The 144,179-nt window shown below is 45.8% G+C and overlaps 2 protein-coding genes and 4 non-coding genes across 6 annotated transcripts; 1 reads left to right on the top strand and 5 right to left on the bottom strand.

Moving 5' to 3' along the window:
- The first annotated feature begins 34,730 nt into the window (after positions 1 to 34,730).
- Positions 34,731 to 106,426, top strand: RFC4 (replication factor C subunit 4). Its single transcript, XM_075338540.1, has 10 exons — positions 34,731 to 34,973; positions 74,070 to 74,148; positions 80,044 to 80,123; positions 88,575 to 88,694; positions 89,807 to 89,950; positions 95,239 to 95,359; positions 98,110 to 98,235; positions 98,484 to 98,564; positions 99,342 to 99,458; positions 106,243 to 106,426. The coding sequence occupies exons 1-10, from the start codon at positions 34,846 to 34,848 to the stop codon at positions 106,336 to 106,338; spliced, it is 1,092 nt and encodes a 363-aa protein (XP_075194655.1). The 5' UTR covers positions 34,731 to 34,845; the 3' UTR covers positions 106,339 to 106,426.
- A 17,677-nt stretch (positions 106,427 to 124,103) lies between these two features.
- On the bottom strand, positions 124,104 to 138,800 carry EIF4A2 (eukaryotic translation initiation factor 4A2). Its single transcript, XM_075340555.1, has 11 exons — positions 138,697 to 138,800; positions 133,414 to 133,459; positions 133,207 to 133,339; positions 132,858 to 132,997; positions 130,844 to 131,012; positions 130,646 to 130,755; positions 130,396 to 130,539; positions 130,178 to 130,315; positions 129,885 to 129,974; positions 129,658 to 129,737; positions 124,104 to 125,288 (listed from the first exon to the last, which is right to left on the bottom strand). The coding sequence occupies exons 1-11, from the start codon at positions 138,723 to 138,725 to the stop codon at positions 125,144 to 125,146; spliced, it is 1,224 nt and encodes a 407-aa protein (XP_075196670.1). The 5' UTR covers positions 138,726 to 138,800; the 3' UTR covers positions 124,104 to 125,143.
- LOC142297963 (small nucleolar RNA SNORA63) lies at positions 129,398 to 129,526 on the bottom strand. The gene has a single exon (XR_012752182.1). It is a non-coding gene; the product is annotated as a small nucleolar RNA SNORA63 (small nucleolar RNA).
- Positions 130,033 to 130,156, bottom strand: LOC142297964 (small nucleolar RNA SNORA63). Its single transcript, XR_012752183.1, has one exon. It is a non-coding gene; the product is annotated as a small nucleolar RNA SNORA63 (small nucleolar RNA).
- LOC142297986 (small nucleolar RNA SNORD2) lies at positions 133,066 to 133,132 on the bottom strand. The gene has a single exon (XR_012752205.1). It is a non-coding gene; the product is annotated as a small nucleolar RNA SNORD2 (small nucleolar RNA).
- Positions 138,322 to 138,390, bottom strand: LOC142297985 (small nucleolar RNA SNORD2). The gene has a single exon (XR_012752204.1). It is a non-coding gene; the product is annotated as a small nucleolar RNA SNORD2 (small nucleolar RNA).
- Positions 138,801 to 144,179: the final 5,379 nt, after the last annotated feature.

The raw sequence follows: 144,179 nt of genomic DNA, 5'->3' as shown, positions 1-144,179 counted from the left end.
CGCCTGCCATAATTAACCCCTTATTACCCCGATTGCCACCGCACCAGGGCAATTCGAGCCGGGTAGAGTCCCGAGACTGTCGCATCTAATGGATGTGGCAATTCCGGGCGGCTGTTGGCTGATATTTTTAGGCTGGGGGGCTCCCCATAATGTGGAGCTCCCCATCCTGAGAATACCAGCCTTCAGCCATGTGGCTTTATCTTGGTTGGTATCAAAATTGGGGGGGAACCGCACGCCGTTTTTAATTATTTATTTATTTTACTGCAAGATATAGACTCGCCCACCGGCGGCTGTGATTGGTTGCAGTGAGACAGCTGTCACTCAGCGTGGGGGCGTGTCTGACTGCAACCAATCATAGGCACCAGTGGGCGGGGGAAGCAGTGAATAAGAGATTGAATAATGGGCGGCCGGCATTTTCAAATCAGGAGAAGCTGCCAGAGCTTTGACAGCTGTGCAGCGCCGTGCCCGTGATTGGTGAGTGGGTGAGAGGTGAGTGAATGAGTCAGTGAGTAAGTCAGTCAGTGAGTCAGTGAGTAAGTCAGTGAGTGAGAGACTTTGAGAGAGAGAGAGAGAGAGAGAGACTTTGAGAGAGAGAGAGAGAGAGAGACTTTGAGAGAGAGAGAGAGAGAGAGAGAGAGAGACTTTGAGAGAGAGAGAGAGACTTTGAGAGAGAGAGAGAGAGAGAGAGAGACTTTGAGAGAGAGAGAGAGACTTTGAGAGAGAGAGAGAGAGAGAGACTTTGAGAGAGAGAGAGAGAGAGAGACTTTGAGAGAGAGAGAGAGAGAGAGAGACTTTGAGAGAGAGAGAGAGAGAGAGAGAGAGAGAGAGAGAGAGAGAGAGAGAGAGAGAGAGAGAGAGAGAGAGAGAGAGAGAGAGAGAGAGAGAGAGAGAGAGAGAGAGATTGATTTTCTGACAAGCAATGAATTTATATCACTTCTGGGCATGCTCAGAAGTAAAAACCAGATACGGTACATGCTTCCGGCGTTTGAAGCATGCCACCGTATCCGGCTCGCATAGACTTTCATTATGCACCATGCTGCACAGCGCCGCACCCGGCGCTATGCAGTTTTTTGCCGCTGGCAAAAAACTAACCTCTCTGCGTCCTGTGCGGCCGCCGGAGTGACGATTTTTGCCGCATCCAGCAAAAAATGGATCAAACGCAAGTACATGCGGCACAATCCGGCGCTAATAAAAGTCTATGAGGAAAAACCAATAACCATGAACCTTCCCAGCCTGTTAATATCATCCCGCAGCTGTCTGCTTTACCTCTACTGTTTTTTTCTTTTAATTATTTATTTGGTCAATAGCTGTAAAATTTATATAGCTATCTATTATCTAGCTATCATCTTTTCATATCTTTAAAAAAACATTAATTTTTTTAAAGCATTTAATTCTGGCACGTGTCACATGGACGGCACACGGATGTCATCTGTGTGCCATACGTGTTTTCCACAGACCCATAGACTTCTTTTGATCGTGTTCATCTGTGCTGAAGGTAAAAAACGGACATGTTGATCCCACGGACACATGTTTGATTCAAGAGTAAAGATCAAAGATTTTAATGAGAATGCATGTGAACGAGTTTTCAGTATGTGTGAAAGCAGACACCACCTGTACTGGAAACACAAATTGACATTGCAGGTAATGTATGCTACACAATAAACTACATGGTATGTATCACAGTTAATAAAGCTGTTTATACCATGTACCACAACATGCGGCACCTGCACCTCTAGTGTTTTAAACACGTCTGCAGAAATTACATCTGCTGCCCCCGCACTTGTTGAAACCATGCGGACTGAACCACTTTTTTTTTCTGTATTTTAGTTACAAAAAAGGCTGGGAGATAAAATGACTCCCAATTATTTGCCTCTTCTTGGAACCCCTTGCCAAACATTAGTATTTGTTTCAAGGTTTAATTCTGGTACAGGACATGCAGATACCGGAGGACAATGTTTTTTATTTCATTAAATTGTGTGCTATAACGTATGTGCTGATCACTGGTTTAAGCAGTTTACTTTTTTGGTGCTATTGGTTACTACACGGTTTAAGGCCTTTTTCACACACCGTGTTTTTACCCGCTTCTTTTTGCGGTTTTGCTGCAGAAATTTCTTGAGAAAATGGTTGTAACCTTTCTATAGACATTCCCCAGCAAAACCTATAGAAAAAAAAAAAAAATAGCTGTGCGCAAACTGTGGTTTTTTTCTCAAGAACATTCTTTCTGCAGAATTTCTTGAGAAAAAGAATGAGCATGTCACTTCTTTTCTGCAGGTACCTGCGTGTTTTTGCCATAGATATGGTAAAAAAAATTACAGGGACCAGCCTGCGGAGAAAACGCACCAAATCGCACAAAAACGCGGTAAAACTGCATGCGTTTTTCGGTGAGCTATTGGTGCGGTTTTTGACTGTAAGTGTGCTAATCTTTCAGACTAAGAAATTTCTTGAGAAAAATCCTTTTTGATTTGCCATTGACTTATACTATGGCTGGATCAATCAGAGGTTATTATAGACTCTTTTTAATAATCTATCTTTGCCAATTTGTTGTTCATGTTTGCAATTATTATTAAAGGAATATATTTTTGCTCTTAACATTTCTCCATAAGGTACTAATTTTATAGTATGTGTAATTTAGCATACAAAACTTTGTCAAAGACATGAGCCACTTGCCAATGATTGGTCAGCGCACTGCCTTTGAGAAGCGGCTGACAGCGGAAGCTTCTGCATCATCGCAATGGTTACCGGATACACATACTGTACCTGCGGACTACAAGAACCAGGAGGGAACAGAGGGTAAGGTGAGCATAATATGTGTGTTTGTGTGTGTTTGTGCATGTTTGTGTGGACTGCAAGTGCCGGTCAGAGCGCAGTGAAAGTACAGAATCGGAAGTGTGTGCGGTGAGTATTTGCTTGTACAGCAAAGCATTGCTCGTAAACAGAGTTACAAATTTATAGCAAGCTTTGCTCATTCAGCGAAATACTCGCACACCAAATTACTGGTAAACTGAGGTTCCACTGTATTTTGACTTATTTGTTGTTTGTTTCACAATAAAAAGAAAACCAAATGTTCACAGTTGTAGGCATGTTCTTTACATGAACTGATGCAAAGCCTCAAAAAACTGTGACATTCCAGATTGTGAGGTGGGCAAATATGAAAAATGCCAAGAGTGGTGAATACTTTGGCAAGGCGCTGTAACTACATGGTAGTACAACTTTTAGATGAAGACAATAATGTAATTACAAGGTTTTTTGATGGTGTGGAAAGTTTTAGAATAGTAGAAGAGGTTATCATGTTACATTGTAAGAGCCTTAGCGACTGACATCATAATGCTGCTTAATTAAAGTGCTGGCAGTTGAGGATATGCATACCGCCATGAAGCTATGAGGAGCTTTTATTTCCTCTATAGACTTGGCCAGATTTCTTCCAGTTTATTTTAATTCCTTTAGGCTTTCAGTGAGTCTCTAGTGAGACATTTTACTAAAACAGCAAGCAATCACCACCAGGCAGAAAATTACAGAGGTCTAAGGACTGGTTTCCATGGTAATGAGTGCGACAAACTTGCAAAAATGTCTGTGTCATTAACATTATGGATGAATTCCCAGTAATTTTATTTAAAGCTTTACATGTATTTCTATGCAGAAAACAGCAAGATATAAAGCATTCAGTCAGCTTTGCCTCACCCTTATTTTTATCATCAAGCTTTCAATTGTTTTTTTATTCTGATTCTTCTTTTACTGAACTTAAAGCAGTTGTCCAGTGTTCCGATAAAAGTCTGGAGTTACGCTATATGAGTGCACCGCACACTGTCAGGATTTTCTGGAGTTGCCAGTGGGAGTGGGCAGTCCTGAGACTCCAAGAATGCAATTACATGTGCCGAGTAGACGTTCTTGTCCTCTCTCATTAAAAATACATTGAGAGAGGACGAGAACGTCTAGTCTGAATGTAGCTGGAAGTATGCAAATTGCATATTCACAGTCACATGTTTGCAAGCTCTCACTGTCAATAATCCTGACAGTGGTACATGTGCTGTAAGGATTCAGAAGGCTGCAGTCACATAGAGTGACTAAAGACTTTCATTGGAAGACCGGACAACCGCTTTAAGCTCAGTAAGAGGAAAATCATAGGAAAAACAATAACAGGCTTGATGATAAAAATAAAGGTGAGGCAAAACTGACCGAATGCTACATATATTGCTTTTTTCTGCATAAACATGCTATACGTGCTCCTTCTCTCTCAATAAAAGTGCATGAAGAGAGGATGAGAATTAGTGATGTGATGGTTGCTACCAATCAGACACAAAGATCCTGCTCCCTCCTGTGAATGATGGGAGCTGGCACCTTAGTGAGAGCCACTAAATTCTCTTACAGACTCTCACTAGGTATAAAAGTCCAGTGTTTGGTTGCCGAAACCCCACCCACCTGAATAAAACCCCAACCACACAACCATTTAATTGGTCTGTTGTGAGTTAGCGGAGTTTAGCAGCGGGTGGGTGATGTTTTGGCGGCATTAATATAATCTCAAATATGTTTTCACCTTGGGTGAACACACATTTGATAAAGATCCAGCTCTTTTTGGTGAACGGAGCCATGTGAGCTGGATAACCAAAAAAAGCTGGACTGCCCATAACTAATGAGAATATCTAAGTATGAAGACACTAGATATAGCATGCAGGTGTCTGAACTCGTCTGCCATTACACAGTTACACATATAACCTGGTTATTAGCAAAAGTCAACGTATATCACAACTTCCTCATTTTGCTCTAAGGCAAAGTTGAAAACGAAACTCTGAACTTCTGCTTTCCACAAAACAGACAAAGAAAGACATTACATGTAATATTATGCAGACAGTTTAAGAGATAATTATGACCGGGATTCACCTAGGACTTTATCTCACAGAGATCGGTCATCAGGTGTCTGGACTGGGACAGCACATCCCCCTTTCCAAATGGCAGCATGAGAGGCCAGTTAAGAAAAATGTTCTTACCTTTTTTTTGTGGAGTTCCGCAATCTCCCCTCTCTCATGCCTGCAATTTGGAAATGGAGTAACCCGGCCATCTGTCGCTCAGACTTTTCATTCTAGGGCACGTTAGGCGCCATCTGTTAAGGGAGGACATAATTTTACTGTAATGCAATCCAAGTTATGCATTTACACCTTAAATCCGTCTGCATTCAAATCATCTGAGTCATTTGTCATTAGCATGCTATCACATTCATCCAGAGACCAGTGATGTACACAGATCTAGGTTGAACATATGACTGGTTTAATTACGTAAGTTCACATACATTTAAAGAAATCAGTTGGCTAGGAGCCAAGAATATGTAACACGTCTCCTATTGGGTAAACTGTTCAAGAACTTATTTTGCGATTATATATGTGTTTCAGCATTTTATATTAAGTCAGCATGATTCACTTATCACGTGACAGTCCCAGAATGTCTGGTGAGTCTTATGATGTCTGCTGAATATAGGTGTGGTACATATTTCAAGCGCCATCTTAAGTCTTGTTTTTGGATATTGTCATATAATTCTTCATACGCATAACAGTTCATAATCATGTCTACAACAACACAAGGAATGCGACACTTGTAGCCCATGTCCTGGATATGTCTGTGTGTTTCCAGCAGAAGTCCACTACATGTGAATCACCCCCAAATTTTTGAATGGCCTTTTCTTAACAATCCTTTCAAGGCAGTGGTTATTTTGATTGCTTGTGCACTTTTTTCTACCACACTCTTTCCTTCCATTCAACTTGCCATTAATATGCTTGAACACAGCACTCTATGAAACAGTCAGCTTCTTTAGCAATGATCTTTTGTGGCTTACCTTTTTTGTGGAGTGTGTCAATGACTGCCTTCTGGACATCTGTCAAGTCAGCAGTCTTCCCCATGATTGTGTAGCCTACTGAACCAGCCTGAGGGACCATTTTAATCACTTAGGAAGCCTTTGCAGGTGTTTTTTGTTAATTATTCTAATTCTTTGAGATAATTACTTCTTGGTTTTCATTGGCTGTGAGCCATAATCATCAACATTAACAGAAATAAACACTTGAAATAGATCACTCTGTTTGTAATGACTATATAATATGTGTTTCACTTTTTGTATTGAATAACTGAAATAAATTGACTTTTTGATATTCTAATTTATTGAAAAGCACTTGTAGCTAGACATACAGACAGATAAATAATATACAGTGGAACCTCTGTTTACGAGTAACTCGGTTTGCGAGCATTTCGCTATACGAGCAAAGCTTGCTGAAAATTTGTAACTCAGTTTCCGAGCAAGCTTTGCTGTATGAGCAAATACTCACCGCACACACTTCCGGTTCCGTACTTTAACCGCGCTCTGACCCGCTCTTGCAGTCCACACAAACACACACATATAATGCTCACCTTACCTTCCGTTCCATCGCCGGCCTCATGGTTCTTGTAGTTCGCCAGTACAGGATGTATATCGGGTAACCATCGCGATGATTGAGGAACTTCCACTGTTCAAAGGCAGCGCGCTGGCCAATCAGAGGCAAGCGGCCTTTGACGTCAGCACTCTGGCAGCGGAAGCTCCGGCATCGGTCGCAATGGTTACCCGATACACATCCTGTACCAGCAAACTAGAAGAACCATGAGGCCGGCGATGGAACGGAATGTAAGATGAGCATATGTGTGTGAGCGTGCGTGTTTGTGCATGTGTTTAATGGCACAATAGGGGACCAGGTGGAACATTTAACAAGTTGGGGAACAAATTGTCTGAGCTTGCATTATTTCCTATGGGAAATTTTGCTTTGCCAGACGAGTAACTTGGTTTACAAGCACACTCCCAGAACAGATTATGCTCGTAAACCAGGGTTCCACTGTGTGTATATATATTTTTTAGTTTTTTTGCGGGGTGGGGTGGGGTAATTAATTCTGTGGTCTGACCTATCCTACCTGAAGTATGATTCTGTAATTCTGTTTTGCTATTTTGTTGGGGTTTTTTTATCTTTCCATCTAGATTTCTGGCAACTGGCAACTAATTTTCTTCCCTTCATTTTGAATTTTTCCTTGGCATTTCAACCATATCAAGGATTTCCACACTACCTGAGACCCGCAACACACATCCGTTTAATTTGTACGTGTGCGGTACGTATTTGCATGTACCGGAGACACGTACACACGGAGACCCATGTTGTTCTATGGTAGATGGCACACACACGTAAAATCGCACGGAACGTGTGTCTGTGAGGTAAGTACGTGTGTGCGCTTTTCTACACGGACAACATGTCCGTTTTTGGCCGGCAGCACGCAGGCACAGACCCGCTTTAGTCTATGGGTCCGTGCCTGCACGTACCGCACACGGAGTATGTCCGTGTTCAGCACGTTTCGTGCGTGTTTACACTAGCGATCTTATTTTTATTTTTTTAATTAAATTCAGTATACTTACCTTTTTTTCTGCTGTTCTCAGTCATACTTACATTGGCGCTCGTTTTTTTCTCCCCCCGGCTCATACCGCTCCCCGATCACCAGCGCGGCGAGGAACAGCTGTGCAGAGAATAAGCGGCAACAATTACTTTGAATATGCCGGCCGCTCATTAATCAATCTAGTATTCCCTGCTTTCCCCACCCACAGACGCCTGTGATTGGTTGCAGTCAGACACGCCCCCCACGCTGAGTGACAGCTGTCTCACTGCACCCAATCACAGCAGCCGGTGGGCGTGTCTATACTGTGCAGTAAAATAAATAAATAAATAATTAAAAAAAAAAAACGGCGTGCGGTCCCCCCCAATTTTAATACCAGCCAGATAAAGCCATATGGCTGAAGGCTGGTATTCTCAGGATGGGGAGCCCCACGTTATGGGGAGCCCCCCAGCCTAACAATATCAGTCAGCAGCCGCCCAGAATTGCCGCATACATTATATGCGACAGTTCTGGGACTGTACCCGGCTCTTCCCGATTTGCCCTGGTGCGTTGACAAATCGGGGTAATAAGGAGTTATTGGAAGCCCATAGCTGACAATAAGTCCTAGATTAATCATGTCAGGCGTCTCCCTGAGATGCCTTCCATGATTAATCTCTAAATTACAGTAAATAAACACACACACCCGAATAATCCTTTATTAGAAATAAAAAACACAAACATATACCCTGGTTCACCACTTTAATAAGCCCGAAAAAGCCCTCCATGTCCGGCGTAATCCAGGATGCTCCAGCGTCGCATCCAACTCTGCTGCATGGAGGTGACCGGAGCTGCAGAAGACACCGCCGCTCCTGTCACCTCCACGCAGCTAATGAAGGCAATAGCGCGATCAGCTGAGCTGTCACTGAGGTTACTCGCGGCCAACGCTGAATACAGCTGATCGCGCTATTGCCTTCATTAGCTGCGTGGAGGTGACAGGAGCGGCGGTGTCTTCTGCAGCTCCGGTCACCTCCATGCAGCAGAGTTGGATGCGACGCTGGAGCATCCTGGATTACGCCGGACATGGAGGGCTTTTTCGGGCTTATTAAAGTGGTGAACCAGGGTATATGTTTGTGGTTTTTATTTCTAATAAAGGATTATTCGGGTGTGTGTGTTTATTTACTGTAATTTAGAGATTAATCATGGAAGGCATCTCGGGGAGACGCCTGACATGATTAATCTAGGATTTATTGTCAGCTATGGGCTGCCAATAACTCCTTATTACCCCGATTTGCCAACGCACCAGGGCAAATCGGGAAGAGCCGGGTACAGTCCCAGAACTGTCGCATATCATGTATGCAGCAATTCTTGGCGGCTGCTGACTGATATTGTTAGGCTGGGGGGCTCCCCATAACGTTGGGCTCCCCATCCTGAGAATACCAGCCTTCAGCCGTATGGCTTTATCTGGCTGGTATTAAAATGGGGGGGGGACCGCACGCCGTTTTTTTTAATTATTTATTTATTTTACTGCACAGTATAGACACGCCCAACGGCTGCTGTGATTGGGTGCAGTGAGACAGCTGTCACTCAGCGTGGGGGGCGTGTCTGACTGCAACCAATCACAGGCGTCTGTGGGTGGGGAAAGCAGGGAATACGAGATTGATTAATGGGCGGCCGGCATTTTCAAAGTAATTGTTGCCGCGTATTCTCTGCACAGCTGTTTCTCGCCGCGCTGGTGATCGGGGAGCGGTAAGTATGAGAGAGGGCTGCTAACTTCAGTCACTCGGGGGATTAGCGGTCACTGGTGAATCCTTCACAGGTGACTGCTAATCAGTACGCGGCACACAGACAGAGCCGCGGCATGACAATGAAGTCGGGTGAAGTTCACCCGAGTTAATTCTCATCGCGCAACTCTGTCTGCTGTCAGCCGACATGTATCAACAACATTGTGCAACACACAAACGGACATTCCACATGGACATTCCACGTACACATACACGGGCATTTTACACACAAACACGGACATTTTACACGTACACACGGCTCGCATACGCCATCACACGGATGCCATATGTACCGGAGAAACGCCCAAAAAAAACGGAACACGGACCCGAAAAACGTACCGTGTCACACGCACATTTTTTTTGCGGAAGTGTGTTTTAGGCCTGAACCAGGTGATGCCTCAGCCAACCACACAGGACTAGGTGAGGATCGCCAAAGCTTCATGGAAGTGGCAGAGTTTCCTGTTTCGGTGCCCTGGTGTCACGGTTATCTTTCACTATGAAGTGATTTGTGATGGTTCTACAATTTCAGCTTTCTCCCTTTGCTGGAGGATAATATTAAATCTACTTTGACATTAACCCTTGCTGCGCCAACAGAAAGCAGTTTTCCCTTCTGCAAATTGCTTAATTGGAGCTCAGCAGCCACTTTTTTTGGCCACTCCTTTCCTTAAAGAGGCCTATCAGCCACCTCTTCCTTGCTGTTAAAAGAATCTCATTCTACCAAGTCATGTCGTGGAGAGAGGGAGTCGTTCGTAGCTGCTAGTGCAAGTGTTGCTGTATGCTTGCTGTTGTTGTGGATCTAGTTTCTTCCCTGCTTGGTTTTCCACCTTTACCATTTGTTGTCTTATACCTCAGTGTTTTGGTGCAGTGCTATTGAGTTTTCCCCCATTTGTATATTTCTGTTGGGCTACCACTCTGATCCCGGTCCTCCCCTTTGGTGGTGGGGAGAGGGAGTACTAGATCAGGGCTGGTTAGGACCAGGGCCAGGGTGGCGGCCTAGAAGTCCTCCACTTTAGAGTTAATTCTGGGATTAGAGATAGCTAGGTTCCCCCTAGTCTGAAGATCAGTTCAGGTGCATTTATCCCAGTTACCTCCATTCTGTTCCGTGACACCTGGATGGCAAGCACATTCGTGTCAAGAAGCCGCCGAACTCTGGCACCCGATTTTTCAATTTATAAAAATATTTTTCCGCGATGCTGTTGGCCTTGCCTTACAGTAACTACTGTTTTCTATTTGTCAAGATTGGGGAGTGCATTGGATGAGCGCATCTTTCGCTCTTCCCGATTTGCTTGGCAGCTTGGTGACCTGAATCGTGCCATTCTAGATCCAGTTGGGCTTTCAGAAGGCTCTGGGCCAGCTGCACCCTTTGTTATGATGACAGATGAGGGTTTTGGCTTCTCCAGACATGTGCTGCGGTCTTTTCCTCATAGAAAGCTAGACACCCGAAGGCGAATATTTTACAGTCGACTTACAAAAACATGTCAATATGTTGAGTGTGCCTTTGGGATTTTGTTCGCCAAATTACGCATTTGTCAAACACCTCTCGAGATGCATCCAGCTAATGGTCAGAATACTATTAAAGCAGCTGTCATCCTACACAATTTTTGTAGGATGCATGATGCATCCTTTGATGTTATTGTAGATTTGGCGGCACGGCGGCTCAGTGGTTAGCACTGCAGTCTTGCAGCGCTGAGGTCCTGGGTTCAATTCCCACCAAGGACACCATCTGCAAGGAGTTTGTATGTTCTCCCTGTGTTTGCGTGGGTTTCCTCCGGGTACTCTGGTTTCCTCCCACACTCCAAAGACATACAGATAGGGAATTTATATTGTGAGCCCCAATGGGGACAGTGTTCCCAATGTATGTAAAGCGCTATGAAATTAATAGCGCTATATAAATTATTATTATTATTTGAGAGAGTCACATATTCCCCTAACACAGGACATTCAGAGAGGTCCCCAAGCAGGTCCATTTGGCCTTCGAGTGCATGACATTTTTGCGGCCCACTTTATTTCCCCAGAGGTGTCTTTGGCTCATCCAAATTACTCAATTTTTTATTTTGTTTTGCATGGTCCAAGAATAACAACTAATCCCCCCTACCCTTTTTGAGGGGAGGGTTGTATATTTGTGTTCCAAAAAATAAATTTTGTGCAAAAATATGTGTATTCTGTTTGTTTTTTTGACAGAAAACAAACCTGGTTAGTTTCTTGTTACGTCACCACTGGAGCCCGCTCCAGCGACTTCTACTCCGATCGCCAGGCGACGCCGTGTTCCAGCCATGGATGGTGCTGGTGATGGGAGAGGAGTCGATGCCAGTGGCACCGGTGGGCGCAGGCTCCGATCATCCACTGGGCTGGGTTATCTTGGGATCTGCAGTACCACTGGCTGACTATAGGTGGCGGGTGTCTTCCAGCTGAAGTTGCCATCATTCGGCTACAGCCAATGGGAAGACACCACACCCTTCTTAGTTGCCCTCCTGTCTGCTGACCTCTGCCAGAGATAGTTCTGATATTCTGGCTCCTTTTCTGTTTTGTGATTCTGATGTTCTGACTTGTGCTTGTGTTATGACTACCTCTCCTGCCTGCTGTTTTTGTACCTCGCTGCCCGATCCGGTTTTGACCTCAGCTTTGTTTCTGATTACATCCTTCCCTACCAATTCTGTCCCTGTTCTTCAATTCCTGGTTTGACCCGGCCTGTCGACTACTCTCTTGGACTGCTGCCTTCCACAGGTAGTGAACTCCAGGGCACTGTGTAATTCCAAATCCCTGTATAGGGGTTAAAGGGTTTCAGGGTTCTGGGGGTCCTGCTTGGTGAGTGGCTTCCCTCGATCCTGTCCATTACAGCCCGTCTGAGTCTGTGGATCCAGGCAGGTGTTACATTTCTGACCTACTAAATAAATAGATCCAGCTGATAGAACTGATGAATGCATTTCCATTTGGATCATGGATGCCTTACTGGTGGAACATTGGATAATGTCAATTTCAAAAATCCTGCTTCACAAAATTCCACTTTTGTTTAATGTCCAAAATTTCACGTGACCAGCAAATTCAAAAACTTATTTTTGGAAGTCTACCGATTTCAGATGTCAATTAGGCATGATGACATCATGACTGAGCATGATAAAAATCTGAAACGTGGACACTCAAATCAATTGGAGATTTTGCACTTGCTGGTCTCATGAAATTATGAAGATTTATAGAAAATGTTCCTTTTGAAAGGTGGATTTAAGATTTTGACATTAAAATTTAGGTCCTGAAGAGTTTGACGTTTTTACATGCCCCTAGAGTATACACTACTTGTTCTAGAAATTTTGTATGTGGCCAATGCAAAACATGCATGTATTCAACAAATTATATATATATATATATATATATATATATATAATTTTTTTTTTGCCTTGGTCACACAGAAATGTTTGCATTTTTGGCTTGCTTAACGACATACCAAAACATCTAAAATGAACAGAAAACAGCATTGTAAACAAAAAACAAACATTTATTCAGCTATCAACCCAAACCTTCTTTAATGGTAAACATATGGTGACACTAGTGGCGAGGGATACTGTGAGGTCTATAAATTAAAAAAAAAAAGAAAAAAAAAAAAAAAAAAATCACCCTGGTCAGTACCTCCTTGGGGAGTTTGATTGTCCAAGGAATCTTCCTCTTGTGACAATTGCTGGGCGGCCAAACTGACCTGTAGCCTTAAAAAAAAAACATATTGCTCTCTTGGGCTCAAGCAGGGCCAATTGGGAAGGACTATAGATAAGCGAACCTGAGGTTAGGTTTTCTAACCAAATACCAACTTAAAAAAACAGGGCTCAGGTTTGGAGTTTGAATGCTTTATGTGCAAACTTAACTCGCATGAGCAACGCTGTGCTCTGGTACGCTTGGGTGCTCAGCACTGTGTGAGCCGCTTGCAATGTTTGAATGGCGGCTCGCACTGGATATAACAACAGAGTGATCACATGTGGTGTGTCACCCAAAAAAACAAAATTGAAAATCCTCACCCACCATCCCTCAGAAGAGATCCGCTTATGGCTGGCTGTATGTGGGCGGAAACTCAAACTGCCAGTGTTTCCAAACTTCCTCGGGCAAGGTTCGAACTACGTGTAGGCTTGGTTCGTTTGCTGCCAGCGAACTGAACCTCCAAACGGTCTCATCTTTAGAACAGACCACCAGGGAAAACTTGGGAAGGGTAAACATAGGGGTCAGGATAATACTGGGGCACATAGATCCATTGGCCTTGTGATGTGGGATGAGGGTGGGGAAAACGAAAGGACTGGTGTTGTGGCCCGGCAGCAGGGGGAGCCGCAGGGGGAGCAACTGCAGCTGGCCCAGCCGCAGGGGGAGCAACTGCAGCTGGCCCAGCCGCAGGGGGAGCAACTGCAGCTGGCCCAGCCGCAGGGGGAGCAACTGCAGCTGGCCCAGCCGCAGGGGGAGCAACTGCAGCTGGCCCAGCCACAGGGGGAGCAACTGCAGCTGGCCCAGCCGCAGGGGGAGCAACTGCAGCTGGCCCAGCCGCAGGGGGAGCAACTGCAGCTGGCCCAGCCGCAGGGGGAGCAACTGCAGCTGGCCCAGCCGCAGGGGGAGCAACTGCAGCTGGCCCAGCCGCAGGGGGAGCAACTGCAGCTGGCCCAGCCGCAGGGGGAGCAACTGCAGCTGGCCCAGCCGCAGGAGGAGCAACTGCAGCTGGCCCAGCCGCAGGAGGAGCAACTGCAGCTGGCCCAGCCGCAGGAGGAGCAACTTCAGCTGGCCCAGCAGCAAGAGGAGGAACCACAGCTGGCTCAGCAGCAGGAGCAACAACTACAGGTGGCCCAGCAGCAAGAGGAGCAACAACTACAGGTGGCCCAGCAGCAGGAATATTAGTAGCAGCTGCCTCAGTTGCCGCAGCTGCAACAGCAGCCGGAGCAGTAGCAGCAGATGACTGGCTAATGGACGGACTTTGTCTGCGGGAGTGGTTATAGCGCCAGTCCTCAATTTGCTCCAAAAGGTGCGAGGGATCTTCACCTTCCTGGCCTGCGTCCAACAGCGTGAGCAGCGCACTACGCATTCGCCCCTGATCCCTAGTTGGTACCCTTCTCAACGGCTCAGATAATGATGCTGCAAATTTATCATAATCATCCTCCGCATGAACAGCATGCAGCAACGCTAACAGTCTACTGTCTATTTGATAGGGCATTGACGTGGCCCCTTGTCTATGGCGCCAATGTCTCCCACGTGAAGATTGTGGAAGTCCTGTGGGTATGGCTGCTACTTGTGAGGATGATATATTGTCAGCCGTGGTGGCAGGTGTGTTGCTCGATGTGTTGGCAGCCGTGTTGCCTGCTGTGTTGGCCTTTTGTGAAGCTACCTCTGCATCCCCTGAATCAGTATCTGCCGTTGGGTCTGTTTCTGGGTTTGTACGTGGGGGACTACTTTGTGAGGATCCGGGTGTCGCTTGGTCCTCCTCGGTGTCCTCCAAATTATCGTCCGTTCTGTAACCACAAAAATAAAATGCACAGGCAATGTTTGTTTGGGGGGGGCAAAAAAATATGAAAGCTTTTTAAACAGTGCTCACCAGCATGTTCTAACAATCCCCCCACCCCCCAAACAAAAAGTATGTGCACAGATTGTTGGTCAAGCTAAGGCTTTTTCTAATGAAATTAAGTCACTCATCCATGCATATTTCTGTCGGCAACTTCTGAAGCTGGGTCATTTATTAATCATATTAGGTGTGTCTATTGTTGTTTGGTGGACAAAGGTTTTTTGTGTGTGTGTGTGTTTTTCTAAAAAAATGGCCTATTTGCCCTCCCTGTAATAAAGATATGCCTGTGCTACCTTTCTGGTAAGTAAGTAAGAAAAGAACAAACCTTGAAGATAAACTTACTGACTGACGTCCACAACTGGCCTGAGAAATTCCATTTGAGACATGCATATGTATGGTCTTTTGTTGGAGCCAGCAGATCCACAGCGCCGGGAATTCATTTTGCGTCTAAACTGATTGCGTGCCCATCTTCTGTGCCCAAGATTGACTGTGTGAGACTGACAAATTCAAATCAATATTATAGTTAACTTGATGTTATCACGGGGGTGTACGAATGGAAAAAGGGCTCCTAGGCTGATCCTAAGATTGTGCTGTCCCTTATCTCGAAGGTAGATTTAATGGAACCCAGGTTCAAGCCGCCAAGATGGCTCTATCTCCTATCCAAGCCCTGATACTACTTCCCCCCCATCCAGGGAGTGGGCCAGAAACCCAGATACTAAAACCCCACAAATCACAGAAAAGGGTAAACGAAAACTCGTGCACACTACATTGAACCGCAAGCTGAAGATCACCATACAACTGGATAACAACAGGAACCAGTTAGCTAAGAGCTATATCTGGCACTCAGCCCCAGAATCCAGAACTTTATAAAGGCTGGAAATGGTGATCAGCAGCCTGAGCTCCCAGCAGCTGATAACAGGCCAGAATAAATTAATTCTCACTGTACTGGAAAGCAGTGAAGCCAGAACCAGCTGATGCCCATGCCACACTGTGCAATTAAAGAATCCCAGGCAGTTTGTAGGACTCTGCAGTGTGAACAGAGTCCGATGCCGCCATGACACCCAGCAAGGGCAATGCAGAACACCGCACGACAGATGTGCAAATGTTGAGTTAACAACGCAATAATCTCTAACAATCATATTTTGATATCCAGCGTGGTTTAAACAGGCTAACTACAGTCTGTAGCCCACACCTGTCAGCTTTAATATGGCTGGAAAGCTTTAATACCTTTCTATCTAAATTACTTACATATGCTTGTGCTCTATCCAGCGTCCACTTCAGGTAATCCCAAGCAAGTAACCTGTTTTGTAGATTGCTACTTTCTGCCAAAAAAGTTATATTATTACTGCAGTTCCTTTGAATTCTTATTAATTCCCGCATGGGTATGTTTCTAACAATAAGTGTAGGATCACATGATTGAGCTTGCTAAGGGGAGTTATCAGTGGGGTTTCCAAAATGTCTAATTTCAACTCCCCCCTATACTTTCATCTCCTATAATATCTAAACAATTAATAATATATTTCTGAAGGTTTGATGTAAATTTCAGCTAGAACTGGTTACAATTCACATATTGTAAAAAAGAATTATACAACTCCTCCCTTCCACACAAAGATCTGATCCTTCACCAGAAGGATTACCGTATTTTTCGGACTATAAGACGCACTTTTTTCCCCCAAAAATTTTGGGGGCAAGTGGGGGGGTGCGTCTTATAGTCTGATGGCTGTGGGGAAGGCGGGTGCGGTGGTAGTGGAGCGGGTCATCAGAGGCAGGAGCAGGCTGTAGCAGCGCCTACCATGACCACGTGGGCCCGCTCATTAGCCTCATTTCATATGCACTGCATCACGATGTCCATCATCTCTAAGCCCTGAATCCAGAGCTGAGAGGAGGGCGGGATGACGGGCGGGGGGTGCGCGGATACTATACAGCCATCCCGCGTAATCATCCTTGGCTACTACAGCTTGGAGTGAACATGTGTGGCTATATTCATTGCCCCCTGCATATCATCATCATTAGCGGGGGGCAGTGAATAAGTATACTCATCGGTCACCGTTCCCTGCAGCATCGCGATGACCTCCTGCCCGCTGATGTGTGTGGAGAGCGATGTGCACAGCAATGACGTTATCGCTGTGTGCACGGCTCCACACAGGAGAGGCAGTGGCTCAATGATTAGAGCTACTGCCTATGGAGCATTAGTTCACGAGTTCAAGTCCCGGCAAAGAATTTAATTTTAAATTATAATTATTATTTATAATTATTTAATTATGCACTGAGGGGAGGAGCCGGACATCAGCTGTGAGCCGCGGGACACCTATAAAATCGGAGCAGTTCACGGAATGAGGCTGCATTGCTCTCTCCTCTCTTTCTGCCCCTCTCTCTCTCTTTTTCTCTCTCCTCTTTGTAGCTGAATAATTCACTTCTGGATTCTCAAGTGAAAAACAGAGGTCAAGATTAAGAAATCTTCCTATGCTTTTCATTAGAGGCAGTGGCTCAATGGTTAGAGCTACTGCCTAAGGAGAATTAGTTCACGAGTTTGAGTCCCAGCCGTCCCGGTAAAGAATTTAATTTATTTTAAATTAGAATTATTATTTATTTATAATTAATTATGCACTGAAAGGAGGAGCCGGACATCAGCTATGAGCCGCGGGACACACCTCTAAAATCAAAGCAGTTCACGAAATGAGGCTGCATTGCTCTCTCCTCTCGCTTCTCTCTCTCTCAGACCTGGCAATGATCAACTGATGCGGTCACCTGACGGAATCAGCTGACACTGAGTCGAGCGGTGAGGCCGGCTTTTTACCGCCTGGCTGGCCAATCTATCAACTGCTGCTGTCGGACAGGAGTCTGCACAGAAGTGTGTATTTATTTTTTCTACTGATGCATCAGCTGATTGTATAAAAGCCGTTTATACAATCAGCTGCTGTGTCGTGTGATTCAGGCCCTTCAACCTGACACATCATCTGATCGGTTTGCTGGAAGGCAAAGCTATCAGATAATATTGGATCCGGATTGGATGGCGCGGGACCCTTGACCCAGGATAACTGCAGAGGAAGTTCTTTATTCAATAAAGATGGAGTCACTAATTGTGTTGTGTTTTAATTTCTAATAAAAATATTTTTCTGTGTGTTGTGATTTTTTTTTAATTTGTACTAGAAATTAGTGGTGGCCATGTCTAATATTGGCGTGACACCATGAATTTCGAACTTAGGGCCAGTTGATAATATACAGCTAGCCCTAACCCCATTATTACCTAGCGAGCCACCCGTCACCAGGGCAGCTGGAAGTTGGATACAGCGCTAGAAGATGGCGCTTCTATGAAAGCGCCATTTTCTGGGGCGGCTTCAGACTAGAGTTGAGCGCGGTTCGCGGTTCGAGGTTCTCCAGTTCGCGGCTCGAGTGATTTTGGGGGCTGTTCTAGATCGAACTAGAACTCGAGCTTTTTGTTAAAGCTCGATAGTTCTAGATACGTTCGAGAACGGTTCTAGCAGCAAAAAGACAAGCTAATTACTAGCTGGCTTTCCGCTGTAATAGTGTAAGTCACTCTGTGACTCACACTATTATGAAATTTCAGTGTATAGTGTGCGGGAACAGCGCATTCAGATAACTGCTGTTTGGATAATGGCGACCGCCATTTTTTTTTTTCCTGGCCTTCCTTCCCTAAGCGCGCGCGCGCGCGTGTAGTGGGGCGGGCCAGCATGTCAGCCAATCCCAGACACACACACACAGCTAAGTGTACTTTTAGCCAGAGAAGCAACGGCTTGTGTGATAGGATGTCCATGTCACATGTCCCTGCATTATAAAAACGAGTATCTGCCCGTCCGGACGCCATTATCTCTTCTGCGTCCTTGGTGTCAGTCACTGCTGGCGCAGCGCCTATCTCCGATACTGCTGTGTACGCTCTATACACAGCGCTGTACAGAATAGGGATAGCACTTTCTATCAGTCCTTTTAAGGGCTAATACCGGCAGGGTCAGAGCCATAGGTGACAGGTCCGTGAAAACAGAGTTTAACAGCTACACAAGATGACAGCGTCTGTGTAGCTAAGGTCAGGGATTTCCTCGCTGCATTTCCCCATTAGGAGGGATAGAAAGGGAGGCTTCCTTTCCTGTACCCAGACCCACAACCCTGCCACTGTACCCTCCTGCCCTTTGCACACTCAAACTCATTTGTTACTAAGCCATTATACTAGCAAACACTGAGGAAACTTAGTGGCATCCTAAACGTGGCTGTTGGACTTCTGTATTGTCCCACTAGTGCAAAGATATTTGCAGCACGTCTGCCTGCATTGCACACTCAAACTCATTGTTACTAAGCAATTATACTAGCAAACTATGCTGCCAGTTTAAGAGCCGTAGTTGCATTGTCAGGGATAATTATTGTTGTTTATTCTGCTGTTAATAAAGCTAGACCACCGCTGAAATCTACACAACCTCTCAATTTTTACTACCACATTTTAAGTGCACAATCTTGTCGCAATCAAAATGAGTGGCAAAATGACAGATGCTGGTGGAAAGGGGAAGAGGCGTGGTGGAAAAGGAAAAAAAGGGTTTGTCCGTGGGGAAGGTGGCAAAGCTCCATTAACATCTGCTGAAGATAGACCATCTTCCAGCAAAAGTAAGATGTCTACTACTTACCGTGGACAATCTGATGTGCTCCCTTTTTTACGGACACAAACAACAAAAGGTAGATGATGGCCAAAAAAGGAAAATGCTTGAATGGATCTCAAGTGGTCCAACAAGTGCCCTCTCCGCCACCTCAACTACCGCATCCAAAAAACACCAGTCCTCTGAGTTGTCATCCCAATCAAACTTGCTTTCTCCCAGCTCTGAAGTCTCCATCAGCCCTGCACAGTATGGTGGAACTGAGATGGCTGAGTCTGCAGAGCTGTTCAGTCACACTATAGCCTGGGAATCAGAAGTCTGCTCCCAAGCTACAGTGAGTACAGAACAGGAAATGGTCTGCAGTGATGCCCAGAACCTTTGTGACTCTGATTCAGGCCGTGAGGACCAAGTTTCTGAGCATAATGTTGACCCTTTTTCACAAACTGTAACACCTGTTGTTATAGACAATGAGGAACATACTGATGACGATGAGACGCAGATACCAGATTGGGATGATAACTTAAATATTCGGTCAGGGCAAGAAGAGGCTCGGTCTGAGGGTGAGGGGAGTACAAACACAACAATTGATGAGGAAGTTCTAGATCCCACCTACTGTCAACCCACAGTCAGGCACTCGAGGAGGTCAACAGAGGCGGTGGAGGACGATGCAACCGACGACGAAGTTACCTTGCGCCTTCCTGGACAGAGTCGGAGCACTGGTAGCACGTCTACAACTGCATCCTCAGCCACCACTCTGCCTTTGAGCACTAGTCGGGGGGGCTCAGCAGGTCGCATGCCCTCTAAGCCTTGCCTAGCCTGGTCCTTTTGACATAGCAAAAGATCGGCCAAATTATGTCATCTGTAAAATTTGTCGTGATTCTGTTAGTAGAGGGCAAAACCTCAGCAGTTTGACAACTTTTTCCATGAATCGTCACATGAATAAATATCATATGTCCCAGTGGGAAGCTCACCGTGCTGCAATGCGGCCTAGCGGAGCGAACCATCCACCGCCTGCCCCTTCCAGTGCATCCGCGCGCTCGTCATCTTCTAGGACTGTGGGGACAGCTGTCGCACCTGGTTTTCCACGCACAACTTCCACCACTGTAACCGCAACAGGCAGTTTGCTTGGTAGGTCGTCAGTTGGTTTGGAAGGGGAAACAAGTACGTGTGTACAGCTCTCTCAGACATCGATAGCACCAACGTTGGATGAAGGCAACATCATATCTACGCCTGCACTTTCCTCACAAAGCTGCATTTTTCCAGGGACACCCTACTCAACACCGTCTACACACAGCAGCCAGATCTCTGTCCCTCAGATGTGGACAAATAAAAGGCCATTTCCTGCGACCCATGACAAAGCTAAGAGGTTGACTCTATCCCTCTGTAAGCTCTTGGCTACCGAAATGCTGCCTTTCCGCCTGGTGGACACACAGGATTTTAGAGACCTTATGTCTGTCGCTGTGCCCCAGTACCAGATGCCCAGTCGCCACTACTTCTCTAAGAAAGGTGTGCCCGCGCTACACCAGCATGTCGCACACAACATCACCGCTTCCTTGAGAAACTCTGTGTGTGAACGGGTGCATTTCACCACCGATACTTGGACCAGTAAGCATGGACAGGGACGTTACATGTCGCTGACTGGGCACTGGGTAACTATGGTGATAGATGGTGAAGGGTCTGCTGCACAAGTCTTGCCGTCCCCACGACTTGTGTGTCAATCCTCTGTCTGTCCAAGTTCCGCCACCTCCGCCCCAAGCCTGGTCAGGCCACCAGCGTTCGCACTGCGCAGAAGGAATCACGCACCCCTCATTACTATGCTGGCAGCAGAGCGCAACGGCATCAGGCGGTCTTTAGCTTGACATGTCTTGGAAATAGGAGTCACACAGCGGCTGAGTTGTGGGCTGCTCTGGAGACTGAGTTTAATAAATGGTTGTCTCCACTCAACCTGCAGCCTGGCAAGGCCGTGTGTGACAATGCTGCAAACCTGGGTGCGGCCCTTCGCTGGGCAAGGTGACACACGTGCCTTGTATGGCTCACGTGTTGAACCTTGTTGTCCAGCAATTTTTAACACACTATCCCGGCCTAGATGGCCTTCTGAACAGGGCACGAAAACTGTCTGCTCACTTCCGCCGTTCAACCGCCGCAGCTGAGCGACTTGCATCGCTCCAGAAGTCTTTCGGCCTGCCGGTTCATCGCCTGAAATGCGATGTGCCGACATGCTGGAATTCGACTCTCCACATGTTACAGCGACTGTGGCAGCACCGCCGAGCTCTGGTGCAATACGTCATGACGTATAGCCTGGGCCAACGAGATGCAGAGGTGGGGCAGATCACCCTGATGGAGTGGTCTCAGATCAAGGACCTATGCACCCTTCTGCACAGTTTCGACATGGCGACGAATATGTTTAGCGCTGACAATGCCATTATCAGCATGACAATTCCAGTCATTTACATGCTGGAGCACACGCTAAATACTATTCTGAGTCAGGGGGTGGGACAACAGGAAGGGGAGGAACTACAGGAGGATTCATATGCGCAAGACACAACATCACCAAGGTCCAGACGTTCATCATCACCAACGCGGCAGGCATGGGACCATGGGGGACAGGGATCAACAAGGGCACATGGTAGCAGGCGAAATGTTGAGGAAGGTGCAGGAGAACATGAAGAAATGGAGGACGAACTGTCCATGGACATGGAAGACTTAGCGGATGAGGGAGACCTTGGTCAAATTTCAGTTGAAAGAGGTTGGGGGGAGATGTCAGAGGAAGAAAGAACGGTTAGCACCTCTATGCCACAAACACAGCGTGGACTTGGTCCGCATGGCTGCGCAAGACACATGAGTGCCTTCTTGTTGCACTACCTCCAACATGACCCTCGTATTGTCAAAATTAGAAGTGATGATGACTACTGGCTTGCCACACTATTAGATCCCCGGTACAAGTCCAAATTTTGTGACATAATTCCAGCCATAGAAGCTGTTACTCGATCTTAGCTCGGCTTTTCCACCAAACAACCGTGCAGGTGCAGGGAGTGAATCTCCCAGTTGTAACTTGACAAACATGGGACGGTCTCGTCATCTTCAACAGTCTACACGTACCAGTAGGACCGTATCTGGTGCTGGTAACAGCAATTTTATTGAATCTTTTCATAATTTTTTTAGACCGTCCTTTACAAGGCCACCAGAGACAACAAGTCTGACACATAGTGAACGGCTGGAGAGGATGATACAGGAGTATCTCCAAATGAACATCGATGCCATGACTTTGCAAATGGAGCCTTGCTCATTTTGGGCTTCAAATCTTGAAAAATGGCCAGAGCTCTCAACTTACGCCTTGGAAATTTTGTCGTGTCCAGCTGCCAGCGTTGTCTCTGAACGTGTCTTCAGTTCTGCTGGGTGTGTGCTGACAGATAAGCGCACGCGTCTGTCCAGTGACAATGTGGACAGACTAACGTTCATCAAAATGAACAAGTCATGGATCCACAAGGAATTTACTACCCCTGTGTCATCCTGGGGAGAGTAAATGCTTGTGGTTTTGGAATGTGCTTGATGCAAATCAAAACATCCTGTTTGCAACTAGGGCACAAGTGCTGCAACTGATGGGGTGTCTGTGTGGCCCAATTTTTGGAAAAAAAGGGAGACTCCGCTTGGAGTAACCCTTGCTTGCTGTGTTTTTTTAAAAGGAGCCAAGATGAACAAGTCATGGTTCAGCAAAGACTTTGCTACCTACCCCGGTGTCATCCTGGGGACGGTTAAGTATGGCCTATTTTTTGAATGTGCTTGATGCAAATCTAGCTGTGAAGTGTACAACTGGGGCACAAGTGCTGCCACTGAAGGGGTGAGTGTCTGTGTGGCCCAATTTTTGGAAAAAAGGGAGACTCCGCTTGGAGTAACCCTTGCTTACATTGTTTTTAAAAATGGTCCAAGATGAACAGAGCTGGTATCAGGAAAGACTTTGCTACCTACCCCGGTGCAATCCTGAGGACGGAAAAGGATGGCATATTTTTGAATGTGCTTGATGCAGATCTACCTGTGAAGTGTACAACTGGGGCACAAGTGCTGCCACTGAAGGGGTGGGTGTGTGTGTGTGTGTGTGTGTGTGTGTGTGTGTGTGGCCCAATTTTTGGAAAAAAGGGAGAACTCCGCTTGGAGTCACCTTGTGGTGTTTTACATGATTTTAGAAGGGCGTGCCATGCCTATATCTGTGTCTCCTCCTCTTTTTCCTTGTCCAGCTCTTGTTTTCGCATGAGTATGTGTCCTTGTCACTTTCCCATGTGTTTGTGTTGTGTTGTTTGTCACCTTTTGGACACCTTTGAGGGTGTTTTCTAGGTGTTTTTATGTGTTTGTGATTGCCTGCCATTGTTTCCTATGCGGTTCGAGTTCGGTTCGTCGAACGTTTGCCGAACTGAACTCGAACGAGACCTCCGTTTGACGAACCAAACTCGAGCCGAACCACGGCCGGTTCGCTCATCTCTACTGCAGACTGCAATTTGCAGCAGGAGTGCCCAGAAAGCTTGGGCACTCTGCGCTGCGGATTCCAATTCCTAGCTGCCTAGTTGTACCTGGCAGGACACAAAAATTGTGCGAAGCCCACGTCATTTTTTTTTTTTTTAAATTATTTCATGAAATAATAATAAAAAAAAAAAAAATATAAGGGCTTCCCTATATTTTTGGTTCCCAGCCAGGTACAAATAGGCAGCTGGGGGTTGGGGCAGCCCGTAGCTGCCTGCTGTACCTGGCTAGCATACAAAAACATGGCGAAGTCCACGAAATATTTTGGGGGGGGCAAAAAACTCCTGCATACAGTCCTGGATGGAGTATGCTGAGCCTTGTAGTTCTGCAGCTGCATGGAGGAGAGCAGACAGCAGCTGCAGAACTAAAAGGCTCATCATCTTCCATCCAGGACTGTATGCTGGAGGGAGAGACAGGGGGAGCAGAACTACAAGGCTCAGCATGCTCCATTCACTAGTGTATGCAGGAGAGCAGACAGCAGCTGCAGAACTACAAGGCTCAGCATACTCCATCCAGGACTTGATTAAGAGATTTCACCAGCACAAAACTCCAGGCATCTTGTTCTTTAAAATAAAAACTTCTTTATTTTCTTGTCATTAAAAAGTCCATGCTATAATGGTTAAGCCCATGTCAGAGAGGACGCGTTTCGAACATCCAGTTCTTATTCAGTCTCTAAACCATCTAGTCACAGAGCTGTTTAAAAAGGGCTGAACCCAAACATGTGATCAAATGCAAGGAGAGAGCAAAACAATTACAAAAACATTAACCCATTAAGTTGGATCACTCCATATAGTGCCATAACACTTATATACATACATAGTATTTAAGCAAGATTAATATGCAAACATCAATTCATTTCTTTTATTTAGACCCTTAGGAAATCTTGTGCCCATTAAAAACATCCATTTTATTTCTCTCTGAAAAAGGATATCTTTCAAATTTCCACCTCTTCTAGGTAGTTTGATTTTTTCAATGGCATTAACTTTCATGCCTTTCAAATCACCTGCATGTGCGTCGCGAAAATGTTGAGACACTCCTGATAATTTTCTCGTGGTGGCATTATTCACATCATAGATGTGTTCAGATATCCTCTTTCTGAGGGAACGACAAGTGCTGCCTATATATTGTAACTGACAAATAGTACAAGATATTAAATAAACCACATGGTCTGAACTGCAGTTTATGAGTGACATTATTTTATAAGTTTTTTTATCAGTGAATGAAGAAAAATCCTTTACATTTAACATATAACCGCATAGTCCACACGATCTGTGGCCACATTTAAACGAACCTGTACTAGGTAACCAATTGCCGGTATTTTTTTCCCATTTAGTGGAACCGCACCTGTTCATGTGATCACTAGGTGATAACATGGATCCCAATGTAATGTTCCTTTTTGAAACAAATTTAACTCCATTTTTTAAAATTTGATATAATGTGTCATTTGTAGATAAAATGGGTAAATATTTTTTGATAATTTTAATTACATCATAATAGTTCTTACTGTATGTTGTTGAAAAAACAACTGACAATTCTTTCTGGGGACTGTCTTTGATTTTATTCATGTCCAAATATTGTGACCTACTCACTTTAGTCGCCTTGGTTTTGGCTTTTTGGAGATTTTTCATTTTATAACCTCTTGCCAAAAACCTTTTTTCAATAGTGTTGCATTCCACCTCAAAACCATTTTGGGTGTTGCAACACCTCCTAGCACGGATATATTCACCTGTAGGGATGTTATCTATAACATGCTTTGGATGGCAACTTGTGATGTGCAATCACTGTATACATCCATCCCACATTCTCTTGCCATTTTAGCTTTGAGAGATTTGCTCAACAAATATTCTGACTACTCACTTGAACTACAAAATTATTTGGTGGATGTGACTGAATTTTTACTTAAGAACAACTATTTTACCTTTCTAAATAAAGGATATGTTCAGTTGCAGGGATGTTCAATGGGCGCACGATTTTCCCCCTCATTAGCGGGCATATTCATGTTTTGGTGGGAAGAACAATATATTTTTAATCAATGTAATCCTTTTTTCTCGGATATAGCATTATATCTGAGATTTATAGATGATGTACTCATTGTATGGCAAAATCCAAACAAAAAAATTGAGGATTTTATATTTTACATCAATAATAATGCCCATAATCTTTTTTTCACTTTTTTTCATGATGTATCAAAAATTAATTTTTTGGATATACAATTTCATGGGAAAGGGTGATAATGGAGAAATTAATTGCAGCCTCTATAGAAAACCCATATCAGGCAACTCGCTACTACATGCGGGAAGCTGCCATCCAAAAGCATGTTATAGATAACATCCCTACAGGTGAATATGTCCGTGCTAGGAGGTGTTGCAACACCCAAAATGGTTTTGAGGTGGAATGCAACACTAATGAAAAAAGGTTTTTGGCAAGAGGTTATAAAATGAAAAATCTCCAAAAAGCCAAAACCAAGGCGACTAAAGTGAGTAGGTCACAATATTTGGACATGAATAAAATCAAAGACAGTCCCCAGAAAGAATTGTCAGTTGTTTTTTCAACAACATACAGTAAGAACTATTATGATGTAATTAAAATTATCAAAAAATATTTACCCATTTTATCTCTCCTTGCATTTGATCACATGTTTGGGTTCAGCCCTTTTTAAACAGTTCTGTGACTAGATGGTTTAGAGACTGAATAAGAACTGGATGTTCGAAACGCGTCCTCTCTGACATGGGCTTAACCATTATAGCATGGACTTTTTAATGACAAGAAAATAAAGAAGTTTTTATTTTAAAGAACAAGATGCCTGGAGTTTTGTGCTGGTGAAATCTCTTAATCACTTCCTATGCATATGGACTGGCTCTCCAAATCTCTTCTCCGTGCACAGCCCAGGATTACTGGCTTCCATTGCACAGGTGAGCTGGGCAAAAAACCTTTTTTCACTATCCATCCAGGACTGTATGCAGGAGTTTTTTGCCCACCAAAAAAAATGACGTGGGCTTCGCCATTTTTTTGTATGCTAGCCAGATACAGCAGGCAGGTACGGCTGCCCCCAACTCCCTGGTGCCTATTTGTACCCGGCTGGGAACTAAAAATATAGGGAAGCCCTTTTTTTTTAATTATTTCATGAAAAGAAAAAAAAAAAATCTTCGACATTGGTTTCACCCCATTTTTGTGTCCAGCCAGGTACAACTAGGCAGCTGGGGATTGGAATCCGCAGCACAGGTTGGCCCAAGCTTTCTGGGCCCCTCTGCTGAGAATTGCAGTCCGCAGCCACCCCAGAAAATGGCGCTTTCATAGAAGCACCATCATCTGGTGCTGTATCCAACTCTTCCAGCAGCCCTGAAGCCGGGTGGTTCACTGGGTATTAATGGGTTAATACTAGCTTTGTTTTACTAGCTAGTATTAAGCCAGAGATTCTTAATGTCAGGCAAGTTTGACCCGGCCATTAAGAATCTCCAATAAAGGGTTAAAAAAAAAAAAAAAAAGACACCACACAGAGAAAAAATACTTTAATAGAAATAAATACACAGACACACTTAGAGACTCCATGTTTATTACTCCCTCTCAACCCTCCACGATCCATGGTCTTTTGTCTTCTTTCTCCTTCAACCCATGCAGCTCTGCTACATCAGACAGCACTGCATGGGAAGAAGACACTGCTGCTTCCGTGCAGTCTAATCACTCAGTGAGTGAGCAGAGGCTGCGGGCTGTAAGCGGTGACGTCACCGCTGACAGACGGGTTACTATAGCAACGGTGATCTCCGTTATTCACTGGCTGTGGCATCCAGTCCTTGCACGTGGGCTGACTCTGTAAAGAACGCAGATATGCATGGACGGCGAGTCAACCATGTGCCAGAGCATCTCGCCGGTACACGGAGATGCTCAAATGAGCACCGCGTACCGGAGAGATGCACCGACAGGACCTAGCATGACGTCTAGCCATGTGACCAGTATGTAGCCAATGAGATAATAGACACGTGACTGGTCACATGCTATTTTGACGTCACGGAAGGTCCTATCATCAGTGCTGGTTACCGGGAGGGCGCAGCGATGATTGGAAGGGAAAGCAGCGGAAGACAGAGTGCAGGACGCGTCGCGGGGACCTGTAAGTGTAATGGCAATGTTTATTAACTGTATGTGTATATGTAGAATGTGTTTTTATGTGTTTGTGTTTGCCTCCCATTGTATTCAATGGGGTTCGAAGGGGTTCATCGAATGTAAGGCGAACGGAGGTGCCGTTCGACGAACCGAACCAAACTCGAACACTAGGGGGGTGGCTCAACACTACTAGCTAGATATCTAGCTATCTTGAGCTTTATTTAAGGCCTCAATCACACTTCATTATTTTTGTATTTAATTTAATCATTATTTATATAACAAATCGAGGAGGCAATTCAAATCCCAGACCAAGTGAAAATATTTCAAATCTAGTTTTGCTCTGTGAATTCCACCGCTGGCTTTAGCATACAAATCATGAGGATACTGCATAAATAATGGCATGTGAAGGACAGAGAAGATTGCTTGATTTAAATATGTGAAGTAACTTTAATTTGACATGGAGCTCAGAGAGATCAAAAAAATGTCTGGAAAAACCCATTGCAGACACATGTAAAAGATACATATCTGTGTCACATCAGATTGTTCCCCTCCCCATTGTCTTACATTGTGACTCTACGGCGATATACGAATCCATACGCAGCATGCTGCAATTTTTCCCTTAGCCTATTCCCATCTGAGGGTAAAAATGCACATGCACAATGCCCTATTGTTTTAACATTGTTGCGAGTACAATCTGATATTTGATCTGATTGTATTCGCCAATTTTTAACGCAAATGTGAGCAAACCGTAAAACCACATTTGTAAAATATACATTAAACAAAAAGTCACTTCCATGGGGCCACTGACCAATCTTTCCCTGCTTTGCTGTAGGGAATGTGGCCCAAACCATGTCACCATGGTGTTGCATTTGACGCCAGGTCAATAAAATTAACAATCGGTCATGGTACGACTCTACCCGAGTGTCCCATAACTCCAGATGTTGCCGGACCAGGGCAATTAGCTGCTCGGTGTCAATTCTATCTGCCATTCTTAATCCAAAAATGTTCCTTCCCTACCAAACACTACTCTTCTGTTCAAAACTCGCCTTCACTCCACAAACAGTAAGTGTCGGTTTTTTAAAAGTTAGTCAAATTCAAGAAAAAAAATAAAAAACGAAACAAGAAAAAAAAACAAAAACACACAGACGGCACACGGAGGCCATCCATGTGCTGTCCATGTCACTGACCAATGGACTTATAAGAGTCTGTGTGAATCAGTGTGAGAGCGGCGGACGCTGGTAACGAAGGTAAATATCGGGTAACCAAGGTAAGGGCTTCTTGGTTACCCGCTGTTTACCGTGGTTACCAGCGTCCGCAGAAGCCGGCTCCCTGCTGCCTGCACATTCAGTTGTTGCTCTGTCGCTGTCACACACAGCGATGTGCGCTTCACAGCGGGAGAGCAACAACTAAAAAATGGCCCAGGACATTCAGCAACAACCAGCGACCTCACAGCAGGGGCCAGGTTGTTGCTGGATGTCACACACAACAACATCGCTAGCAACATCACTGTTACGTCACAAAAGGCGTGCCTCAGCAGCGATGTTGCTAGCGATGTTGCTTAGTGTGACGTGGCCTTAACAGGTGAACCACCAGGGGGCAATAGAGTAGTCAAACAATCAGGGTCTAGCCGGGAAGTCAAGTCAGTGCAGAGGGAGAATCGAAATCAAGTCAGAAAACTGAACCGAGTCAGAAGCCGGGTATGCAGAGGGAAACACATACAACAGACAGGAACGGAAAGTCAGGGACTAGGACAGATGGACGAACGGGGGAGGGTACAGGTCAGGGAATGAAAACAAGGAGGCAGATAAACCAGGAAATCTCACCAGAGCCAGTCACAGGCTGCAGAGCAAAACTATAACCAGCACAGGAATGCAGGTTGAAGAGACCATATATAGTGTCTCTTGAAACCAGAATGAGGCTGATGGGAGTTAACCCCTGACATGACCAGGCCTGGTCTGGGAAACACTGGAGCGCAGAATCCCGGTCCTGGATCATGACACTCAGGGGGTTGAATACAAATGTCACAATATTCAGAGTTATATTATTAAAAAGAACCTGTCAGGTACCATATGCGTTCTGACCTACAAGCAGTGTGATTTATGGCCTAGTAACCCCTTCCTACCCATCCCTGTGTTGTAATATTGTGTAATATGAATGTATAAAAAACGTTTTATTACTTACATGTTCCCTATGTAAATGATCAGAGGGTCTAGTCCCCTGGACGTCGCATCGCTCCGCGGGCGTTTGCATGCTTTCCATGGTATCACGCACATGCTCAGGAAACTCCTACCATACGCAGTGCGCTTCTGAAGCCGACAAGCAAGCACCCAGACAACAAGGCTGCAGAAATGGCAAGCGCGCGGGATCTCAAGGAGCTGACTGTGTGATACCACAGAAAGCATGCAAACGGCCATGGGGCGATGAGACGCCCAGGGGACTAGAGCCTCTGATCATTTACATAGGGAACATGTAAGTAATAAGACTTTTTTTCATACATTCATATTACACAATATTACAACACAGGGATGGTAGGAAGGGATTACTAGGCCACACATCACCCTGCTTATAGGTCAGAACGCATATGGGACCTGACAGGTTCCCTTTAAAATATTTAGAAAACCATGTATAATTTCCTTTATACTTCACAAATATTTGCTACTTAATGTTATGTCACGTGAAATCCCAATAAAATACATTTAAGTTTGTGGGTGTAAAGTGAAAAAATGTGTTAAAGTTCAAGGGGTGTGAATACTTTTGAAGGCACTGGCATTGGGTATGTACTGGCCACGTCTTAGGTACGGTATGTAGTAGGTATTTTTTGGTTAAGAATTGAGTTTACATGAGCTTTGTATTGGCTATATATGGGTTATGTACTGGGTATATATACTAGCCATGTATTAGTTATGTATTGGGAATATATTGGTATGTATTGGCTATATATGGGTTATTTGCTGTGGTGGGTATATATTGGGTATGTACTGGTTATGTATTAGGCATATACTGGATATATATGAACTATGTATTGGGTATGTACCGGCCATGAATTATCTATGCATTGGCTATACATGGGTTATTTGCTAGGTATGTACTGGCCATGTATTAGCTATATATGCTTTATGTACTGTGTGTGTATTGGGCATGTACTGGCCATATATTCGCTATGTATTAGCTATATATGCGTTCTGTACTGGATGTCTAGTGGGCATGTACTGGCCATGTATTAGCTATGTACTGGCCATGTATTAGCTATATATGGGTTATGTACTGGGTATGTACTGGCCTTGTATTAGCTATGTATTGGGTATATATGGGTTATGTACTGGGTATAAACTGGCTACTATGTATTGGTTATGTGCTGGGTATATACTGGCCATGTATTAGATATATATGTTATGTAGTGGTTGTATATTGTGCATGTACTGGCCATGTATTGTGTATACAGTTATGGGTTATATACTGTGTATACATGTACTGGCCATGTATTAGCTATGTATTGGTTATATATGGGTTATGTACTGTGCATGTACTGGCCATGCATTAGCTATGTATTGGGTATATATGGGTTATGTACTGGGTATGTATTGGGTATATATGGGTTATGTACTGTGTATATATTGTGCATGTACTGGCCATGTATTAGCTATGTATTGGTTATATATGGGTTATGTACTGTGTATATATTGTGCATGTACTGGCCATGTATTAGCTATGTATTGGTTATATATGGGTTATGTACTGTGTAAATATTGTGCATGTACTAGCTATGTATTGGGTATATATGGGTTATGTACTGGGTATGTATTGGGTATATATGGGTTATGTACTTTGGGTATACTGGGTATGCCTGGGTATGCCTGGGTATGCCTTTTCAGCCCTGTCCTCCTCACCTGCCCCCCCTGTCCAGCACATATCACACCCCCGCAGAAACCTTGCACACATCAACATACACACCCTTTCTGACTCTATCCTACCGCTGTCCTCCATATCTTCACTCCACGACACAAACAGTGCCACCATTTTCTACAACGCCACTCTCACATCAGCTATTGATTCAGTCGCTCCTCTTGTGAACGGCAGAGCAAGACGAATCAATAGACAACCCTGGCACAACAGCCTCACTAAAAAACTACGGCAAGTGTCTAGAGCCGCAGAGCGGCGCTGGAAGAAAACGCACTCCCAGGAAGACTTCACCACATTCAAAAATGCAATTCACACATTTCGCTTGGCCCTTACCTCGGCTAAACAGAATTACTTCAAAAACCTCATATCCTCTTTAACACACAACCCCAAACAGCTATTTAACACTTTTACCTCCCTCCTTCGCCCACCGCTGCCCCCTCCAACCTCCCTCATCTCCGCAGAAGAATTTGCCACATATTTCAAAGAAAAGATCGACCAAACCAGACAAGTCTTTTTTGCTGAACCACCACAACCCCTTTATATAACAGACCACTGCCCCTCCCCCATAAACTTCCTCCCCACTATCACCGAAGGAGAGCTTGCACATCTTCTCTCAAAAGCGCACCTCACTACATGCGCACTTGACCCCATCCCATCCCACCTCCTCCCCAACCTCACCACTATCCTTATTCCCGCCTTATCCCATCTCTTCAACCTATCTCTAACAACTGGTACCTTCCCTTCTGCCTTTAAGCATGCAACAGTCACACCTATCCTAAAGAAACCTTCCCTCGACCCAACCTCTACTACCAGCTATCGACCCATATCGCTACTCCCACTTGCCTCAAAACTCCTGGAACAGCATGTCCATGCTGAACTTTCCTCCCACCTCTCCTCTAACTCTCTCTTTGACAACCTACAGTCCGGCTTCCGTCCACATCATTCCACTGAAACTGCCCTGACTAAAATCACAAATGACTTACTTACCGCCAAAGCTAACAACCACTTCTCTGTACTCCTACTTCTAGACCTATCCTCAGCCTTTGACACTGTTGACCACTCCCTGCTACTACAGATCCTCTCTTCCCTTGGTGTCAGAGACCTCGCTCTCTCTTGGATCTCTTCATACCTCTCCAACCGCACTTTTAGTGTCTCCCATTCCCACACAACCTCTTCATCCCGTTCTCTCTCTGTTGGTGTCCCTCAAGGCTCTGTCCTGGGACCCTTACTTTTTTCTATCTATACATTTGGCCTGGGACAACTCATAAAGTCCCATGGCTTCCAGTACCACCTATATGCTGATGACACTCAGATCTACCTCTCTGGTCCAGATGTCACATCTCTGCTGTCCAGAATCCCAGAGTGCCTATCTGCTATATCTTCCTTCTTTTCCTCTCGCTTCCTAAAGCTCAATATGGCCAAAACTGAACTGATCATCTTTCCTCCATCTCCCCTGCACTCTCCACCTGATCTATCCATTACAATTAATAACATCACGCTCTCCCCAGCACCCAAAGTTCGGTGCCTCGGAGTGACCTTTGACTCTGCCCTGTCCTTCATACCGCACATCCAATCCCTCACCACCTCCTGCCGTTTTCAACTCAAAAATATCTCCAGAATCCGCCCTTTTCTCAATCCCCAATCTACAAAAATTCTAGTGCACGCCCTCATAATCTCCCGCATCGACTACTGCAACATCCTCCTCTGTGGTCTCCCTGCTAACACACTCGCCCCTCTCCAGTCCATCCTTAACTCTGCTGCCCGACTGATCCACCTCTCTCCTCAATACCACCCCGCTTCTCCTCTCTGCAAGTCCCTCCACTGGCTCCCAATCTTCCACCGTATCCAATTCAAATTACTAACACTGACCTACAAAGCTATCCATAATCTGTCTCCTCCATATATCTCTGAACTAATCTCTCGCTACACTCCAAAACGTAACCTCCGGTCCTCCCAAGATCTCCTTCTATCCTCCTCTCTCATTCGCTCCTCATGCAACCGACTCCAAGACTTCTCCCGAGCATCCCCAGTCTCCTGGAACTCACTGCCTCAACACGTCAGACTATCTACTACACTCGCAAGCTTCAAACGGAACCTAAAGACTCATCTGTTCAGAAATGCCTATAACCTTCAATGACCTCACTGCTTCACCCCCGTGCGGAGCTGCCGCCCCACCACCGTGCGGAGCTTCCGCCCCACCCCCGTGCGGAGCTGCCGCCCCACCCCCGTGCGGAGCTGCCGCCCCACCACCGTGCGGAGCTGCCGCCCCACCACCGTGCGGAGCTGCCGCCATACCACCGTGCGGAGCTGCCGCCCCACCACCGTGCGGAGCTGCCGCCCCACCACCGTGCGGAGCTGCCGCCCCACCACCGTGCGGAGCTGCCGCCCCACCTACACCCCACCTACTGTCTCCTCCCCAAAATCCTTTAGGATGTAAGCCCGCAAGGGCAGGGCCCTCTTCCCCCTGTGCTAGTCTGTCTATTGTAACGTGTACATGTATTCTGTATGTAACCCCCTCATGTACAGCACCATGGAATCAATGGTGCTCTATAAATAAACAATAATAATAATAATATATATTGTGCATGTACTGGCCATGTATTAGCTATGTATTGGTTATCTATGGGTTATGTAGTGGTCGTATATTGTGCATACGGGTTATATACTGTGTATATATTAGCTATGTATTGGGTATCCTGTGTAGTCTCTTCTGTATTTCTTAGCCGGGGTGAGTTCCCCCTTCCTTGGCACACACCCTCCCTGGTGATTCCATTTTCCAATCTGTATTCGGCTGCCTGTTAGTCCGGCTCCACATCACACACTGAGGAGGACATGCTGCTCAGCCTCACACACCACAGCCCGACACTCCGTGCATGAATTTGTCACGTGACTCACCGACGTCACTGTAGGTCCGGTCACATGGCTGCTAGTTTACCAGCGTACTTACGCTGACAGTCACGTGACCTGAAGCGCTTGGCGCGGTTTTGGCGCGCTGGATACCGGGGTTGAAGCCTGAGAGCGGCAGTAAGTGCAGTGTACGGGGTCAGCGCGGAGCTCGGTGCTGCCATACAGAATGCAGGCGTTTCTGAAGGGCGGAACGTCCATCAGCACGAAGCCACTGAAGGAGAAGACTTCAGCCTCCACTTCTGGCAGCGGTGCTGACGGCAAGAAGCAGAAGCTTATTCCTTGGGTGGAGAAATAGTAAGTTTTCCATGTCAGTCATTAATTGCAGATTATAACAATCACATACACTATTAGAGGGGGTGTTCAGTGCTGGAACAGGGGTCCTGAATGATCCCAGTGCCATCCTGACTACTCCACCCCAGACCCCGCTCTGAGTGGCCACCGCTGCTAGTGTCTGTTCTTGTCGCCAGCGCTGCAGACAATCATTGACCGTCATGCCTCTGCCAGAGAGAGTACACGGTATGAGCCTCCCAGAGCTGAGTTCATTGATTGGCTGCAGCGCTTTTGCCAATAGCAGACACTGGAAACAGCAGGGACAGACCGGTTTCTCAATTACAATATTCCCACAGCTGGAATAAAATTGCCTCATAGCCTCTCCAGTGGCATCAAGTGACTGAGCATCATGTGACCCCTGCAGACAATCACGGGCCACTTTGCTGCCGAAACTGACGCCCAGGAGAAGTGAGAGCTGCTCTGACCCTCTGAATATCAGTGACCGCTAAAAGAACTGGAACAACAGTCCAGTATGAGGTGTTTTATTCCAAGTGAGTAATATTGTAATTGAGAAGAGTGGTCTATGGACAGCTCCTTTAAGCCTGCTTCTAGATATTGTGCTTGGAACGTGCGACCAGACCCCAATGACATGCGCTGTCAGCTTAGGCTGCTTTCACACTGTTTTTTTTACATGTCATGAACGTTTAAGGGTATGTGCGCACTAGGCGTTTTTTTCACGCTGCGTTTTTATGTGCGTTTTTGTCTTAAAAAACGCGGCAAAAACGCATGCGTTTTTGCCGCTATTTGGTGCGTTTTTTGCTGCGTTTTTGCTCACTGCGTTTTTAATCAGTGCACAATGCCATTAAAGATTGTTGATGAAAAAAAAAAAAGTCTGATGTCATTTCCTTCTTCAAAATGTTCATTGTATGCAGGAGAGCAGACAGCAGCTGCAGAACTACAAGGCTCAGCATCCTCCATCCAGGACTGTATGCAGTTTTTTGCCCAAAAAGAAAAAAAAAATGACATGGGCTTTGCCATATTTTTGTATGCTAGCCGGGTACAGCAGGCAGGTACGGGCTGCCCCCAACCCCCAGCTGCCTATTTGTACCCGGCTGGGAACCAAAAATATAGAGAAGCCCTTTTTTTTTAATTATTTCATGAATTTCATGAAATAGTTAAAAAAAAAAAATGACGTGGGCTTCGCCTAATTTTTGAGTCCAGCCGGGTACAACTAGGCAGCTGGGGATTGGAATCCACAGTGCAGGGTGCCCAAGATTTCTGGGCACCCCCACTGCGAATTGCAGTCCGCAGCCACCCCAAAAAATGGCGCTTTCATAGAAGCGCCAACTTCTGGCGCTGTATCCAACTCTTCCAGCTGCCCTGAAGCCGGGTGGCTAGCTAGGTAATAATGGAGTTAGGGCTAGCTGTATATTATCAGCTGGCCCTAAGCCCGAAATTCATGGTGTCACGCCAATATTAGACATGGCCACCATGAATTTCTAGTAATGATAAAAAAAAAAAACAACACCACACAGAAAAATATTTTTATTAGAAATAAAACACAACACAATTAGTGACTCCATCTTTATTGAAATAAAGAACCCCCCCCTCCGCAGTAATCCTGGGTCAGGGTCCCGCGCCATCCAATCCGGATCCAATATCATCTGATCGGTTTGCTGGAAGGCAAATCGATCAGATGATGTGTCAGGTTCTAGGGGCTGAATCACATCACACATCAGCTGATTGTATAAAAGCCGATTATACAATCAGTTGATGCATCAGTAGAAAAAAAAAAAATAATACTCACTTATGTGCTGTGCTGATTACCGGCAGCTCCTGCAGCGATCAATTGGACAGGAGTCTGATCCCGTCCGATCGCTGCAGGAGCTGCCGGTAATCAGCTGATTAAGTCTCCTGACGGCAGGATCAGCTGATAGCCGGCCGGGCGCGAAAAAGCCGGCGAGACTACGATCAGCTGATGCGTCAGGTGACTGCATCAGGTGATCCACCGCCAGGTCCTGCAAGCAAGGTCCTGCCCCAGGGAGACTGTACACAGCCAGAGCGGCGCTACTGGGAGGAGATGGGAGCGGGCATGGCACCGGGACCCTGCAGACAGGTGAGTATATATGACATTTTTTTTTTTTCTACTGTTCACTTTGGTTTTCGCCGCTGCCTCCACCTCCCGCCCAGACATGGCGCCGCACGGAGCTGACATGCACAGGACGGGAGGTGGACGCAGCGGTGACGGTACCGTGAGGATTCATGCTTCTGTGTTTACCAACAGAAGGAATCCTCTTCCTGTACACGTCACTGTAGTACCCACCCCTTGCGTTTATAGCTGCGTTTTTAGTCATAGAAACGCGGCTATATGCGTTTTTCATTGCGTTTTTAACATCTCATTGAATTCAATGAGTAAAAAACGCAGTGGAAAATGCAGAAATAATTGACATGCTGCGTTTTTGTGGTCACCACAAAAACGCAGCTAAAATAAAACGCTGTGTGCGGACAGCTCTTATGAAAACCCATTGACATTGCTGGGGAAGCAATGTCACTGCGTTTTCAGCACAAAAACGCGGTTAAAAACGTGGCAAAAACGCCTAGTGCGCACATACCCTAAAAGTGGATCCTGTTTTTACAAAGAAAAACGCATGCAAACGCATGTGTTATTTTGCAGGATCCTGTCACTTGAAGTTTATGGGCGGGCATTGGAGTCAAGTGATCGGGAGTGAGGGGAACTGAACGTGATAGATGCCGGCTCCCAGTCTGACAGCTGCAGATGCTGGTAACCAAGGTAAACATCGGGTAACTAAGCGAAGCGCTTTGCTTGGTTACCCGATATTTACCTTGGTTACGAGCGTCTGACACTCTCAGGCGGGGGAGAGAGGGACTGATCACGACAGGCTGGTTTCTGGGCATGCTCAGTAGAGCAAGCAGGATCCTGTCTATCAGCATGCCAGCGTTAACATACATTTGCGTGCAGTATAGTCAGGATCCAGTGAAAAACAGTATTTGGACGCAGCTCAAAAGCGCTACAAGTAGCGTTTTTGAAAAAAGTTAAAACACTGCAAGTCGCTGGATCCTCACTATAACGCATGTGAACGCATGTTGACGCGAGTCCATTGAAATGAAAACGCATTTGCACTGGATCCGTTTTTGCGTTAAAAAAAGTTCATGATGCATGTTAAAAAAACGCAGAGTGAAAGCAGCCTTACTGTGTAGTAAATCATTAGTATGAAATGGCATAGCCCCCCCCCCATTCCCCCCACCTTACCAGCAGATTGATGACTTAATAAATGGCTGTTTGAGATATCTCTCGGTGTAGCTTTGTCTATCTGGTGGATTTGTGCTGATGTGTTTGGATCTCAGATATTCACCTCTAATACCTGTAGTGTTTAGCCCAATGTGTGGATCAGACTTACATCCGTGTTTGCTTAGTGTGTCCATATTTCCTCAGTGATTTTCTTGCAAATTAAACATTTTAAAGCTCCTTCTATCTATTGTATTGTTAAAAACAGACAGTACATGGGTGACTACATACATATACTCTTTGTTTGGCAGGAAACCAAAGATTTGCAATGGAAAGTTTTATCCACAACTCAAATGAAAAACACAGGCCATCATTTTGTTTTGTTTTTTTTCTTTGCAGGGGAGGGGGGTGCATATGGTAGAACATGTGAAAAGCCCATAGATTATAAGGGTATATGCCCACGATCAGGACTTCCTGCATTTAGAACGCAGTGAGTCCTGACTGGGGGAGCCGCGCGTCTCGTCTGCAGGGGAACGCAGCTGCTTGTACCCACGATCAGGGTTCAGTGCACTGCGGTATCTCGCTTGTGTTCTCCCTATGGAGGACGTATGCGAATCCGCAGCAAACCATTTACATGCTGTGGTCTGGAAAGACACACCGCAGGTCAGTGTTTTGGTAAAAAAAAAAAAAAAAAAGCAAAGTGGGCATGGGATTTCTAGAAATCCATCCACTGTGCTTGTACTGTTCACCGCAGCAGTTTGGACGCAGCTAATGTGTGCTGCGTCCAAACCGCTGCAAATACTGATCATGGGCACGCACCCTAAGGCTATGTGCGCACGTTGCGTATTTACATGCAGTTACGCTGCGATCTGCACCGCAGCGTAACTGCATGCGTCCTGCGTCCCCAGCATAATCTATGAAGATTATGCAGGAGCCGTGCGCACGTGGCATATTAGAGCGCAGCGCTTCAGCTGCTACCCGAAGCGCTCGTTCTAAGAAGTGACATGTCACTTCTTTTGTGCGTATTGGTTGTAATATTGGTGTTTCTCTGTCTCCCTGTCGGTCGGTCACTCTCTCTCTGTCAGTCTATCCCTCTCCCCCCCTCTCTCATACTCACCGATCAGCTGCACAGCTGTCACACTGCTCCGGCGGCTTCTCCTGCTTTTGAAAATGCCGGCCGCCCATTATTCAATCTCCTATTCCCGGCTTCCCCCGCCCACCGACGCCTATGATTGGTTGCAGTCAGATACGCCCCCATGACAGTTGTCTCACTGCAACCAATCACAGCTGCCGGTGGGCGGGTCTATGTAGTGCAGTAAAATAAATAATTAAAAAAATAAAACGGCGTGCGGTCCCCCCAATTTTGATACCAGCTAGGGTAAAGCCACACGGCTGAAGGCTGGTATTCTCAGGATGGGAAGCCCCACGTTATGGGGCGCCCCAACCTAAAAATATCAGCTAGCAGCCGCCCCGGAATTGCCGCATGGATTAGATGCGACAGTCCCGGGACTGTACCTGGCTCGTCCAGAACTGCCCTGGTGCGGTGGTAATCTGGGTAATAAGGAGTTAATGGTAGCAGCCCATAGCTGCCACTAAGTCCTAGTTAATCGTTGCAGGTGTCTGAGACACCCCCAATCATTAACCTGGTGAAAGTAAATAAACACATACACCCGAAAAATCCTTTATTTGAAGTAAAAGACAAAAAACACCCTCTTTCACCACTTTATTAAAATCCCCAAACACACCTCCAGGTCCAGCGTAATCCACGAGGTCCCGCGACACATCCAGCTCTGCTACATGAAGCTGACAGGAGCGGCAGTACAATACTGCCGCTCCTGTCTGCTCCATGCAGCAACTGAAGTGAGTCGCGCTGTCAGCGGGGACGTCATTGAGGTAATGCCGGTGTGTGTGCGGTGATGATGAGGGTTGTAGTGTCGGGATGTGTGCGGGAATGTCGGGATGTGTGCGGGAACGTCTCTCAGGTTACCCGCGGCCACAGGTCTCGGGTGGAGGACTCGAGCTGGCCGCGGGTAACATGAGTGACGGTACCGGTGTTCGCGCGGCTCACTGCAGTCACTCAGATTTGCGGTCACAGGTGAGTCCTTCACCTGTGACCGCAAATCAAGCTGCGGCACACGGACAGAGCCGCGCGATCACAATGAAGTCGGGTGAAGTTCACCCGAGTTCATTCTGATCCCGCAGCCGTCTCCCGCAGCCGTCTCCCGCAGCCGTCTCCCGCAGCCGTCTCCCGCAGCCGTCTCCCGCAGCCGTCTCCCGCAGCCGTCTCCCGCAGCCGTCTCCCGCAGCCGTCTCCCGCAGCCGTCTCCCGCAGCCGTCTCCCGCAGCCGTCTCCCGCAGCCGTCTCCCGCAGCCGTCTCCCGCAGCCGTCTCCCGCAGCCGTCTCCCGCAGCCGTCTCCCGCAGCCGTCTCCCGCAGCCGTCTCCCGCAGCCGTCTCCCGCAGCCGTCTCCCGCAGCCGTCTCCCGCAGCCGTCTCCCGCAGCCGTCTCCCGCAGCCGTCTCCCGCAGCCGTCTCCCGCAGCCGTCTCCCGCAGCCGTCTCCCGCAGCCGTCTCCCGCAGCCGTCTCCCGCAGCCGTCTCCCGCAGCCGTCTCCCGCAGCCGTCTCCCGCAGCCGTCTCCCGCAGCCGTCTCCCGCAGCCGTCTCCCGCAGCCGTCTCCCGCAGCCGTCTCCCGCAGCCGTCTCCCGCAGCCGTCTCCCGCAGCCGTCTCCCGCAGCCGTCTCCCGCAGCCGTCTCCCGCAGCCGTCTCCCGCAGCCGTCTCCCGCAGCCGTCTCCCGCAGCCGTCTCCCGCAGCCGTCTCCCGCAGCCGTCTCCCGCAGCCGTCTCCCGCAGCCGTCTCCCGCAGCCGTCTCCCGCAGCCGTCTCCCGCAGCCGTCTCCCGCAGCCGTCTCCCGCAGCCGTCTCCCGCAGCCGTCTCCCGCAGCCGTCTCCCGCAGCCGTCTCCCGCAGCCGTCTCCCGCAGCCGTCTCCCGCAGCCGTCTCCCGCAGCCGTCTCCCGCAGCCGTCTCCCGCAGCCGTCTCCCGCAGCCGTCTCCCGCAGCCGTCTCCCGCAGCCGTCTCCCGCAGCCGTCTCCCGCAGCCGTCTCCCGCAGCCGTCTCCCGCAGCCGTCTCCCGCAGCCGTCTCCCGCAGCCGTCTCCCGCAGCCGTCTCCCGCAGCCGTCTCCCGCAGCCGTCTCCCGCAGCCGTCTCCCGCAGCCGTCTCCCGCAGCCGTCTCCCGCAGCCGTCTCCCGCAGCCGTCTCCCGCAGCCGTCTCCCGCAGCCGTCTCCCGCAGCCGTCTCCCGCAGCCGTCTCCCGCAGCCGTCTCCCGCAGCCGTCTCCCGCAGCCGTCTCCCGCAGCCGTCTCCCGCAGCCGTCTCCCGCAGCCGTCTCCCGCAGCCGTCTCCCGCAGCCGTCTCCCGCAGCCGTCTCCCGCAGCCGTCTCCCGCAGCCGTCTCCCGCAGCCGTCTCCCGCAGCCGTCTCCCGCAGCCGTCTCCCGCAGCCGTCTCCCGCAGCCGTCTCCCGCAGCCGTCTCCCGCAGCCGTCTCCCGCAGCCGTCTCCCGCAGCCGTCTCCCGCAGCCGTCTCCCGCAGCCGTCTCCCGCAGCCGTCTCCCGCAGCCGTCTCCCGCAGCCGTCTCCCGCAGCCGTCTCCCGCAGCCGTCTCCCGCAGCCGTCTCCCGCAGCCGTCTCCCGCAGCCGTCTCCCGCAGCCGTCTCCCGCAGCCGTCTCCCGCAGCCGTCTCCCGCAGCCGTCTCCCGCAGCCGTCTCCCGCAGCCGTCTCCCGCAGCCGTCTCCCGCAGCCGTCTCCCGCAGCCGTCTCCCGCAGCCGTCTCCCGCAGCCGTCTCCCGCAGCCGTCTCCCGCAGCCGTCTCCCGCAGCCGTCTCCCGCAGCCGTCTCCCGCAGCCGTCTCCCGCAGCCGTCTCCCGCAGCCGTCTCCCGCAGCCGTCTCCCGCAGCCGTCTCCCGCAGCCGTCTCCCGCAGCCGTCTCCCGCAGCCGTCTCCCGCAGCCGTCTCCCGCAGCCGTCTCCCGCAGCCGTCTCCCGCAGCCGTCTCCCGCAGCCGTCTCCCGCAGCCGTCTCCCGCAGCCGTCTCCCGCAGCCGTCTCCCGCAGCCGTCTCCCGCAGCCGTCTCCCGCAGCCGTCTCCCGCAGCCGTCTCCCGCAGCCGTCTCCCGCAGCCGTCTCCCGCAGCCGTCTCCCGCAGCCGTCTCCCGCAGCCGTCTCCCGCAGCCGTCTCCCGCAGCCGTCTCCCGCAGCCGTCTCCCGCAGCCGTCTCCCGCAGCCGTCTCCCGCAGCCGTCTCCCGCAGCCGTCTCCCGCAGCCGTCTCCCGCAGCCGTCTCCCGCAGCCGTCTCCCGCAGCCGTCTCCCGCAGCCGTCTCCCGCAGCCGTCTCCCGCAGCCGTCTCCCGCAGCCGTCTCCCGCAGCCGTCTCTGTGTTCTTTTTGACATTCCGGTCCCAGTCGGCTCTGCTGCAAGTCTATGGGGATGCAGCAGAGCCGAGTGGGACCGCACTGTCAAAAATGTGCGCTCTGGATGCTTTTCCCATGGCAGAGCAAGCATCCAGAACGCATGAATTCTGCAGGAATGTGCGCACGTTGCGTTCTGCCGAATATGTCTCAGAACGCAGCTTTTCGGCTGCTTTCTGAGACGCACATGCAGTGACTATTTTACGCTGCGTAATAGAACGCAACGTGCGCACATAGCCTAATAGGTACATGTTCTAGCTGTGATAAACAGATGTCTGACTGAGGCTTTGAAGCATAATGTGATATCCTATTCTCCGACAGCACCGCTGCTCTAATAAACCCTGAAGGTCATTCAGCAATGTCATCACATCAATCAGTTGTGAATGCTGCAGTCAATCACTTGCTACTGATGATGGCATGTGCAGAAAATATCTGCTTAAGGCATTGATTGGCTGCAGTGGTCACGTGAATAATGGACTAATGTCATTGTTGCATTACCTTTATGGACTACCGGAACATTGTTGCTTTCTAGTGGCATGTGATTCAGTAGGTAAATATTGACTACGTTACTCTGCAGTCTTGGATGATTTTGCTGCTCTTAGAATATTGTCTAAGTCAGGGTTGGGGAATTAATTTTCCTGGTGGGCCACATGAGTCTGTGAATATTGTGCAGGCAGAAATTAATTTTTCTCAATATTAATATAATCTTGTATTAATATTGTCACTTAATATTGAGTAGAATAAAGTATGCTCACAACTTTCCTATATACTGTACCAGCCCACACACAACTCTTCAATTCACAGTATGAGCCCCCACATAACCCTCCTATATACAGTATGAGCCCCCACATAACCCTCCTATATACAGTATGAGCCCCCACATAACCCTCCTATATACAGTATGAGCCCCCACATAGCCTCCTATATACAGTATGAGCCCATAAATAGCCTACTATATTCAGTATGAGTTACCACTTAGCCCCTATATGGAGTATGAGCCTCCACATAGTGCTTGTATATACAATAAGAGCCCTCACATAGCCTCTTTGTACACTGTATGAGCCCCCATATAACTTCCTTATACACAGTATGAGCCCCAACAGTCTCTCTATATACAGTATCAACACCAAATAATCTCCTTAGAGTATAAGCCTCCTTATATACAGTATGTTCTCTCATATAGCCCTGCTATATACATTATGAGCCCACACATAGCATCCCATATACATTGAGCCCCCCCCCCCATATATCCCATATATATAGAGAGAGAGAGAATGAGCCCCCACATAGCCCTTATATGTACAGCCACACATCGCTCATATTTGGTAGAACGAAACAAAAAACACATCTCCCTCCCGTTTCCCCGCTGCTGCGCTCTGCTCCGGTCTCCAGTGCACTCACAGAACAGACTCTGACATGACATCATTATGTCTGCTGTCTCAGATACTCAAGGCGAATTGTGGAAGGAGGAGCTGATGGCTCCGTCCTCCACCAATGTGTTCACCGCTATCTGCATCCTCAGGATGCGGAGAGCATAGTGCGTCCTTTGGGCCAGACTGGAGCAGCCAGAGGGCTGGATGTGGCCCGCAAGCCGCTCTAAGTGGATACAATTTGTATGTTAACTTATAGTTTATATGATCAATGGCTTACTTTCTTGTTAAGTGACTCTCTTGAATTTTTGTCAGCCTGCTTTACATAAAGAAAACATGTAGGCAAGGATTCATGCGCACTATGGTACAGATTTACTAGCATGCAGACTGCTGAAAGTACACTAACTTTACCACAATTTTCGATGTTGTGTAATAATTTTGGCACATTTTTACATATATTGTTTTTCATACGATTATGCCACCTTTTTGGTTACTTGGTTTTAAATTATTTGTGCCAATAATGTTGGAACATTTTAAACCACACAACACTTTTTGAATGGTCAAGAAAAAGTGTAGATTCACACATCAGATGCACAGAACGGCCACCGGTCTCCTGATCGAGCTAGACCGCCTCATAGGTGTATATATAAGGCTATAACGTTCGGGTCAGGAGACCCATGGGTGGTCCACACCCAGACCACCTGATACAGATATTTGTATCCGGCCTTAAACACACAGTAAATGGATGCAAAACTAGATGTAACAATTTGCTTCAAAATTTGCCACGTTCTACTTACAATTTGAGGCGTGCTTTCAATAACTAATTTGTCATTATGATATTCTTCAGAATTCATTTGTACTAGTTTTACAGAACGAATAAGCTAGAATAATTTTTTAAGCATAGTTCTAACTTCCCCACTGTTAGGTGTATGAGACCAATGTGACAAATGTCACAAGTCAGTGCTTACATTTTGCACAAATTGCGATTTTCTTTGGATGGTGATTGGCAGACTTCTCGATTTTAGAAAAGAACAAGAGACCAAATGGCGCACACTAATACGGAATTTTGTACAAACTGCTACTTCTAACGTTGCCTCTTTTTTTATATAGAAATGCAATCACAAATCTTGTACTTTATGCCAAAATTCTACCCATACCTTTTCTAATCGTTTTTAATTTTTCTCATAGTAAAAAAGTGTGAAATCAATTGTTTTAAAAAAAAAATAAAAATAAATAAAAAATGGCTAAGGCATTGACAACAATGAAATTTTGGAATTAGTGGTAATTGGTGGTATAAATGCAATGATACATTTGTGCAGGTAAACAGATAACCTGCAGGACATTTACAGGTGCATCTCAATAAATTAAAATACAGTGGAACCTTGGTTAACGAGAACAATCCGTTCTGGGACTGTGCTTGTTAACCAAGTTACTCGTTCAGGAAAGCAAGATTTCCCATAGGAAATCATTGCAATGCAGACAATTTGTTCCACAACTTGTTAAATGTCCCATCCTGGTCCCCTATTGTGCCATTCCAAACACATACAAACACGCACAGATTATGCTCACCTTACCTTCCGTTCCCTCGCCGGCCTCTCGAAACTTGTAGTTTGCCGGTACATGATGTGTATCGATAACCATCGTGACCGATGCCGGACCTTCCGCTCCCAGCGCGCTGACGTCAAAGGCAGGAGCCGCTTGCCTCTGATTGGCCAGCTCGCTGCCTTTGGGTTACCGATACACATCATATACCAACGAACTGCAAGTCCCAGGAGGCCGGCGAGGGAATGGAAGGTAAGGTGAGCATAATCTGTGTGCGTGTTTGTGCGTGCGTGGATGTATGGACCCGGAAGTGTGTGCGGTGAGTATTTTGCTTGTACAGCAAAGCTTGCTTGTAAACAGAGTTACAAATTTACAGTAAGCTTTGCTTGTTAAGCAAAATACTCGCTAACTGGTTTACTCGTTAAGCGAGGTTCCACTGTATCATCAAAAAGTTCATTCAATACAAAATGGGAAAGACTTATATAGTCATTACACAGAGTGATCTATTTCTAGTGTTTATTTCTTTAAGTTTGATAATTATGGCTTACAGCCAATGAAAACCCAAAAGTCATTATCTCAGAAAATTAGAATATTATATAAGACCAACTGAAAAAAAAATGATTTTAAACTCAGAAATGTTGGCCTACTCAAAAGTCAGCACTCAGTACTTGGTCGAGGCTCCTTTTGCAGGAATTACTGCATCAATGCGGTGTGGCATGGAGGCGATCAGCCAGTGGCACTGCTGAGGTGTTATGGAAGCCCAGGTTACTTTGATAGCAGCCTTCAGCTCCTCTGCATTATTGGGTCTGGTGTCTCTCATCTTCTTCTTGTCAATACCCCATGGATTCTCTATGGGGTTTAGGTCAGGCGAGTTTGCAGGCCAATCAAGCACAGTGATACTGAGGTTATTAAACCAGCTATTGGTACTTTTGGCAGTGTGGACAGGTGCCAAGTCCTGATGCAAAATAAAATTTCCATCTCCAGAAAGCTTGTTGGCAGAGGGAAGCATGAAGTGCTCTAAAATTTCCAGGTAGACGGCTGCGCTGACTTTGGTCTTGATAAAACACAGTGGACCTACACCAGCAGATATTACTCCCCAAACCATCACTGATTGTGGAAACTTCACCCTAGACCTCAAACAGCTAGGATTGTGGCTACTCCACTCTCCCTTCAGACTCTGGGACCTTGATTTCCCAATGAAATACAAGATTTACTTTCATCTGAAAACACCTTGGGCCACTGAGCAACAGTCCAGTTCTTTTTCTCCTTGGCCCAGGTAAGGCGCTTCTGGCGTTATTTATTGGTCATGAGTGGCTTGATTCAAGGAATGCGACAATTGTGGCCCATGTCCTGGATACATCTGTGTGTGGTGGCTCTTGAAGCACTGACTCCAGCAGCAGTTCACTCCTTGTGAATCGCCCCCAAATTTTTGAATGGCCTTTTCTTAACAATCCTATCAAGGCTGTGGTTATTCCGGTTGCTTGTGCACCTCTTTATACCACACTTTTTGCTTCCACTCAACTTTCCATTAATATGATTGGATACAGCACTCTGTGAACAGCTAGCTTCTCTATCAATGACCTTTTGTGGCTTACCCTCCTTGTGGAGTGTGTCAATGACTGTCTTCTGGACATCTGTCAAGTCAGCAGTCTTCCCCATGATTGTGTAACCTACTGAACCAGACTAAGGGATCATTTTAAATGCTTAGGAAGCCTTTGCGGGTGTTTAGTGGTAATTCTAATTTTCCCTTCACCACGACAGCGCCACCAGAGAGATAGGTCAACCCATCTTAGGACAGGAAACCACTGAAATAAAAGGGTGGCTCCTCTCTCTCGCCTCAGTTTGGTTTCCTGTCCGAAGATGGGACACCCTGAATAGCTGTGGCGCTGCCACAGTGAAGGACGGCGTTTTTTCCTTTTTTTCCAGGGTGCATGGATTTTTTTTTTTTTCTGGGCATCCTGGAGGTCTGGGGTATGATCCCCTCCCTGTCCTGCACTCACCTGCTCAGCGTCCGGTGACTGGCCCTGCAGTGGTCTGGCAGCGGGTCCTGTATCGGCGCCCGGTGGCTGTCCTTGCTGTGTCCCGCTCCATGTCCCGGTATCGCTGCTCTGCGCCCGGTGGCTGGCCCTGGAGGTTTCACCGCTCCTGCTCCGCTTGCGCCCCTGTCTCGGCGCCCGGTGGCTGGCCCTGCACTGGGAGCGCGGCGCAGTGCTTTCCCTGCAGTCTGGTTCCGGGTCCGGCGGTGACGTCATCGGATGTGGAAGTCGGCTCTGCGCATGCGCGGTGGACTCCAAGATGGCGCTGCCCATCGCTTCTCTGCCTCCACCGCATAAAGTGTGGCTGGAGGCGTTCTGCGGCGCTCTCGTCCACACCACAGTATGGAAGAGCTTAGGGAAGGATCCCAGGAGGGTGATCTCCCTGACAAACGCCCGCAGAAGCAGGCACATCGCCATGGCAGTGGTGGAAGTCTCTCCAGTGGAGGGCGTCCCACCAAGAGATCCTCACCTCCACGCCGGAGTCCCAAGAGACCGTCTCGTTCACCTGACCCAGTACCGTATGGCCTGCTGTGGGTGAGTATTATTTGGGGTTGCCTATTCCCATTATTAGGTATTTTTTTTCTCTTCTTCTTCTTTTTTTTTTTTTTTTTTTTTTTTCTTTTTTCCTTTTTATGCTCTTCTTAGGACAAGCCTAGGAAGAGATCTGAGAAAATCAAACATAAGGAGTGTGCCCTCTGTGCTTCCCCTCTGATTACCGGAAGAAGTTGTGTAAACTCTGCATCCAGAAGACGGTTGCTGAGGAAGCGCCTGACATTGCCTCTAGTCTCAAGGAGGTCATTAGGGCAGAGGTCAGGGAGTCCCTGAAGGAGTTTTCTCTCCTCAAAACATCCTGGCCACCTCCGGCAAAACCAGGATGCAGGATCGGGAGTCGGGAGAGGCCTCAGACTCTGCTTCCGGTTCCTCGTCTTCCTCTCCAGGTTCATCCTCTGGGGACGATATGGGTGGAAAACCGTGTTTCCCGACTGCGGAAGTGAATCACCTGATTAAGGCGGTCAGGGCTACCATGGGCCTAGTGGAGGGTGGAAAACCGTGTTTCCCGACTGCGGAAGTGAATCACCTGATTAAGGCGGTCAGGGCTACCATGGGCCTAGTGGAGACTAAGGATCCTGAATCGTTTGAGGATCTCATGTTTCGGGGACTGGAACACAAGCGGCGGCGCTCCTTCCCTCTCCACGAGAAGGTGCGGCGCCTGATTGCGGACCAGTGGGAGAAGCCGGAGAGGAGGGCTTACCCTCTGTCCCTGTTTACAAAGAAGTATCCCTTCCAGGAGTCTGATTGTTCTGGTTGGGACCATTGCCCTAAATTGGATGTGGCAGTGGCTAAGACGGCAAAACAGTCTTCCCTGCCATTTGAGGACCTGGGTTCCTTGAAGGACCCTTTGGACAGGAAGGCTGATACTTATCTCCGTTCTGCCTGTAAGACATCTGCGGGGGCGCTTCGTCTTGCTGTAGCCGGTACCTGTGTTGCTCGCTCTCTGATGGTCTGGTTGCAGCAGCTTGAATACCAGATTTCGTAGGAGGCCCCGCGGGAACAGATCCTTGCCAACCTCCCTCGTGCCAAGGGTGCTACTGCTTTTTTGGCCGCCGCTTCCGCCGCTACCCTCTGGTTGTCTGCCAAATTGGCGGCAATATCGAACTCTGCTAGACGGTCACTCTGGTTGAAGGGGTGGCCGGGGGACACGCAGTTAAAGTCAAGACTGTGCGCTCTGCTGTGTGAGGGAACCTATCTTTTTGGTAAGCCACTTGACGACATCCTGGAAAAGGCGGGAGACATAAAGAAGGGGTTTCCCTTTTTCTCCTCTGCCCCCTTTAGGCACCGCACTGCACATTCCGGAGGAAGGGATTCAGTAAGGGTAAGCAACCAGCATCCAGGGAGGGGTGGAGAGACAACAAGAGGAAAAGATATGGCTTCATGTTCAGGCCCCCTACGGATGGTAAGAAGCCAGCCCGGTGATTCCTCTCTTCCAGTGGGGGGTAGACTCTCCCTCTTCTTCCCTGCATGGCACAAGATCTCATCCAGTTCTTGGATTCTGGGAATTGTTACTGAGGGTTTACATCTGCAATTCCAGTCGACCTCTCGGGGGTCCTTAATCATTACATCGCTCGGCAGCTCTCTTGAAAGGCAGCTCGCGTTACAGCAGGAGGTGGAAACCCTCCTCCAAAAATCTGTCCTGGTCAAAATTCTGGCTGGAGAAGAAGGTTCCGGGTTTTATTCTCCACTGTTCCTGGTAGGAAAGCCGGATGGGTCCTTTCAGACGATTATCAACCTCCGTCGTCTCAACAGACATTTGGTGTATCATCACTTCAAGATGGAGTCGGTGAAGTCGGCCATAAACCTGCTGTTTCCCGGGTGTTTCATGGCGGTACTGGATCTCCGTGACTCTTATTACCATATTCCGATTCATGCTTCCCATCAGCGGTTTCTCAGGGTGGCCCTTCAGCTCCATGGTGTGCTGCGTCACTTCCAGTTTCGGGCACTTCCTTTCGGGTTGGCGATGGCCCCGTGGGTCTTTACAAAAGTGGTGGCAGAGGTGATGGCCCACATGCACGAAGAGGGGATTCTCATCATTCCGTATCTGGACGATTTTTTTAATAGTCGGGACCTCTGAGTCCGATTGCAGGTCCAAGATTCAGGCTGCATTCTCCATCCTGCGGACCTTGGGGTGGATTATGAATCTAGAAAAGTCCAGACTGGACCCTTCCACGAGTCAGCAATTCCTGGGCCTCACCTTGGACTCTCGTTGTCAACTCTGCCTCCTTCCTCGGGAGTAGGTGTTGTCTCTCCGCACTTGGGTCTCCTCGGTACTCTCACACCGTTCTCACCCTCAGGGCAGCCATGTCATTGCTGGGCTCCCTGATTGCCTGTATCCCGGCGGTTCCCTGGGCACAGTGGCACACTCGGGTTCTGCAGCAGGAAGTGTTGAGGGCGCAGCGGTTATTAGGAGGGTGTTTGTACGCGCGTATCACCCTTTCTTCCCACACTCTTCGGTCCCTCCGATGGATTCAAATTCGGAATCTGTCTGCTGGGGTTCCTTGGTCTCTTCCACCTTCGGACGTCATCACTACCGACGCCAGCGCATGGGGGTGGGGGGGCCATCTCCGTGGCCAGGCGGTGCAGGGTGTCTGGAGTCCTCTAGAGAGTCGGGGCTCCTCGAACGCCAGGGAATTGCGCGCCATCGGGAAGGCTTTACAAACCCTTCTTCCTAACCTAGAGGGTACTCACGTCAGGATCTTCACTGACAACAGAGTCGCCGTCTCCTATATCAACCGCCAGGGGGGCACTCGCTCGTCTTCGCTGATGGGGATAGCAGACACCATATTTTCCCTTGCACAAGGCTACCTTTCCTCCCTTACGGCACTAGATATTCGGGGGACGGACAATGTCCCGGCCGACTTCCTGAGCAGGCATCAGGTACGCCAGGGGGAGTGGTGCCTGCACAAGGAGGTCTTTCGCATGATTGTGCATCTGTGGGGTTGCCCGATGGCCGACCTCTTTGCTACCAGGTCCAACCGCCAGGTCCCTCGGTTCTGTTCCCTCAACCCTCTAGACAGACCCTGGGGGGTGGACGCATTTCAGGTTCCGTGGGGAGGGGGTCTGCTGTATGCCTTCCCACCCCTGATATTGCTCCCCGCAGTCCTAAAGAAGGCCAGGGAGGACAAGGCCAGATTGCTCCTCATAGCCCCCTTTTGGCCCCGGAGGGCGTGGTTTTACTGGCTCCAGAGGCTGTTGGTCGCGGACCCTTGGGTCCTCCCGGAGAGGCCAGATCTCCTCTCCCAGGGCCCTCTGCTTCACTCTCAGGTTTCAGGCCTTCACTTGACGGCCTGGAATTTGAGAGGCGATTGTTAACAGGTCACGGGTTCTCTTCTGGCGTGATTTCCACCCTCTTGCGTAGTCGCAAGCCAGCTACTACCAGGATCTACGCAAGGGTCTGGAACAAGTTTCTCTCCTTCTCCGGTGTCCGTCCCGTGGGGGAGCCCCCGGTGGGGGAGGTTCTGGAATTTCTCCAGAAGGGGTTTGACTTGGGGTTATCTGTTAGTACCTTGAAGGTTCAAGTCTTGGCGTTGGCCGCATTTTATGGTTCTGCCCTCGCAGGCAATACATGGGTTCGACGGTTCATCTCCTGTCAGAGGGACAGGCCGGTCCCCCGCCTTAGTTTCCCTCCCTGGGACCTCAATTTGGTTTTAGATTCCTTGACTGGACCCCCCTTTGAACCCCTGTTCCAATGTACTGTATGGACCCTGACTCTAAAGGTTGCGTTGCTAGTGGCCCTGACGTCAGCTAGACGGGTTAGTGATCTTCAGGCCCTTTCGGTGTCTCCCCCCACCCCCACTTACACGCAGTTTTTTGAGGATAGGGTCCTCCTTCGTACAGATCCCGCATATTTGCCCAAGGTAGCTCGGTATTTTCATCGTTCTTAGAAAATTGTCCTTCCTGCCTTCTGCCCAACGCCTATGGACCCCAAGGAAGAAAGGTTACACACTTTGGATGTTCTCAGGGTACTAAGCCACTACATTAAGGTCACCAAGCCTTGGAGGCAGTCCCAAGCCTTGTTTGCTTCCAAGGGCCTAGGAAGGGATTCGCAGCGTCCAAGGGCACGATTGCCAGGTGGGTTAAGGAGGCTATTAAGGCAGCCTATGTAGCTCAGGATAGACCTGTCCCGCAGGGTATTACGGCTCATTCCACACGGGCTGTGACAAAATCCTGGGCTGAGCGAGCAGACGTGCCTCTGGATCTGATATGTAAGGCTGCAACCTGGTCCTCTCCTACGACCTTTTTTCGTCACTATCGTTTGGATTTGTCGGCCACGATGGATTTGTCCTTTGGTAGACGGGTGCTTGAGGCAGTGGTCCCTCCCTAATGTTGTTGTCTTCCGAATCTCTCTGGTGGCGCTGTCGTGGTGAAGGGAAAAATCTTAAATTACTTACCAGTAATGATTTTTTCCAGCAGCCACGACAGCGCCACTGCTTCCCTCCACTTTCATTTTCTGCACCCATCGGTCTCTTGGGGTTCCGTGGCTCGACGTTCTCTTTTTTGCTGATATGTTGTTGTTGTTGTTCTGTTTACCTGTTTTTCTGGTTTTCCTCTCTGTGCTCTGTAACTAAACTGAGGCGAGAGAGAGGAGGCGCCCTTTTATTTCAGTGGTTTCCTGTCCTAAGATGGGCGGACCTCTCTCTCTGGTGGCGCTGTCGTGGCTTCTGGAAAAAATCATTACTGGTAAGTAATTTTAAGATTTTTCTGAGATCATGAATTTTGGGTTTTCATTGGCTGTAAGCCATAATCATTAATATTAGCAGAAATAAACACTTGAAATAGATCACTGTTTGCAATGACTCTATATAATTCCCTCTTTCTATTGAATTACTGAAATAAATTAACTATTTGATATTCTAATTTATTGAGATGCACCTGTAAATGTCCTGCATATGTGTTTCACATTTTGTATTGAATAACTGAAATAAAGCTAACTTTTTGATATTCTAATTTATTGAGAAGCACTTGTATATACACCAGGAGGGGCACAGGATGGGACATATATATACAAGAAGGTGGACATATATACCAGGAATGGAACAAAAAACAGGATGGGGACATAAACACTATAATGTGCCAAGAAGGGGGATCTATATACACCAGAATGGTGAAGTAATATATGTCTACAGTGCTATTGCCAATGTAGACAGCATGAGTTGCCGAGCTCAGTGATTGGCTGCAGCGCCTTTATAATCACATGCACCATATTATCATATGGGGATTTTATCTTGAGAACATAAGTGCTCCCCCAGGGCACTGCCCAGGGTTTTCAGGTAGTTCATTACAATTGGGCACACAAATGCAGTCTGGGGTACAGAGTGAAGTGTGATAAAGTGACAGCTACAGATAATTATATATACATATACAGTGGGTGAAATAAGTATTGAACATGTCACCAACCTTCTAAGTAAATATATTTGTAAAGGTGCTATTGACATGAATTTCTCATCAGATGTCTGTATTAACCCATCCAAACCACACAGGGAAAGAAATCAAACCATAGATGTCCATACATTGGGTAATAATGAGAATTGACAAAGAGAAAAAGTATTAAACGCATGAGGAATGAGAGGTGCAAAAAGCAACGGTCATGGTCATGACACCAGCTGAAATCTCAGTTCCACTGATGGCCTATAGAAAGGTGTCTCATTAGCAAGGTGCCCCTTTACCTAGGTATCGTACAATAAACATCTCCTGAGGGGTAAGGCTGGGTTCACACATAGCGACAGCGACGTTGCTGTTACGTCACCATTTTCTGTGACGTAACAGCGACCTTGTAAGTCGCTGTTATGATCGCTGCTTAGCTGTCAAACACAGCAGAAGCAGCAGCGATCATAACGTCGCTACATGTGCAGAGAGCAGGGAGCCGCGCATACTGCTTAGCGCTGGCTCCCTGCTCTCCTAGCTACAGTACACATCGGGTTAATTAACCCGATGTGTACTGCAGCTACATGTGCACGGAGCAGGGGCTGGCACTGGCAGCGTGAGAGCGGCGGAGGCTGGTAACGAAGGTAAATATCGGGTAACCACCTTGGTTACCCGATGTTTACCCTGGTTACAGCTTACCGCAGATGCCGGCTCCGGCTCCCTGCTCGCTTCATTTCGTCGCTCTCTCGCTGTCACACACAGCGATCTGTGCGTCACAGCGGGAGAGCAACAATAAAAAAAACGAACCAGGGCTGTGTGTAACGAGCAGCGATCTCACAGCAGGGGCCAGATCGCTGCTCAGTGTCACACACAGCGAGATCGCTAATGAGGTCACTGCTGCGTCACAAAAAGCGTGACATAGCAGCGATTTCGGTAGCGATCTCGCTATGTGTGAAGCACCCCTAAAACCAGTGCCTTATCTCAAGACCTTCGCACCCTATTATTGAAAACATACAGATGGCATTGGTTACAGAAGTATTTCTAGGCTACTGAAGGTCCCAGAGAGCTCTGTTGGGGCCACAATCCTGAAGTGGAAAGTGAAATGTTGAGCAAACTTTACTTGAACATGCTTTTCTTCAGTTGTGGAGACTTGTGTGTTGAGCATGCATACAGGCCATGGAGGTTGAGTGTGTTACTTATTTTCTTTGAAACAATTGTACCTGCTGACTCCACATCCTGTAGCTCTTCACAGCTAGTCCCTTGGCTCTTGGGCAACTCTTCTGATAATTGTTTTACTCCTCTGTCTGAAATTTTGCAGGGAGCACCTGCTCATGGTCAGTTTATGGGGTAATGATGTTCTTTCCACTTCTGGAGTGCTCACTTTCAATAGTTTAGAAAATATAACAGTCAAGGCCAAAAGTGTTGGCACCCTCCCTGAAATTGATCCTAAAATAAAGTTTCTCCCAGAAAAATGTAGCAATTACACATTTTGTGTGTTTTGGGTTTTTTTTTTGTTTTTTTTTATTACGAATGTTTATTTCCTTTTCTGTGTATTGGAACAAAAAAAAAAAGACAATCTTAACATAATTTAGGAGAAAACTCCAAAAATAGGCTTGACAAAATTGTTGGCACTTTCAACTTAATATTTGGTTGCACGCCCTTTGGAATAATTAACTGCAATCAGTTGCTTCTTATACCGTATTTTTCGGACTATAAGACGAACTTTTTTGCCCCCAAAATTTTGGGGGAAAGTGGGGGGTGCGTCTTACAGTCCGATGGCTGCGGAGAAGGGGGGTGCGGTGGTGTTGGAGCAGGTCATCTGAGGCAGAAGCAGGCTGTAGCAACACCTACCGTAATCATGTGGGCTCGCTCAGCCTCATTTCATATGCAATGCATCCCGACGCCCATCATCTCTCAGCCCTGAAGCCGACGCTGAGAGGAGGGCGGGATGGTAAGCGGGGTGTGCGCGCATACTAAACAGCCGGCTTTTTTTTTGTTTTATTTCAAATAAAGGATTTTTTGGTTGATTGTGTTTCTTTACTGTCACTTACAGCTTAGTGATGGGGGGGGGGAGTCTCATAGACGCCTGCCATAACTAAGCTAGGACTTAGTGGCAGCTGCTGCCATTAACTCCCTATTGCCACCGCATCAGGGCAGTCGGGATGAGGCGGAAAAAGTCCCGCGACTGTGGCAATTCTGGGCAGCTGCTGGCTGATATTTTTAGCTTTGTGGGTCTCCCCAGCCTGAGAATACCAGCCCCCAGCTGTGAGACTTTTATCTTGGCTGGTTATTAAAATTGGGGGAGCACACGTCGTGTTTGGTTTTTTTTTTTTTTTTTTTTTAATTTATTTAATTTACTGTATGATGTAGACCTGGCGTCTGTGATTGGCTGTAGTCAGACAGCTGTCACTCAGCGTGGGAGCTGGTCTACCTGCAACCAATCACAGCCACTGGTGAGCAGGGAAGGAGTGAATATGTTATGAGCCTGATGAGTGTCCGGCTCCGGAAGATGAAAAAGCTGCCATGGCAGCAGTGTGACAGTCGACTGGTGATCGGTGAGTATGTAGCGCTTGCTCCTATCCCTTTGTGGCAGATTCTGCTCCCCATAGACTTTATATGGGGAGCAGTATCTGGCCAAATACCAGCCCTCCGAAACGCAGGGACAAAACGCAAAAAGAATTGACATGCTGCATCTTTGTTGTCATCACAATGACGCAGCCAAAAAAACTTACAATGTGCGGACAGCAAAAATGAAATCTCATAGACTTTCCTGGGGAAGGAAATTCATGCAGTTTTGAGACCAAAACTGCACCCAAAAAAACACGCAAAAATGCAGCAAAAAACGCAGCATGCACACACAGCCTAAACGTTATGTGATGGGGGGCATATATACAAGGAACGGGATAATATACAAGGCAGAGGAGGATCATTACCAGGATGGGGTACCTTAGTAGAGAATTTGGGGACATTACCCCCATAACAGTGTCAGCAGCAGATCCTCGCCCCATAAGTGTGTCATGACCATTTTTTGCTTAAAATTTCATTTTCCTCCTCTAAAACCAGGGTGTGTCTTATGGTCCGGTGCGTCTTTTTAGTTCAAAAAATATGATCACTATCAACCATCTTCTTGCACCTCTCAACTGGAATTTTGGAATCTTATTTTGCAAACTGCTCCAGGTCTCTCATATTTGAAGGTGCCTTCTCCCAACAGCAATTTTAGGGACTCTCCACATATGTTCAAAGGGATTTAGATGCAGACCCATTGCTGCCACTTCAGAACTCTTTAGCTCTTTGTTTCCATTAATTTCTGGATGCATCTTAAAACATATTTGGGGTCCTTGTCCTGCTGGAAGACCCATGACCTAGCACACAAACCTATCTCTGACACTGGGTACTACATTGCAAACCAAAATCCTTTGGTAATCTTCAGATTTCATATTGCCTTGGACACAGTCAAGGCATCCAGTGCCAGAGGCAGCAAAACTACCCCAAAACATCTTTGAACCTCCACCTTTGACTGTAGGTCCTGTGTTCTTTTCTTTGTTTCATTCCACTGTCCGTAAACAATAGATTCATGTGCTTTGCTAAATAGCTCTATCTTGAGCTCATCTGTCCAGAAGACCTTTTCCCTCAAGGAATTTGGCTTGCGTAGATTTAGAAAAAGTGGTGTCTAGCTGTCTTTATATCTGCGTCAGCAGTGGGATCCTCCTGGGTCTTCTGCCTTAGTGTTTGAATTCCTTCAAATATTGATGGATAGTTTGCACTGACACTGATTGCTCTCTGAATCTGCAGGACAGCTTGAATTTTTTTGGAACTTGATTGGGCCTGCTTATCCCACCATCCGGACTATCCTGCGTTGCAACCTTTCAACTTTTCTCTGTCGTCCCCGTCCAAGGAAATTAGCTACAGTGCAATGCGTTGTACACTCCTTGCTTATGCTACGCACTGTGGACAAAGGAACATCAAGATTTCTGGCGATGGACTTGTAACCTTAAGATTGTTGAGAACTAAAATTGTTGAAAAATATCAAGTCCTCAGACTGTTCTGTTCTCCATGCTTAGTGTGGCATACACAGACACATAATGTAAAGATTCTGTCAATGTCTCCCCTTTTTTATCTGGTTTCAGGTGTAATTTTCATATTACCCGCACTTGTTACTTGCCACAGGTGAGTTTGAACGACCATCACATGCTTGAAACAAAGTTGTTTATCCACAATTTTGGAAAGGTGCCAACAATTTTGAACAGTCAATTTTTTAGTGGTTGGGTGAAAATTGTCCAATTTGCCTTTTTTTTTTTTTTTTTTTTTTTGTTTCTTTTGGGTGTATTGTTCCAAATGACTGACACCTGCTGCTCTCACATATAGGCAGAGACTTATCAGCTGACAGGTTCCCTTTAAGAATACAGACACACACCTTATACTGAAAACTCACCTGGAATGATGGGCACACTTTTTAATAAAGAACCTTCAATATAAGTGGATAAATTCTCTGCAACATTAATAACTAGATTGGATTTGGTAGGAGCATTTAATTAAAGTGGACCAGAATAAGGACTGCTGAAATATCTGACAATGATTGCTTTTTAAACCTACTTTTCTTTCAGTTGCACTTTTGATGCATGGTTCGATTCTGGATCTGTGACATGAATAAGGCTAGTTTCACACTTGCGTTGGACGGCTTCCGTAGCATTGCGTTGTGTGACTGATGCAACGGATGCGTTGCATATAGTGGCACAACGCAATGCTACGGATCGTACAAAATAACGGAAAGCGTTATTTTTTTTCTTCTTTACAGTACCGGCAGCCGACTATTGTGAACGATCAGCTGATCGCTCTTAATAGCCGTCGGCCGAGCGCTCTCACATGCCGGCGGCCGGGCGCTCAGCTGAGTGCCCTGACATGCCGGCGGCCGGGGGCTCAGCTGAGTGCCCTGACATGCCGGCGGCCGGGCGCTCAGCTGAGTGCCCTGACATGCCGGCGGCCGGGCGCTCAGCTGAGTGCCCTGACATGCCGGCGGCCGGGCGCTCAGCTGAACGTTCGGCCACCGAGAAATAAAATAGTTTGTGATTTAAAAAAAAAAAAAAAAAGCATGCGCAGTGAAAAATAAAGGTTTCCGCTGCTCAAAAAAAGTTACATGCAGTGTTCCATCCGCCTGGCGCAGCGTCAAAATAACGACGCTGCGTTGTCCAGCGGATGCAACGCTGACACTTGCGTTACAGTGCGTCGTCCATACAAGTCTATGGAGAATAGCGCAGTGCGTTAACGGACTGCGCTATGCTCCATAGTGACGGCCTGCGCTGAACGCAAGTGTAAAAGTACCCTAAATAAGTATTAAATTCCTCACAATTGGAATGAATACTACATAATCTCTTCTACAGAGAGATGGAGCTGGATGCTGTCTGAGACACTGATGTTCAAAACTTCAGAGTTCTGACTTTCTCTTCAGTGTTGTGTAGTTTTTGTACACCCCTGGTGTAAATGGTTTACATCAGGCGTATCAAAGGGCTTTTCCAGTTCTGTGAATTGATTGCCGCCAATCCTGAGAATAAGCCGTTATCAGATTGGAGAAATCCTCTGACTATATCTGAGAAGGATCCACAGAAGCTTCAATATCACTTAGGCTGCATTCAGACATCCATAATTCTCGTTTTTGTACGGTCTCATCCAGGCAGAGAACAAACCTAATAGCATTTCATCATTCTATTTACAAAAACTGATATAAAACTGAGGTTTTCCATTTTTCATCCAATATCTGTTACCAAGTGTTTTTAGAAACGCCTGAAAAAAATAAATGACTCATAAAAAGTTTTTTTTTTTCAGAATGGAAACCGTGTGGATTATCCTTGTCTGTATTTTCATGTCAGAAAATAAACCTTATGGTTTTCAGATTATTTGCTTGTCATTTATGTTTAATCTTTCTTTATTAAAGTAAACAAGAGAATTTACAGGAAGAAAAAAAAAGATTCAAATACGTGATTACTTCATGTCAACTTACAGAGAAGAGTATAAGCCACATCCTAACTAACACCCCCTCTCTTACTATCATAAGGCACGCATATGACATGTAACCACCTTTTATAATAGACAATCTCCTTCCAAAGGAGAACTACACCTCAGGTCCCCTTCACATGTCCGTGAAACACGTGCGTGTTTGGTCCATTTCCGTATATACCGGAGACACGGACAAACATGCACCAATGTTAATCTATGATTGTGGTCACACGTGCGTTATTTCATTATGTCCGTGTGTGCGTGTCCGTGATCCGTATGTGTTTGCGTTTTGCACGGATGCATGTCCGTTATCTGCACGGAGCACGCACACGTGGACACCATGAAAGTCTATGGGTATGTGCACACACGTTAGTAAACACGTATGCATCTACCTATAGTCCGTGTCCGTTTGGTGTTTTTATTTCTAGTGATGTCGGCCATTCTTTCTATTTCTGTGTATGTCGGTCAATCTCCCGGAGTCCGTCGGTCTCTCTTTCTGTCTGTCCCTCTCTCACAGTCTGTCAGTCAGTTTCCCCCCCTCTCTCATACTTACCGTTCCCCGATCACCGGCGCGGCGCTGCACGGCATTCACACTGCTGCGGCGGCTTTTACTATTTTGAAAAAGCCGGCCGCTCATTAAACAATCTCGTATTCCCTGCTTTCCCCGCCCACCGGCGCCTATGATTGGTTGCAGTGAGACACGCCCCCACGCTGAGTGACAGGTGTCTCACTGCACCCAATCACAGCAGCCGGTGGGCGTGTCTATACTGTGCAGTAAAATAAATAAATAATTTTAAAAAAAACGGTGTGCGGTCCTGTGACGGGGTGTACATCAGAGCAAAGAGAGACAACAGGCCGAGGATGATCCAACAGGTTTACTAACAGGAATACAGGAACAGCACACGACAAGTCCAAATAAAACAGATTCGGGGGCACCTCCCGATAATCCAAAGTGCCAGATCACAACGTAATAGTCCTTTTCAGAGTCCCAGAAATCCCACACAATCCACTGGACGGCGAGGTCTGTCCGCAGATTCAGATCTCGCTCCCTTCCTCTTCAAAAACTCAACTCCCAACTGCATTTAGAAACAGGAGTGAATTGTTTGAGCTCGTGGGCCCGCCCCTCAAGGGTAGGGGTCTATGCAATGGTTGGGCCCACTAGAAGATTCTAGAAGGTTGGCTCCGAGATGTCTACAGGTTTGTGTAGTTGGCGTTATCCTCTGCTTACGAAACAATGAGAAGTTCCCCTGGCTGTGTGGACAAGAGATAATTGCATTATGGGCCCAGAGACACAGGAGATGGGGGGAAGGTATGGTTACTTACATCCCAAGACATTTCAAAGTGTTCAGTAAGTACAACCAAAGGAAAGTGACATCACATCCTGACATAGTATTACAGCAAATACAGTGAGAAGGTAAAATACATCATGACAATTCCTTCCCCTCCCAACTTGTGTACGTACTAGGGACCTCTACAGGTCGCTGGTTAAGTACACGCAGGCATGGCTGACAGGACTCAAGGCTCCTCTTGCCTGGACAGTCCATCTGCATTTTGGTGTTGGCTGCCCCTTCTATATTGTATGGTAAAGTTATAGGGCTGCAGAGCCAGGCTCCATCGCAGTAAGCGTCCATTGTCCCCAGAGACTCTGTTCAGCCAGGTGAGGGGATTGTGATCAGTAACCACAGTGAATTCCCGTCCATACAGATACGGCCGTAGTTTCTTAAGGGCCCACACTACAGCCAGACATTCCTTCTCAACAGTTGCATAGGCCACTTCTCGGTCCAGCAGTTTCCGGCTGAGATAGGCGATGGGGTGCTCGTCCCCAGCTGCATTCACCTGGCTGAGGACAGCTCCCAGTCCATAAGCAGAGGCATCCGTTTGCACAATGAATCTCCTCTTGTAGTCTGGAGCAGCCAGGACAGGATCGCAGATCAAAGCATCCTTCAGCCGGTTAAAAGCCTCATCACAGGCTGGAGTCCAGATCACCAGCCGGGGCATTGTTTTCTTGGTCAGGTCGGTAAGAGGCTTGGCCACAGTACTGAAATGAGAAACAAATTTTCGGTAATAACTGGCAGTGCCCAGAAAAGCCATAACTTGTTTCTTAGTTTGGGGTACAGGCCAGTCTCTAATAGCCTGGATTTTGGCAGGCTCAGGTCGGAGCTTCCCTCCTCCCACTCTATGTCCTAGGTACTGGACTTCCCCCATCCCCAATTGGCATTTATCGGGTCGAATAGTTAGGCCGGCTGCAAGAATCAGGTCCAAAATAATGGCTACTTGATTCAGATGTTCCTCCCATGTGTGGCTGAAGACGGCGATATCATCCAAGTAGGCACAAGCAAAGTCATCACATCCCCGGAGGATCTGATCCACCATTCTCTGGAAGGTGGCCGGGGCATTTTTCATTCCAAAAGGCATGCTTAGAAATTCATACAGACCAAAGGGGGTTATAAAAGCGGACCGTTCTCTCCCTTCATCCGTTAGAGGGATCTGCCAGTATCCCTTACTGAGATCCAAGGTAGTGACATATCGGGACCCAGCCAGTCGGTCTAGAAGTTCGTCAATACGAGGCATTGGGTAAGGATCGCTGACTGTATGGTCGTTTAGTCGCCGATAGTCCACACAAAATCGAGTACTCCCATCCTTCTTGGGTACTAACACCACAGGGGAGGCCCAAGGGCTATGGGAGGCCTGGATTACTCCAAGCTGTAACATCTCCTCCAGTTCGTGCTGCATGGTGTTTCGAACTGATTCAGGTACCCGGTAAGGAGCCAGTTATATGGGACGGATGCCCTGAGTGTCCACATGATGTTGGGTGACTGTGGTTCGACCTGGTTGGGATGAGAAAGCAGCCCGTCTCTGTTGAAGCACTTCCAGCATCTGGATTTTCTGTAAGGAGTCCAGGTAATCTCCCAGGGGAACCTGTTCCACAGTGGATGGGGCTCTCGCTGCTTCCACGAGATCAGGTAGAGAGTCCTCATCCTCTTGACCATCTTCTGAAGCCAACCGACAGCTTGCTATCATTGGAATGTTCCGGTCATGGTACTCCTTAATCATATTCACGTGGACAGTCTTTTGCCTTAGCCCCTGATCATCTAAAGCAAGAAGGTAATTGGTATCATTCAGTTTTCTGAGAACCCGGAAGGGACCCTCCCATGTGGTCTGCAGTTTATTCTGCCGATGGGGAACAATCATTAAGACTTGTCCTTCTACAAACTCCCGATAGCGTGCGTTACGGTCATACCATGTCTTCTGTCTGGTTTGAGCCATACGCAAATGACTCTGCGCAAAACTAGCAAGTTGGGCCAAGGTTTCTCGCAGCTTTAGGACATAAGGGACAACAGGGGTTCCTGTATCTTCAACTTGCCCCTCCCAGTATTCCTTGAGCAGGGTTAAGGGTCCTCGGACCTTTCTTCCATAGAGTAGTTCAAAGGGGGAGAACCCAGTGGACTCCTGGGGAACTTCCCGATAGGCAAACAAGAGATGGGGTAGGTACTTCTCCCAGTCTGAATCTCGGTCCGTGAAGGCCCTCAGCATATTCTTCAGAGTGCCGTTGAATCGTTCACAAAGTCCATTTGTTTGGGGATGATACGGGGTCGTTCGGATCGCTCGTACTCCACAGGTGCGCCACAGACACTGGACCAACTCTGACATAAACTGGGAGCCTTGGTCCGACAAGATCTCACTGGGGAATCCTACTCTGGTAAAAATAATAACCAAGGCCTCGGCCACCTTGGCTGCAGAGATACTTGACAAGGCCACGGCTTCTGGATATCGGGTGGCGTAGTCCACAACAGTGAGAATGTACTGCTTTCCAGATTTACTTGGTTTAGCCAGAGGTCCAATGATATCAACAGCTACTCTTTGAAAGGGTTCTTCTATTATAGGGAGCGGTTGCAGGGGTGCCTTTGGGTGATCTCCGGGTCGCCCTCTACGCTGACATATGTCACAAGTTCGGCAGAAATGCACCACTGCTTGGGAAATCCCCGGCCAATAAAAAGTTTGAGTCAATCGTCTCTCGGTGCGGGTTTTGCCTTGATGGCCAGCCGTAGGAATGTCATGAGCAAGGTGTAATAGGGGAATTCTGTACTTCTGAGGAACAATCAGCTGTTTGCTATAAGTCCAGGGCTTATCTAGGGAGTCGGCATTGGCAACCCGATACAGAAGTCCATTTTCTCTGATAATTCTTTCTCCGTTTTCCCCTAGCTGCCCTATTTCAGCCCGAGTTCTAAAACTAGCAAGGGTGGGGTCAGTCTCTACTTCTTGTCTAAACTGAACTTTATCCCAAGTAACATTCCTATTATCCCCACAAGAAGAATCACTCACCGGCTGTAATGGCAGTTCTGGTGGCCTCAGTTCCATGGATGGGTTGTACACGTCCACATGGGCTGCTCTCTTGGCTTGACTTCTGGTTACCGCACCGACAAAGTGGCAATGAAGATTCCCCACATCATTTCCTAGAAGAACGTCTGCAGGGAGGCCGCTCATCACACCGACCACACATTGTTTTGCCCCAAAGCCATAATCCAGGGTCACACTCGCTCTTGGAATATATCTCTGGGTACCTCCTGCCAGTTCAATGGCAATTCCTGGTCCCTTTTGAATTGCTTGTGGTTGAATTACTCGGGGATCGGCTATGGTGAGGAAAGCCCCAGTGTCACGGAAGCCAACAACTTTTTGGCCATCCAGCACGACCTCCTGTAGATGTTTGTCCTGAAGATCAGAAGAACAGGTGGCTGGAGCTCGCACCCCATAGACTCCGGGTAGGGGAGCCAGGATATCTGAGTCACTTGGCAAGTCATCAGGCACAGAATCCAGCTCTTCTCCTGGTGAAGGTGTCTGTAGGTAATGAACAGGCAAAGGCGGTCTGTAGCTGTTCTGTCTACGAACACCTGGACATTGGAATTGCATGTGCCCAGGCTGCCCACATCCATAACATCTGCGCTCTGGGATTCTTCCTCCGCGTCGTATTCCCAAAGGTGGAGCATGAGTAATGCGAGGCACAGTCACACGAAGGTCCCCATGAGTTGACGGTCTAGGGTGATGGTGAACATTGGGGCCAGAAGGACCAGGGGCCACCAGCGTTGGGGGGTTGGTGTTTTTTTTTCTCACTGGGTAGTAGTTTTTTCCACTGAGGCTTGATGGTGAGAGCCTCATCAGCTAGAGCTGCAGCTTCCTCCACAGTGGCTGGTCTCCTTTCACGCACCCATTCCCGGATCTCAGCGGGGCACTTGAAGTAAAACTGCTCTTTTAGGAGGACCTGGAGGACGGTCTCCAAGGTTAAGGCCTCCTCTGCCTCCAACCAACGATGCCACAGATGTTTGAGTTTGTGGGCATACATCTTGAAGGACACTTCCTCATCACATGCTAGAGTACGGAACTGAGTCCTGTAAGTGTCTGGCGTTACAGCATAATGTTCTAGAATAGTCTGTTTAATATCCGCATACTCACAGTTCCACCGAGGGTCCATAGCTCTATAGGCTGCAGCAGCTCCACCCTCTAAGAGCCCAACCAGATGCCGGACGTGCTCCCTTTCTGGGACTTCCATTAATCAACACTGATGCTCAAAGTCCTGGAAGAAGCCCTCAATGTCACCAGCAGCCTCATTAAACTGCTTGAAGTCTTTGCGGGACACTCTGGGAAGTTCCCTCATGATGGGTGCTGGGGTTACAGTCTGGAACCTCTCGCGGCTTCCACAGCGAGCTGCTTATCCAGCAATGCCATCTCCTCCATCCTGCACTCCTTCTCTTCAGCTCCACGCATGGCCTCCCTCTTATCTTCTATGGTGGCCTCATCTCCAAGCAGTGCCATCTTTTCCTTGTACCACACAACCCATTGACTTTTTTGGGTATTCACCTCCGGCTCCCGTCTTTGCTCCCCTTGCTGTGGAAATTGTTCCTCGGTGCCATCTTGCAGGCAAGCGTGTTCCAATGCCTCAATTAGTTGCTCCTTAGAGAGTCCTTTGTAGCCGACACCTAATTCACGGGCCTTTGTTTGTAGACTCGCCACAGTCCAGTTCCTGTATCCTGAGGTTCTGGTTTCAGACGTCGATTGGCTGTTGTCCTCCATTTCTTCTGCTCTGATCCCGCTGCTGCCACCAGTTTGTGACGGGGTGTACATCAGAGCAAAGAGAGACAACAGGCCGAGGATGATCCAACAGGTTTACTAACAGGAATACAGGAACAGCACACGACAAGTCCAAATAAAACAGATTCGGGGGCACCTCCCGATAATCCAAAGTGCCAGATCACAACGTAATAGTCCTTTTCAGAGTCCCAGAAATCCCACACAATCCACTGGACGGCGAGGTCTGTCCGCAGATTCAGATCTCGCTCCCTTCCTCTTCAAAAACTCAACTCCCAACTGCATTTAGAAACAGGAGTGAATTGTTTGAGCTCGTGGGCCCGCCCCTCAAGGGTAGGGGTCTATGCAATGGTTGGGCCCACTAGAAGATTCTAGAAGGTTGGCTCCGAGATGTCTACAGGTTTGTGTAGTTGGCGTTATCCTCTGCTTACGAAACAATGAGAAGTTCCCCTGGCTGTGTGGACAAGAGATAATTGCATTATGGGCCCAGAGACACAGGAGATGGGGGGAAGGTATGGTTACTTACATCCCAAGACATTTCAAAGTGTTTAGTAAGTACAACCAAAGGAAAGTGACATCACATCCTGACATAGTATTACAGCAAATACAGTGAGAAGGTAAAATACATCATGACAGGTCCCCCCCCATTTTAATACCAGCCAGATAAAGCCATACGGCTGAAGGCTGGTATTCTCAGGATCAGGAGCTCCACGTTATGGGGAGCTCCCCACCCTAACAATATCAGTCAGCAGCCGCCCAGAATTGCCGCATACATTAGATGCGACAGTTCTGGAACAGTACCCGGCTCTTCCCGATTTGCCCTGGTGCTTTGGCAAATCGGGGTAATAAAGAGTTAATGGCAGCCCATAGCTGCCACTAATTCCTAGATTAATCATGTCAGGCGTCTCCCCGAGATTCCTTTCATGATTAATCTGTAAATTACAGTAAATAAACACACACACCCGAACAATCCTTTATTAGAAATAAAAAAACAAACATATTTCCTGGTTCACCACTTTAATAAGCCCGAAAAAGCCCTCCATGTCTGGCGTAATCCAGGATGCTCCAGCGTCGCTTCCAGCTCTGCTGCATGGAGGTGACCGGAGCTGCAGCACACACCGCCGCTCCTGTCAGCTCCACGCAGCTAATGAAGACAGCCGCGCGATCAGCTGAGCTGTCACTGAGGTTACCCGCAGCCACCGCTGTATCCAGTGACAGCGGGTAACCTCAGTGACAGCTCAGCTGATCGCGCAGCTGTCTTAATTTGCTGCGTGGAGCTGACAGGAGCGGCGGTGTGTGCTGCAGCTCCGGTCACCTCCATGCAGCAGAGCTGGAAGTGACGCTGGAGCATCCTGGATTACGCCGGACATGGAGGGCTTTTTCGGGCTGATTAAATTGTTGAACCAGTGTATATGTTTGTGTTTTTTATTTCTAATAAAGGATTTTTTCTGGTGTGTGTTTATTTACTGTAACTTACAGATTAATCATGAAAGGAATCTCGGGGAGACGCCTGACATGATTGATCTAGGATTTAGTGGCAGCTATGGGCTGCCATTAACTCCTTATTACCTCGATTTGCCAAAGCACCAGGGCAAATCGGGAAGAGCCGGGTACAGTCCCAGAACTGTCGCATCTAATGTATGCGCAATTCTGGGCGACTGCTGACTGATATTGTTAGGGTGGGGGTCTCCCCATCCTGAGAATACCAGCCTTCAGCCGTATGGCTTTATCTGGCTGGCATTAAAATTGGGGGGGACCGCACGTCGTTTTTTTTTTATTTATTTATTTATTTTTACTGCACAGTATAGACACGCCCACCGGCTGCTGTGATTGGGTGCAGTGAGACACCTGTCACTCAGCGTGGGGGCGTGTCTCACTCCAACCAATCATAGGCGCCGGTGGGCGGGGAAAGCAGGGAATACGAGATTGTTTAATGAGCGGCGGCTTTTTCAAAATAGTAAAAGCCGCCACAGCAGTGTGAATGCCGTACAGCGCCGCGCCGGGGGATCGGTGAGTATGAGAGAGGGGGGGAAAATTCAGTCACTCGGGGGATTAGCGGTCACCGGTGAATCCTTCACAGGTGACCGCTAATCAGTACTCGACACAGACAGAGCCGCCGTATGAGGATGAAGTCGGGTGACGTTCACCCGAGTTTATTCTCATCGTGCAACTCTGTCGGCTGTCAGCCGACATTTATAAACGACATTGTGCATCACACACACGGACATTCCACACGGACATTCCAGTACACATACATGTTAATTCCACACACACACACGGACGTTCTACACACAAACACGGCTAGCATACGCAATTCACACAGGTGCCACACGGACCATAAAACTGACACAAAAACGGGATACGGACCTGAAAAACGGCCCATAACACACGTGCATGTTTTTCACGGACGTGTGAAGGGGGCCTCAAACAAAGTATTTTGCTTGTCATTTAACCCCTTCCCAAAATAGGAAGCTTAGATTTGGCTTTGTCTGTGAGACATGTAATAGCAAACAGCTCTGCTCTTCTCACTGATCTGACTGCTTTCATATATTGTGTAGAGCAGAGCAGTGTGTCATTACAAACACCTCTGCAGTTTCCATCTTGCTGTAGTCAGATCAAGGAGCGGGAGGACACTGTCAGCTCTACCCCTAAAGTGACTGCCTTGAGATGAAAGTTGCAAGTGATGTTTGTAGTTGGCCAAGATCATGCAGGAGAAAAATTATACGCATCAAAGATGAATCTCAGCTAAAAGTCCCTTGGTTGAATGGGAAATTAGAGTTTGAACTTTAAGGCTATGTGCGCACTAGGACGTTTTTGCATTTCTCAAACGCTGCGTTTTTGGCCGCAAAAAAATGCACAAAAAACACACCCATGCCAAAACAAAGCTGTAAAAACGCATGCGTTTTTACCACGTTTCGGTATGTTTTTGGCTGAGTTTTGTTGCATTTTTGATCTCTGCGTTTTGCTGCGTTTTTTCAATGCATTGCATGGGTGAAAAACTGTAAGGCTATGTGCCCACGGTGCTTTTTTTTCAGCACAAAAAAAGCTGCTTTTTTCTGTGCTTCTTTTCATGCTTTCATGCTTTTTTTCATGCTTCTTTTCATGCTTTCATGCTTATTTTCTTGCTTCTTTTCATGCTTTTTTTCTTGCTTTTTTTCATGCTTCTTTTCATGCTTTTTTTCCTGCTTTTTTTCATGCTTCTTTTCATGCTTTTTTTGTTACTATTGAATGCTTGTTTCAGCTCATTAAAGTTGGATATGAAAATAAAGGTGTTCTGATATCATTTCCTTCTTCAACCCATTTTCTTCAATCTCCATTTTGGAATAAAAGTGACAGGAAAATGATGATCCATTATATCGTTTACCAGCGCCGGTATTCACCAGCTCATGCAGGTGAATAGCGGCGCCGGGAATCAGGTACTCAGAGATTACTGTTGTTATAGTAACTCGCTCATTAGGTTACTGTGGCAACGGTGGCAGCGGTGATGTCACCGCTTACCAACCCGCAGTCTCTGCTCACTCATTGAGTGATTAGACAGCACGAGGAGCAGAAGCGTTCTTGCTCCCCCGTGCTTCCTGATGTAGCAGAGCTAGATCGGTGACAGAAGACCAGGATCGAGGAGGGGTGAGAGGGAGTAATAAAGATGGAGTCCCTAACTGTGTCTGTGTATTTATTTCTAATAAAGTATTTTTTTCTGTGTGGTGTAACCCTTCATTGGAGATTCTAAATGGCCGGGTCAAACTTGGCCTGACAATAAGAATCTCGGACTTAATACCAGCTGGTAAAACAAAGCTGGTATTAACCCCTTATTACCCAGCGTGCGACCCGACACCAGGTCCGCTGGGAGAGTTGGACACAGCGCCAAAAGATGGCACTTCTATGAAAGCACCATTTTCTGGGGCAGCTGCAGACTGCAATACGCAGCAGGGGGCCCAGAAAGCTTGGGCCACTCTGCGCTGAAGATTCCAGTCCCTAGCTGTCTGGTTGTACCTGGCTGGACACAAAAATTGGGCGAAGCCCACGTCATTCTTTTTTAGATTTTTGGCAAAAAAACTCAAGGAAAAAGGGCTTCCCTGGATTTTTCATTGCCAGTGAAGGTAACACCAAGCAGGAGGGGTTAGCAGCCAGTAGCTGTTTAAGTTACCCTAGCAATAGAAAATGCAGCGAGAGCCTAAGCATTTTTTTTTACCCCTAACCCTTTTGGGTTATGTGTTTGTTTGTTTTTTAATGAATTAAAAAAAAATCGACATGGGCTTCGCCATATTTTTGTATGCCAGCCAGGTACAGCAGGCAGGTACGGGTGGCCTCCAACCCCCAGCTGCCTATTTGTACCCAGCTGGGAACCAAAAATATAGGGAAGGCCTTTTTTTAATTATTTCATGAATTTCATAAAATAATTAAAAAAAAACAAAACACCAAATGGGCTTCGCCCAATTTATGTGTCCAGCCAGGTACAACTAGGCAGCTGGGGACTGGAATCCTCAGTACAGGGTGGCCCAAGCTTTCTGGGCCCCCCCACTGCGAATTGCAGTCCGCAGCTGCATTCATAGGAAGCGCCATCTTCTGGTGCTGTATCCAACTCTTCCAGCAGCCCTGGTATCGGGTGGCTCACTGGGTAATAATGGGGTTAGGGACAGCTTTGTATTATCAGCTGGCCCTAAGCCTGAAATTCATGGTGTCACGCCAATATTAGACATAGCCGCCATGAATTTCAAGTAAAGATAAAAAATACACAACACAGAAAAATATTTTTATTAGAAATAAAACACAACACAATTAGTGACTCCATCTTTATTGAACTAAAGAACCCCCCTCCGCCGTAGTCCTGGGTCGAGGGTCCCGCGATGTCCAATCCGGATCCAATATCATCTGATTGAAAGGCAAACTGATCAGATGATGACACCTCATCTGATCGGTTTGCCTTCTGATCAGATGATATTGGATTCAGGTCTTTGAACCTGACACAGGTTCAAGGACCTGAAACAGATTACACATCAGCTGATTGTCTAAAAGTCTCATGGGCTCCAGGACCCGCTGGTAAGCAGCTGATGCTATCACCTAATAGCATCATCCGATCGTTTAAGTCCAGGGAAGATCAGCTGATTCATCATCTGGTAGTTAAAAAGCCGGCAGGCTTTTCACCGCTGGACATAAACAATCAGCTGCTTACCGGCAGGTCCTGGAGCCCATCGGACGTGACCCAGGAGACTGCAGAGAGGTGAGTAAGGTGAAGAGTTAATTCCAGCGGCGGATCTCCTACATGAACTGTATTCAACTTGTGACATCCCCTGACCTCCCTGTAGAGTGGTGTCGGTAAAACACTGCAAGAATACTGAATGTCTGGTGCAAGGCACAAGGTGAACACAGTTCATGCAGGAGGATCACCGGGGTTTTTCGGGGTTCACCTTGACGTCAGCGGGGGTTGCCTGCATTTATGTGGCATAGGCTGTGCACCAGGCATTCAGTATTCTTGCGGTGTTTTACCGCGACATCTCTTTGCAGGGAAGTCCGGGGATGTCAGGAGGTGAATACAATTCATGCTGGAGAATTACTGGGGGCTTTCCTGGAGTTCCCCCGCTGGGATTAACTATTCACCTTGTGACGTCAGCGGGGGTCCCTGCATTGTTTAATGCCACAGGTCACTGCAGAGAAGTTCGGGATGTCACAATGTGAATACAATTCATGCAGGGGGATTACCGAGCAATGCCGCCCACATTCTTGGAGGTCCCCGCTGGGATGAACTCTTTACATTGTGACATCAGCGGAGGTCCATGCATTGTTTACCGCGACACCTCGCTGTATAAGTTCGGGGATGTCACAAGGTGAATACAATTCATACAGGGGGATTACTGTGGGATTTCCTGGAGATCCCCCACTGTGATGAACTCTTTACCTTGTGACGTCAGCGGGGGTCCCTGCAGAGGTGTCGCGCTAAACAATGGGAGATAAGGTAACAGCTGCCGACTCTGGCTATGTGGCTTTCTTCTATGAAGGAATCTACATAGCCATAGCTTTCTTTTCTCCCTAAAAACGCCCAAACGCATAAAATATAAAGCAACGTGGGCATTACACATGCGTTTTTTCTTGCTTTTTTCCATGACTCCATTGAAGTCAATTGGGGAAAAAAGCAGGAAAAAACGCTAAAACAATTGACATGTTGCTTCTTTTTTCAGCAAGAAAAAAAGCAACTGAAAAAGAAGCAACGTGGGCACAGCAAGTCCTGATTCTCATAGACTTTGCTGGGTTGCTTTTTCCTTGCTTTTATTGATTAAAAAAAGCAATGAAAAACGCTAGAAAAAACGCTGTAAAAACGCCCTGTGGGCACAAGGCCTTAAAACCAGGAAAGAATTGACATGTCCATTTTTTTTTAAGCTCAAAAACGCAGGTAAAAAAAAAAGTTGTGCGCGGACAGCAAAAATGAAAAGTTATAGATGCTGGGGAAGCAAAGTCATGCAGTTTGGAGCCCAAAAACGCACCCAAAAGACGCGCAAAAACGTTGAGAAAGACACTCAGTGCGCACATAGTCTAGAAGCTTTTATACAGCTCTGGCAAAAATTAAGAGACCACTGCAAAATTGTCAGTTTTTCTGATTTTTCTCTTTATTGGTATATTTTTGGTTAAAATGTAAATTATTTTATTCTATAAACTACTGACAATGTCTCCGAATTTCCAAGCAATACATTTTGTATTTTCTGAAAATGAGAAAGGGTCAAAATAACAATAAAATGCATTGCTTTCAGACCTCAAATAATGCAAAGAAAACAAGTTCCTAATCATTTAGAAACAACCATACTAATGTTTTAACTCAAGAACAGTTCAGAAAATAAATACAAAATGTATTGCTTGGAAATTCGGAGACATGTTGTCAGTAGTTTATAGAATAAAAAAAAAAAAATTACATTTTACTCAAAAATATTCCATGAATAGAAGAAACTCCAGGAAAAATTAATGGTGATTTTATTTAACAAAACATTTCAGAGAGTTCTTTCTCCTTCATCTGGTCAAAATCACTTTCTCTCGATCTCTAATGTTATATATATATATATATATATATATATATATATATATATATATATATATATATATATATATATATATATATATATATATATATATATATATATATATATATATATATATATATATATATATATCTATCATTATAATATAATATAAAAAAAAAAAAGTGTTCTCCATAATGGTCAATCCACTTTTTATCATCCTCATTTTAGCTGTCACTCTATAGCTCACGCTGCTTACCCTCACTTGCTTCACCATCACATTAGTCTTCACCGGACTCCACAGGTTTGTGTCCTTTAAGATATCACGTTCTTTTTAATATGTATCTCCCTTTTCTTCTATTTTTCTCTAATTCCTCATTTTACACATTGGGGTTTTTTTTTAATTTTTTTTCTCAACACCTGTAAAATCAATTTGGTCAATATTATTAGTTTATTCATTTGTATTACAGAACTTTTTTACAATTTGAATTCTCTGTACCGTTATACCATGTGCCTTTTTTTTTTTCTTCTCCTAAAAAGGGGCTGTCACTTAGAATTGACTCTCCTATTTACACCCTGCTTGCACGTGTTTGTTTTTTTTTTTATGTGATTTTTGACCGGATAGAGAACTCTTCGAAACGCGTTGGTAAAGAAAATCACCATTAATTTTTTCTGGCGTTTCCTTCTATTCATGGCAGTGTGGCATTAACTTTTCCTACTTTATTCTAAATCTACCTACACGTGGGGCTGCAGTATCTGTATTATACACCAGTACTGTGGTTGTGACTGTCACAGGTGATCCTCTGTGCTTTCACACTCATTCATCCCTCAGGTAATACCCTATTTGGTCTTCTGTCTTCCAGCTTTTATTACAGATACCTCGTGAAAAATGTAAATTTCCAGTTAAAGCAACATTTTGAGGTTAAAAATGTATTTTTTTCATTTTTCACGTTTTCATGGCTCAACGTTAAAAAAAAAAACAAAAAAAAAAACCAATTTCCGTGAAGCACCTGTGGGCTTTAGATACTGACCAAACATATAGATAAATTCCTTGAACGGTCTAGTTTCCAAAATCGGGTCACTTGTGGGGAAGCTCCACTGTTTAGGCACATCAGGGGCTCTCCAAATGCGATATGGTGTCCGCTAATGGTTGCAGCTATTTTAGCATTCAAAAATTCAAATGGCGAGGATAATTGGGTTTACTTTCTTCAATTTTTTTTTCTTCTCTTGTATTGGGTGTAATGTGTGTGGTTGTCCATATGAGGGCACTCTAAAGTAACATTTTATTTTCTACTAGTCATTTCTGTGTACTTATTGTATGTATTTATTTTTTATAATATTATACCGAAGACAATTGACTCTACATGACCTATATTAGTTTTGTGTGGCACAAAGTAAGAAACATGTCTTTAATTCCTGATTCCGTGCTTTGTTTTATCTCATATTTATCATATGGTTTCTGTGCAGCCGCCCCAAATGTGTGGATGAAGTTGCTTTCCAAGAAGAGGTGGTGGCTGTGCTGAAAAAGTCACTGCAAGGAGCTGATGTAAGTCACATTGTGTAGAGCTTGTTTCCATTACCGTAAAAGTAAATTCACAAGTATCTTTAACTCCTAATAAAACACAAGGTAAGTCATACACAGCGCCATAATCTTCCTGCAGAATGCACAGGTTGTGCACAGAGGTTCGGATTCCTTGCTCTATTAAGCTGGGTTTACACACTGCAACATCGCAAAGGACATCGCTGTAACGTCACCGGTTTGGTGACGCAACAGCGACCTCCCTAAGTCTCTGCTAAGTCTCTGGTGAGCGTTCAAACAGGCAAACCTGGCCAACAACGCAACAGCGATCCGGACCTGCAGAGCGACCTAGCTGGTTGTTGGGGACGTTGATAAGCAGCTTTTTGAAAGGGAAGTTGCTAACAAAGTCGCTGCAAAGTCTTCACACACTGAAACTTCATGCTGCACAGCGGGAAACAAAGGACCTAGGAATGGTCCTGAAGGATTTGTAACGATTACAACTTCACAGCAGGGGCCGGGTCGCCGATAGGTTTCACACACTGCAACATCGCAAACAACATCGCTATTGCGTCACAAAACCGGTGACGTTACAGCGATGTCGTTTGAGATGTTGCAGTGTGTAAACCCAGCTTAAGTCACTGTAGTCAGTGGGACCTTAACAAAAAATCTACAAGTGCATCTCAATAAATTAGAATATCATCAAAAAGTTACTTTTTTTCAGTAATTCAATACAAAAAGTGAAACACATTATATAGTCATTACAAACAGAGTGATCTATTTCAAGTGTTTTTCTGGTAAGGTTGATGATGGCTTACAGCCAATTAACCCTAGAACGCATACCTGGGGCATCGCAGGCCTGCTGGGTTACTTGTTTTCTATGGTAGATTTCTATCGTTGCGCGTTCTAGGGTTAAAACCCAAAAGTCATTATCTCAGAGAATTTTAATAAGTAACACAAAACACTTGCAAAGACTAGCTAAGTATTTAAAATGGTCCCTTAGGCCCATTTCACACGTCAGTGAAAAACAGACGTTTTTCACTGGTGTGTAAAACACGCACATGTGCCTGCGTGTGCCGTGAATCACGGCACACGTGGGTTGTCGAAGTGCAATCCGAGCTCCGTTCTCCGTGGCCCGTGATTGCACTTAGCAATCAACTCACCTGTGCCCGCTCCTGCTCTCCGTGGTGCTGAATCCTCCCGCGGTGCAGCATCCGGCCGGCGGTGAGCCCTGCAGCAGCTGCTTCCGGGTCGGCTGTGTCGTGCATCATTAAGATGCGCGACAGTAATCAGCCGGCTTAGAAGCAGCCGGCAGAACGGGCTGCAGAGGACATCGCTGGACGCCGGGTGAGTAAAAATGTTTATTATTTTAAATGCACGTTTTTTTCTGGCACGTGTTTCACGGACCACACCACTGCGTGGTCCGTGGGACATCAGTGATGCCAGAAAAAAATGGACATGTCTCCGTGCGGCAATCACGCACACGCGGGTACGCCGCACGGAGACACGTGCAGTGACAAATCACTGACGTGTGAGCAGACCCATTCATTATAATGGGTCTGCGTATGTCAGTGATTCTGGTACGTTTAAAAAAAAAAAAGCACAAACGTACCAGAATCACTGACGTGTGAAAGGGGCCTAAGTCTGGTTCAGTAGGCTACACACTCATGGGGTTACCATGGCAGTGATCGGGTCTCTGTGATTGCATTACAGGGACCCGATCACCAGGGAGAGGTAAGCGACTCACTCCCTGCCTTCTGAATGCTGGGATCGCAGCATTCAGGGGGTTAAACTGCTGGGAGCGGTGCCGGCACTTCTCCAGGCAGTGAGAGCCGGGTCCCAGCTGTAACATCTAGTGGCTATTGCAGGGTACAGTGTAGCAGCCCTCGCCATGACTTAAAAAAAAATAATTAAAAAACGCATGTAAAAAAAACCCCCCACAAATGCGATTAAAAAATGAAATTTTTTTTCTGCTGCATTTTTCCTGCCAAAAAATGCAGTTATGTGCAGAAAATCTGCTACGTGTGCCGGTGGCTACCTAGAAGAATTGATCCTTTGATGTTTGAAGGCAAAGAGTGGTCACACTAAATATTGATTAGATTTCTCCTTTGTGCATTCACTGTGCATTTTAATTGATATAATAAACTACTAAACACTTCTTTCTGTATAGAATCAAAGGACATACAGTGCAATGGGGACATCATATATTCTCTCCCAACACATAAATACAATTATATATGGAATGTCCTTTGTTTTGATACAGAACAGTTATAACTAGTGTAATGTCTATCCGCTCTAAAAGCCCAAGTGTGTTCTCACATTGGCTATTGATACCAGTAACCTTTTTGGCTGTGGGTGTGAATAATGTACTTATGGTGATTGTAAAAGACACTGACTGAGCTTCTTGGCTTCTAAAAATATAGTAGCTAGCTATCCAAGACATTTAAGCAAGCTTAGTAGGCCAGTATGTAAATGCCAGTTGTAATTTTAGTATTCAGATTGATTTACAAAGTAGTAGAATCTTCTAGCCACACACATCCCTTGCTGTTTAAAGGGAACCAACCATCAGGATTTTCGTGTATAAGCTGCAGCCAGTGCAGTACTGGCACTATCAGGCACGTTGTGTACATACCATTAGGGTGCAGCTCGGGTGTTTAGGCAGTGAAATTCATCTTTATAAAGTTTGAAATTTCGTGCACTTTTTGATTGACGTGTGCACCTCTCTGTTAATGTCCGGGCGGGTTATGCAGGAGTTCCCCGCCCCCCCACCAGCCTGTTCCTCCCTCTCTCCTGATGTCCGGGCGGGTTATGCACGTGTTCCCCGCCCCCCCGCGCCGCCTGTTCCTCCCTCCCTCTGGCTGTATGTAAATATCTAATCTTCAGAAACATGGCGCCGGAGTGGGCCTCTGCGCATAGCGCTTATCTCCGGCGCCATGTTTCTGAAGCCCGCATTACAGCTTGGTGTCTGCAGACTGCAGAACAGCTGATCGGAGGACGCGATCAGCTGTAGCTATGATGACGTGCCGCCTCAGGACACCGGGCCAGGACAGCAGCCTGCCAGCGACATCGGGGGTCAGGTGAGGTAAGTTCACAATGGACTCACATGACCCCGTGACGGCAGTGCTGCGAGACCCGGTCACGGTAGTGATATCGCGTCCTCCGATCAGCTGTTTTACAGTCTGCAGACACCAAGCTGTGTAATGCGGGGGCTTCAGAAACATGGCGCCGGAGATAAGCGCTATGCGCAGAGGCCCACTCCGGCGCCATGTTTCTGAAGATTAGCATTTTACATACAGCCGGAGGGAGAGAGGAACAGTCGGCGCGGGGGGGCGGGGAACACGTGCATAACCCGCCCGGACATCAGGAGAGAGGGAGGAACAGGCTGGTGGGGGGCGGGGAACTCCTGCATAACCCGCCTGGACATTAACAGAGAGGTGCACACGTCAATCAAAAAGTGCACGAAATTTCAAACTTTATAAAGATGAATTTCACTGCCTAAACACCCGAGCTGCCCCCTGATGGTATGTACACACTGTGCCTGATAGTGCCAGTACTGCACTGGCTGCAGCTTATACACGAAAATCCTGATGATTGGTTCCCTTTAATGATATTGTTTCCGTACTGTGCTGCTGCAGGATGCTGGGACAGATTTAAATAGAAACTTTGTAGCACTTGGTTATCAGCAGAAAATTACCTGTTTCTTTTAAAACGTTTTCTTTTTAATGTAGTGTATGTTTTACACATTTTGGGAATGGTTTTTGTGTTTTTGCTTGTTTTTCCCCTCCTTTTTCATATAATCTGTACTGAAACTATGGAATATAAATTTTGCCATTTTCAATGTGGCTACTAGAGCTTTCTTTAGACTCACTACCGTATTTTTCGGACCATAAGACGCAATTTTTTCCCCCCAAATGTTGGGGGAAAGTAGGGGGTGCGTCTTATGGTCTGAATATAGGGCTGCGGCCGGGAATGAGGGTGCAGTGGTGGAGCGGGTCATCGGCGGCACGAGCAGGCTGTAGCAGCGCCTGCCGTGACACGTAAGCCCGCTCATTACATATGCACGCCCATCATCTCTCAGCGCTGAAGGCAGCGCTGACAGGGGGCAGAATGATGGGCGGGGGGTGCGCGCATAGTAAACAGCCGGCCGTGATCACCCCTGGCAACTACAGTTTGGAGTGATCATGTGCGGCTGTATTCACTGCTCCCCATGCACCATCATCAGCGCGAGGGGCAGTGAATAAGTACGGTACACTCACCCGTCACCGTTCCCCCTGCAGCACCGCGATCTCCTCCTGTCCGCCGGCCAGCTGATCTATGTAGAGAGTGGTGAGCACAGAGATGACGTCATCCCTGTGCGCGCTCTTCACACACATCAGCCAGCAGACAGGAGGACATCACGATGCTGCAGGGGAACGGCTCCACACAGGTCAGCACCGGGGGCAGTGAATCAGTACACGCACCCGTCACCGTTCCCCCTGCAGCACCGCGATGTCCTCCTGTCTGCCGGCCAGCTGATCTGTGTAGCGAGCGGTGAGCACAGTGATGACGTCATCGCTGTGCGCGCCGCTAGTCACGCAGGTCAGCTGATCAGCAAACAGCAGGACGAGCGATGCTGCAGGGGAACGGTGACTGCTCCACACAGGTCAGCAGTGCTGCTGCCGCCACAGACAGAGGGAGGAGCGATGCTGCATGGAGCGAGGAAAGGTGAGTATAAGCGTGGTTTTTTTTTTTTTGTGTGATACATGCCATATAGCAGGATGGATGAAGCCATATAGCAGGATGGATGGGGCCATATAGCAGGATGGATGGGGCCATATAGCAGGATGGATGGGGGTATATAGCAGGATGGATGGAGGTATATAGCAGGATGGATGGGGGTATATAGCAGGATAGCAGTATATAGCAGGATAAGGGCATATACCAGGATGGTGAGCATATAGCAGGATGCCGGTATATAGCAGGATGCCGGTATATAGCAGGATAAAGGCATATACCAGGATGGGGTACATATACAAGGCAGGAGGATCATTACCAGGATGGGGTACCTTAGTAGAGAATTTGAGGATATTACCCCCATAACAGTGTCAGCAGCAGATCCTCGCCCCATAACAGTGTGTCATAACCACATTTTTTGCTTAAAATTTTATTTTCCTCCTCTAAAACCAGGGTGTGTCTTCTAGTCCGGTGCGTCTTATAGTCCGAAAAATATGGTACCTTTCAGGAAATAATATACAGGGTGGGCCATAAGTATGGATACACACTGATAAAATGGCAGTGGTTGCTGATATCACCTTACTGTTTGTAGCATATTAGTACATGGGAGGGGCCAAACATTTGAGGTCGGATAATGCCCATGGCGGCCATCTGCAAAGCCGCCATTTTGAATTCAACTTTTATTTTTTTTTCAATGGGAAGGGGGTCATGTGACACATCAAACACATAGAAACAAGAAAAACCATGGTGTGCTCATTTTTAACATATCTTTTATTCATTATCGAGTTATTGACACATTTGTGACATGGAACGACAGTAACCCACTAAACGATGTGCTCAAACTGCTGCCCATTGCGTTGTATTGACAACGCGATTCTCTTCTCCCACTCTTGACACACCGAGAGCAATACCACAAATCCAGGATGTGGGGCACCTGAAACAGCGGATACAGGAGGCCCGTGGTAGCGATTGCTCTCGGTGTGTCAAGACTATGTGTATGTACATAGAGTCTGATAATATGGAAGAAGACATGTCGGAAACCTATAGTCACCCTTTACCTGCCATTCTGCACTTGATCTGATTACTGAAGTGGGATTACAGATGCCGTAAATAAGTAAACGTAGCTGACTATATGGTGATGTTCTCTGAATGTGTCTGGACTGACTGTTTTCATGTTTGCTTACTAAGTCTTTTCTTCTACCCCTGTACTAGCTCCCTAATCTTCTCTTCTATGGGCCACCTGGAACTGGGAAAACATCTACAATTTTGGCAGCAGCTAGAGAGCTATACGGGTATGTGACAATGGAAAACAAAGTGCAAAGCCCCATACTTGCTGAATTTGCTGATTGTGAACTTTTCAGTCTCCTATTTTCTGTGTTCGATTCTTCTGCAATATATGTAAAGATGTCATGTACACTTCAAGTCTGTAAACCTGGAAAATGACAAAGTAAACAAATGATGTACATTATTGCTTTTAAGTTAAATGGATGCTCCTTATTGCTGGCCTATCATATGTCAGAGGAAAAGCGGGAAAAGGTTTTTTAAAAAAAAAACCAAAAAACTGCATTATACATTAGGAAGGCTGGTTTCTTCCAACATTCATGGTCAGAGTCTAATCTGGCCTTTTATATTTTTAAGGCTGCCCCTTGTGGTGAACTCTTCTCTTTATGGTATGCCTACACGAGCATTGAAATCGGACGAGTGCAATGCGAGAAAATCTCTCATTGCACTCTGACCAATGTTAGTCAATGAGGGAGAGCAGTTGGCCAGCTTTTCTTGCATTCAGATTCTGGATGCGAGAAAAGCGTCAGCATGCTGCAATTTTCTGCTACAGCCGTATCACTCGCACCCATTCAAGTGAATGGATGCGAGAGAAACATTAGACTGCATTCAGATGTTATCCCAGTGCAGTGCGATATACGCACAGGCTGACAATGGAGGAGATGGGAGGATTAACCCCTCCCTCTCCTCCGCAGCGCCCGGCCTCAGCTTTGCAGCTGGAACCCGATTGCAGGATCGGGTCACAATCGCATGACACTCGGCTCGCACTCGCAGGAGAGCCTGAGTCGGGGGTCATTAGCATATCACATCTGATGCTCTTGCATTGGATGACATACGCTCGTATGAGTCCAGCCTTATGGTAGACATGGATACTGGGAACACCTACTTTTTGGGGAGTGCTCTTCACTTAGGTGGATGTTGTGAAGGGTTTTTTTTTCACCATGGAGCAGATTTTGTGATCTTCCACCACTGTTCTCTTCATGTTTTCCTTCACTATCTGACTTGAAATCACAAACATCATTTCCCGTCAATTAGGAACTAAAATTATTTATATTTTTTTGCCAAATGCCAGAATGACCGAGAATGTTTTAAGGCATTTTTACTACTTTCTGCAAAGTCAAAAGTTTGCATACATTTCATTAATAACTGAGCCATGTTTATAGGTCGCATTGCTCGCACCTGCCTTTTTAGCTTTGCCCATGCATTTTCAATAGGATTGAGATCAGGGCCTTGTGATGGTCACTCCGAAACATTGACTTTATCCTTTAAGCCACTTAGTAACCAGTTTGGCAGTATGTAGCATTATATTTGGCAAATATTAATAATTTTGGTTCCCAATTGACCTAAAACAGGAAAGGGTTATTCTGATTTCTTGTCAAATTGTGAGACTAACATGCATATGTGTCTTTTCTTTGTCGCTCCTAATTGGGAGACCCAGACAATTGGGTGTATAGCTACTGCCTCCGGAGGCCACACAAAGTATTACACTTAAAAGTGTAAAGCCCCTCCCCTTCTGCCTATACACCCCCCGTGGGATCACGGGCTCCTCAGTTTTCATGCTTTGTGCGAAGGAGGTCAGACATCCACGCATAGCTCCACTGTTTAGTCAGCAGCAGCTGCTGACTATGTCGGATGGAAGAAAAGAGGGCCCATACTAGGGCCCCCAGCATGCTCCCTTCTCACCCCACTTTTGTCGGCGGTGTTTGTTAAGGTTGAGGTACCCATTGCGGGTACGGAGGCTGGAGCCCACATGCTGCTTCCTTCCCCATCCCCCTTAGGGCTCTGGGTGAAGTGGGATTTTACCGGTCTCCAGGCACTGAGACCGTGCTCCGTCCACAGCCCCAGGGTATTCTGCTGGATATGGAGCTGAGTATCGTCAGGGACAGGGCCCTGCTACGTCAAGGTACTCTGTGTCCCCGTACAGACCGCGCGCAGACACACCGCAGCATTGCTGGGTGTGTTAGTGCGCCGGGGACAACAGCGCTGCGCGCTTGTGCCACTACTCACTACAGCTCTGCTGAGTGAGTCAATGTATTGGGAACTGCCGCGCTGGCCGCTGCTGTCAGTTTACGCTGCGGCGCGGCTGGGACTTGTGGTGCGCCGGGGACTTCCGCGCTGGCCGTGCATATATGACGGCCGCGCTTATTACTCGAGTCCCCGGCTTTTGCGGCCTAGTTTCGTTTCGTTCCCGCCCCCAGGCCTGCCAGTCAGGGGAAGGGCGGGACGCTGTACAGAACGTCAGCGCAGAGGGCTGGAGTCTACTTTACATACTCCAGCCCTCACACTGGGCACAGTGGGACGCCAGTTTCCCGCACTTTGTCTGAGGCACGCCCACGGTCCGCCCCTCTTCACAGAACGCCGGCAGCCATTCCTGTGTGCAGTCTGAGCTGGAGAGGGGAGACAAGTTCTGGGAGACCCAGACACGGGATTCTGGCGACCACACACCCGCGTTTGAGCGGGCGGTAAGCGGCACCTCTGGTGCTGACCCCACTAGTGCCGAAGTGTACATTTGTATTTTTATGCTTGCATGCTATACATTGCACTGTACGGTCGCTGGTGATTCTTGGCTATATACCCTCCTAGATGGCTCAGAGGAGACAACAGCTCTGACCCCCATTGTGTGCAGTGCTCGGCCCCTGTGGCACTTGCTCGGCCGGGGCCTCTGCTAGAGGTGACCCAGGGAGAACCACCTGTGAATACTGTCCAGGTGACGGGGACGGAGTTTGCAGTTTTTGCTGATAGATTGTCTGTGACTATGACTAAAATTCTAGAAACTTTGCAGTCTAGACCAGTAACTCAGACCATGGGCACTGTTGAATCATTGCTCCCTGGTCCCCCTCAGTTGGAACAGCTCCGGGCTCCGGGGGTGTCCCATGCATCCCAGGGTGAAGGCTCTGACACGGACGACAGTCCCAGGCAGCCTAAGCGAGCTCGCTATGAGCGGCCCTCGACTTCAATCAGGATTCTGATCCTGAGACCGCTCTCAATCTGGATACTCCTGATGGTGACGCCATAGTGAATGATCTTATAGCGTCCATCAATAGAATGTTGGATATTTGTCCCCCAGCTCCTCCAGTGGAGGAGTCAGCTTCACAGCAGGAGAAATTCCATTTCAGGTATCCCAAGCGTAAATTAAGTACTTTTCTGGACCACTCTGACTTTAGAGAGGCAGTCCAGAAACACCACGCTTATCCAGATAAGCGTTTCTCCAAACGGCTTAAGGATACACGTTATCCCTTTCCCCCTGACGTGGTCAAGGGCTGGACCCAGTGTCCCAAGGTGGATCCTCCAATCTCCAGGCTTGCGGCTAGATCCATAGTTGCAGTGGAAGATGGGGCGGCACTTAAAGATGCCACTGACAGACAGATGGAGCTCTGGTTGAAATCCATCTATGAAGCTATCGGCGCGTCGTTTGCTCCAGCATTCGCAGCCGTATGGGCACTCCAAGCTATTTCAGCTGGTCTTACACAGATTGACACGGTCACACGTACATCTGTTCCGCAGGTGGCATCCTTAACCTCTCAAATGTCGGCATTTGCGTCTTACGCGATTAATGCTGTCCTGGACTCTACGAGCCGTACGGCAGTGGCGTCCGCCAACTCCGTGGTTTTACGCAGAGCCTTGTGGTTAAGGGAATGGAAGGCAGATTCTGCTTCCAAAAAGTGCTTAACCAGTTTGCCATTTTCTGGTGACCGACTGTTTGGTGAGCGTTTGGATGAAATCATTAAACAGTCCAAGGGTAAGGATTCATCCTTACCTCAGCCCAGACAAAACAAACCCCAACAGAGGAGGGGACAGTCGGGGTTTCGGTCCTTTCGAGGCTCGGGCAGGTCCCAATTCTCCTCGTCCAAAAGGACTCAAAAGGATCAGAGGAGCTCAGATTCTTGGCGGGCTCAGTCACGCCCAAAAAAGACAGCCGGAAGACCCGCTACCAAGGCGGCTTCCTCATGACTTTCGGCCTCCTCTCTCCGCATCCTTGGTCGGTGGCAGGCTCTCCCGCTTTGGCGACATTTGGCTGCCACAGGTCAAAGACCGTTGGGTGAGAGACATTCTGTCTCACGGGTACAGGATAGAGTTCAGTTCTCGTCCTCCAACTCGATTCTTCAGAACTTCTCCACTTCCCGACCGAGCCGATGCTCTTCTGCAAGCGGTGTGCACTCTAAAGGCAGAAGGAGTGGTGACCCCTGTTCCTCTTCAGGAGCAAGGTCACGGTTTTTACTCCAATTTGTTTGTGGTGCCAAAAAAGGACGGGTCTTTCCGTCCCGTTCTGGATCTAAAACTGCTCAACAAGCACGTGAAAACCAGGCGGTTCCGGATGGAATCCCTCCGCTCCGTCATCGCCTCAATGTCTCAAGGAGATTTCCTAGCATCAATAGACATCAAGGATGCTTATCTCCACGTGCCGATTGCTCCAGAGCACCAGCGTTTTCTACGCTTCGTTATTGGAGACGAACACCTTCAGTTCGTAGCTCTGCCTTTTGGGCTGGCGACAGCCCCACGGGTCTTCACCAAGGTCATGGCAGCAGTAGTAGCAGTCCTGCACTCTCAGGGTCACTCTGTGATCCCGTATTTGGACGATCTACTTGTCAAGGCACCCTCTCAAGAGGCATGCCAACACAGCCTGAACGTTGCGCTGGAGACTCTCCAGAGTTTCGGGTGGATCATCAACTTTTCAAAGTCAAATCTGACCCCGACCCAATCGCTAACATATCTTGGCATGGAGTTTCATACTCTCTCAGCGATAGTGAAGCTTCCGCTGGACAAACAGCGTTCACTACAGACAGGGGTGCAATCTCTCCTTCAAGGCCAGTCACACCCCTTGAGACGCCTCATGCACTTCCTAGGGAAGATGGTAGCAACAATGGAGGCAGTCCCTTTCGCGCAGTTTCATCTGCGTCCACTACAATGGAACATTCTCCGCCAATGGGACGGGAAGTCGACGTCCCTCGACAGGAACGTTTCCCTTTCTCAGGTGGCCAAGGAATCTCTTCGGTGGTGGCTTCTTCCCACATCATTGTCAAAAGGAAAGTCCTTCCTACCCCCATCCTGGGCGGTGGTTACGACAGACGCGAGTCTATCAGGGTGGGGAGCAGTTTTTCTCCACCACAGGGCTCAAGGTACGTGGACTCAGCAAGAGTCCACCCTTCAGATCAATGTTCTGGAAATCAGAGCAGTGTATCTTGCCCTACAAGCCTTCCAGCAATGGCTGGAAGGCAAGCAGATCCGAATTCAGTCGGACAACTCCACAGCGGTGGCATACGTCAACCACCAAGGAGGAACACGCAGTCGGCAAGCCTTCCAGGAAGTCCGGCGGATTCTGACGTGGGTGGAAGACACGGCATCCACCATATCCGCAGTTCACATCCCAGGCGTGGAAAACTGGGAAGCAGACTTCCTCAGTCGCCAGGGTATGGACGCAGGGGAATGGTCTCTTCACCCGGACGTGTTTCAGGAGATCTGTCGCCGCTGGGGGATGCCGGACGTCGACCTAATGGCGTCCCGGCACAACAACAAGGTCCCGGCTTTCATGGCACGGTCTCACGATCACCGAGCTCTGGCGGCGGACGCCTTAGTTCAAGATTGGTCGCAGTTCCGGCTACCTTATGTGTTCCCACCTCTGGCACTGTTGCCCAGAGTGCTGCGCAAGATCAGGTCCGACTGCCGCCGCGCCATCCTCGTCGCTCCAGACTGGCCGAGGAGGTCGTGGTACCCGGATCTGTGGCACCTCACGGTAGGCCAACCGTGGGCACTACCAGACCGACCAGGCTTGTTGTCTCAAGGGCCGTTTTTCCATCTGAATTCTGCGGCCCTGAACCTGACTGTGTGGCCATTGAGTCCTGGATCCTAGCGTCTTCAGGATTATCTCAAGAGGTCATTGCCACCATGAGACAGGCTAGAAAACCATCCTCCGCCAAGATCTACCACAGGACGTGGAAGATATTCTTATCTTGGTGCTCTGCTCAGGGAGTTTCTCCCTGGCCATTTGCATTGCCTACTCTTCTTTCCTTCCTGCAATCCGGTTTGGAAAAAGGTTTGTCGCTCGGCTCCCTTAAAGGACAAGTCTCAGCGCTATCTGTATTTTTTCAGAAACGCCTAGCACGACTTCCTCAGGTACGCACGTTCCTGCAAGGGGTTTGTCATATCGTCCCTCCTTACAAGCGGCTGTTAGAGCCGTGGGATCTGAACAGGTTCTAATTGCTCTCCAGAAGCCGCCTTTCGAGCCTATGAGGGATGTTTCCCTTTCTCGCCTTTCACAGAAAGTGGCCTTTCTAGTAGCGGTCACGTCTCTTCGGAGAGTGTCCGAGCTAGCAGCGCTGTCATGCAAATCTCCCTTCCTGGTGTTTCACCAGGACAAGGTGGTTCTGCGCCCGATTCCGGAGTTTCTCCCTAAGGTGGTATCCCCCTTTCATCTCAATCAGGATATCTCCTTACCTTCTTTGTGTCCTCATCCAATTCATCAATGTGAAAAGGATTTGCATTTGTTGGGTCTGGTGAGAGCACTTAGAATCTACATTTCCCGCACGGCGCCTCTGCGCCGCTCGGATGCACTCTTTGTCCTTGTCGCTGGTCAGCGTAAAGGGTCGCAAGCTTCCAAATCCACCCTGGCTCGGTGGATCAAGGAACCAATTCTTGAAGCCTACCGTTCTGCTGGGATTCCGGTTCCCTCAGGGCTGAAGGCCCATTCTACCAGAGCCGTGGGTGCGTCCTGGGCATTACGGCACCAGGCTACGGCTCAGCAGGTGTGCCAGGCGGCTACCTGGTCGAGTCTGCACACTTTTACCAAGCATTATCAGGTGCATACCTACGCTTCGGCGGACGCCAGCCTAGGTAGACAAGTCCTTCAGGCGGCGGTTGCCCACCTGTAGGAAAGGGCTGTTTTACGGCCCTATCACGAGGTGTTATTTTACCCACCCAGGGACTGCTTTTGGACGTCCCAATTGTCTGGGTCTCCCAATTAGGAGCGACAAAGAAGAAGGGAATTTTGTTTACTTACCGTAAATTCCTTTTCTTCTAGCTCCAATTGGGAGACCCAGCACCCGCCCTGTTTTCTTAGGGATTTTTGTTTTTTCTGGTACACATGTTGTTCATGTTGAATGGTTTCAGTTCTCCGATGTTTCTTCGGATCGAATTTGTTTTTAAACCAGTTATTGGCTTTCCTCCTTCTTGCTTTTGCACTAAAACTGAGGAGCCCGTGATCCCACGGGGGGTGTATAGGCAGAAGGGGAGGGGCTTTACACTTTTAAGTGTAATACTTTGTGTGGCCTCCGGAGGCAGTAGCTATACACCCAATTGTCTGGGTCTCCCAATTGGAGCTAGAAGAAAAGGAATTTACGGTAAGTAAACAAAATTCCCTTCTTTAGATAGTGTATGTAAACTTCTGGTTTCAACTGTATGTGTGTATGTTTAGTGTGTGTTTGTATACATTGTGTGCAATATTGTGTGTATCAAACAAAGAAGAAAGAAAAGCGATCTTGTGGTCCAAAATGTAGTAATTTTATTAAGTGAAAAGGTGACCGGGAGAAAAGTACGGATTACATCACTGCAAACACTAGGTATAAATGCATCTATTGATGGAAATATCACCAGACTGCATACATCAGTCAGTGATTGACGGGACAATAACAGTGCCTAGCAAGAACCATTAATATAGCTGTATTTCTAACAAACTCATAGAGATGGAATAAATCCTTAATATAAGGTATACTTTATGCAAGGAGTCCAACAATGGGATACAGAGATAGTATGCATCATATCAATTATTAATTAATCCATGCAGGAAGGACACCTAAATAGGATACATGAGAAGGAGTATATCAAAATATCCATAGATCTATTAATAGAAAAAGTGCATATCAAGGCAGAATATCGAATTTCCATTAAGTACATAGTATGCCAGTGATAGACATCTGAAATTCACAAGGTACCATTCATATACTGTTAATAGGTGCCAATACGAAGTCTGAAGGCAGTCAATGGAAAGTAGAAGCATAGTATAATGCCCAAAGCTGCAGAAGGTGGTCACATGCATATAAAGACCGCATGACTGCGGAGAACCGAAATCATGTTAAATGAGCAGGATAGAAAAGACATCATCCCATCAAGACATTGATAACATTACCTAGGTATTGGTGGATGCAGTGTAAATGCGCCCGATGGGCATTTAGGTGTAAACCTTTGTCACCCCCCGACAGTTTATCCCTGTCACCTTTACACTTAATAAAATTACTATATTTTGGACCACAAGATCGCTTTCCTTTCTTCTTTGTTTGATTGCAGTGTTTTTGCGATTTGGTCCATATGATAGTCCTTATGGTCTGCTGGTTATAATATACATAATTGTATTTGATATATACATGTTTACCATTATGCAGATATTTCTAATACCTATATTTTATTGTTTAATATTATGTGTATGTATAATATAAAAATTATAATATTTAATTTTTTTAACCTATTTTCAGGCCAGAATTGTTCAGACAACGAGTTCTGGAATTAAATGCATCCGATGAAAGAGGGATACAAGTAATTCGTGAGAAAGTAAAAAACTTTGCTCAGCTGACAGTTGGCGGGACTCGTCCTGAGTAAGCAATATATTGTTCTCTCCTCATGACTATGCGATGAATTATATGTTAATCTGTAAGGGGTACTTCTCACACAGCGAGATCGCTGTTGAGTCACGTTTTTTGTGATGCACCAGTGACCTCATCAGCGATCTCGCTGTGTGTGACACTAAGCAGCGATCTGGCCCCTGCTGTGAAATCGCTGATCGTTACACACAGTTCTGGTTCATTTTTTTGCTCGTTGCTCTCCCGCTGTGCAGCACACATTGGCGTGTTTGACAGCAAGAGAGCAACAATCTGAATGTGCAGGGAGCCGGTGTCTGAAAGCTGTGGACACTGGTAACCAAGGTACCCATCGGGTAACTAAGCAAAGCGCTTTGCTTGGTTACCCGATCTTTACCTATGTTACTAGCGTACGCCGCTCTCAGGCTGCCAGTGCTGGCTCCCTGCACACATAGCCAGAGTACACATCAGGTAACTAAGCGAAGCGCTTCGCTTAGTAACCCGATGTGTACCCTGGCTACGAGTGCAGGGAGATAGCGCTAAGCGGTGTGCGCTGGTAACCAGGGTAAATATTGGGTAACCAAGCAAAGCATTTTGCTCAGTTATCCGATATTTACCTTGGTTACCAAGCGCAACATCATTTCCACAGTCGCAGGTGGCTGGTCGCTGATGAGATCTGCCTGATTGACAGCTCACCAGTGACCATGTAGCGACGCACCAGCGAACCTGACCAGGTCATATCGCTGGAGCGTCGCTTAAGTGTGATGGTACCCTAAGACATGCCTTTACAACACTGGTTCCAAACAGTCTTTCAAATATCCATTGCTAAAGCACTGTTAACCATTTAGCAGGTTTCATTCTCTTAAGAATCATTGTCATATGTTCATTGTACTACATACTAAATTATTTCACTACGACAATTTTGGGATTGTCCAGGATTAGAAACGGCACCACCCCTAACCATGGGCTTTGCACACATGGTATTGCTGCTCAGATACATTCACTTCAAAGGGACTGAATTGCAATAGCTGTGTTCTTCATAGAGTTTAGAATTGAAATGGCACCTAGATCTTCAACCATCTTAGTGTTTTACACATTTTTACAAATTTACTTTTCTTTTTTTTTTGTAGTGGAAAAACATGTCCCCCATTTAAAATCGTTATTCTGGATGAAGCAGACTCTATGACATCGGCTGCACAGGCTGCTTTAAGGCGCACCATGGAAAAAGAGTCTAAAACAACCCGATTTTGTCTCATTTGCAATTATGTCAGTAGGTAAGTTCTTACATTTTGGACAGAATCACCGGCACACGATAAACATCCCACTTTACTGTGATACTGCCACTACCGTAGTAATGCAGTCAGTGTATGATGCATTGAAACAGGGTGTTCTGTATCTGGGGGTACCTGACGCTGACTCTTTCTATTTTGTAAAGAAAGCATGAAAAGGAAAATTGAGGACAAACACGTGTGATGAAAGATACCAGTAACTGTGGGTTTCTTCAATTGGTGTTTAGTGTTTTATTCTGAACTCAAACCTCAGACAACTTGTGAAATGTATCTCTAAAAATCCCAGAGCTGTATATACTGTATCTTATGCATAACTGATTACATTGCAAAAATATTCCTAAATCATGTTCAGCTCTCATTACTTCCGCAGACAGATTTTCTTAAAGGGTTTCCATGTTCATAATTAGGTTGGCCTATCTTCAGGGGGACACATTAGCTGATTGGGTTGTGGTGCTCCCACCCCCCATTGACCAGCTATTTGACGAGGCCTTGGAGCTCACCCTCAGTGGGACCTGTTCTTCTCAGTTTATCTGCTAGCCTTCTGCATAGTATTGTAATGTCCCAGTTACTTTTGAATTGACGTCTCTATGCCACATTAAAGAGTGGAAGCTACAGAAAAGGTATCTTGGCCATGTTTTAGGCTTACAAGTTTTGATATGATGTAAAATGATGGCCAAAATACATTCAAAGCTAAACGTGTGTGTGTGTGTGTGTGTGTGTATGTGTGTGTGTGTGTGTGTGTGTGTGTGTGTGTAATATGTAAATATAATATAATATTTCTTTGTCGCTCCATTGGGAGACCCAGACAATTGGGTGTATAGGAAACTTAGATAATGGTATAATGCCTCAAGCATATGGAAAAATATTGGAATATACAATGAAAAATGCTACTTGCTAATTTGAACATGTGAATAATGAATTGCATACCTGCTATGAATATTAGGAAAAAGGAGATATTTAGCAATCGCATTGATCAATGTAACTGAGCCCCAAAACCTCGTCAAGGTATATCTCTATATTGGGGTCCCTAGCTCTGTGACCCTAACTGTGTGTCATCTCATTGCAATTAAAAACTGCTATGGGTGGAGAGGGGTAACTAAGGACTTTCTTATATAGGAGATGGAAAAAACATGGCCGAAAGGGGCGGAGCTGTGTTCACATTCAGAAAAAAAACTACATATAACTGAATAGGATAACTGAAGTGAGCACTAATATATATATATGAGTGCAAGCCAAAAATACATACTATATATAAGAATAAGGCTGCACATCAAACTTAGATAATGGTATAATGCCTCAAGCATATGGAAAAATATTGGAATATACAATGAAAAATGCTACTTGCTAATTTGAACATGTGAATAATGAATTGCATACCTGCTATGAATATTAGGAAAAAGGAGATATTTAGCAATCTCCTTTTTCCTAATATTCATAGCAGGTATGCAATTCATTATTCACATGTTCAAATTAGCAAGTAGCATTTTTCATTGTATATTCCAATATTTTTCCATATGCTTGAGGCATTATACCATTATCTAAGTTTGATGTGCAGCCTTATTCTTATATATAGTATGTATTTTTGGCTTGCACTCATATATATATATTAGTGCTCACTTCAGTTATCCTATTCAGTTATATGTAGTTTTTTTTCTGAATGTGAACACAGCTCCGCCCCTTTCGGCCATGTTTTTTCCATCTCCTATATAAGAAAGTCCTTAGTTACCCCTCTCCACCCATAGCAGTTTTTAATTGCAATGAGATGACACACAGTTAGGGTCACAGAGCTAGGGACCCCAATATAGAGATATACCTTGACGAGGTTTTGGGGCTCAGTTACATTGATCAATGCGATTGCTAAATATCTCCTTTTTCCTAATATTCATAGCAGGTATGCAATTCATTATTCACATGTTCAAATTAGCAAGTAGCATTTTTCATTGTATATTCCAATATTTTTCCATATGCTTGAGGCATTATACCATTATCTAAGTTTGATGTGCAGCCTTATTCTTATATATAGTATGTATTTTTGGCTTGCACTCATATATATATATTAGTGCTCACTTCAGTTATCCTATTCAGTTAATTGGGTGTATAGGTTCTGCCTCCGGAGGCCACACAAAGTATTACACTTAAAAGTGTAAAGCCCCTCCCCTTCTGCCTATACACCCCCCGTGCCTCACGGGCTCCTCAGTTTTTATGCTTTGTGCGAAGGAGGCTGACATCCACACATAGCTCCACATCTTGGTCAGCAGCAGCTGCTGACTATGTCGGATGGAAGAAAAGAGGGCCATAACAGCACGCCTTTCGCAGAAAGTGGCCTTCCTAGTAGCAGTCACATCACTTCGGAGAGTGTCTGAGCTAGCAGCGCTGTCATGCAAAGCCCCTTTCCTGGTGTTTCACCAGGACAAGGTGGTTCTGCGTCCGGTTCCGGAATTTCTCCCTAAGGTGGTATCCCCCTTTCATCTCAATCAGGATATCTCCTTACCCTCTTTTTGTCATCATCCAGTTCACCAATGTGAAAGGGATTTGCACTTGTTAGATCTGGTGAGAGCACTCAGACTCTACATTTCTCGTACGGCGCCCCTGCGCCGCTCGGATGCACTCTTTGTCCTTGTCGCTGGCCAGCGTAAAGGGTCACAGGCTTCCAAATCAACCCTGGCTCGGTGGATCAAGGAACCTATTCTCGAAGCCTACCGATCTTCTGGGCTTCCGGTTCCCTCAGGGCTAAGGGCCCATTCTACCAGAGCCGTGGGTGCGTCCTGGGCTTTGCGGCACCAGGCTACGGCTCAGCAGGTGTGTCAGGCAGCTACCTGGTCGAGCCTGCACACTTTCACGAAACACTATCAGGTGCATACCTATGCTTCGGCAGATGCCAGCCTAGGTAGACAAGTCCTTCAGGCGGCGGTTGCCCACCTGTAGGAAGGGGCCGTTTTACGGCTCTATTTCGAGGTTTTACTTTACCCACCCAGGGACTGCTTTTGGACGTCCCAATTGTCTGGGTCTCCCAATGGAGCGACAAAGAAGAAGGGAATTTTGTTTACTTACCGTAAATTCCTTTTCTTCTAGCTCCAATTGGGAGACCCAGCACCCGCCCCTGTTCCCTTCGGGCTGTTGTTCTTTGTGTACACATGTTGTTCATGTTCAATGGTTTCAGTTCTCCGAAATTTCTTCGGACTGAATTTACTTTAAACCAATTTATAACTTTTCCTCCTTCTTGCTTTTGCACCAAAACTGAGGAGCCCGTGAGGCACGGGGGGTGTATAGGCAGAAGGGGAGGGGCTTTACACTTTTAAGTGTAATACTTTGTGTGGCCTCCGGAGGCAGAAGCTATACACCCAATTGTCTGGGTCTCCCAATTGGAGCTAGAAGAAAAGGAATTTACGGTAAGTAAACAAAATTCCCTTCTTTCCTTTTTTTTTTACCGTAAAATTGTCATTTTATAAAAGGTACTGGGTTTGAATCTCACCAACGAGAACATCTGCAAGGAGTTTGTCTGTTCTCCCTGTGTTTGCGTGGGTTTCCTCCAGGTTCTCTGGTTTCCTCCCAAACTCTAAAGACCTACTGATAGGAAATTTAGTTGTGATCATTAACCCTTAACGACCGCGGGCAGTAATAGTACGTCCTAGCGGTCATAGTGTTACTGCCCGCGGTCTGCCGCCGGCAGCATGCCGCGATCGACGCACATCTCAGCTGATTTTCACAGCTGAGATGTGTGCCTGCCTTTAAATGGGGCTGTCAATATGTGACAGTGGCATTATAATCGTGATCACTGTAAACTGTTACTTACCGGCCGATACCGGAAGTCATGTGATGTGATCACGTGACTTCCGATGGTTGTCATGATAGCACAGGGTCATGTGATGACTCCTGTACTACAGATGAATTACTTCAGCTTCACTCGGCTCGGAGTGAGTGAGCGTATCTGCTGTTTACAGCTGTGTAGCTGTGATCAGCAGGTAGGGCAGAGCGATCGCATTGCTGATTGCTATAGCCCCCTAGGGGGACTAAAAAATTAAAAAGTTAAAAAAAAAAAAAATTTTAAAAAAAACCCCCTAAGTTCAGAAACGCCCGATCTATCAAAATATAAAATCAATTAATGTGATCAGTAAACGACATAGCGGCAAAAAAATTCCAAACGCCAAAATTACATTTTTTTGTCTCATAACTTTTGCGCAAAATGCAATAACAGGCGATCAAACTCTAGCATCTGTGCAAAAATGGTACAGTTAAAAATGTCAGCTCGAGATGCAAAAAAATAAGCCGTCACTGAGCCATAGATCCCAAAAAATGAGATTGCTACGGATCACGGAGTATGGCGTAAAACGTGCGCCACTTTTTTTGGACAAACGTCTGATTTTTTTTTTTTTTTTTTTTTTTTAACCCCTTTTATATAAAAGTAAACCTATACATGTTTGGTGTCTACGAACTCTCACCGACCTGAGGCATCACACTGACATCAGTTTTACCATATAGTGAACACAGTGAATAAAATATCTCAAACAATAGTGCTATCGCACTTTTTTTGCAATTTTTCTGCATTTGGAATTTTTTTTGCCATTTTCCAGTACACTATATGGTAAAACTCATCATTTAATTTAAAAGTACAGCTCGTTCCGCAAAAAAATGAGCCCTCATATGACCATATTGACTGAAAAATAAAAAATTTACGTCTCTCAGAAGAAGAATGGCGAAAGAAAACCCGGAATGCGAAAATGATGATGATGTCTGTAAATCGCTGCAGAATATCATGGCGCAATACATGCATAATATATATTACAGACATACCTAGTGTTTCCGACTTCAAAGGGCTTGATCCTGAGAAATCTCTATACCCACAACAATTTCTCTAACTCACATCCTAGCTGTATAAAAAGAGCGATGAATTCGTTCATTAGTAAATCTATGGGTCAGTATATTCCCCTTCACAAAGCTGTGTACAAAGCCATAGACTTACTATTGAGCTTGCAGCGTATGCAGGAGCTGCGGAATACAGAGTGGTGCCTTGAGTGATCAGTGAGGGTCTCGGGACCTCCACTGATCGCCAACACTATGCAGTGGCTGAAATATATAAAAATGTTCATAAAGTAGTTACACTTAAACCTTGGTGTTTTCTTATGAACTAGGATTGAGGCGGATTGGAGGTGTGCAGACTGAGCGGCAGCAATGAAACACTAATACAATCCTTTTTTTTAATTCCCATTTGATATTTTTGGTTTGGCAGAAAAATTACAACAGCTAAACTTTTTTTATTTTTTTTTTTCTGGTAGAATTATTGAACCTTTAACATCTAGATGCTCTAAGTTTCGCTTTAAACCCCTTGCGGACGAGATACAGACCAAGAGAGTTCTGGATATCTGCAAAAAGGAAAATGTGCTCATTACATCCGAGGTATATATTGTTTTTTTGTTTTTTGGCAAAATTATTTCATCTTTCTCACCACTGGATACATTTATATTGAATGATAAAAGAAGAAAATATTTAGCATTTAGGGCTTTTATTCAGAGAAAATTGATACCTTGTAATTTTTTGCACTAAGCAGATTTATCCTAAGGTATAATATATAAATTTTAATAATAGGATGTAGAAGGTTGTGTCTTTATTGGTTCAAATACATGATAAACGTATCCATAGATAAGAGGAATGGTTTGCAGAAATGGAAGCGGAGAAAGTTCATAGATTAATTACTATTGTTTTGTGTATTCTTAAATATGGTATTTGAAATATTCACTTATCCACAACAGAATTTAATTTACAGTTTTGATGTTGGAGTGTGTCTGGAAGTGGTTCTATCTAGCTTACTGCTTGCAAAATTGATCTAAAACTGTCAGAATTCCTGGTTATGACCTCTTCCTGGCTTCCCCGTTTTTTCCCAAATTTTAGTAAGGGCAGCATTGTGGGTTGGTACACAGATCTCAATAGTGTAGTGTAACAGTCTCTGTAAGGGCAGACAGAACGGGCTGCTTATAAGAAGGAAAGCACATGTAGAAACTATAAATACAGTGTATATGATGTGCTGGTATGAGCCATTGAAGACCGCAGCCCCTTGGTTACACCCAATTCACATTAGAGAAACTGTAAGCACAATTTTGTATTGTAAAGACATGGTTGTAATGGCGCTGTAAGGGTATGTTCACACGCGGATCTTTTTTTTTTTTTTATACCACAAAGATGCAGTGTTTGGCTATGTTCACACGCGGCATCTTTTTTTTTTTTTTTTTTTGTCAGTGCATCTTGAGTGCATCTTAAAATGCACCAAAAACGCAATGCGTTTTTACTGCGTTTTTACTGCATTTTGCCCAATGCGTTTTTCAAGTCAACTCTATTGACTGGAGGGCTCAAAAACGCGGTAAAAACAGGAAAAAAAATTGGCATGCTGCATCTTGAAAAAAGCAGCCAAGATGCAACCAAAAAAGATGCCCAATGCGGACTGCAAAATCTCAGACTTTGCTGGGAGACGGAAATGCATGCATTTTGGTGCATCTTTGTGACCTCAAAAATGCAGCAAAAGATGCCCTGTGTGAACTTAGCCTTTGTTCCAAAAATACGCACGAAATGCGTTTTTGACAATTTTACCGCGTTTTGCCCAATGCGTTTTTTTTTTTTTTTAGTCAAATCTATTGATTGGAAAGGCTCAAAAACGCAAAAAGAATTGACATGCTGCATCTTTAAAAACGCAGCCAACAAAAGATGCCCAGTGTGGACAGCAAAATAGAAATCTAGACTTTGCTGGGGGAAGGAAATGCATGCATTTAAGTGCATCTTTGTGACCTCAAAAACGCACCAAAAGATGCCCTGTGTGAACTTAGCCTTATACTGATTAAAATGATCTCTTTGGTGGAAAATCCTCTTTGTGGTTCTTCTTTAATGAGCATTAGACGTTTTCTGCCAATTGGATTTCACTGCACAGGACTGGACTGTACATGTACACTGAATTGTCTCTCTATTTTTTGAATTAAGGTCATTGCCCAGATTTCAGAGGTGGTCATTTATGATTCTCCCATCTTCACCCATGGGCTTTTGTGCACATTTTTTTTTGCTGTGTCCTTTCGGATAGAAAAGAGCAGTGGACCTTGTGGTTTACATGTGAGGTGCATGACAATTATAGACAAATAAGAGGTATACCCTGAGAAATACTCCCAACATGTAGAAAACGTGTGTGAAAGGTTTGAAAAGTCTCAATTTTTGCACAACTCATAGTTATGCAAAAATATTGTAACTTTTGGTGTTTTCACTCCAGTTCCGCCCAGCTGTGCTAAAATGGGTGCAGCTTGGGCGTGACACCACAGTTCGTCTAATTCATGACTAGCGGCAGCGTTCCTTAGGCCAGAAATCTTACTCCAGTTCCTGACAAGAGTAAGATTAGTGACGAGACGCAAACCACATGTTAGACGCTCCTGATTCATTGAGACATGCCTATCTAGATAGGCATGAAAATCCCCAGTATTGATGTGAGCATAGCCTGTGATCCAATCTTTATAAAGGTTTTTACTGGAATACTCTTCAGTGTGTTGAGATGGCTTTGTGTTACAACCTTCTAAACCACTCACAAAAAAATATTAGGGATATTTGGCTTTCAGTTGAAATTTATGGAAAATGTAAAAAATTCATGCTCCAGTGATATTTTGTCATGAAAGTAGGACATTTAACTAAAAGCATGCAATGGTGATTATCTCATCTCAAACAATTTATTGAAACAAAAGCCAACAGTCTTCACCCACTCTTCTTGAAGGCTGGCCCTCAGGGCTCTAAGCTCAGTGGCCACTTCGTCTGAAAACATCCTACTTGAAGTCTCACAATGACTAGGTTCTGTTTAGAAAATTGTTAGGTGTCCTGTTGGTCTCTTGATGTCAGAATGTGAATATCATGATGAGGAGGACTGTTTAATACAAATTCTGAGTGAACTCTGAAATTTATTGGGCGATTCATGGATCAGACACCTGTTATGAATTTTGCTAGTTGTGCAAAAAGTACTGAAACCTTGAACAGTTGGACATGTGCATTAAAACGTATAGAAAAGCTTGCCTAAAAAGGATCATCCTGAAATTTCACCCGAAACCAAATATCCCTAACTTTGAGTAGTGTATTCAGACATAGAGCGCCAATATTTATGAACTGTTTTTGATTTTACTTTTATCTAGGCAGTAAGTCATCTGGTTGAGGTTTCAGAAGGAGACTTGAGGAAAGCAATCACATTTCTTCAAAGTGCCACCAGGCTTACTGCAGGAAAAGAGATAACAGAACAAGTGGTAACAGAAATAGCTGGGGTAAGATGCTACCATGCTGTTCTTCCTTTTTTATTTTATACTTTTGTTTCTACACATGACTTTTCTCTCAATGATATACTTGTATAGAACTTTTACTTGTTTTAAAAGAGGATGTGCTTATATTAGTTTAAAAATGTATCAGTGTATGTCTACATTTATCATTATATGGACCATAAAATTCAGATTCAATTTTTAGTTTAGAAATTGAAATGGGCTCAATATTGCCCTCTCCCTACTCTTTCATGTAGGTAATCCCAAAAGAAACTCTTGAAGGTGTGTTGGCAGCTTGCCAAAGTGGATCTTTTGAAAAACTAGAAATTGTAGTGAAGGTAAGCGAGTTAATAACAGTTTTATTTGCGATTTGGTCTATATACTATGTCCTAATTTGCATTGTGGAGTCTATAATAAGCTCTGCCCTGATCACTCTCTAGGAACAACGGCGCTGAAATATTTGGTATGGCACTATTGTAGGAGAAGAGTTTTATTTTATATGGGGTCTTCAATTAACTGCTTTTAGAAGTGGGTGTGTAAAATGTGTGTAAAATTGTTACCCTTGGTCATCAGGGCAGTGCAGCATCCTGACTCCTTACAAACCCACCCAATTTCTTTGATCGCTCCACAGCCTGGGGAGGTCAGTGAAGATGATTTTGAAATCCCACACGTTCTTTTAGGGTCCAGGCACAGGGAAGTTCTCTCTTGCAGTGAGCCGAGGTGTATACAGCTCTTTCTCACCAAGCATATGGCGCAAATTCCTCCTGTGCACATGTCTAGAGCGTGCCAGTTTTGCACACAGTCATGACCTATGGCATGTATGGGATTTCAGAAACGTCTGCTTTGTCACCAGACTGTGGAGTGCTCAGTCAAAAGAGAGTGCATGTTTCCAAGAATGACTGTGATTCAGCCAGGATTGTGAACTCTGGTTAAAGGTTATTAACAAAAAGGAGGAAAAGTTTCATTTTGACTATAGCAAAACGACAAATCTTACAGCTTGGTCAAAAACACCATCCTAAAGATTCAATTTGTTGCTTTGTCAATACCATAACTTCTGTTTTGTTTTGCTTTTTTTCTCCCCTATCCTTTTCTCTTCAAATATATCCATTACCAAGAATTTGATAAATAACGGCCATGCTGCAACTCAGCTTATAAACCAGCTTCATGAGATTGCACTCGAGCGAGAAGATCTGACTGACAAACAGAAGGCGGCCATTGCAGAGAAACTTGCTGTAAGTCTGATATCATAATTAGTGATGGGCGAAAAGTCAGTATTCGGGTTCGGATAATGCTCAGAGTACTACTCCAGTATGCGTAACAAGAAAAATGCTGGGGTTCCCCACTGACTTGTTATAGGTTCATTGTTCATGATGAATAACGAATAATCCGAACATGAATAGTTACTATTCGCCCACCACTAATCATAATCACTGTTTATTGTTAAAGTACTCCGCTATTGTAGTATTAGCAAAAGATACTAAAGGTTCAGTGAAGAACTGGATTTCCCCCCCCCATTGTTCATCAGGACTTGTGAGCAGTGTGTGACTCTCCGGTTCTTCCTGGATCTTTTTGGCATGCTGCTGCTTTTCTTCTGTTTCTGGTGAGAATGTTGGGCGTCCTGGCTTTAGAAACAATTACACCCATATTAGGAAGGTTATGGTGCTGTTCCAAATATTGGTTGCAGCATTTACTTCTGAGCGTTAAATGTATAGGCTTTGTCTGGGATGTATTAATATGGCTTTCAGCTTGTGTATATACACTAATCTGTGGGAAGAAGGGCTAGGGCAGGAGTCTCAAACTCGGCCGGGTGTATGGGCCGCACAGAGGAAAAAAAATAATTTGGGGGGGCCATTCTTTGCAGGACAAAGTGACCTTTTTATTGGTACCATATATATATATATATATATATATATATATATATATATATATATATATATATATATATATATATATATATATATATATATATATATATATATATATATATATATATATATATATATATATTATATATATATTTTTTTTACACACCTTTGGATCACTGATTTTGAACATTTTCACTTGTTTATTATAGCAAACATGCACATTCTTTGTTTAAATATATTTTTTTTTTTTTTTTTTACATTTTATTCCTTTCTTGTAACTAATAGTCTTACAATTAGCACTATATAGAAATTTTGACGAACATCTTTTTTAGTAATGTTCCCCATCTTGTTGTGTAACGTGCCCATCCTTGTCCCCTTGTAGTATTGTGCCCCATCCTAGTCCCCATCCTACTGTAATGTGATCATCCTTGAACCCATCCTAAAGTAATGTTCCCCATCCTTGTCCCCATCTTGTAGTAATGTCCCCAGCCTTGTCCCCATCTTATCGTAATGTGCCGATCCTGTATTAATGTGTTCATCCTTGTCCCCATCCTATGGTAATGTCCCCAATTTATAGGAATGTGTCCATCCTTGTCCCCCATCTTATAGTAATGTTCCCCATCCTTGTCCCCTTGTAACAAAATCCCCATCCTATAATACTGGCCCATCCTATAGTAATGTCCCCATTCTATAGTAATGTGCCCATGCTATAGTAATGTGCCAACCTTGTCCCCATCCTATAGTAATGTCCCCAGCCTTATCCCCATCCCATATTAATGTGCGCACTTTGTCCCCATTCTGTAGTAATGGGGGGGGGGGGGGGCTGCGGTGTTGGCTGAAAGGGAGCAGTGGCTATAAGTTATCGATCGCTCTCAGCTTCCACAGACACCGAAGTGAAGGTGAGAGGACTGGTCACCGGCCCCAAATCCACAGTGATTGGAGACACCGGCCTTGTGACTGATCTCTCCAATCAGACCTGGGGTCAGGTGAAGCAGAGGTCACCCAGCTCCAGCCAATAGTGCTATATAGTGCTATAGCTGCATTAATCATGGCTGGATTTCAATGTTTCAGCCATTTTCAATGGTTGAAACACTACAGTGGCTGTGATTGGCTGAGCGGCGTTCGTCAGCCAATCACAGCCTCCGTAGGTCCGGGGAGGAGACACCACCCATCCTGAGGTCAGGCAGAGGTCCCCTCTTCCCCAAATCTAAGGTATTTGCAGTGATCGCAGCCACCGGGGCTGCGATTTCGCCATGACGTACTGGGTACGTCATGGGTCCTTAAGTACCAGGGAGCCATAACGTACCCTGTACGTCATAGGTCGCTAAGGGGTTACTGTGCCTGCCTTCACATACACAAAAAAACCCAAAACACCATTCTTCTTACCTGTGCCGCATTCCCTCAGCTGCCTCATCTCTGCTTCGTGTGGCCCCCAGGTACGTGCCCCTGTTCACTATCGCGGCAGGGGCAAAATCCACTGGCAGCGATTTATGTCAGATGATTGTATTGCCAGCGCGAGATCGCAGCGCCGGCAATGCATTCATCTGACACAACACGCAGACAGTGGCTGCGGCCCCTGCCGCGATAGTGAACAGGGGCACAGGCCCTGGGGCCGCACGAAGCAGCCTGAGGGGCCACATGCGGCCCGCGTGCCGCGTGTTTGAGACCCCTGGGCTAGGGTGAATATCAAACGTGCTTTCACACAAGTTTTGATGCAGCTTTTTGTGCAAATCTACTTTTTGCAAAAATCCCCCTGTACTGTAACGGTACACATGAAAGCACCCGGAGTAACTTTCTTTAAAAAAATAAAGCGGAAACCCAAATGCCTTCTTTTTTTGTTTTTTTTTTTTTGTTAGTTTCTGATATTATGCAATGCCTTTTCATCTGATTCAGAGTCTCTAAATTGCCATGGTTGCTCTTCACCACAGTATTTGAGGTGTTATTTGGCAGGAGTTTTGCTCTGTGGTCTCTTGGGTATGGTGAGCAGTACCAATGTCCATTAGTTCAGTGGTCCTCAACCTTTCTTACCTGGTCAGCTACATTTCCCCACCTACCACCAGAGTAGTGAACTCGTGCATCTATTCTGCTAATACTATTATTTATTTTTAAATTGGATAAAAAAGGAAACAAAAAAAAACATTATCTACACAGGTACAGCTTCATAGAACAGTGTAGGGACCCTGCAATGGAGCCTGTACCACTACATTCAGTACAAGGCTATATAGCAGCCGTGCATTGATGCACACTCCAGGTGTACTGAGATGATCTCCATCAGCTTTACGTTTAGGAGTCTATCTCTGTAGACAAGTTTGTGCATCTATGATTTTTTTTTAAAATATAATGAGCACTGTAAGCATCCAAGCTTGTGTTTATTAAAGTAGAAATTTTGAGCATGGTAATAGAAGCCCTATTCCGTACAAAATGCAGCCGTAGTATGGCTGTGTGCATGAGCGCTACGCTGTCTACTTGCAGTCGATTTGTTGCTGAACCTTCTGTGACTCTCCCATACTTCACATTGACTGTGAGGGAGAAGATTACTTGTATTCTATATAGGCTTGAGCTCAATTGCAATACTTTCCTCTAGTCTAGCTAGGCTCAGAGCACCATAGGGGAAAAAGAAAAAAGCATCTTGCAATGCTGCTTCTACCCATTTACAATATGTTAACAGCACATGGACAGTAGCCATATTTCAGACACTAAGGCTCACCTCATATCAGCGGTATTTTGCCGCAAAACCGTTACGTTGCAAATATGTTTCAGTACCATTCATTTCCAATGGAATCGCAGCAAGATGCAGTCACATGCAGTTGTGTATGACGCACGCAACCGCATGTGACCAGATGTTGCTGCGATTCAATTGGAAATTAATTGGACTGAAACGCATTTGTAACGGATCCGATTATGCAGCAAAATACCTCTGATGTGAGGTGAGCCTAAGGTATGAATGATTTGGAAATCCTTAATCAAAAAGTTTGTCATTATTTATTTTATTTTTCCATTTTATTTATGCAGACCCTGTCCACCCCCTTCCCGCACCCCCCCCTTCCCAATCCCAAAATAAAATAAACAAAACACAGACATGTGATCAGCCCCATAGACTATAATGGATGTGCGTGTTCTATTATTTGAAAACTGATAGAATATGTTCGTGAAAAACAGACATCTGAAATGAGGCTTTAGTTTTCAAGAAAAGGCTGCTAAAAATATTACTGTGTAATGCAGGGCTGTGGAGTCGGTAAGCCACAGTTGCGACTCCGGCTCCGACTCCGACTCCTTCATAAATGGCCAATTCATAAGAACAAATTTACTGTTGTAAAAATATTAACATCGTGCTTATTCAGTTACTCACCATCATATAAGTAATCAGACCACTTAGAGCAAAAACTACATTTATTAGAATACAATTAGAATATAGCAAATAACTTTTATAAACTGTAAGTAAATATGCAATAAACACTTTTATGCAGTGAATAAGAAGAAATCTATAAATTTGTCCTCAGAAAAAGTATTGCCTCTGTCAGATCCTCCTTCATGGATGCCCTCAAATCTGATCTAATTATTTTGAGAGCAGAGAACAACCTCTCTACACTAACTTGTGTTGGTGGCAAAGCAGTAACCACTCGGGCAACATCTCTGACAATGTCAGGATACAGAGGAATCGCTTGTTGCACTGTTATTTTTGATGAACGGTCAAATTTCTCAATTTCTTTTAGTGCACATGAAAAATTCTGCTGAAATGTACTGGCTGTGTTCTTTGATGGGGATGACTCTTCTTCTATGCGGGAACGCTTTGCACGGTCCTTGTGATCCAAATATTTTTCGAAATTAAATTCTTCATCAGTTGATGATGAGGGTGAAGATGTGGCAGGATGACCACATTTTTCTTGTTCCTCCTGACTGTTCTGCAACCCTTTCATCCTTACTGCTATTTCAAACAGCGCTTCTTTTCCTTTACTTAGCTGTTGATCATCTAGAAGAATCCGATGCATTGGGTCTACATAAACAGCTGCCAAAAGAATGTTATTTTGTAATAGTAGCTCCTCTCTCCGTTTCATTGATGTAGCAATGCCACTTGCAATTAACCCTCCTCTTTGGGACAGGCAAAACATCAGGTTCTTCCACTCCTTTAAGAAAATACCTGGAGTTAAGTAATTTTTTAGTCACTGTAAATAGGTGCTCTAGCAATTTTTCCAGCTCAGTCACCTGATTCCACTGACTTTCATTTAGCGTCAGTTGAGGGTTAGCCATGTCTACAAGAAAGGTTTTCAGTTCAACCAAGCGCTGAATCATTAAGTACTGCCCTTCGTGTGGCTTGATCAATAATTGCCCCTTTTCCAACACGTCTCTTCAAAATGGAGTCATCTTTAGGGGTTCTGGCAACAGTAGCCAATTTTCTCACCTTGCCAATCAGTGCAGCATGTCCTTCTTGCAGACTGTCTCTTATAGCCAGCTGTAGCGTATGCACAACACAGCGCATGTGATGAATGATAGAACATATTGACACAGTTTCAACAAGATCATCTAAACTATCATGTTGCTGTTCATCTGAAGCAACTTCAGTTTGCTCCTCGGTTACAATACGGTGTTCCTCTATTTCAAACATTTGTGTGTCTGTGGACCCAGAATGTTCTTCTAGCTGCTGGTCACCATCATTACTCTCATTCATTAGCTTAATAGTACTTATCATATTTGAAGCATTGTCAGTTACGACAGAAAAAACTTGCTCTTTTTTAAGTTCATAGTCTTACAGAACCTTTTCCACCAAGACCTGGAGAAACTCACTGGTGTGATGAGCTTTGGTGTCTTTTACTGCCAATGTCTTAGTAACTATTTCATTTTTGTCACAAACAAATCGGACATTGATGGCAAAATAGTTCACTCTGTGACGTGTGCAGGCATCCATTTTAAGAAACAGAAAGCGTCCCTTGAGAGTTTTTTTAAGTTCTTCCTTTTGTTTAAAAGCTTCTTCGATTACTAATTTTCTAATACTCTCTCTCTCCAGAGAAACACCAAGCTTGCGGGCCATTTCCCCATTCAGACACATAAAAGCTGGTCGTGAAAATAATGAAATAGGAAGACTATCCTTTACAACAAGCTCTATGATCTGTTTTTTAAATGTATCTACTGTCATTGTCACAGTAACTTTGCCACTGACAAAATATCTTGCAACTGATGGCTGCAAAGTTCTCTGCTCCTTTGTTTGGCTGGAAGAGCTGGGCACTGGTTCATTGGTTTGGATGCAGTCTTTCTCATCCACTGCTTTCAGTACTTCTGGATGAAAGCACTGTAAATGTCTCTTTAGATTAGAAGCTCTGGTAGGAGCATTTTTATCTTTGCCTGAATATGCACTCATCTTGGCTTCACAGCATTTGTTTTCATCTGGATCATTTGTCATACACTGACAGACATAATGTTTTCTATCTTGAGTGATGGTGAAATGTTCAAATACAGCTGATTTAATGTGATGCTTCTTTGACATTCTCAGGTTTTTAATTCTGCATTCACAATACAAATGACAATTGTTTTTCCTAAAAACAATTGTACAAAATTATTGCCAGGTCGTACAACTGATATAGTGGTCAGTAATACTGTTATTATTCCTCATGTACTCACAGTTAACTGATGCAAAGTTTGTTGAAAGGATAATACTTCTTACAGTCTTCCTCTTCTGAGTAGCAGGCAGCTGTGAGATGCTTGGAAGACGCACACCTAGTATGATCTAGTCTAGAGGAGGAGCTTTACTACTAAGAATTTGCAACACATTTTCACTTTCAGTTTCATACATTGTAAGTAGGGGGGTTGGAGCAGCATGAGGTTAACCAAGTATAAGATTAGATAAGGGCAGTGGAGAACAGTGACACACAAGAAGTAAGAAATGTCTCTATCTCCAGCAGAACTGCTTATCACTGTTGTTCATAGTTTGATAGAACATATATATTTGAGTAACATTTATAAAATTCATATGAAAGTTCAATTATGAAATATTAATACATTTTTTTTTTAAAGCTGGAGTCGGTACATTTCTACCGACTCAGACTCCGACTCCAACCAAAACTAACTCCCGACTCCACGACTCCGACTCCACAGCCCTGGTGTAATGTGACAAAGTATTGTTCATTAAGAGGTTGTAAAATCCTTTTTTATTTTACAGGAAGTGGACAAGTGTTTGGCCGATGGCGCTGATGAATACCTACAAATGCTTAGTCTTTTTGCTGTTGTTATGCAACAGATGACTCAGAACAACTAATGCAATCTGTTGGATATCATGGATGAGTTACCAATGTTGAAAATTTATAAATATATATTCTTTTGTATAAAAGTGAAGCTTTTGTTAATATGCTTGGACAAGTGTATTCTTTTGGACTCCTTTTATTTTGAAAGTTTTGTATTTACAGTTCTCTTGATCTTTTAAATTGTGGTTGGAATTGGACAATTTGAAATTGCTAAGACTAACTGGATAATTCTAGGCCAATTTATTTAGGACGGATATATATAAAAAATGTAATTTTCTTTCCCTTATACTTTCTTTCCTTTTCCCTGTTTTTTTTCTCCCTAATAACAGTGAAAGCTGTAACATTTCCATAACTTTCTGTGATGATTACAAGTGCCCTTGTAATCTTCCTAAGTGGATATATATATATATATATATATATATATATATATATATATATATATATATATATATATATATATATATATATATATATATATATATATATATATATATATATAATAATTTTTTTTTTTTTTTAAACCACAAAAAAATGTATACCACTTGTATGTAAAAACAAAAAAGTAAACCTTTGGTATCGCTGCGTCTGGAGCAACCCGATCTATAAAATTTACTATTTAACCGCTTCAGGACCGCCGATGGTAAATAAACGTCAGCCTCTGCCGGGCTTTGTGTAGAACTGACATTTATCAACGGTCTGCATTCAGGAGGGGATCGCAACCCCCTGCATGCTGCCATCATCAGGTTTCTGGTGCAGAGCAATAGTTCTGCCTGAAGACATCACCAGGATCTGATTGGATTAGGTTCTGGTGATGTTAACCCTTTTGTGATCGTTTATCTGCTGTGATCAATAGTGATCACGGCACATTGAAGTTTCAGAGGTACAGAGTGCTGCTTATCTTACCTCTCCTGGGTCTCCTGTGTCAGATCGTGCAGGACCTTGGGTTGTCATGGCAACTGGAGGTCACATGAATCTGGGTCTGCCAACTATGCTGGCCTGTGAGATCCAGCCTACAGCTGGATGTGACAGGCATTCTGCAGTGCACCCGGACACTGTCAGTATAATGCATTGCTGTGCTGCTGCTGTATGGTAATGGATTATACCAGTGATCAGACTTAGAAAGGTGAAAGTCCCATATAGTGACCAGGTAAAAAGCAAAGAAAAGTAAAAAAAAAACAAAATAAAAAACACCCCTGGAAAATGTAAAAATAAGAGACACAAAAATTATACGCAAAAACACATTTATTTATATAAAAACAAAAATAAACAAAAAATTTACACGTATTTGGTATCGCCGCATCCGGCCCAACCTGATCTATACAACTGTCACACTATTTAACCCCTTCAGTGAACAGTTTTTAAAAAAAATGCATCAAAAAATGATTTTTAATCATACTGCAGAAAATATGTGGAATAAAAAAATTGAACATAAACAAAAATATTACTGAAAACTACATCTTGTTCCGCAAAAAATGAGCCTCCATCCAGCTCCATCAGTGGAGAAAAAAAAAAAAAGGTAAAGCTCTGAGAATACAGCAATACAAAAAAATTTCTATTTTCTAAAAAATTGTTTTTATTGCGTAAAACATAAAAAAAAATGTAAATGTGGTATCTGTGTATCCGTACTGACCGGAAGAATAAACCTGTGTTGTTACTTTTACCAAACAGTGAACGGCATTAAAAAAAAAAAAATCCCAAAAAACAATTCCTGAATTTCTGTTTCATGTTAATTTTACCTACCAAAAATGAATATAAAAAAAGATCCTAAAATGTTGTGCCCAAAAATGGTACCAATAGAAACGTCAATTCAACACGCAATAAACAAGACCTCAGATGGATGTCTCTCCAAATGCAACATGGCGTCTGCTATCTATTCCAGACATTGTGCGCTCTAAAATTCAATTGGCGCTTCTTCCTTCCTGAGCCCTGCTGTGCGCCCAAGCAATTGATTTCCACCACATATGGGGTATCGCTATACTCAGAAGAAATTGAAGAATACATTTTATGGTACATTTTTTTCCTGATACTCTTGTGAAAAAAAAAGCTATGGTTGAAACAACAGTTTTGTGGTAAAAATGCATTTTTCATTTTCACACCTCCAGTGTTATAAAATTCTGTAATATGGGTAGAGCTGGGCTCAACTGCCTAAGGAGGAAGGTGCTTAAGGGAAAAAAAAGCGCAAAGTAATTTATTGGATCCCAAGCACTCAAAATAGGACAAAGAGAATAAATGCAAAAAAGTGTTATTTTATTGGACTATTTGCAAAAAAGAAAACGCCACCACAATATAGCAAAAGCCGACGTTTCGGCCTATGTTAGGCCTTTTTCAAGGTTTTTGCCCCATATATGAGGTATCTGCGTGCTCAGGAGAAATTGCACAATACATTTTATGGTGCATTTTATCTTGTTACCCTTGTGAAAATGCAAAATGTGAGGCTAAAAATAACATTTTTGTGGGAAAAAGTAAAATTTTAATTTTTTCCTTCTACATTGCTTTGGTTCCTGTGAAGCACCTAAAGGGTTAATAAACTTCTTGGATGTGGTTTTGAGCAGTGTGAGGGGTGCAATTTTTAGAATGGTGTCACTTTTGGGTATTTTCTGTCACCTAGGCCTCTCAAAGTCACTTCAGATGTGATGTGGTCCCTAAAAAAAAAAAAACAAATGGTTTTGTAAATTTTGTTGGAAAAATGAGAAATTGCTGATGAACTTTGAACCCTTCTAACTTCCTAACAAAAAAAAAATTGATTGAAAATTGCGCTGCTGTAAAGCAGACATGTGGAAAATGTTATTTAGTAACTTCTGGTTTAATGTCATAAAAATTAAAAGTTTAAAAATTAAAAATTTTTAAATTTTTCACCAAATTTCCGATATCTTTTGCATTTATTTGTAAAAATATCATCTTATTTTTATGCCTATTCTGAAGTACAATGTCACGAAAAAACAATCTCAGAATCACCGGGATCCGTTGAAGCGTTCCAGTGTTATAACCTGTCAAAGTGACACTGGTCAGAAATAAGAGTTGGCCCGGTCACGAAGGCAAAAACAGGCTCTGGTGCGAAAAGGTTAACCTCTTCAGTGAGCACTGTAAAAAAAAAAAAAAAAATTGGCAAAATACTGCTTTTTCATAAAACCGTCAAACAAAAAGTGGAGTAAAATGCGATCTACAAGATGAATGTAAATAAAAATGGTATGTCTAGAAAAGTGATCTAGACCTGCATAGTTATAGCTTTCAGCATAGAGCGTTGCAAAAACACTTTTCCCTACAAAATCGTTTTTATTGTGCAAAATCTAAAAGTATGGTATAGCAGTAAATCGTACTGACCTGAAGAATAAGCTGTTTTTACCACATGTGGGATGACATAAAAAAAAAATCCCGAATTGCTGTTTGCTCATTTCGCCTACTAAAAACCGAAATAGAAAGTGATTAAAAAATGGTATAAGACGTAAATGATGCCAATAAATCAATCAACTCGTCTCCCAAAAAACAAGCTCTCATGTTTCTTAGCGTGTCATAGCAGCCAAACATAAAAAAAATATATATATTTGGTATAGCTGTAGTTACACTGACTTGAAGACTAAAGCTGTCTGATCATTCACACCGCACTGTGAACAGCGTTAAAAAGAAAACCAATTCTTAACCTGATGTTCATCCTCCCAAAATATTGCAATAAGGTTTGGCTCAGATTTACCCTGCAGTCTACATTGAGCGCTTACATGGGGCTTTCCGTGTAAATCTCTGAAATACGTGTTTCAGACAGAACCTCTGGCAGAAGATTCACTGTAATGCAGTGGGGATTCACTGTCGACTCTTTCCTATGATCCAGCTGTGTCCTTTTTAGGGCTTGTGCGCACGTTGCGTAATTGCATGCATTTACGCTGCGTATTGTACTGCAGCGTAAATGCATGCGTCCTGCGTCCCCAGCACATTCTATGAAGATTGTGCATGATACGTGCGCACGATGCTTTTAGGAACGCAGCGATTTGGATGCTAAAATTTTTACCCAAATCCGTGCGTTCATAAAATGAACATGTCAATTATTCCATGTTCTATGGATGCAGCTCCCACTCTATGGTAAGGGCAGCAGCCAGAGCGCATGAAATCGGTGCAGTGTTTCTGCAGGGATTTGAAGCGCACATGTGCTGTCAAATCGCTGCGGAATATTCAGCAGCGACGTGCACTTGAGCTAATAGGCATGTACCAAAGCGCACTTGGCCACAGGTTTGTGCACCTCTAAAAAGCTGGACACCACTAAAAGGAGACCAAATGGAGTCTGAAGTAACTCCGCCTGCCTCATTAGTGAATGGATCCGTAGGGGGCTTCATCTGAATCTCGTATTTCAGATATTTAGATGGAAACCCTAATGTAAGTGTACAGCGATGAGCAGTGGATACAAGTGACTGATCCAAAATGTCCTGTACTAGAAAATGCCACCAATAAAAGTTTCAACTCAACCCCCAAAAAAAGCTAGTCCCCACTCTGATCCGTGACCTGTTTACAGAACTATAGGGGATGTTCAATTTACTACTAGAGCAAAGGCTTTGGAAAAGCGACATGTCTCCCACCAAAATAAATCCAGCAAGATCTGCACTCCTAAGGGGTGCTTCACACATGGCGAGATCGCTACCGAAATCGCTGCTACGGCACTGTTTTGGTGACGCAACAGTGACCTCATTAGCGATCTCGCTGTGTGTGACACTGAGCAGCGATCTGGCCCCTGCTGCGAGATCGCTGCTCGTTACACACAGCCCTGGTTCGTTTTCTTCAAAGGCGCTCTCCCGCTGTGACACACAGATCGCTGTGTGTGACAGCGAGAGAGCGACGAAATGAAGCGAGCAGGGAGCAGGAGCCGGCATCTCGCAGCTGCGGTAAGCTGTAACCAAGATAAACATCAGGTAACCAAGGTGGTTACCCGATATTTACCTTAGTTACCAGCCTGCGCAGTTCTCACGCTGCCTGTGCTGCCGGCTCCGGCTCTCTGCACATGTAGCTGCAGTACACATCAGGTTAATTAACCCGATGTGTACTGTAGCTAGGAGAGCAGGGAGCCAGTGCTAAGCAGTGTGCGCGGCTCCCTGCTCTCTGCACATGTAGCTGCAGTACACATCAGGTTAATTAACCCGATGTGTACTGTAGCTAGGAGAGCAAGGAGCCAGCGCTAAGCAGTGTGCGCGGCTCCCTGCTCTCGCGGTTATGATCGCTGCTTCGGCTGCTGTGTTTGACAGCTAAGCAGCGATCATAACAGCGACTTACAAGGTCGCTGTTACGTCACAGAAAATGGAGACGTAACAGCGACCTCGTTGTCGCTGTCGCTATGTGTGAACCCAGCCTAAATCCAAATACCTCCTTAACGTCTGAGCCGCACAATATGTCTAAAACTGCTGTGAGGATAGCCCATTTATTTTGCAGGTGCACAAGCCGGGCACAATGAGCTGGGCACTACAATGGCATATTTGCAATTTTCTCTCTGCAACGTCCACTGCTTATTTGTTTCTGGGAAAACTCCCATACTGTAAAAATAATCACTGCACCCATAAATCAATTTCCAGAGGGGTGTAAATTCTGATAAGGAGTCAGTTGAAGGTGTTTTCCATGATATGGGTACATCAGGGGCTGTGCAAATTCAGTCCACAAACTATTCTACAAAAATCTGTGCCACAAAAGTGAAAAATACTCCCTCAAGTTTTGTTGTGGCCAAACAGCACTGTAGGTACAGACGTATATGGGATAGTGTCATATTCAGCAGAAATTGTATAACAAATTATGAGGCATTTTTTTTTTTGCCATTTCTCCTTTGTGAAAATAAAACATTTGGGGTCTAAAACAGTATTGTGATGAAAATGCAATTATCCTTCACCATAGAATAGTATAACAGAGAGAGCAGGGAGAGGTGTCTATAAGGCTATGTGTGCACGCTGCGGATTTTACCACAGATTTGCTGCAGATAATGTGTTTAACAATTCTGTAGTCAATTCCCAGAAAAACCTATGGGTATAAAAAAACAAAAAGCATTGCACTTTTTTTTTTTTTTTTTATACCTGTGGATTTTCGATTGCGGAATTAATGTGCATGTCCCTTCTTTTCCGCAGGTACCTGCGGTTTTTGCCATAGGTAATGGTAAAAATCCGCAGGGACCAACCTGCAGAAAATCCGCGGCAAATCTGTACCAAACTGCATGCGGATTTCGTTGCGTTTTTTTACTGCAGGTGTCTGATTCTTTTTTCTGAAGGAAAACCCAGACCCGCTTAAAAAAAATCACTTTCTAGTGCGCACATGGCCTAAGAGTCAGGGAGAAAGGGGATTCATACCAGATTTAAAAATGACTGACTACTTTTACCGTCTCCTACATAGACTGGGGCAATGAACTCTCCACCACCGCTTTTTGAAACATAGTCAATAAATGAGGCAACAATACGTTCCCAAACGTTTTATAAATTTCCGTCGGCAAATCGTCTAATCTAGGTGATGTGTTGTTGGCCATAGATGCTACTGCGATTTCTAGCTATTACAATTGTATGGCTTTGTTAAAATAATCTTGATCTGCCTGTGATGTTTTGGGGAGGGGAATATCATTAAGATACAAAGATATTTGTTCATTTTGAGCACTAGAGTCTGGAGCAATACGATTCTGTGTAACCGTTGGAGCAGACCTTTTAAGATATCACAAGGTTGATTAAGAATAATGCCCTCCTTGTTTCCAATTTCCCTAATGAAAGAGTTCTCGGAGTGACCCTTTGCAATCAATGCTAACAAGTGACCAGCCTTCTCCCGCTTCTCCAAAATGCGTTGTTTGGAAAACAACAATTTACTTTTGGCCTTTTCTATAACATTAGTATAAGCGGTCTGCCCTACCTTCCACTCTGCCAGATCCTCACCTGATCTGGAAAGACAAAGTGTTCCTCTGCGAGCCTTACCCTCTTCTGAAGAAATGTCTCAAATTGATATGTTTTAGTTTTGGAGCTATTAATAGCTTGTATCAATATGCATCCTAAAAAAAGGCTTTAATAGAATCTCATATAGTGTTTTGTGAAGCCGAGCCAACATTATCTTTGAAGTAATTAGTAATAGTCTTCTCAACTAACTGAGAATCTATGATCTGCACCTAAAAGGGTTTCATGGACCACATCTTAAGATCTTCCAGGGTTGGGCTAGAGATACAGATCCATGTTCAAAGGGGAGTGAGCCAACAGAAGTTTAGGCAAATATTCTATCTTTCATACCAATGGTATTACGCAATCTGACCCTAAAATTGTATTAACATGGGACAGGGTTTTGTGGGATATAGAATAACAAGAAAATTGTTGGTTCCTCGGGTGGTGTTCCGTCAGTGACAATTCAGCCAGCAACCCCCCCAGATTTCATCACCATATCAGCTTCTGATGCTGATTCGCTCTTAAATCTGTCCCAACATGGATGTACAACATTATTAAAATCTCCCATACAAAAAGACCAGTGTTGTTAATGTAATTTGCCACTGTATTTCAGATTAGATGGCGTCATTATAGGGGGGTGGGATACACAATGCCAATAATAAACAGACTTTAGAAAAAATCCTGCAATGCAATGCCACCCACATGCCCTCCTCGTCCAGCCCCAAGGAGATCCGTTCAAATAGCATAGCCTTGTGAATAAGGACGCTGCCCCCTCTAGAATAGCTGGAAAGATGGAGTGCAAGCCATGGCTAATCCATGGCCACTTTAAGCATAACATTTTATTGCACTCTAAGTGAATATCCTGCAGCCAAATCACCTGCGGGATATATTCCATTACAGCCATTCGCTTGGTAACATTTCCCAGGCCCCAGACATTCCAGTTCAATATACTAAGACTCCCTGCTATCATGTCACATCATGTACAATGTTGGGGCCCATCTAAGGCGAAACTCCTGCCCTTAACAAAGAACATATATGAATCCCATTCCCACCAGTAAGCAGCATACCATACATCTTTGCGCCTGTGCCACAACCTGTAAAATAGAGAGGAGTCAACCTGGCTCACTAACTATGATAGAGAGGTGCTCAGAAGTTACGAAAAAAAAAACCGTCCAATAAAGTAGAATAACTTCGGCACACTCATATAAATGAGACTGTGGTACAGTAAGTATCCATAGGTGATTTTATTGCAATGCAAAATCTTAAACAAAAAATAAACCGACGTTTCGGCTTGGAGAGCCTTTATCAAGGTTGTGTATCTGTATATAATACATAATGTAAATAACAAAGAATTAGTTGTCATATACACAGAAAGGTGAAATATAAACACAATGGCAAACATAAATACACAGACTCACTGACCCAAAAAAAAAGGTCAGAAAAGGAACCAACTTCCAGGACCTTCCTTCTAAAAATAGATGGAGGGAGACACCAGTCCATGCTGCAACTGTGCAGAAATGGAGGTAAATACAAGGACTCAAAAACATGAATTAAGAGACACCACACAAGAGTTGGCTGCCTGACAGTACAGGAGAAAAGAAAAGATTCATGACCACTGGGCTGTAGATCAGTAATATACAGTACAATCACATCATAGCAGTGAAAGTAAACAATGGTGCTGCATGTATGAGTGTCATAGTTACTGATATAGTGTGATCTATGGATCTGTTACCTGTTCTGCTCAATCCATTGAAGCGCATCTTTAGAATTCTCAAAAAGAGGTGGTCGATCCCGGGGCTGTCCACTGTCCCAACTTGTTTAGATCTTATTAAATCTTCTCTCATTTTCTAGCCCTTGTAACTTTGTTTTTTCAGCAAATTTAATCAGTTTACTATCAATTCCTTCTAAATCATTGATAACCACTGAATAACACAAGGTCCAGGACAGCGCCCTCTGATACTGCACTTGATAGTCTTCCAACTGGATATACACGCATGTAGGACTTTTTGGGTCTGATCATTAAGCCAGTTATGAATCCACCCAACAGTTGCCTTGTCCATTCCACACTTGGTCATTTTTTCAATAAGGATGGTATAAGATACTAATGCTTTGCTGAAGTCAAGATATTCTATATCAACTGTGTTCCCTGATCTACCTAGTTGGTGATTCGGTCATAGAAGAAAATTCAGTTAGTCTGACATGACTTATTAATTACTAACCCATGCTGGCTTTGCTTAATGATGTCATACTCTTCCACGTCATGTGGTTTAATAATTTGTTCAAAGATCTATTCCTGGTATAGAAGTCAGGCTCACAGGCCTATAGTTCCCTGGGTTGACCTTTTTTGAAGACCGGGACATTTGCTATTCTCCAGTCATCTGGGACGTCTTCTGTTCTCCAAGAATTTTTAAAGATTACGGAGATTTGTTCAGAAATGTCTTTTGCTAGCTTCTTTAGTACCCTGAGGTGTATTTCATCTGGACCAGGAGACTGGAGTTCATAAATATTTGCGCACTATGTTGGTTACATTTATGGTGTGAGAAATCAGATGCAAAGAAGGGAATTTTGTTTACTTACCGTAAATTCCTTTTCTTCTAGCTCCAATTGGGAGACCCAGACAATTGGGGTGTATAGGCTATGCCTCCGGAGGCCGCACAAAGTATTACACTTAAAAGTGTTAAGCCCCTCCCCTTCTGCCTATACACCCCCCGTGCTCCCACGGGCTCCTCAGTTTTGGTGCAAAAGCAAGAAGGAGGAAAAAGAATTATAAACTGGTTTAAAGTAACTTCAATCCGAAGGAATATCGGAGAACTGAAACCATTCAACATGAATAACATGTGTACACAAAAAACAAACAGGGGCGGGTGCTGGGTCTCCCAATTGGAGCTAGAAGAAAAGGAATTTACGGTAAGTAAACAAAATTCCCTTCTTCTTTGTCGCTCCATTGGGAGACCCAGACAATTGGGACGTCCAACAGCAGTCCCTGGGTGGGTAAAATAATACCTCGTAAGAGAGCCGTAAAACGGCCTCTTCCTACAGGTGGGCAACCGCCGCCTGAAGGACTCGTCTACCTAGGCTGGCATCCGCCGAAGCATAGGTATGCACCTGATAGTGTTTCGTGAAAGTGTGCAGGCTCGACCAGGTAGCCGCCTGACACACCTGCTGAGCCGTAGCCTGGTGCCTCAAAGCCCAGGACGCGCCCACGGCTCTGGTAGAATGGGCCTTCAGCCCTGAGGGAACCGGAAACCCAGCCGAACGGTAAGCTTCGAGAATTGGCTCCTTGATCCACCGAGCCAGGGTTGATTTGGAAGCCTGTGACCCTTTACGCTGGCCAGCGACAAGGACAAAGAGTGCATCCGAGCGGCGCAGGGGCGCCGTACGAGAAATGTAGAGTCTGAGTGCTCTCACCAGATCTAACAAGTGCAAATCCTTTTCACATTGGTGAACTGGATGAGGACAAAAAGAAGGTAAGGAGATATCCTGATTGAGATGAAAGGGGGATACCACCTTAGGGAGAAATTCCGGAACCGGACGCAGAACCACCTTGTCCTGGTGAAACACCAGGAAAGGGGCTTTGCATGACAGCGCTGCTAGCTCAGACACTCTCCGAAGTGAAGTGACTGCTACTAGAAAAACCACTTTCTGCGAAAGGTGTGAGAGAGAAATATCCCTCATTGGCTCGAATGGTGGTTTCTGAAGAACCATCAGCACCCTGTTCAGATCCCAGGGTTCTAATGGCCGCTTGTACGGAGGAACGATGTGACAAACCCCCTGCAGGAACGTGCGTACCTGTGGAAGTCTGGCTAGGCGCTTCTGGAAAAACACAGAGAGCGCTGAGACTTGTCCCTTAAGGGAGCCGAGCGACAAACCCTTTTCCAGTCCAGATTGAAGGAAGGACAGAAAAGTGGGCAAGGCAAAAGGCCAGGGAGAAAAACCCTGAGCAGAGCACCACGACAGGAAAATTTTCCACGTCCTGTGGTAGATCTTGGCGGACGTTGGTTTCCTAGCCTGTCTCATAGTGGCAATGACGTCTTGAGATAACCCTGAAGACGCTAGGATCCAGGACTCAATGGCCACACAGTCAGGTTGAGGGCCGCAGAATTCAGATGGAAAAACGGCCCTTGAGATAGCAAGTCTGGTCGGTCTGGTAGTGCCCACGGTTGGCCGACCGTGAGATGCCACAGATCCGGGTACCACGACCGCCTCGGCCAGTCTGGAGCGACGAGGATGACGCGGCGGCAGTCGGCCCTGATCTTGCGTAACACTCTGGGCAACAGTGCCAGCGGAGGAAACACATAAGGGAGCTGAAACTGCGACCAATCCTGAACTAAGGCGTCTGACGCCAGAGCTCTGGGATCTTGAGACCGTGCCATGAACGCCGGTACCTTGTTGTTGTGCCGGGACGCCATTAGGTCGACGTCCGGCACCCCCCAGCGGCAACAGATCTCCTGAAACACGTCCGGGTGAAGGGACCATTCCCCTGCGTCCATGCCCTGGCGACTGAGATAATCTGCTTCCCAGTTTTCCACGCCTGGAATGTGAACTGCAGAGATGGTGGAGGCCGTGGCTTCCACCCACATCAAAATCCGCCGGACTTCCTGGAAGGCTTGCCGACTGCGTGTGCCGCCTTGGTGGTTGATGTATGCCACTGCTGTGGCATTGTCCGACTGAATTCGGATCTGCTTGCCTTCCAGCCACTGCTGGAACGCTTTCAGGGCAAGATACACTGCCCGTATTTCCAGAACATTGATCTGAAGCGAGGACTCTTGCTGGGTCCACGTACCCTGAGCCCTGTGGTGGAGAAAAACCGCTCCCCACCCTGACAGACTCGCGTCCGTCGTGACCACCTCCCAGGATGGGGGTAGGAAGGATTTCCCCTTCGATAATGAAGTGGGAAGAAGCCACCACCGAAGGGAGGCTTTGGTCGCCTGAGAGAGGGAGACGTTCCTGTCGAGGGACGTCGGCTTCCTGTCCCATTTGCGTAGGATGTCCCATTGAAGAGGACGCAGGTGAAACTGCGCGAAAGGAACTGCCTCCATTGCTGCCACCATCTTCCCCAGGAAGTGCATGAGGCGCCTCAAGGTGTGTGACTGACCTTGAAGGAGAGATTGTACCCCTGTCTGTAGTGACCGCTGCTTGATCAGCGGAAGCTTCACTATCGCTGAGAGGGTATGAAACTCCATGCCAAGGTATGTCAGCGATTGGGCCGGTGTCAGATTTGACTTTGGAAAATTGATGATCCACCCGAAACTCTGAAGAGTCTCCAGGGTAGCGTCGAGGCTGTGTTGGCATGCCTCTAGAGAGGGTGCCTTGATCAACAGATCGTCCAAGTACGGGATCACCGAGTGACCCTGAGAGTGGAGGACCGCTACTACAGTAGCCATAACCTTGGTGAAAACCCGTGGGGCCGTTGCCAGGCCGAACGGCAGTGCCACGAACTGCAGGTGTTCGTTTTCTATGGCGAAGCGCAAGAAGCGCTGGTGCTCTGGAGCAATCGGTACGTGGAGATAAGCATCTTTGATATCGATCGATGCAAGGAAATCTCCCTGGGACATTGAGGCGATGACGGAGCGGAGGGATTCCATCCGGAACCGCCTGGTCTTTACGTGTTTGTTGAGAAGTTTCAGGTCCAGGACAGGTCGGAAAGACCCGTCCTTCTTTGGGACCACAAACAAGTTGGAGTAAAAACCGTGGCCCTGTTGCTGAAGAGGAACAGGGACCACCACTCCTTCTGCCTTCAGAGTGCCCAGCGCCTGCAGTAGAGCCTCGGCTCGCTCGGGAGGCGGGGATGACCTGAAGAATCGAGTCGGGGGACGAGAGGTGAACTCTATCTTGTAACCGTGAGACAGAATGTCTCTCACCCAACCGTCTTTTACCCGTGGCAGCCAGGTGTCGCAAAAGCGGGAGAGCCTGCCACCGACCGAGGTTGCGGAGTGAGGAGGCCGAAAGTCATGAGGAAGTCGCTTTGGTAGCGGCACCTCCGGTGGTCTTTTTAGGACGTGACTTAGACCGCCATGCATCAGAGTTCCTTTGATCTTTCTGAGGCCTTTTGGACGAGGAGACTTGGGACCTGCCCGCGCCCCGAAAGGACCGAAACCTCGACTGCCCCTTCCTCTGTTGGGGTATGTTCGGTTTGGGCTGGGGTAAGGATGTATCCTTTCCCTTGGATTGTTTGATGATTTCATCCAAACGCTCGCCAAACAATCGGTCGCCAGAAATTGGCAAACTGGTTAAGCGCTTTTTGGAAACAATCTGCCTTCCATTCCCGTAGCCACAAGGCCCTGCGGAGTACCACCGAATTGGCGGCTGCAACCGCCGTACGGCTCGCAGAGTCCAGGACAGCATTAATAGCGTAAGACGCAAATGCCGACGTCTGAGTGGTTATGGACGCCACCTGTGGCGCGGACGTGCGTGTGGCTGCGTCAATTTGCGCTTGACCTGCTGAGATAGCTTGTAGCGCCCATACGGCTGCGAATGCTGGGGCAAAAGAAGCGCCGATAGCTTCATAGATGGATTTCAACCAGAGCTCCATCTGCCTGTCAGTGGCATCTTTGAGTGAAGCCCCATCTTCCACTGCAAGTACGGATCTAGCTGCCAGTCTGGAGATTGGAGGATCCACTTTGGGACACTGAGCCCAACTTTTGACCACGTCAGGGGGAAAGGGATAACGTGTATCCTTAAGGCGCTTAGAAAAACGCTTATCTGGACAAGCATGGTGATTCTGGACTGCCTCTCTGAAATCAGAGTGGTCCAGAAACATACTCGGTGTACGCTTGGGAAACCTGAAACGGAATTTCTCCTGCTGAGAAGCTGACTCCTCCACCGGAGGAGCTGAGGGAGAAATATCCAACATACGATTGATGGACGCAATAAGGTCGTTCACTATGGCGTCCCCGTCCGGAGTATCAAGATTGAGAGCGGCCTCAGGATCAGAATCCTGATCAGCTGTCTCCGCATCATCAACCAGAGATTCCCCCCTCTGAGACCCTGCACAACATGATGATGTCGAGGGAAAATCTAAGCGAGCTCGCTTAGTCGGTCTGGGGCTGGGGTCTGTCAGAACCCTCAGCCTGGGATCCATGAGATACCCCGGGAGGACATTGTTGGTCCAGCTGAGGTGGGCCAGGGAACAAAGATTCAACAGAGTCCCTGTGCTGAGATACTGGCCTGGACTGCAAGGCTTCTAGTATCTTAGCCATAGTCTGAGAGTTTTGCAAACTCCGTCCCAGTCACCTGAACAGTGTTAGCAGGTGGCTCCCCCTGGGCCCCCCCTAGCAGAGGCTCTGGCTGAGTAAGTGCCACAGGGGCCGAACAGTGCACACAATGAGGGTCAGTGGAACCTGCCGGTAGCGGGGTCGTACATGCGGTGCAGGCAACATAATAAGCCTGTGTTTTGGCACCCCTGCCTTTCGTGGGCGCCATGCTATTATCTTCCCTGAGCAACACAATAGGGTATATAGCCAGAAATCAACTGTGCACCATACAGTGTAAAATAAACATATAATGTTACACTACTGCACAATGGGGCTAGCACCACAGGTGCTGCTTACCACCCGCTTAAAAGCGGTTGTGAGGCCACCAGAGTCCCTACCTGGGTCTCCCAGACTTTGTCCCCCTCTGCAGCGTCCGAGGAGCTGACAGGAATGGCTGCCGGCGTCCTGAGGAGAGGAGGGAGCCGTGGGCGTGACCCAGAAAGTGCGGGAACTGGTGCCCGCACTGTGCACAGTGAGGGGGGTGGAGTATGCAAAGCATGCTCCAGCCCTCAGTGCTGCTCGTTCGGTGCAGCGTCCCGCCCTTCCCCTGCCTGTCAGGGCTGGGGGTGGGAGGAAAGGAAACTAGGCCGCAAAAAGCCGGGGACTCTAGTAATAAACGCGGCCGCCGTAAAAGCGCGGCCGGCGTGGAAGTCCCCGGCGCACTACAAGTCCCAGCCGCGCCGCAGTGTTTCCATGGCAGCGGCGGTCAGTGCGGCAGTCCCTATACATAAACACACTCAGCAACGCTGAGTGTGTAATGGCACATATTAACCCGGTCAGCGCCGCGGTCCCCGGTGCACTAGCACACCCAGCAAAGCTGGAGTGTTGCTGTGCGCGGTCCCCACCGGGATACAGAGTACCTCCAAGTAGCAGGGCCATGTCCCTGAACGATACCCGGCTCCTATCCAGCAGGCTCCACAGGAGTTGTGGATGAAGCACGGTCTCAGTGCCTGGAGACCGATAGGATCCCACTTCCACCAGAGCCCTGAGGGGGATGGGGAAGGAAAACAGCATGTGGGCTCCAGCCTCCGTACCCGCAATGGATACCTCAACCTTACAACACCGCCGACAAGAGTGGGGTGAGAAGGCAGCATGCTGGGGGCTCTATATGGGCCCACTTTTCTTCCATCCGACATGGTCAGCAGCTGCTGCTGACCACTCTCTGGAGCTGTGCGTGCATGTCTGACCTCCTTCGCACAAAGCAAAAAACTGAGGAGCCCGTGGGAGCACGGGGGGGTGTATAGGCAGAAGGGGAGGGGCTTAACACTTTTAAGTGTAATACTTTGTGCGGCCTCCGGAGGCATAGCCTATACACCCCAATTGTCTGGGTCTCCCAATGGAGCGACAAAGAAATATGAATTTAAAAGTTTGGTCTTCGCAACATAATTTACCACTTCTCCCTTCCCCTCCCCCCCCAATGTTGATCACTTGTATGGGCTGCTGTAGCATTTAAAATCCTATAAAACCTTACGAGTTGTCCCTCTCATTATATAATACTGACCCCCTCCTGTACTAATGTCCCTCATCCTGGACCACTTCCTGGTAAATATATCTCCTGGTATATGACCTCATGGCTAAATCCTGGAATATACGTCTCCATCTAGTTTTATGATCCCATCATGGCTGCATCCTAGTATATATCCTAATTCTGGTATAGATGTTTCAATAATGGCCCCAGCTTGCCTGCATCCTGGTACATATGATTCCCCCACACAGGACAAACAAAAAAAAAAGTTACTACACTCAACTTTCCCCACTGTCCTCAGATGACATTTTGCAACTGACTAGTGTGTAAGCAGTGCAGTGCATATCAGTCATGTGCTGCGTGCCCACTTACAGCGCTGCCAGAGTACTGTGGGGAGCAGTGAATATTCATAGCCTTAATTGGCAGCTGGCACATCACGGTGCGGGGACCTGACTATTTGCTGCGATCTATTGCAGCCTGATGAGCGCCCTCAGACACATCCAGCTGAAGGATTAAGCTGGGGCCGGTGGGCCCCCAGTAACCCCAGGCCCAGTCTAGATTTCTGCTAAGGAAGACTGGATTGCTTGACACATCATCCCCTCTAGTTTCTCCCTTACTGAAGGCTGTTCTTTCAGTCCCTTCTGTACACCACTGACAAATTGTTTATGCGAAGATGGAACCTCCTTATTGCAAATGGCACGTTTACAACCTATCATTTTCTCCAGCTTTTGGTGCAGGTTCCTTGTCCCCCTGTGAGAGGGTAGAATGCACCAATATCCAATCCTGCTCCAAAAAGAGAGGTCTACCTATGCTATGAACACTTAGGCTGTGTGTGCATTGCAGGCATTTACGCTGCATCTAGCACTGAAGCATAAACGCATGCATTCTGCGTCCCCAGCAAAGTATGTAACTTTTGCAAATTCCATGTGCACGTTACGTTTTAGAACGCAATTTGCATGCTGAAATTTGTGGCCGAATCGCTGCGTTCTAAAAAGCAACGTCACTTGTGCGTTTTGGATGCTTTTCCCACTATGGCAGCGCAAGCATCCAGAGTGCATGAATTCTGTATCCATTCTGCACTCAAAATACATCCAAAACTACGCTTTTCGGCTGCATTTTGAAACGCAGATGCAATGACAAAACGCTGCAGAATATTTGTCACGCCAGAACGCAGACGTGCACACATACCCTGAGGCTGTGTGCCCACGATCAGTGTCTGCTGTGTGTTGGACGCAGCATGGTTCAGCTGCGTCCAAAATGCTGCGTTTTACAGTACAAGCATAGTGGACAGGATTTTTTTTTAGAAATCCCATACCCCCGGCTTGTTTTTTCCGCAGCAAACATTGACCTGCGGGCTTCATTTTTCCAGACCGCAGCATGTCAATTGTTTGTTCGCATGCATTCTCCGTAGCGAGAGACCGCAGAGCATTGAACCCAGATTGTGGGTAGGAGCCGCTGCGGAGGAGACGCACGGCCCCGCAGGTCAGGCCCGCTACGTCCAGGACGCAGGGAGTCCAGATCGTGGGCACCTTTAACCTTTCTGCCCCCATATATTTGTTGTGCATTAAAATTTAGCGTTCATTGCAGAGTAAAATGTGCATAGTAGTTTGGGTTATTTTAGATGGTGGTTAAGTATAGTTTTTTTTTTTTTAACACTAAAGCTGCATTTTTTTGTGACTTGTCCCACAACTTAATTGATTACTGACTCGTACACTGCAGTGCATGAAACCTGTCCGTTCTACACAGACAGCCTCTTAGATCCAGCTATAAGTGGGGCCTAACAGGTCAACTATCTGCACTTCGGATTCAGAGGAGCAGATTGTCCTAAAGATGGATCCTCTCAACCACTTAATCACAAAGGGGCTAATCTGGGCCAATGCACTCATTTCTCACTGTAGTTAAGTCATGCAGAGAAATAGGGCTAGTTTCACACATCCAGCTTTGACGTTTTTGCCAGATTTGGCGCACGCCAATACAGTACAATGGCAGCGTGACAAGCGCCGGTCACACTGTCATGTGACCCAGAAGATGCGGTGCTGCCATTGTACTGTATCACTGTACTGGCGTGCGCCGAATCCGGCAAAAAGCTGGATGTGTGAAACTGGCCTAAGGCCCCTAAACATGGCGTATCAGCAAAGGGGTAAATTGAATTTGGGGGAAAAAAAAAAAAAAAAAAAATTACCAGAGAAGGGTACATAGAGCATTTATTTTATTTGGAAAGTTAGATGCAGAACACATTTATCAGTGCCATAATTATAATTGATTGGGGCATCATGTTTACTTTACAGCAAATCCAGTATTTGTTTTTACCTTGAAATTAGCCATGAGAACAGAAAAGTACCAGGGTCACTTTGCTTCTAGAATATTAAATTAAATCTCAAGTGAATAGAAGGTTGGGTATGTAAAGGCTAAGCATAGCAGGTCTCAATACTGCGGAAAAGCAGCAAACCATTAGCAGTTGATTGCTTTTTAACTCTTTACCACCAAAGCCTGTTTTTTTTTTTTATCTTCCACAGAAGCACATCTTCTGAATAAAGTCACTATAAAAACACAAAGCTACTAAAGGTTATTTACCCACCACACCAATTTTCCATTTTGCCCCCATATATAATCTGCATTTAAGAAGGTGCACTAACTGCAGGATTTAACAGAGTAAATATACTATTTATTAAACATTTATATTCATGTGCAATGTGGCAACTTTACAATTAAGCTAAACACAATCTATTGTTGGGGTTCAGGGTCTAGCACAAATGCACTTTATTGAATAAATATACATTTAAAAACAAAATTATAGGCATTTTAATTTAGTAAACTCTAAATCTGTAATGTACAATAAAGTCATATATGCTAATTTAACATAATTGGCTGATTTGATACAGCACTTATATTTTTTAGTCCATAAGTAATTTATTAAATGATAAAGAACATCAACTACAACCACTTCTCTAAAACTGCTAAATAAATGTGGAACACAAAAATATAAAGACCTCATTGCTTTAGAACCCGCCCCAACAGTCTAAACTCTGGAAATAGAATAAAGCCAACAGCTTTCTTTCCAGAGAAGGCGACCGATGTCGCTTTACTTATCAAAAAAATCTGTATTTTTGATCCGTCATGAGCATAGAGACAAGATTCAATATAATTTTCCAAAGAAAAGCACAATGCGCGTCGTGATTCGCCAATTCAGCAACAGCGAGTACGGCATTCAAAACAAATCTCATCCCAGGGATCAAATAAGGTCAGCCACATTCATCGGCATCTCCTCCACTGTAGTATTGTAGAAAGTCTCAATATCACGAAGAATTCTTTTATCCTCCTCTGTAACAAAGTTTATAGCTACACCTTTTCTACCAAAACGTCCGCCACGGCCAATCCTGTAAGAAAAAAAATAAAAACAAGATTAAAAATAGACAAAGAATTGATACCCTTTGTATTTGCTCAAATCCTCCTAGGAAAAAAATGTTAAGTTACAGCCACTATAAAATCCAACCAGTGCCATCAATAGGGTGGCCTAACAGTGACAAAGGTTGGTGTCACCATACTCTACACCCCCCCCCCAACAACCAAATCGCAGGTTATCGATGGTTGCCTGTTACCAGACTGCCGATTATGTAATCAGTCCTGCAGATTTGTGTCCATTTTATTTATTGGGAACCTTCAAAGCAGGGCTGTGGAGTCGGAGCTCATTTTGGTGGAGTTGGAGTCTGTATAAAATGCACCGACTCCGACTCCTAAAATATATAATAAATTGGGGACAGGAGTGCAATGCAGAATGTGCTGAATATTTTACTAAATAACATTTAGTATAATGCTTATATTTAAGTGAAAAATTTATTGTAGTACAATGTGAACATCAGACATTTAATTGTTTTTATGATACAATAATCAAGATATTTGGATAGAACATAAAATTTATTGGAATACAACTTTAGAACACAAAAAAACTAATAAATTGTAAATATGTAATATATATAAATTATATATATATATACATATATATATATATTATATATATATATATATACAGTGTATATACACACACAAGATATATATGTAATCTACTGTATATTACATAGTGTATTACATATTTACAATTTATTACAGTTTTTTGTGTTCTAAAGTTGTATTCCAATAAATATATTTTATGTTCTATCCAAATATCTTGATTATTGTATCATAAAAATTATTAAATGTCTGATGTTCACATACACATATTCATGTACTACAATAAATTTTTCACCTAACTATAAGCAATATATGTAGGAGTCGGAGTCGGAGCCGGTGCAAGAGAATTTGAGGAGTCGGAGTCGAAGGTTTGGCTTACCGACTCCACAGCCCTGCTTCAAAGTTAACTGCCAGGAAATGTGTGCTGTAATGATTGCATGCAATGATCATTAAGGCCATTCACACAAAAAGTATGCACTTAAGTTTTGTGGCAATTTTTTTTATTTTTAGTGCAGCTGAAATGTGATTTGTCTAGCACAAGTGAATATAAATAAAATATTATATATATATATATATATACACACATACACACACATACACACACATACACACACATACACACACATACACACACATACACACACACACACACACACACACACACACACACACACACACACACACACACACACACACACATACACACACATACACACACATACACACATACACACATACACACATACACACATACACACATACACACATACACACATACACACATACACACATACACACATACACACATACACACATACACACATACACACATACACACATACACACATACACACATACACACATACACACATACACACATACACACATACACACATACACACATACACACATACACACATACACACATACACACATACACACATACACACATACACACATACACACATACACACATACACACATACACACATACACACATACACACATACACACATACACACATACACACATACACACATACACACATACACACATACACACATACACACATACACACATACACACATACACACATACACACATACACACATACACACATACACACATACACACACAAAAACCCCAGCAAAACCTGTTTTGCACTTATTGCTGTCTAGGCATGAAAAATTGACAAGCAGCAACTACAAGTCCGATGGATGGGCCCTTCCCCCAAAATTAACTTTTCCTCCCAGCAACCTCTGGGTTTGTCACTACATCGTGAGCAGTGGCTGTAACCATGCCTTAGCTCTTTATTCTGCCAGTGTAAACTCAGTCAATGCCAGGGTGTAGTTACAGCTGCCACTATGTAACAAGTGGTGATTGAAGTTGCGCCTGATCTAAAAGTTGGTAGCTGCCAGGAATAAGGCTATGTGCCCACGGGAGATTAAACCTGAGGATTTTCTAGATAAATCTGCAGGTTTCAGCATGTACCGACACTCCCCATGTTATCCTATGGTACATGGGGAGTGCTGTGTCCATGCTGCGGATGTCCCGCAGCCACACGTAATTGCATGTCAATTCTTTCTGCAGAATTCCTCGCGGAAATCCCAGCCCTCCACTATGGAGATAGGGCCGGGACTTCCGCAGCAATGTCCGCAGGTTTACCGCAGCGATTTCGCTGTATTACCGCAGCTAAAAATAGCTGCGGATTCCAGTGAGCATCTGCGGGAAACCTGCGGATATATCTGCAGGTACAAACTCCCGTGGGCACATAGCCTAAGTGTTATTTCCTCCAGGCAGGCAGCTTTAGCATGGTTTTAGATTAGAATGCAATTTCACCTGTTATGCAGTTTAGTAGCATTTCAGCACATAAAAGGTTCCTCTTAATCCTCACACCGTATGGTGAAATTCAGTCAGACCTTCACTCAAGCCAGTACTATAGAAGCTAAAATAGGGCCACATTATGGTAGTCTGAGACCTTCATTTGCTAGAAATTTATTGCCTTGCTAGTCAAATCCTACAATTAACTTACAGAACATTTTCACTGTTCCTAAGGCATAACCTATCAATCCAATTGCAGCTGTAAGTAAAGTTGTGTCCAGCTGTGGAGACACTTCCATTATATGGATGACCATTTGTATCATTGCCATGTTAAAGCACCACTCCATTTTTTTTTTCACTGTAGTGGTGGCACAATTTTAAGTTCCCTGCATTTAGTCACATACTTATCAGTCAGCGTCATCCTCTTAAGGGGGTATTCCAGCATTTATTGGGCAATCTGGATGTCACAAGTCAATGCTAGTCAGCTAGAATAATGCTTTGGCTGGAGTCATTTGCGTATGACTTACTCAAGAATCGAGCCGCATCACCAGGCACGGCCTGCCCCTCGCCAGACAAACGTATGTTACTGCATAGAACAGAAGTACGTACAGCTGCACGCTCCTGTCTGGAGAGTAGCAGGCCGTGCTGGGTGATGCGGCTCTAGCCTCACACAAGTCTCACTCCAGCATTCAGAGCTTGTGAGTTACCTTTTACTTCCGATCAGTAAAGAGTTAAAGTTACTGAATGGCAGGTAAACACACATTGTGTTTTAGGCTTTGTGCGCACTAGAAATGTGAAGTTTGTCAAGAAAATTTCTTGAGAAACTTCTGGGAGTGGAAGATTTCCAGACCTCCGGAAAAAATCTGCACCAAATCCGCGGTAAATCCGCATGCGGATTTGCCGCGATTTTCCCGCAGGTTGTTCCCTGCGGATTTTGCAGGCTGTACTGCAGAAATCCGCAGGTACCTGCGGAAAAGAATTGACATGCTCATTTTCTCAAGAAAATATTCAAGGAAATTTTCTTGAGAAAAATCCGCAGCGTGCGCACAGCTATTTTTTTTCTCATAGGATTTGCTGGGAAATGTCTGCACAAAGATTGCAGACATTTCTCAAGAAATTTCCACAGCAAATCTGTGGGTAAAAAAACCTAGTGCGCACATAGCCTTAAGCTACATTTTCCACTATAGCTGGAGGGAAAGAATGAGGCTTCTAACCAGAAGTGCTTTTATAGACCAATAGCTTTACCGCAAAAAATAAATAAAATAAAAATATATAAATTGCTGTAATTTACATTTCAATGGCCCAAAGGCTGTCACCATTGCTTACCTACTGCTGCTCCAGCATCAGAAGCCACCATACCTGTACTAGCCGTTTGGCTCAATTAAAGTTAGGCATATCAGTTGTTCAGTACATGTTAACAGCAAAGGCCAAGGCATTAATACCAAGAATAATGAAAATTCAATATTGTGTTGTATATTTGCCACAGTTGGAAATGATGAAGTGCATTACCTTTACAAGCATTAGTCCATGCTCCACTGGCCGCCCTCAGATCAGCCAGATGTGCAATTTCTCTGTTGGAGAAAGCACACCTCTTCCTCAGGCCATTCTCAGCAGTGTCCTGGAGCAACTGTAGTCTGCTCCTCAACTATTTAAACATAAAAGTTTCATAAAAATTTTGCCTAGGTATTTAGGGAAATGTCTTTCTTAAAAATAAAGATTGTTTGAGACCAAGCGTCCCCATCTGCCAAGAAGGTCAGAACAAACAGGGATAGTAGGAAACAATTTATTATCTGCAGGGGGAACGACAGAACAGCACTTAACAGCTATACTGTAACTTATCCTGCACAATGACTGCTTCCTTCAGGGTAAAGCCCACAGAAAGGATTTAATGCTTTGGCTCAGACCTTGCTGTATTTGACAGCTGCTGCATGACAAGCATATATAGTGCATCTATAGCACAGCCAGACTGATACAAACCTGTGAATGTAGTTTTCACGATTGGTAGGCAGGTCATAGTTGATAACTAAGGAAACTTGCTGCACATCTATTCCACGTGCCTATAAGAAATAACATGGATCACACCACTTTATTTTCCATTAAATTAGTCAGCTATAGAAGTTACACATGCAGTCTGATCTACATCATAGTGTTAACTACAACTGACAACTACTGCTGCACTTTGGGTACAAGAGCCACCAACTTACCAGCAAATCAGTAGTTATCAATACACGACTAGATCCAGATCTGAACTCCCTCATAATGACATCTCGCTCCTTCTGGTCCATGTCACCATGCTGTCAAGGAGGAAAGAAGAAGTTGGGTTTATAATAAACCAATGCCACATTGTGATAGCTGTATGAGACCAAGCGTCCCTGCCTGCCACCATGATCAGTCAGGGATAGTAGGAAACATGTTACTGTCAGCAGGGGGAACGACAACAGAGCACCACACGGCCATGCTGTAACTTAACCTGCTAGTTAGTATTGTAGCTACTTACCAAAGCAGATACTGTAAAATCTCTGGCATGCATTTTTTCAGTAAGCCAGTCAACCTTTCTCCTGGTATTCAAAAATATAACTGCTTGTGTAATAGTCAGAGTCTCATACAGATCACAGAGGGTATCCAGCTTCCACTCCTAAGATTAATAAACAAAAAATTAAGACCCAGTTTAGGATTCTAAATAGTAAAGTAATAAAGTTGGGTCGGTAATCTTACCTCTCGTTCAACATTAATGTAGAACTGCTTAATACCCTCCAAGGTCAATTCCTCCTTTTTCACAAGGATGCGAATTGGATCCCTCATGAACTTTTTGGTCACTTCCAACACATCAGTTGGCATGGTGGCAGAAAGCAGGACAACCTAGAGGAAACAGCAATATTTTACCCCAAGACCAGTGGTATTTTGCAGGCTCTGAATAGTTAATGTTACTTCTGTCTAGGATTATGAGACCGTGGTCACTGCTTACCTGAATATTTGTGCTCAATTTTTGAAAGATCTCGTATATTTGATCCTTGAAACCACGGCTTAACATTTCATCAGCTTCATCCAAAACAAACATTTTTATCCATTTTGGGGCTGGAAGTAGAATTGTCAATTGTTACTTTGAGTTAGAAAACATTACTTGGCATTTATGCTGTTATAATGCTTAAGTATAAAGACTTACATAAATAACGCCTATTCAACATGTCAAACACACGTCCAGGAGTTCCCACAACAATATGAGGCGCTTCTGCCTGCAGTTTCTGCATTTCATTGCGAACATTTGTGCCTCCAATGCAAGCATGGCATGTTGCCCCCATATAGTCACCCAGGGCTAGAATGACCTTTTGAATCTAAGAACGAAATTAATAATCTTATGAGAAGGCATAGTTTGTCACTTCGGAGTGGTTGCTAATTAATCTCTATACTACTGGACGTTTCCATACAATACGCAATGTAGTGTTAACACAGGGAGAATGACAACACTAAGACTTCAGTCTCATTACTCATGGTGTGCAGACCTACAGCTCAAGAAAGATCACCCCCCTATAGCCCACTGTCTGAAACCACCATCATTAGACCCCAAAACATGCAGATACTTAAATACCATCAAACACATTTCCCTAGTGTAGACCAAGATAGTCCTACTGCATTAAGAGTGTTCTCCACGGGTATGGATTGCAGCAGTGTACCAGTCTAACATGTTAGTGGGCAGCAGCAGATAACTGGTCCTGGTAGATCATTTGCCTGCACAATCCTAGTCACAACCTCTTAAGTGAGGATTTGGTGCATACTAGGCAATAGTTTCCAACATGTTAACGAGCATTTCTCCAAATAAAACATGCAATTTAAGGATCTAATATGGAAAGTGATCAATGCTTCATGAACGATGTCCTGCTACCCATGCACTTCATATGAAAGTTTACATTCTAGTGGATGGGACCCTATAAAAGCCATTCGGTATAGACTTTTTTAAAAAACGAACAGCTCAAACCACCACTTAATGATACAGACTGTTACAGCCTGTACACAAGTATTCAAAATCCATATTTTTGTATTACAACCTGTAGGGAGAAAAACCATGTACCACTATTGCATCTAATGTACTGTGCAAATCCAGTTGCAGCTAAATAAAAGCTCGTCACATCAGATTTCTGCTTCTATTATACAAAGTGCCAAAGCTTTGAAGTATCAGATACTGGAGATATATGAGGTATTTAAATCAATGTGCTGGGTGGGCCAACGTCATTAAACCACAGCTGGTTATATAAAGCCCTATATTGTCACTGTTACTATATGCATTATATAGTCACATACAGCCAATCTTTACACTGCTTATGCAATCCATGGGCAAATTAGATTTCATACCAATTTAATCCATAGCAGTGCAGGAGGCACACAACCTCCCATAATTGTTCATTTCCACTAGTGGTATGGCTATGCTACATAGTAGAAAACAGTTTGCAGTAGCTGTACAGAGCATATCCAGGTTAGGTCCGTTTCATACAGCCATAAGCAGACCATGACTGGCCCAGCCACTGGTCACCAGACCTGAACCATGCCTCATTTGCATGCATGAGGCCCTTTAGAGCGAATCAGGAGATCCGCAACAAGTTCAGACCTCTGTCACACACAGATCAAATTGTGAAGGTTTCAAGTCAGCCTGGAAAAACGTAGCACTTTGTGATACTTGATGTCAGAAGGATCAGATTGGAGTTTAAACACATTGACTTATTCTCCCAAGGTATCAGCTGCCACAGTGTCTGCCAGCAGCATTATCCACTCTTCCCATAAACAGAAGCATGTGTAAGGGGGGGTTGTAACAGCATTGTGAAAGGCATTGGCTAACGTCATTTGGCCAATAGCAATCTCTAGTGTACATCTACCTTAAGCCTCTTTACGTTAAGTGTAACACTAGAATAAGTATTTCATAAGTGACATGCAAAGCACCATGAGATGAAAAGTCCATCTTAACATTTTGCACACTGCAGTTTCCATACTACACAACTGCATAGCAAGTTTTTTGTAGAATTAGACATTCAACTAGTATACTTGTCACAGCGTGCTAATTAAACTCAAGTGATTGGATTACAAGTGGCAAAGCATTTATGACAATGAGGCCAGTGAAGCCATCTGCACTCACAGTTGTGGAATCTGAAACTTGTGCAGCACACAGTCACAAGCTACCCTGTCAATACCTGTTGAGCCAGTTCTCTTGTGGGAGCCAATACTAGTGCTTGGGTCTCCTTGAGCTCAATCTCCAGCTGCTGCAGGATGGAAATGGCAAATGTGGCTGTCTTGCCAGTACCTGACTGAGCTTGAGCAATCACATCATACCCTAAAAAGAGTAGGGAGACATTTAATGTTCCCAAATATTACCTGGTTGTGTAACCCAAGACAATTAACAAGTGATCAGAAAGAAAGTTCTCTCCATTTCAGGTCAGTCCCGAAAGATGTTACCATCATTTCACTTGTCGCTCATACAGGGAACTGGAAAACCTAGTTTTCCATAAATAGTTACAACCTTTTAAAGACAGTCATACAAACCTTTTATGCAGGGGATAATTGCTCTTTGCTGAATGGCAGAAGGTTTTTCAAAACCATAAGCATAGATTCCTCTGAGAAGAGATTCTTTCAGGTTCATGTCATCAAAGTTGTCAACAATTTCATTCCAGTTACTCTGCAAGAAGAAAATATGTAATTATCCTTCAACATTAAGTAACATTCATAAGAGAACATGCATCGTATACCAACCTCAATGACACCATCGGGGTCCATTCCTTCAGGGCCACCATGGTCTCTAAGGAAACAAAAGACAGACAAGCAGATAAGTGCATGATCTGTACAAGTGTCATGAGTCAAGAAGAACTAACTTGCCATGAGACACTACCATTGCAGAGGCAAGGGCTACTGCAGACTACACTACAGCATTAACCCCTTCACACCCAAGGACTAATATATTATATATGTGTGTGATATACAATACATATCACACACACACACACTTGGCCGTGTCTATTCCTTTAAAGGGATTCTGTCACTGGGGTTTTGCCACCTTATTTAACAGCAGTATAATGTAGAGAGCCCCTAATTCCAGCCATGTGTCACTTACTGAGCTGTTTGCTGTTTTGATAAAATCAATGTTTTCTCTGCTGCAGATCTAGAAGTTATACAGAGCTCCTGAATATGCTCGACCTGGCAGCACCCAAGTAGTTGTCAAATTATAAAATCACTGTGTAATCAGCAGTGCCTTATCAAAGCTACACTAAGCAGCCCAGTAAGTGAAGCACGCTCAATTAGGATCTCTGCCCCATGTTCTGCTGCTCTCCGATTAGGTGGCAAAAACCTGATGACAGATTCCCTTTAACCCCTTCACAACCATGGACGGATATATCCGTCATGGAGCATGTCCCGTTAAGCCCTGCCCCCTGCCGCAGGCAGGAGGCGGTCGGCACACATCAGCTGTTTTCAACAGCTGACGTGTGCCTGCTAGCCGCGGGTGGAATCGCTTCCACCCGCGGCCATTAACCCCTTAAATCTTGCTGTTAAAGTCTGGTAGAAAGCTATACGCGCGCGGCCATGTTTTTTTACTTACCGCCGCCCCCACCGGAAGTCACGTGCGTGATCACGTGACTATCGGTGGTTGCCATCGTAGCACAGGGTCATGTGATGACGCCTGCAGCTATGATGTTTCACTTTCGTTTTCCCTCGGCACGGAGCAGAGGGAAACAAAGTGACTATCTGCTGTTTACAGCTATATAGCTGTGATCAGCAGATAGATAAGAGCTGATCGCAATAGCCCCCTAGGGGGGACTAGTAAAATAAAAACAAAAAAACCTTAAAGTTCAAATCACCCCCCTTTCCCCCCCATTGAAAATTAAAGAATTAAAAAAATAAAATAAAATATACACATTTGGTATCGCCACGTTCAGAAATGCCCGATCAAAATATAAAATCAATTAATCTGATTGGTAAATGATGTAGTGGCAAAAAAAAATTACAAACGCCAAATTACGTTTTTTGGTCGCCGCAAAAGTGGTACCATTAGAAACATCAGCTCGAGACGCAAAAAATAAGCTGTCACTGAGCCATAGATCCCAAAAATAAGAACGCTACGTGTTTTGGAAAATGGCGCAAAACATGCGCCACTTTTATTGGACAAACTTGTGAATTTTTTTTAAATCCCTTAGATACAAGTAAACCTATTCCTGTTTGGTGTCTACAAACTCGCACCGACCTGAGGCATCACAATGACATCAGTTTTACCATATAGTGAACACCGTGAATAAAATATCCCAAAAACTATTGTGCCACCACACTTTTTGCAATTTTTCCGCATTTGGAATTTTTTTGCTGTTTTCCAGTACACCATATGGTAAAACTTATGGTTTCATTTAAAATTACAACTTGTCCCGCAAAAAACAAGCCCTCATATGGCAAGATTGACGGAAAAATTAAAAAAAAATATAAATAAAGTTACGGCTCTCTGAAGGGGAGCAAAAATCAAAAACGCAAAGTGCCCCAGGGCTGAAGGGGTTAATGCAGGCTCTCATTATTGCCTGCACATGTCTGCTGATCTGATCAGATATGTGCAGCTCATAGGCACAGGTGGATCCATCTGCACCCGTTAACCCCCTTAAATCATGTTGTCAAACCCTGAAAGCACTATTTAACGTGCTCTGGTAGGGGATTACGTGCTCTGGTAGGGGATTACGCTGTTCCTTGCTGTTATTGACGGCCCTGTGACGCGATCACAGGGCGCAATGAGTTGCCATGACAGTATGGGGTCAGATGATGACCCGTCACTCATCACTCAATTCCTGTGAATGCCAGCAGATCGCCTGCACTGCCAGGAGATCAGCACTTTTGCTGTATAGAGAAATGCTGAAGCATCGCTCTGATCAGCAGAAGAGATCTGACAGTACAGTCAAAATCCCCTAGGGGTCAGGTTAAAAAACCAAACATCAAAATAAAGAAAAGCAGCATTCAGAAATGGCAGATCAAAATATAAATTAATCTGATCTGTAAAAGGCATAGCAAGGAAAAATAAATATATGAAACAGTTAGGGTTATGGGTTTTTTTTGGTCACCAAAACATTGCAATTAAAATGCAATAACAGGCGATCAAAATTTCACATCTAGACAAACGTGGTATAATTAAAAACGTCAGCTCAAAACAGGAAAGAAAAAAAAAAAGTCACTGAACCCAAGATCCCAATAAATGAGAACACTATGAGTCTCAGAAAATGGCGACAAAAGCGCAATTTTTAAATTTTGCAATTTGTCACCACTTTGTTAAAAGGAAAACTATACATTTTTGGTATCTGCATACTAGTACTGACCTGGTGAATCATAATCCCATGTCAGTTTTACCATGTAGTGAACATTGTAAATAAAAAAAAAAAACTAAATACCATATTTTTCGCTTTATAAGACGCACCCCAAATTTAGACAAAAGAAAAATGGGGTCCGTTTTATACTCCGGTGTTCTTACCAGAGGGGGGCAGCAGTGGTGGTGAAGCGGGGTCACAGGAGGCAGAGGTTGTGGTGGCAGGCGCCGCAGCAGGTGAGTCGTGCAGCAGGCCGGTGCGAGTGTCTTTGAGTCCACGGTCCCGGTTCAAATGATGGCGCCTGGAGCGGCATATGCGCGGATGGAGCTCTATCTGCGCACGCACCCGCTCTCAGCGCCATCATATAAAACTGAGACCGCGGACAAACTGGGTAACCTGCTGTAGAGCCGCCCGCCTCACACACACACAGTGGCAGCCAGCCCACCCACCCTGCGTGCAAGCGGCCGGGTACCTGTACATGCGTGCGAGAGGCAGCCGGGTACCTGTGGCTGTGTGAGGGCGGCACCCGGCCGCCTGCACGCCACACAGACAGGACCCCCAGGTAAAGCTATATTCGGATTTTACGACGCACCCATTTTCCTCCCAAATTTTTGGGAGGAAACACACACACACACACACACACACACACACACACACACACACACACACACACACACACACACACACACACAATGAGATCAATTTACCAATCGGCAGTTATATCAGGTCATTACTCACACCATTTAAAAATAGACCTGATAAAGGGGTATTCACATCTCCCAAGATCCTATCCCAATATGTAGAAAGTATAATATTAGCAATTACCTCCAATTAGAAGTGTAGTATAGTTCTGATTACAAATGTCACTTACCTCACATGCAGGGCCTTAGGTATCCATGGTTATGACCACTAGCAACACACTGGTTGTAACCATGGATACCTAAGGTCCTGCACATGAGGTGAGAGTCAGGAGAACTCTACTACATTTGTAATTGGAGAAAATTCCTACTACATATTGAGAGAAGATCTTTGAGACCAGAATAAACCTTTTATATTAGTGGCTACAACATTGCAAGTCTTGTCAGACATCTCAGGACATCCGCCAGAATATCTGGAGGCAGCACCATCACTAACAGTCCTCACACAGCAAGAATAGAGCAACTATCTGCTCCAAAACAGTGGGGAATCTGGAGAAAGCCCTGAGCCAGAACAGAGCAGCTCTGGAGGACTCAACCCTTATGCCTACCATGTAATCATAGGCAAAAGGGTGGCAGGACCCCTTACTACATAGTGTTGTGATAGCCATGTCTGATGAGACCCCTTATTGTCATATCCCTAGTTCAACTTGCACACTGCAATATAAGGCTATGTGCCCACGCTGCGGAAAATGCGTGGATTTTGGAAATCTTCAGCTCAGGCACTTCCCAGCCATTTCTATGGCATTTTGGAAATGCTGTGCCCACGCTGCGGATTTTGATCCGGAAAAATCTGCAACATGTCAATTGTTGCGGATTTTCATCCGGATTTTGGCTTTAAAATTGAGAAAAAAAAAAAAAAATCCGCACCAAAATCCACGGCAATTCCGCGCCTTTGAAAAGGTGCGGATTTTGCAGGAAAGCTACGGATTTTGATGCAGAAAAAATCCGCAGCTACATTCTCCCGTGGACACAGCCTAAAACATGGTGGCACAGAGCAGCAGTCCAGCTATGCAAAAGCTGATCAGCAAGTTAGGAGACCCCTTACTGTCATGTTCCTAGCTCAATATCTGCAAAGACACGCTGCAGTATTAAGCATGGGCAGACATGTGGCACAGAGCAGCAGTCCAGCTATTCACAAGTGATCAGGAAGTTATGAGACCCCATTAGTGTCCTATTCCTAGTTCAGTGTATGCACCACCTGACACGCTGCAGTATAAAGCATGGTGGATGTGTGGCACATGGAGCAGCAGTGCGGCCAGGCACAAGTGAGAAGGAAGTTATGAGACCCCTTAATGTCATGTTCCCAGTTCAACGTATGCACCACCTGACACCTCTGCTGCAGTATAGAGCATGGTGGATGTGTGGCACAGAACAGCAGTCCAGCTAGTCACAAGTGAGTTATGAGACTCCTCATTGTGATGTTCCTAGTTCAGTGTATGCCCACATGACACGCTACAGTATAAAGCATGGTGGATGTGTAGCACATGGAGCAGCAGTCCGGCTATTCACAAGTGATCAGTAAGTTATGAGACGCATTGTCATGTTCCTAGTTCAGTGTATGCCCACCTGACACTCTGCTGCAGTATAAAGCATGGGGGACATGTGGCACAGGGAGCAGCAGTCCGGCCAGGCACAAGTGATCAGTAAGTTATGTTCTCTCCATTTCAGGTCAGTCCCGAAAGATGGTTACCATCATCTCACATGTCCCACAGGCATGGACTCCCGCCCCCATCATCCCGGCCAGTGCCGCAGTGTACCGAGCGCCATGCTCTCCCACCCCTCATGCCCCCGCCGCCTGCTCCGGCCCCCTCTGTAGTCTGACTAGTGACGTGTCCTATACGCCGCCATGTCCCGCATAACTCCGTAGGCCTCAATAATACTGCGTGCTGCACAACCCCACTGCAGGCCTGCACTGCCCGTCAGGACCAGCACACAGCGCTCCCTGCGGAAACACCAGTCTGTAGCAACGAAGGCCGGAAGCGTACGAGAGCCGTCGCCATGGAAATCACCTGGAATAATCCGCAGAGCCGCTAGACATGATCCGCACACGCTTCAGAACGCACCAGAAAAGGACTATCTGAGGGGGGCGCCCGCCATTTATACATCCGGATCTACATTTCTGAACGGCGCAAGGATACCGTGACTATGGTAGAAAGTGTCCAGCCCACTTTTAGCTCTTCCTACACTTAATACTGGTAAATTCACGATAGTTGCTATGTAAAACTCTTCCCCTATATGTTTCGTCTTGTAGAAATTATTTCTTTACTGCAAATTGAACTTTTTTCTCACAGCACTCTTTTCGTATGGCGGAAAGATATTGCAGCAAAGAGTGAGTAGGTTATAGGTCTCTGAGATGCACGGGGTTTCTTTCTCCGGCCCCTGCAGAATTAGTTTGTGAAGCTCCGCCTTCTTTGCGGCCTGGCGGTGACGTACGGCACAGGGAGGGACAGTTGTGTGTGGCCGCCTGGCCGGAGGGAGCCTGTGCTGTGCTGAGGCTGCTGTGTCTCCAGAGCTGGGCTTGTGTGTGGGGAGGCTGTGACCCCGCACAATGGCGTCCTGTGTACAACAGGTCACACACTGAGGGGCCCAACTATTAACTGTGCTTTCCTATGGGGCCCGCTAGTCTCCAGGAGCCGGCTGTGGTGCATCCCCTGCGCCCTGTACAGTTTTGGGGAGGATTTTTTTTTTTTTTGCAGCTTCTTGTCACCTGTTGGTAAAGCTCAGTCTCCTGGTTGCTTGATTGTAACCATGTATGCCGAGAAGCACTGACCACCGTGGAGAGGACAGGGCTACACACACGGCAGCGGTTTGTCATGAAAAAATCATGTCAGAACGTTTTCCACTTTATCACCCAGAATCTGTGCAAATCCATTGACAAACACTATTTCAAAAGGGAAAATAATAACTACAATAAAGTGGTTGCATAAATATGTACACCCTTATTCTAATACCTTGTTGAAGTACACTCTGAATCTAACAGCATTCAGTCTTTTTGGACTCCAGTCTGGGTTCTGGCTTTGTAACTCCAGAACTTTGATCTGGTAAAGTAATTTTGTTGATTTGGAGGCATGCTTAGGGTCGTTGCAAAATTAACCTACTGCTCAGAATGCCTCTACCTTAAAAAATTTACAGTCGCAGCTGCCAAAAAAAAACACCAAAGCTTAATGTTGCCCCCGCAATGCTTCACTGTGGGTATGGTGTTCTTTGGTGATGCGCAGTGTTGACTTTGCATCAAACATTTTATTTTTAAGTATGGACAAAACGTTCAACCTTGGTCTCATCAGACCATATACCATGCCTCCAGCCGCTAATGGGCAGGGGAGTCGGTGCCAAGAATGTGGCTTCTTACGGTCTGCCCATCCCACTATCTCTCTTTCCATACAGGGTACTCACTCAGATCACAGTTCTGGATCTTCCTCCACCTCTCCACCTGTTCTTCCCGAAACATGCATGCCCTGAACAGCTCTTCCTTAGGCCCCCTTCACACGTCCGTGATACACGTGCGTGCTTGGTCCGTTTCCGTATATACCGGAGACACGGCCAAACGTGCACCAATGTTAATCTATGATTGTGGTCACACGTCCGTTATTTCATTATGTCCGTGTGTGCGTGTCCGTGATCCGTATGTGTTTGCGTTTGGCACGGATGCATGTCCGTTATCTGCACGGAGCACGCACACGTGGACACAATGAAAGTCTATGGGTATGTGCACACACGTTAGTAAACACGTATGCATATACCTATAGTCCGTGTCCGTTTGGTGTTTTTATTTCTAGTGATGTCGGCTATTCTTTCTATTTCTGTGTATGTCGGTCAATCTCCCTGAGTCCGTCGGTCAGTCTCTCTGTCTCTCTGTCGGTCTCTCTGTCTGTCTGTCCCTCTCTCACAGTCTGTCGGTCAGTTTCCCCCCCTCTCTCATACTTACCGTTCCCCGATCTCCGGCGCAGCGCTGCACGGCATTCACACTGCTGCGGCGGCTTTTACTATTTTGAAAAAGCCGGCCGCTCATTAAACAATCTCGTATTCCCTGCTTTCCCCGCCCACCGGCGCCTATGATTGGTTACAGTGAGACACGCCCCCACGCTGAGTGACAGGTGTCACACTGCACCCAATCACAGCAGCCGGTGGGCGTGTCTATACTGTGCAGTAAAATAAATAAATAATTAAAAAACAACGGCGTGCGGTTCCCCCCAATTTAAAAGCCAGCCAGATAAAGCCATACGGCTGAAGGCTGGTATTCTCAGGATGGGGAGCTCCACGTTATGGGGAGCCCCCACCCTAACAATATCAGTCAGCAGCCGCCCAGAATTGCCGCATACATTATATGCGACAGTTCTGGGGCTGTACCCGGCTCTTCCCGATTTGCCCTGGTGCCGTTGGCAAATCGGGGTAATAAGGAGTTATTGGCAGCCCATAGCTGCCAATAAGTCCTAGATTAATCATGTCAGGCGTCTATGAGACACCTTCCATGATTAATCTGTAAGTTACAGTAAATAAGCACACACACCCGAAAAAATCCTTTATTTGAAATAAAAAACACACACAAATTCCCTCATTACCAATTTATTAACCCCGACAAACCCTCCATGTCCGGCGTACTCCACGGACCTCCAGCGTCGCGTCCAGCTCTGCTGCATGGAGGTGACAGGAGCAGCAGAAGACACCGCCGCTCCGGTCACCTCCACACAGCAAATGAGATGAGTAGCGCGATCAGCTGCTGTCACTGAGGTTACCCGCGGCCACCGCTGGATCCAGCGGTGGCCGCGAGTTACCTGACTGACAGCAGCTGATCGCGCTACTCACCTCATTTGCTGTGTGGAGGTGACCGGAGCGGCGGTGTCTTCTGCTGCTCCTGTCACCTCCATGCAGCAGAGCTGGACGCGACGCTGGAGGTCCGTGGAGTACGCCGGACATGGAGGGTTTGTCGGGGTTAATAAATTGGTAATGAGGGAATTTGTGTGTGTTTTTTATTTCAAATAAAGGATTTTTTCGGGTGTGTGTGCTTATTTACTGTAACTTACAGATTAATCATGGAAGGTGTCTCAAAGACGCCTGACATGATTAATCTAGGACTTATTGGCAGCTATGGGCTGCCAATAACTCCTTATTACCCCGATTTGCCAACGGCACCAGGGCAAATCGGGAAGAGCCGGATACAGCCCCAGAACTGTCGCATATAATGTATGCGGCAATTCTGGGCGGCTGCTGACTGATATTGTTAGGGTGGGGGGCTCCCCATAACGTGGAGCTCCCCATCCTGAGAATACCAGCCTTCAGCCGTATGGCTTTATCTGGCTGGCTTTTAAATTGGGGGGAACCGCACGCCGTTTTTTTTTAATTATTTATTTATTTATTTTACTGCACAGTATAGACACGCCCACCGGCTGCTGTGATTGGGTGCAGTGTGACACCTGTCACTCAGCGTGGGGGCGTGTCTCACTGTAACCAATCATAGGCGCCGGTGGGCGGGGAAAGCAGGGAATAGGAGATTGTTTAATGAGCGGCCGGCTTTTTCAAAATAGTAAAAGCCGCCGCAGCCGTGTGAATGCCGTGCAGCGCCGGTGATCGGGGATCGGTGAGTATGAGAGAGGGGGGGACACTTCAGTCAATCGGGGGATTAGCGGTCACCGGTGAATCCTTCACAGGTGACCGCTAATCAGTACTCGACACAGACAGAGCCGCGGTATGAGGATGAAGTCGGGTGAAGTTCACCCGAGTTCATTCTCATCGCGCAACTCTGTCTGCTGTCAGCCGACATTTATAAACGACATTGTGCATCACACACACGGACATTACACACGGACATTACACGTACACATACACGTTAATTCCACACGCACACACGGACGTTCTGCACACAAACACGGCTAGCATACGCAATTCACACAGGTGCCACACGGACCATAAAAACGGACACAAAAACGGGACACGGACCCGAAAAACGGCCCGTAACACACGTGCGTGTTTTTCACGGACGTGTGAAGGGGGCCTTAGGGCAACAGCCACCGCATCCTGCTGGGATTTAAAGGGCCAGTACGCCTTAACCTCAAATTGCTTCAGGGCCTAAAGGCCCCTTTACACACTGCAACATTGCAAACGACATCGCTGTAACGTCACCGTTTTTGTGACGTAATAGCGACCTCCCCAGCGACCTGGCCCCTGCTGTGAGGTTGTTGCTGATCACTACACATCTCTCAGGACCATTCTTTGGTCCTTTGTTTCCCGCTGTGCAGCATGATCGCTAGAACGTCTGTGTGTAAAGGGACCTTTACAGCGACTTTGTTAGCGACATCCCTTTCAAAAAGCTGCTTTACAAAGTCCCGAATGACTAGCTAGGTCGTTCTGCAGGTCTGTATCGCTGTTGCGTCGTTTTCCAGGTATGCCTGTTTGACAGCTCACCAGCGACTCACCAGAGACTTTGTAGCGATCCCGGCCAGGTTGGGATCGCTAGAAAGTCTCAGTGTGTAAAGGGGCCTTAAGGCCTGCGACACACATCCGTGCCGCCGGCACGTGTTTGTCATTTTTTGCACGTACCGGCGGCACGGAGACACGTTAAGCAATGCTACCCTATTGTAGCAGGCACACACATGTAAAACCACACGGAACGTGCCGCTCATTATTCTCATTTAATATTCACTTCACTGCCTGGCAGCAGCAGCAGCGGGGAGACGGGAGGGCTGGAGACCGAAGATCAGCACCACAGACAGCAGCGCGGACAGCAGGAAGGACCAGTGAGTATGTAAATTATCGGTTCTACTTGTGCTATCGCGGATACACACGTGGCCCGCACGTACCAGAGACACGTACTTACCTGCACGCAACACAGGGGAAATGCGTGTCTCTCGGCACGTGCGTGATTTTCACGTGAGTGTGGCAGAGGCCTAAAGCAGTGATGCACTGGGCATATAAGGCATCCTCTCCTTCTGGGAATTGCCTAAGCAAAGTCATCCTGTCCTTTAGGCCTGCGACACACATACGTGCCGCCGGTACATGTTTGTCATTTTTTGCATGTACCGGCGGCACGGAGACACGTTCAGCAATGCTACCCTATTGTAGCCGGCACACACACGTAAAACCACAATGAACGTGTGTCCGTGTGCGTTTGTACGTGTGTGCGTTTTTCAACACGCTGACATGTCAGTGTTTTCTCCGGCAGCACGGGTGTCACACGGCCCACACCGGTACCACACGGGTGTAGTGTGGATGCGGTCCCGTGTGACACGCGCCGGTGAAAACACACGTCAGAGAAAAAAAAAACCTTAACTCACCATCTCCTGCCCTCCTGTCTCTGCCGATGCTGCCACTTGCTGCCGACCGCCGCTCATTGTTCTCATTTAATATTCACTTCACTGCGGCCGGAAGCAGCAGCAGCGGGGAGATGGCAGGGCTGGAGACCGAAGATCAGCACCACGGACAGCAGGAAGGACCACGTGAGTATGTAAATAACCTGTTCTCCGTATGTTATCACGGATAGCACACGGAGAACACACGT

The sequence above is a fragment of the Anomaloglossus baeobatrachus genome, chromosome 3, assembly GCF_048569485.1.
Source record: "Anomaloglossus baeobatrachus isolate aAnoBae1 chromosome 3, aAnoBae1.hap1, whole genome shotgun sequence".
NCBI classification, from domain to species: Eukaryota; Metazoa; Chordata; class Amphibia; order Anura; family Aromobatidae; genus Anomaloglossus; species Anomaloglossus baeobatrachus.
This window is presented reverse-complemented; position numbering and strand designations above follow the sequence as displayed.

Excerpts from the sequence above, each read along its gene's own strand:
- EIF4A2 (XM_075340555.1), bottom strand. The coding sequence starts at position 138,725 with ATGTCTAGCGGCTCTGCGGATTATTCCAG. Across the intron at positions 133,460-138,696 it reads GGCTCTGCGGATTATTCCAG|AGACCATGGTGGCCCTGAAG; the intron begins GTGATTTCCATG and ends TTGTTTCCTTAG. Across the intron at positions 130,316-130,395 it reads ACATTAATGTTGAACGAGAG|GAGTGGAAGCTGGATACCCT; the intron begins GTAAGATTACCG and ends TATTAATCTTAG.
- RFC4 (XM_075338540.1), top strand. The coding sequence starts at position 34,846 with ATGCAGGCGTTTCTGAAGGGCGGAACGTCCATCAGCACGAAGCCACTG. Across the intron at positions 74,149-80,043 it reads AGTCACTGCAAGGAGCTGAT|CTCCCTAATCTTCTCTTCTA; the intron begins GTAAGTCACATT and ends CCCCTGTACTAG. Across the intron at positions 99,459-106,242 it reads CCATTGCAGAGAAACTTGCT|GAAGTGGACAAGTGTTTGGC; the intron begins GTAAGTCTGATA and ends TTTATTTTACAG.